General features: G+C 44.3%; 4 protein-coding genes and 2 non-coding genes across 7 annotated transcripts; 3 read left to right on the top strand and 3 right to left on the bottom strand.

Moving 5' to 3' along the window:
• The first annotated feature begins 5,663 nt into the window (after nucleotides 1-5,663).
• On the top strand, nucleotides 5,664-7,261 carry LOC135917686 (uncharacterized). Its single transcript, XM_065451266.2, has 2 exons — nucleotides 5,664-5,907; nucleotides 6,745-7,261. Exons 1-2 carry the CDS (start codon nucleotides 5,807-5,809, stop codon nucleotides 7,181-7,183), a joined length of 540 nt encoding a protein of 179 aa, XP_065307338.1. The 5' UTR covers nucleotides 5,664-5,806; the 3' UTR covers nucleotides 7,184-7,261.
• Nucleotides 7,262-16,215: 8,954 nt separating this feature from the next.
• LOC135917679 (uncharacterized) lies at nucleotides 16,216-25,556 on the top strand. The gene is made up of 5 exons (XM_065451254.1): nucleotides 16,216-16,412; nucleotides 18,947-19,050; nucleotides 22,820-22,936; nucleotides 23,627-23,680; nucleotides 25,422-25,556. Exons 1-5 carry the CDS (start codon nucleotides 16,325-16,327, stop codon nucleotides 25,515-25,517), a joined length of 459 nt encoding a protein of 152 aa, XP_065307326.1. The 5' UTR covers nucleotides 16,216-16,324; the 3' UTR covers nucleotides 25,518-25,556.
• Nucleotides 20,649-20,720, bottom strand: TRNAQ-CUG (transfer RNA glutamine (anticodon CUG)). The gene has a single exon. It is a non-coding gene; the product is annotated as a tRNA-Gln (tRNA).
• TRNAE-UUC (transfer RNA glutamic acid (anticodon UUC)) lies at nucleotides 20,726-20,797 on the bottom strand. The gene has a single exon. It is a non-coding gene; the product is annotated as a tRNA-Glu (tRNA).
• A 5,358-nt stretch (nucleotides 25,557-30,914) lies between the features above and the next one.
• LOC135918339 (uncharacterized) lies at nucleotides 30,915-62,212 on the top strand. Of its 2 annotated transcripts, XM_065452014.1 has the most exons (6): nucleotides 30,915-31,221; nucleotides 38,064-38,167; nucleotides 46,267-46,308; nucleotides 47,481-47,531; nucleotides 53,497-53,550; nucleotides 62,063-62,212. In XM_065452014.1, the coding sequence occupies exons 1-6, from the start codon at nucleotides 31,101-31,103 to the stop codon at nucleotides 62,147-62,149; spliced, it is 459 nt and encodes a 152-aa protein (XP_065308086.1). In that variant the 5' UTR covers nucleotides 30,915-31,100; the 3' UTR covers nucleotides 62,150-62,212. The 2 variants fall into 2 exon arrangements, with proteins under 2 accessions (XP_065308086.1, XP_065308092.1); XM_065452020.1 differs by lacking the exon at nucleotides 53,497-53,550.
• LOC135918333 (SEC14 domain and spectrin repeat-containing protein 1-like) lies at nucleotides 54,538-113,315 on the bottom strand. The gene is made up of 17 exons (XM_065452000.1): nucleotides 113,045-113,315; nucleotides 112,584-112,667; nucleotides 112,159-112,218; nucleotides 108,903-109,011; nucleotides 106,017-106,104; nucleotides 103,336-103,431; nucleotides 100,762-100,875; nucleotides 100,376-100,538; nucleotides 97,463-97,563; nucleotides 95,448-95,570; nucleotides 88,324-88,410; nucleotides 84,502-84,690; nucleotides 77,622-77,742; nucleotides 75,420-75,595; nucleotides 73,583-73,690; nucleotides 71,248-71,492; nucleotides 54,538-62,383 (listed from the first exon to the last, which is right to left on the bottom strand). The coding sequence occupies exons 1-16, from the start codon at nucleotides 113,106-113,108 to the stop codon at nucleotides 71,289-71,291; spliced, it is 1,887 nt and encodes a 628-aa protein (XP_065308072.1). The 5' UTR covers nucleotides 113,109-113,315; the 3' UTR covers nucleotides 54,538-62,383; nucleotides 71,248-71,288.
• Nucleotides 113,316-128,919: the final 15,604 nt, after the last annotated feature.

The raw sequence follows: 128,919 nt of genomic DNA, 5'->3' as shown, positions 1-128,919 counted from the left end.
GCGAAGTCTGCATGGAGTTTGTTGGCGCAGAAGAAGGGGAAAAAGTAACAATGAAAGAAATCAGGCTCATTGCGAACGATATTCACCAGAGCTATATAAAGCAGTGAAATCCTGCGCCTTATCGAAAGCGGCCCTACGAAAGACGTACTGTGTTCCTTGAAAGAAGTTCTTGCCCAAGCAATCACAGATTTCACAGGGAAAAGGCACCGCCTGAATTCGATAAGTCAAAACAAGCCTTACCGCACGACCCTTACCGGCACGACGTTTCCCACAGAATACATTAAAAAGAAACGGCAGGGCATGCTGGTGTTCGGGTTGTATTCTCGGCGCCCAACAAACTCGGCTCCTGCAGAGAAGTGAACGTCCGCCACCCCTACAACAGTTATCGGCAGCGAGAATGACACCTCGCACCCATGGATGTGCAGCAACAAGGAAGTCGTCTACGAGAACCCCACCACGTCAGGCAGAACGTACATAGACAAGACCGGACGGTGTATCAGCTAGCCGTTGCGGGAACACGCGTACAACGTTAAAAAAAGAAAAAGAAAAAAGAACAAGAATGGGAGTAATCTCGCTAACCACTACGCCATTTGTGGGTGCAATCGAGCATGTGAAATTTTTGAAACCTTCACGATGATGCGCAAAGGTCCGTTAAGCGTCAGTTCCCCTTCACTCGTACTCACTGACAAGCAATAGAAATATCTGCTTGATTAATCATTATGTTTCCCTTAGTTTTTAGCTTCAGACCAATGCGCGACGGTTATGTTAACCCACACCCCTCCCTTCTGTTTCCCTCCCACATTGCTTCTCCCCTTTTCAATCTACATACATTTGCGCGTGCACAATAAAGCAATCGTTGGCAGTCAGCGCTCGTCCGATGTTCTTCCTACTGTCCGGGTTTTTAGCGCTGGTTTTCTACCGAGAATATTTCATGCATGCAATATCGTTCGCATAAAGAAGTCCGCGGACAACTAAGCAACCTGCAAATCAAAAACAGCTGTTCCCAAATTTCCTGGAGCACCAGGTCAAGGACACTAATGAGAGAAGGAAACAGTATGCTACCAGACGCACATATGTTGCGCTCGCTCGAATCAGGAAGTATGACAACACCGATCATAACTATAAAGGAGGGGTGCACATGTGCCGAGACTGGCCAAATAATAAATCGGAACAAATTCGCAGTCTGCCTAAAAGCTAGCCATACTTGCTCAATGACCGGAAATCATAAAGTTTAAGTTCTTTGCCCCATGTGTTCACTCTGCATACCTCAAAATTAATTTGCCGGACTGCCCTTACAGCCGTGGCTCTGTTTTTGTTCGTTCATTTAGTGTTTTTATTCGTTATATATTCGAAAAAAACTAATACTGGACTTCTTCGAAAAGCGAATTCCTGAATCGAAGAGTAGCGAGTATTCGATTTGTATTCGATCCGCCGTGAATGCTTACTGATTTTGGCGGTGCGCTGATAAGCACGAGGTCACGCGATCAAATGCCGACAGCTGTGGCAGTGATTCCGTGGGCGCTAAATAAAAAGGAAAAATAAATAAATAAAAAAAGCCCGTGAATCACGCATTGGGTGCACGTTTAAGAACCCCAGGTGGTCAGATTTATTCCGGAGTCGCCCGTTCGGGCGTTCCACATTATCAGATCTTGGTTTTCGTACGTAAAACCCCAGAATTAAAATCAACCATTTGTATTTGGAATTTCTAATATCAACAAACCCTTGATAATGACGCGAGAGGAAATGAGAGCGTTACGACAATAGATTGATTTTTGCGGTAGTGCTGGCGTGTGTTTTATATAGTTATATATGCCAAGTGGTCGGACAGGTTAATATCCCGTAACGAGGCAAAACCAGAAAAATGCTAACCAGTGGCTTGCACGCCCACTCGCTTATTTACGTGAGGACGCGGCATTTGTTGAGGCGCACTGGGAAAACTACATTTCTTGAGGTTGAACATGATGAATCGGGTTGATGTGCAGCAACAAAGGAACAAGAATGAACGATGGCTGCCAACAGCGAAAGTTAATTTCTGATTCGCTCACGCATAAATTACATGGCAGTGCTGATCCGTGCAACGGCAACTCATCAATATCCATGTTCATTAGGGAACATAAGTATTTACACATGCCTGGAAAGCTGCACGCGTACATCGCATGAAATATATTGCGGCGTGGATATTTTCTCTTCCTTTTTCTCTTGAAGTTTTCTCAAAGTATTTTTTTATTCGGTGTTATATGGCCCCGAAAGTTGTATTAACTCCATGCTTTTTAATACTATCATGGTTACTTTAATGGCGCACTTTGCTAAGCAATAAGCTAAATGTGTGCAAAAATTGAACTAACTAAAATGTGGAATGTTACGTGCCAAAACGACAATCTGATTATGAGACACGCAGTATTGCAAACTCCGTATTAATTTTGATCATCTGGGGTTTTCTAAAGTGCGCCTAAATAAAACTGCAGGAGCGTTTTGACATTTCGCCCGTTACGAAATGAGGCCGCCGCCACGGCTGCAACGAAACCCGCAACATTGAGCTCGGCAGCGCCACACCAGAGCCGATAATTAAGCTACCACGGCGGGTGGGTACGAAAATGAAATTTCATTGTTCAATGTAAGCTCACTGGGTCTCGCTTTCCTTTTTTTTCTTGTATTGATGTTCACGTGTTACTCCACGCTCCACGCCGACTCGTCATGACTCAGCAAACAAGCCCCATTTCGCCACCTTCGTTTGAACATGATGTTGGCGAGGTAACGCCAGCATGCTTTCTGAAGATACTTAGACAGCGCTTCAGAATACGTTGAGTGGGTACGAGTCATTTTAGTTCAACGGCGTGATAAAAGAGGAACGGATCTCTATTAGCAATTCCGAAGCTGAGCGCCACGAGTATTGTTGGGCACGGCGGAGTGACGTGATAGGCGGTACGGTTATCGAAAACACGCTATGACCCACATATCGTTGGCATCCGTTGCATTCGTCGTTACGATTGCCTCCAGGCCAATCGAGGTCATTAACGGCGGCGCGAAAATTAAGAGACGCGATGGAGCACGTTGTGTACTTGAAGCGCGAACTTCAACCGGACGAAAAATTATGCAGATCCCATGCACTGTGGGAGTCGATGCAAACTAAGCTTTCAGTGCTGGTTACATTGATCGACGTTAATTAGCGGTGATGCTAACGGCGAAAGTTTAATTTCTTCAACGTTTACTCTAACACGAGAGTGGCGAGTTGATGTTAAACGTTACTTTGCATGCACCACTGCTGTTTTTCCGCGCAGTACACAGAACACACAGGGAGAGGTGCTTGCTTGAGGCGTTGTGCGTCATATTTCATAATTCGAGAGAGGGTTCAGCATTGTCATTGCCTTACGTGACACATCGCTTTGTGGCAGAAGTATTAAACTTGAATTGGATTATGGGGCTGTACGTGCCAAAACCACAACCGAATTATGAGGCACGCCGTAGTGGTGGACTCTGGAATAATTTTGACACCGTGATGTTCTTTAACCTGCTCCAAAATCTTAGTGCACGTGCGTTTTCTATTTCGCCGCGTTCGGGATCAAATCCGCGACCTGTAGCAATGCCATGGACGCAAACTACCACGGCGGGTACAGAAGTGTCGATTTGACGGTCGACCGCTTCCGTAGTGTCGCCTGGGCCCTGCGGTGCGCTCTAATTAATGCGACTCTGCTTCTGCACGCCCTGCATCATTTGTCCCCTTGACATATTGGCATGGTGTTTATTTTTCAGACATAGCAGGAAAGTACTGTACCGTACCTTGAACCGTACGGTTATCCCGTATCCCGTTTACCGCTGTCCTGTCTAGTAGTAGCGTTTGCTTGCCTTCTCACGTCATCTCCCCCCAGCCCTCCCTTGTATAGGAACTGCATCTTCTCCTCTCTAATGTCTACAGTTCTGCGTCCCCTCTGTCCTCGCACGTTAGTAGAAAGCAAAGCGCTGCTGCTTCTTCAATGCTTTTGAGAGTGGTCACGGATAATTACAGCTGTCAAGCGTCTAATGTGACGACTCCCAGGCTGGAGGCAAAAGGCGTAGCGCATCAGAAACAGGACAACAGAAGAACACAGACGACACACTGGTGAAACGTGTGTGTCGTCTGTGTTCTTCTTTTGTCCTGTTTCTGACTGACTGACTGAATAAACTTTATTGAAACCAGCAAGAGATGGTGGCTGGGCCTAGGTCTCCCACGTGGGGACGTCGAGGTGTTGCCTCTTCGCCGCCTCGCAGGCCTGCTGGGTCGCCCAGAGTTGGTCGTCAAGGTTGGGGCTACGCAGGGCAGCGTGCCACCTCGATGAGAGGGTCGTGGGGTTAGTGTCGAGGTATTGGTGTGTACAGTCCCAACGCATGTGTGGAAGTGTGGCTGGCTGTGTCTTGCAGATATGGCACGTGGGATTGGGGTAAATGTCTGGGTAGATCTTGTTATAAAGTTGTAACGAGGGGTAAGTATTGGTTTGTAGCAGGCGGAAAGTTGTAGCCTGCGCTCGGGATAGTTTGTTATACCATCGTCTCTGACTCCCGCTCCGCCGTTATCAACTATATCAACGGCCGTATTTCACACCAAGCCTTGCGCATCTTGCAACAAGCGCCCCGCTCAACCGACCATCAGGTTACGCTCGTCTGGTTTCCGGCTCATGTAGGCACCGTCCACCCACACCTCCCCAACCTCAACGAGGTTACCCACTCCCTAGCGCGAGGCCTATATAGTTAACCGCGCGGGAGAAGGGGAGGCTGCCCCCACCGGTAGGGATCGCCTGACACGCTACAATGATCTTGTGAAGTCCTTCTACTTAGAGCGTAGAACCTTCCCTGTCCTGTTTCTGATGCGCTACGCCTTTTGTCTCCATCATGATATACCAAGCACACCTTGCAACTTTAGACGGCCACGGAACTCCAGAGGGCATTGCGCACATTCGACGCGGTGGCTCGCAATCGGTTGTCCCGTGTCACCTTTCCAATGTGACTCGCTGCTGTCATGTATATGTACACGCTATCAGATCGTGGTTTTTGGAACGTAAAACCGCAAATCTCAGCTAATATTTTTTCACGCTTGAAAGTTGAGATTGCCATCGACAAAAAGAAAAATTTAAGAAAAAGGAAACACTGAAAGAAATAAACCTGAGGTGGAAGGGGGGGGGGGAGGATATTTAGCAGGAAAGCTCGACGCTCGTGCTCCCCGGTGCGTCTTTCCCTACCAATGCTTCTTTTTTCTCACTTATTTTGTCTAAACCCACACTGCCCATATTTCGAGGTAGTAAAACGGCGTTGTATAGGAACTGGACTGTCTTAGGTGCCACAGGCGGATCGGCTAGATAGTTCAATAACTGGTAACAAACCATTGGTGCTAACAAAATGGTCTGACAAATTACGGGGAAAGCCCACAGGCTCACCTACTTCCCTTCCACACAAGGCCCGTCTCTCTTTCACAAACACTTCGGGATTCGTTCACCTTCGTTTACCTATGCTAAGCTACCCACGACGGCCAACACCACACAAAGCGCGACACCCCACCCACATTACTGGCCCTCCTTTTCATGGACCTTCCTCTCGGCCCTCTTTGTTCATCTGTTCAGTTGCAGGAATATACCACACTCGTTCACTGTGACTCGGGTCACTTTTGATTCGCTGCTTGCCCCGCCTCCCCCGGTCAAGCATCGAGGGGATAAAAGGGCCCACGACAGGGTGGACCTCTCAGATCTGTCGCCACAAGTCATAGCGCGCATCTGGCCCCCTTCCTGCCGGCCAACTCGCATCGGTGACATCGTCGCCTCGAGCAGGACTGCGAAGGCACATGGCTACGTCTGATTCTATGGCTGGGAAGAATTCGCCCGCCCGGAGCGGCTCACGAGTAGAGCTTTCGCCATCGCCTCCGCCAACTCAACCTGAGCTCCGGTAAGTGAGCCTAAGTGCCTCGGTACTAATCTTTTTATTTCATTTGCCTTTTTTCTTCACTTTTCCTTTTTGCGCTAGCGAAGCGGGCAGGGTGTCGGAGCCACGTCGAAAAAATACGTGCCGGGGAAGCTTGTGCCTCTGAAACAAGCTGAGCATTAAAAAAACGCGCCTCTCCCAATTTTATATTAGAAATCTTATCTCGTGTCGAGCGCAGCGTGTCGTGTCGAGTTGGATAGTTCTTGTCCGGCGGCAGTTCCTTGTTCGTCGGCTCGCAGACACCCTTCGGGTCGTATCTCGCCACAGAACAATAATCGTCACCCGTCTCATCCGCATTTCCTTTCTTTAACGCAGCGAGCCCGGTACACTCTTAAATGTGCACTCTTTGGGGCGTATATTTGCCACACAACGATAATCATCGTCCGTCTTGCTTACGTTTCCTTTCTCGAAAACGCTGCGCTCACTACTTTCCCGTCGAAAATGCTCTTTCATGTTGATAACGCGCATGCCGTTCGTGACTTGGAAATACCGGAATCGCAGCGTTAAAGAAAGGAAATGCGGACGAGACAGGTGACGATTATCGTTGCGCGGCAAGACACGACCCGAAGGGCGTAATATTGTTTTGAGAGTGTACTTCCAAGTCAAGAACAGCATGCGCGTTATGAGCATGACAGAGCATTCTCGACAGGAAATTAGCGGGCGCAGCGTTTTCAAGAAAGGAAACGCAAGCAAGACAGATAACGACTATTGTTGTGTGGCAGATATATACCGCAAATGCTGCACATTAGCTTAAGAGTGTATATACTCTCATTCTTTTTTTCCCTCTTTTTCGCCTCGCAGGTACGCCGGAAGCCAAGCCAGCATGACGTTCACCCCCGAGGTCACGTGGCGTTTGCCCAGAGGTGCGACAACGCCCTGTGTAAAGCCGTCTGCCTTCTCGACAGCTGCGTGCCCAAGTTCGTCTGCGTCGTGCTTATGGCCTGCCGCGGGGTGCACACCTTCGCTGGCAGAACTGCTGGAAGTGTATCCGTGGTGCTATACGAGGTACATCCGTGGAGTCGCAGAATCTGGCGAGCTGCAATGGGGAAGCACGGCTGGCCGCTACTACGCACCAGCGCCTCGGCCGCGTGGTCATCCGCCATTCTTCACATCATTCGTCTACGCGCCTGACGACGTGAAGGCGTACGTAGAGGTGGCGTACCAGCAATCTGCAGAGTCGGGAGAAGACTCCAAGTCGGAATACGAGGACCTCAGCGACTGCGAGATCGAGTCAGTATAGTCCTATACCAGGCCCTTCCCGAGCAAGTGGAGCCAGTGTCTGTGCACGAGAACGTTCGCGCGTGCAAATCGTGGATAAATAAATGCCGGTTTGAAAGAAGCTTGAGTTGTTTTATCAGCGCTCTTGCGGGGCATTTCCACACCTCTGGAAGTCCGCCTCCCTACAGCGATCTCTGTCTCTTTATTCTCCATGCCCGCGGAAATAGCAGAACTGTTTTGAATGTGCACGTAGCACGGAAACAAGAAATAAACGCCGGTTCATTCCTTTTCGAGTTCCGTGAAAGTCTTAATTAGCTTCACTTATGATTACCACCGGGCAAAACAGACGACGAAAACTCTATAATTTTGGAAAGCTGTTCAAAGAGCAAACGGCGCTCGCGGAGTCTGAGCGGCGTCGTCAGTTAAGTCCTCGAACTATTTTCGGACCTTTGGGCGAACTGATGTGGAAATTAGATGTTTTACCATAAACCCCTGAAAAAAAAAAAGCAATAGCGAGTTAAAATTAAAGTAAATGTTGTAGAACTTCGTGCAGTCAGCGATTATTACATACTCGTTGCACCCCACGAAGTGTTACTGCAGTCTTTCAGTTGAATGCTCTGTCCTATGTTGTCGCGTTTCTACTTTTATTATCGACGTAAACTACCCCTGCAGATTATAAAACCGCGTACGAAAAGTCAGCCAGCTCCGCGGTGGAGTGAGCTCCATCGGCATGCCTCTGTACGCTTTTCAGATAATGGTATCTAGGTAATGGTCTAGGTAATGGTAATATCTGATAGCATCAGATAAACATACTTCAAATGACCACCATAAGTGTACTAGCATAAAGAACGAGAGCGAACAAACGGAAACACTGGTCGGACGCCCCTAGAGCTATATTGTGACTCAAGCCTGAACTGCAGCAGATTGAGCAGATGACAGCAACGTGCGCTTACCATGACGTCACACTAGCGGCGCTCGCAGCGCCCCTCTAGGTTGCGCTTGGAGATAATATTACAGCGCCATCCAAATTTACACTGCTCTAATGGAGATAACGAACGGGAATAAACGCCAGCTTTTTTTTTTTCCTTGCCGCGCTGCCGGTTCACTAGCGGGGCAACTGCGACGACGTCAGCGAATGAAGCTGTGAACCTGTGAATTAACCTGTGAACGGGGCTTCCACACGCAGTTCGTAATGTCAAACGAAACTTGCCAAGAAATTAGATCTTCTTGAATTACGTCTCATCAGGCTCCATCAGAAAGTTTACATGAAAGTTATAAAGCGTTTTGTAAAGCCAATTCGAGCGTTTTATCACACGAATCTTCCCGATTGGTCAATTACTAGATGAGATAGCAGAAATGAACATGCCACGGTCGCCGTGCTGCCTGGAGGTGAGATTTACTGCCTATATAGACGCTCTATCGTTTTTTTTTACTAGCGTTGGAGAGCTACCTTCCTTCCCGGCCTTCTGCCATAGCGGAGCCGAGGGTGGAGCGCTTCAATTTTACGTCACGAGGCCGTCTTCCTATAATTTCTTTCTTTCTGCCCATTTTCTACTGCAGGCGCACTTCTAGTGTCTGTTTTGCGCGTTTGATAAAAATCATTTGCCGGAGTCACGTGCCGTATCGGTGGCGCTGCAGTCAAGGCTCCTGACGTAGGGATATATTCGTGCTTAAATTGGCACCTTGATCCTCCGGCACGAAGAGCGACTGCCTCGAGAAGGAAGGCGTAAGCGTGCTTTCGTTTGAAGTTTCACCTGTTAAACGCACCGTTCAGTAGTTCGGTACCAGGCAGACACGATAGCCAGCGCTTGGTTTACGCACAGCGCTTCTCTGCATAGCCCTAACCTAGCGAGAGGTCAACTGCAACAAAACTTTGTACCGCGCCCAAGGCCTAAATTAAAATGGCGTAGATCTATATAAGAGACACCGTGGGAAATTTGACATTTGAAATACGAGAGGAATCGTAATAGAAGCTCACAAAAATAACCGTTATGATGTCAAAAAAAAAACAACAACCGCGAAACGCATCTCACTATGACTGTTGACGGAAAGGCGTTTAGCATTGAATCAATTTAGCGACACAAAACGTTGCCACCGTTGAAACGAGCTATTTATCCGGCGTACACTGCAGCGCTATTTCTCATCCGCGCTTCCATAAAAAAAGAAAAAAAAATACTCGGCGACATCTAGCACCGCCGCAAAAGTAGTACGTGACCCCCGAAATCCATCCGGTGCGTGCGAACTCTGAGAAACGCGTCATGCGACAACCGAGCTCCTCCCTCGCGCTCCTTTCTGGACACGCTGTGCCATCTAGCGGAACTACCGAGAAGTACGCGCGTAGCCTCCGAGATAAGAAGCGCGGCGCGCCGGTGCCTGCGAACTGTGATAATCGTTCCCTCGCTTGCCGCACACTCAGTGGCACATACTCAGTAACCCAAGTTGGCGACAGATTCATTGAAGAGCAGCCCGTAGCCAGTGCATTCATGGCGCTCCTCGCTAAAGCGTTGCCGTGAAAAACATTCATTGACACGCGGCACATACGCAGTACGTTTGTCACGCAGCCTGGTATAAAGCGTCGGGTTGCTGTCCTTGAGGAACTCTTGTGAGGTTGGTTCGATTCTGCTCGCCATCGTAGAAATTTAAGGCGCGTTTCAAGTGACACGTACCTAGCGAGCCAAGTTGGCGTCAAAAAAAAAAGAATAATCTTCAGTACATGTAATCCTGAACGCAGGCATTCAAGTGAGCAGCTTGTATACATGAGGAAAATGTGAAAGCACACCCAGTCAATGGCTGACTTACTACGACCACTTTAGAGGGACACTAACGGCAAATATTAAATCAACGTGGACTGTTAAAATACCATTTCAGGATCGCCAGTCGCGGTGCTTGTGTCCTGACAAGAGAATGCTTAATTTAAGAGAAAATCGCGCCCGAAAGCTCCGCATGCCTTTCGCGTAAATGCAATCGCTCGTGCCCGAGCGGGGAGTGATGACGTTGCATACTCCACGCTATAGTGTACTAGTACTCCACGCTGTGTGCGTCTTTACTGCCATCGGTGAGTAAAACGGCGCTCGACAGACGGCGTTACGGTTTGTTTGCGCAAAACGCAAACACACGGCCATAGAGAAACTGAGCCAAGACCGAGGAGGAGGAGTAGATTTTAATGAAGAGAAAGGAGGAGAGGTCGGCTTGGAGAGCATGTCTCTAGCCTGCTACTCCTCACCGGGGAAAGGGGAAGTGGAAAATACAGGGAAAGGTAGGTGGCGGGTGATTATGTTATGGTACAATGAGATACTAGGTTTGGATTCGCCACTGCAGCTACTCTTGGTCAAGTGGCGTGGACTTTTCTGACATCCCGCGACATAACACGGACATGGACTTCTCCCCTACTTGCAGCTTTTGTGAGTTTCGCAAGCCAGCAAAACGAGCGCAGCACAATGTGATAACGAAAATACTGAAATACGAAAACGCAGGCGGCGCAGATTCGAGAGAAAACGAAACCTTTCTACTGCCCCAGTCGTTGTCAAGGATAGCGTCAGCTAGTTATCTTTTCAAAAAATTGAACAGCACTGGACAAGTAGCAGTTTCTTCATTGTTATAATGCAATACAGTGACCTTGATATATGAGTGGTCGAGCATAAGTGAGAGAATTATAATGAGGCGTGTCTACGTCAACGGGCTAGCACACGAATGTCCCGAATGAGTCTCAAATCGTGTCCTGCATCCACCAAAATTTCTCGATTACTAAAGCTTTGTTCGCGATAATATTGACGCCTTAGGCGATCTCGAGCATTCATCTCTCAATTCAGCTTGAATTGATATTTGCCTTTAGTGTCCCTTTTTATTGTGGGTAGAATGTATATGCGCATGGCTTTGATTTTTTTTTGCACGGCATGTATAACATCGAACGTTTGCTGTAACCCTGCGTGTTCAGCAATTAACTGAATATTCGTAGAAATAGAAATTCAAATTCTCACATCCAGTACTTGTAATAGAAACAAAAGCATGGGAAAAATTTTAAATATCCGCAGCACAGGCTTTTGTGAGGCTCTGCAGCTTTGCCTTTCCTTTATTCCCGAGAAGTGAGATCGCATCGATGGTCCGTATTCGCTCATCCATCACGCATCCTTTGACAGAGCTGCAGTCTGTGAGCTTTGTAAGGAAGAACGTACTCGAATTGATGGCTTCTGGTGTTTCGCAGTGCGTGTGCACCTGCGTCCTTAGAATTTTCACAGCAGTTCGTATACGTGTACGACACGCAGATAAATGACGACGGACTTCAGGGGGTGCAGGTACTATTCATTAGATTTGATCTATACATTTTCCTCTTGTTACCTAACGAAGCTTCGATTGATCGAGAGTGCAATAAATTCCAAGGTGTAACTGCCTCATGCGCGACGTGCACGGCCCCGATAAACGTATAACAATAGTGCCATTTCGATCCGTGTAGCAACATTACATCAGGCATCCTCGGCAAGTCGTCATTGCATAGACAGTGTCGCTGCTGGTTATTTATAGGCGGTAGAATGGTGTTTTCAATCAACAAATCAAATTCTATTTGACCCATGCGCTATTGTTTGAACGCGTCAGCGATAGGTTGTCCAATCTAATATAGCATGTACAGTCCGGGCAAAATCGTGACTCTCTCTATATAAAGTCATATACTGGGCGCTCCGAATTAAGCTTTATGGTTTTCTTAAATTTAGGCACTGCATGGGCGGCACACGGTAAGTACCTGTACAAATAAGTTATGTGACCTGGGGGACACAAAGTGAGATGATAATTATCGCTGTCAGCAGTCAAATTAACTAAAATCGAATAATTAACCTTTTCTTGACTGTAGTAAGTGGTTATGTTTGTATTGAAAAGTTAGAGGCAGTCGTACTTCTACACGGTATCAGCTGGAAGAATTTCGCTAGCGTGTCTGTGCTCCGAGATATCCGACAGCATTTTTTAATTGTCGTTCGCAGGATTAGGCATCCACGAGAGGGAGGATCGGCGCAAAGCTCGTCCCTGATCTGACGCGGCTGTTACATGCGGCCTTTAGTCTGACAACGGGGCGGAGGCATTGAAAAAGATGATAACTGTTCCCCTTCCCCTTTCGTCTGGCGAAATCGAGATATCACAGCAGGGTGTGCCGTGCACTTGTTGCTCTTGATTTCAATAACACTTACGTTACTTGAAAATCAGCAGTCACTTTATTTGCGTAGCCCAGTCAACGACCATGCCCGGTCTTCTAGTCGCCATTACGCACGCGCACTGCATTCCGGCTTCTCCACTCGCACCATTATCTCGGCAGGGCAGCTGCCGCCGTCGTTACAGGCTGCGCAGTCGCGTGTTACTACAGCAGTTCCGGGTTCCTCGATTTTTTTATTTAGCCAGCCGAGAGGGTAAGGGGGAAAGTTATCATATTTGTCAATGCCTCCGCCCCGTTGTCAGGGAGGAGCTTTGCGCCGATCTTAACTCTCTTTCATGCGTGATCATGCGGACGACAATTAAAATTTGCAGTCGGATATCTCGGAGCACAGACACACTAGAATGCTTCGAACTGATACTGTAGAAAGACGACTGCCTCTAACTTTTCAATACAAACATACCCACTTACTGAAGTCAACAAAAAGCTAATTATTGAATTTTTGGCTAATTAGGCTGCTGACTGCGATAACGATCATCTGAATTTGTGTCCCCCTGGCCACATAACTTATTTGCACAGCTGGTCTTCACGTGCCTCCCAGTGCCTAACTTTAATAAAACCATGAAGCTTAATTTTGAACACCCTGTATAACCACCACATATGTCATATGTATGCGCATGTAAGCACTGCGTCCAAATGCGAGCGCTTTTTGGGGTCAACAAAACCAGCGTTAGTTCGACAGACCAGGATCTGCAGGTAAATAGAGCTCTCAAATTTAAATAACGTGCTGCGTGCAAATAGAGTGCTCAAACACTTGAATTGTTTGGCCAGAAAGGCTAGTAACGAACACGCGAAATTCAGCACACGTCACTGTCGACGCCTGTCACCATCACGGCACACATATGTATTTGTTACGGTGCTCACGGGGAGGGAGGAATTAAGGGAGCCCCCCATCCCCTTCTAGATCCCTCAGTGTTATATTGTTTTCTTGCACTGCACCAGGTCGTGAATTCTTAAAAGTGCAGCATTAGAAGGCATTCCGGCATGTCAAGGCAGGACTCTTAAAGGTGTGTTTCAAAACTCAGCTGGTCAAAAGTAATCCATATATAGGACCCTTCATCGCGATGCCCCTCATTTTCAACTGTGCTGCTTGCGGACGTTACCCCGACTATCAGTATAGACTTCCGAACCTGAGCTAGGCAACGCTATGGATGGATGGATGGATGGATGGATGGATGGATGGATGGATGGATGGATGGATGGATGGACGGACGGACGGACGGACGGACGGACGGACGGACGGACGGACGGACGGACGGATGGACGGATGGACGGATGGATGGATGGATGGATGGATGGATGGATGGATGGATGGATGGATGGATGGATGGATGGATGGATGTTATAAGCGTCCCCTTTGTAAGGGGGCAGTAGGTTGCGACACCAAGCTCTTGTTATTATATTGTTAATGTCATACCTATGTCAAAAAAAAGAAAAAGAAGAAAGGAAAAGAAAAACACGAACAACTCCCATCACCAAACTCTCTAAACCTCTATGAACGCTGCGGAGCAGCGCCCCTCGCGGGAGCGAATGACGAAGTCGCCAGGCAGCGCGGTTACATAGGCGTGTTGTGTACGGGAGTACGGGCTGCGAGATCGTGTCTTCCGCGAATTTGTCCGCACAAGCCAACAGTTCAGTGCCACAACGGCCTCCAAAACACGAAAGACCGACACACGCTTGCGAAATTTCTACATGTTTCCGAGAAGTTAGTGCAAAAGAGAGGGGAGACAAATGCGAAGCACATGATGTTGTTGGCAGAGTGAAGTAGGTGCCGCTTGTTCGCTTCCGCATGCCAATGTATTCAACGTTTTCGCGTGCGAAATTTTTTATCCTTGTTGCGCAGTGAGTCGAGGGGGCTCTTGCGTGGAATTTGGGTCCATTAATAAATTTTAATAAAGGAGTTGCAGACGAAAATGGTTGCTACGTGCTGCTCAAGAGAAATGCTCGCCACCAGAAGGTCATCGAGGTATGCAAAGACGAAGGGGAGTCCCCGGGTGACCTCGTCGATAAACCTCTGAAACGTCCGAGCAGCGTTTTTCATTCCGAAGGGCCTGCGAACGTACTCGAAAAATCCCAAATGGTGTCGCGCAATCGCAGCCTTTGGGATATCCGCTCGCTCGACAGGGATTTGACGGTAGGCCTTCATTAAATCTATCTTGCTGAATATTACCGTTCCAGCTAGGTGTGCTATAAAGTCATGAATGTGAGAGAGTGGATAGCGATCCGGGACGGTGCGCGCGTTGAACGCACGGTAGTCACCGCACGGGCGCCAATCCCCTGGGTCACGCTTTGGTACAATGTGTAGAGCTGAAGACCAACTGCTCGACGAAGGACGGATGATGCCCAGTTTTGGGGTGTCTAGAGGGAGGACCCTCTAGCGGCCATCGCCATCTTCCTCGGCCGCCTTTTCTACGTGGCGCGCTCTGGCACGTCTGGCTCGTGTCTCGTGCTGCGAGCTGCGAGATTAGAAGTCAATGGAAGAAGAATCGGTCCGAGCGGTTCTCATGACTTTCCCTCGTGGCCTCGTCCATGACGTCATACCGGCCGTACAATCACATCCGGGTCACCACGTTATAAAGACCGTCCACTACAAGAATGTGTCAGTCAGCGAGTGAAAAACTTGAGAACCGTTCGGACCGATGGCGGAAGCCGAAGAAGCTCTTTCTTTTTATTCTTCTTCCATTGCCCTCTAAGCTCGCACAACGAAGCACGAGACATAATCACTGGAGTGTCTCACTTAAAAAAGGCGGCCGAGTAAGATGACGATGGCTACTAGAACTTTAATAGAGTTGCTATATTATCCCGACGGAGGTCACCACATGACGTGCGACGTGTTTCAACATTTAGCATCCATGTTACCGGTGATTAACACTCATGAAGGCTGTTACAAACAGGTTTTAAAACATCACGTCTGTCTTTCGCTCTCTTCCTTTCAGGACAGGCGTCGCAATGAAAAAGTACCATGTTAACGCGCCGGCCCTCCTCACTCGCGTTCCGGAAACTTGTGATGACATATGGAACATGTGCTACACATGTTCAATAGTCTCGTATGAACACACACGTTCGATATGTACTCTCCTATGATCATACTTCTTGTATATGTGGCCTTTATGTGTCATATCAGATATCCTAATATATAGGGGTGCTATGGAGTAGGCGTTACCTGACCAGGGGTTCGCTCTAGAAGATCGTAACACTCGAAGATAGTAAAAACAGCTCGTGGTTGGCAGTTAGGTGTGAAATCGGCCTATATATTGACATCCCGGTGCATATACAGATGTCACCTGTCTATCAGGAACCGGTCTGAGCTAGAGTCACGAAGTGATTTGTGAATCTTGTACGAGGTTTTGACTCACGATTTCTACCTATAACTCACCGTGGCTGTCTTTCGATTTTTCCTTAGCGGGTCCTAAAGCTACATTCAGGAGTTCTTTATTTTCCGCACAAATTTCGGCAGTTGATTACGCTTTCGTTGACAAAGGGATAAGGCCGTACCCCATATGCCACCGCTTGACGATGCACCCTGCGGTTGCGTACGAATTTATTCTAAAAACCCCCTTGGATCCTTTAACGTGCATAGCCATATCAGTGCCCCCCCATTCCCTTGGCTCTTCCTGCGCGGTTCTCTTGCGTGCACTAATAAACGTGCCTTTTGGCGATCCACCCAAGTGCAGCCAACTTGGAATGGAAGTGGTGGCCTCGCGATCACGGTCAGGAGCAGAACGCGCTGTATCCGTGGCGACAAAAAAAAAAAAAAAAGGTTGGTGCCAGCTGTCGCTTGCCGCGAATGCTGCACCGTACACTAATGGGGCTGTAGACCCGTTGATGGATGTGATGCTCCGGGTGGCGTAGATCGAGTGCACGCGCCCGTGAAGAGCGCGCGCGCGGATTCCGCGACGGCCTGATCAAACATGGCCGCTCCACGGAGCCGCCCGGAGCGTAGGAGCAAAGCCTCGCAAGACGACGGCCATGATCGGCGCGCTGCTGGCCGCTTCGTGGGTCCTATCGGGGCTCGCCGGTGGATCGCCGTTGGAGGACGCCTGCGGTCCGCAACCCAGTACGTTTTTGGATGTCCGGTCGGCCCGAGTGAAAATGGCCCATCCCAGCGTGGCGTGCACAGGCCAGGAATCCGGCAATTTTTTTTTCACGCCTGTTCACCGAATATAACAGCGTATGCCCACTATACTGGGTGTTTCCTATGGAGCCGGCGGCTGTGTAGTGTGGTTTAGTGCGGTGCAGCGAAACGGAGGGTAGTTAATTTAGGTGTAAATAGCACATTGTAATGCGGTGTAGGACAATATATTATACTGCAGTCCGTTTTGTGGACACGACTTATTCTATATCAACTCTCGAGAAGTGAGTGAACACAGATATACAAGTGATCACAACTTCGGTAAATGAATAATAGACGAAATATAAGCTGAGTATGGGCAAGCTTGAAGCTGGAGGTAGGAGAGAACTGGAGAGCCACAAAAGTAGGCGACTTTTGCTTTTTTTCGTTGCTCCCTGTACTTTTGACACACATACGTAGCGCCAGCGGAGCAGTGGAGCAGGAGGTGCGTAGAATTTGTGACGGGGGTATTAAGACAGAAAAGAGAAACACGCATGTGGATTTTGACCTAAACGCCGCGAAAACAAAACCGTCAATTTTCTTATAGAATGCAGCGTATGTTTTAGTGCGGGACGTCTTCGAACATGTGGCGATCAGCTCAGTAATGTAAATTCACAGCCGCCAATAAAATAGAGTAATTCTTGGGCTTTCTAAACGATCACCATGTACATAAGAGATGCTGGCGGGGGCGAATTAGTATTCATGCGCCTTCGGTATTGAATGTACACACAGCTTCCGCTTCCTTTCTTCTTTTAAATCATTTTCTAATATTCCCCGCCTCAGTTGTGGCGCCAACGAGTCTGCCGGTTTTTGTAGCTAGGCCGTATAGTCAATCGGTTCGATAATTCGCCGGCTTGCCATATACCGTGTAGTCGCAAACAAGCAAGCTCGCGAATAACATCCTCATCGTTCAATCGGTCGCACGACGGCTACGTACGCTGTGCGTGCGTGGGAGGAGAGGTTAGGTGGAGGGGAGAGCACGTCGGTAGGTGAACGACAGCAAGCACCTCAAGATAGGCTGGCCGATGTTTTGCATAGGAGGCCCTATAATTTGTCAAAGCCTGTGTGGAGCAATTTGTCAAGACGTCCCTGTCTGAGAGTGCGAGCACTGCGTTTTACACGCGCGTGTGCTAGACGGACCACAACAAGACCGCGACGAACGCCTAACCATTCAGACATCAGCCCCGCCATGCAGTTTGTCTATACGCTGTTCCTTCCCATGTCCGAGTGCCTGTTTTGTCGTTCCTCGACAAAAGTCGCATACCTTTGCGAAAAGAAAGTCGACGGGCATTCACAATTCTACCAAATGCAAAGGGTGTTGCTGGCCCAGCCAGCCAAAAAAAAATAAAAAAAAATTATGGGGTTCTATGTGCCAAAACCACGATCTGATTATGAGGCACGCCGTACTGAGGGACTCTGGAAATTTGGAACACCTGGGGTTCTTTAACGTGCACCTAACTCTGAGTACACGTGTGTTTTCGCATTTCGCCCCCATCGAAATGCGGCCGCCGTGGCCGGGATCAGCCAGCCAAACCATTTCGTTTATAAAGAAAATGGTTTTGTGTCTATAGATACATCCCCTGAGTAATACATACTAGGCGTCCTACGTAAGTTGAGCCTAACTTTAAAGATATGCAAATTCCACGTACCTGGACCGAACCAAGGTAATGTTGTTTGCCGTCGCTTGGAGATACTCAGCTTATTGCTTGCGCTGCGCCTAATTACATAATTAGTCTTAATTAATGTATACATGAGATAACTTCCCAAACATTGTAGTTAGATGAAAAGTGTCAACGATAAAATTGTAAGGCAACAAGAAATACTTCCGATACAGCTTGCTCTTGCTTAATACGTGCTACATAAATGTGTTTTTCCAAGCATGAGAGAAGCTCGCAAAACATGAAAAATCGTCGCGCGACTGGACCGTTGTACTACTTTGGTGCTTGGAAAAACACATCTTATGTAGCACGTATTAAGCAAATGCAAGTTGTATCGGGAGTATTTCTTGCTGCTCTACAATTCTCTCATTGGCACTTTTCATAGAAATCTAATATTTGAGAAGTTGGTTAATTAACTAAGACTAATTATGTAATTAGGCGGATTGCAGAAAATAAGAGGAGTATCTCCAAGCGGCGGCAAACAACATTACCTTGCTTCTGTCCAGCTATGTGGTATCTGCATATATTTACATTTTCGCTTAAGTTACGTGAGACACCCTATCCATATATTGTGTGCGTCTAAAGATGCTAAATAAAAAGACCACACACACACACACACACACACACACACACACACACACACACACACACACACACACACACACACACACACATACACACACACACACACACACACACACACACACACACACACACACACACACACACACACACACACACGTCTTTTGTTTCCATGTGCAGTTTCTTCTAAGGCTTTGAACGTGTATCATGACGCCCAGTATTGTTTCTTTCTTCGCGTAGACAAGAAGGAAATGATGTCCATGCTGACACCAGCAGCAGACATGTTCGTCGACTGCTACGAAAACTACGACCAGTACGGGGTTCCATCCAAGTACCTGACAAAGGTAAGATTTGAAGGCGTTTTTCTTGTACGTCAAACACATGACTAGCTGCCTTTTATCAAACTATTAACCACTGATCCCAGGGAGGGGCAAGTACTATACAGAAGACCCCCCCCCCCCCCACTTGACTTTATCTTCATTTCTTCTTGCCTGCCTTCGCTACAACAGCACTTCGTAGCAACAATATTGGCTAAGTACTTACTCAGCTGCAAAACGTCAACTGCTCGTGGTGTAGGACAAACAACGCCAGATTGTCACTTTCGTACCTAGAGCCTAAACATTTCTAATTATTCATTCATTCATTCATTCATTCATTCATTCATTCATTCATTCATTCATTCATGAGCAGTGCTCTCCTAATACATAAACAAATCTTTCCTGTGTCTTTTCTTTCCCTTCTTATTTCTGTCGCTTTTCCTTTTCTTGCCGAGGATGGTGTCTTATTCATATATATATATATATATATATATATATATATATATATATATATATATATTGTAATGAAGCAGACGCGCCCCTGTGTATGTGCCGTCTGAAGAGGAAGACGAAGGGCCGTGCCGTGATCTCGAGCGACCCCGTGCTTCGGACAGCCCTTGGAGTGCCTTGTTTTGCCTAGCGTTCCACAACGTCGTGAACGAGAATAATATATAATAATAATATATATATATATCGCATATATCGCATATATATATATATCGCATATATACATCGCATATATATATATATATATATATATATATATATATATATATATATATATGTATATATTCTCTTATTTCATGCCAAGTTCAAATTACGTATTTCTCGTGTATTTCTTCGGTTTGTATTACGCTGCCACAACCCCTATCACTGGGGTTAGAAGTATATCAAATGAATGAATGAATGAATGAATGAATGAATGAATGAATGAATGAATGAATGAATGAATGAAGAAATAAATAAATAAATAAATAAATAAATAAATAAATAAATAAATAAATAAATAAATAGTGTCCTAGCAAGCTCACTTTTCAAATTTTCCTGTAAGAAAAAGATGAGAGCCATTCCACACTGTGAAGGTGGATTACCAGCGAAGCTGTGTAGCACACGACAAATGGGTGACACAAAATTTGGAACAAAGGTACGAACACATTTCTTGCCATGATCGGTGGTCATCGTGACGATCGCGACCCATTTATTTCTATACATCCGCGTTCGTTCGTGTTATACGTTCATTATATACATTCGTGTTTTCAGTTCGCATTATACTGAAGCAAAGAATTTGAGAACGAAATCTCGGCACCGAGTGGCAGTTGTCCAGTGCCGTCAGCGTCTTCGCGGAGGGAGGGCCAGTATAAGAACGCTGGCACGATGAGCGGCGACGGTGCCAGCTGTGGAAGAAGACGACGACGACGAACACGCGAGCGCTGGCACGAGCGCGTTCACGCGGTTACGCCGAGTGGCGCCAACGAGCCAGCCGTGGTAGAAGACGACGACGAACGCGCAAGCAGTGGTACGAGCCATTGCTGATCATCGTTTTTTTGCTCACAAAGATTTGTTAACACCAACAAAAAATTCACGGAACCTTAGCCATAAACAGCTTCACTACGGAAAAAAAAAGTAGGTCTCACCGAGATTTGAACTCGGATCGCTGGATTCAGAGTCCAGAGTGCTAACCGTTACACCATGAGACCGAACGTTCCGACGCCGGGAATCGAACCCGGGCCTTCTGGGTGAAAGCCAGATATCCTAGCCACTAGACCACGCCGGAGATGGCGGAAAAAGCATTATGACTGCTTGTTGAGCAGGCGCTGCGTCCGCCGCTGGTGAAAACAGTCTTGTAGTGAAAATGAGAGAAAGGAAGGAAGGGTGAAACGAAAGTGATGTGTCAGAAGACATACGCACAGGAGGGTAAAATTGCGCGTTATTGGTGCTAAATGAATGGTGCAATAATTCCTTTGTCTTGGCCATTACTTTTCCTTTTCCAAGCGTGTCTTCGACACACACACACACACACACACACACACACACACACACACACACACACACACACACACGCACGCACGCACACACACACACACACACACACACACACACACACACACACACACACGCACACACACACACACGAGTGCATGAAGACAATGACGTGATATGACGTCAGCCGGATGACAAAAGGTGGAATGAAGACGACGCCACGACGACAATGGCATTTTGACGAATGCACGACAGCGACCGTGTGACAACAACGCAATGACGGCGAAGCCATGGCAGTGGCGCATAATCACGATTGAACGACGACAGCATGATTACAATAAAACGACGAAGGATTGACGTCGATGGAACGATAAAGGCGGTATGATGACGACGGCATATGACTACAATGAGGTGACGATTCTTAAATTACGACGATTGTGTAACGACGAAATGAGGACAACGGCCGGGATGACGACGAGCGCATGACGATGGCCGCCTAATCACTATAGAACGACGAAGAACGATTAATGTTGATGGAACCGCGAGGCTGGTATGACGACAACTGTGGGCCGACAACGGTGTGGCGGCGGGCATGACGACGACTGCATGAGAGCAGATACGTGATAGCGACTATCTGATGACGACGCAGTCACTTTGGCGCTTTAATCACGAAAGAATGACGAAGGCGGATTGACGTCGATGGCACGACAAGCGCAGAGTGACGACGACTGCGTGACGGCTACGGCACGGCGAGAGGATGATGGCGAAGTTATAATCGCGATGATGGAGCGACTGTGGCGCCATCACGACGAAGGTATGCCAACGAATGCGTGACAACGACTGTATGAAGACGACGCAATGACTACGCCGGCACATGACAACAATAATATTACAATGCGATGAGCACGAATGTATGAGAACAACTGCGTGACGTCGACTGTACCACGTAGCCTGTATGACGACGATAGCGTGGCAAAGACGGCACGACGACAGTCGGATGACGTAGGTGGAATGACGGCGATGCAACGACCACTACGACGTCACCACCACGAGCGCGTACCTAGTGACCCAAGCTATTAGAGGACTTCGGTCGGTGTAAAAAAAAAACGTGACGAGGATGGCATGACGAGAGTGAGATAACGAAGCTAAAATGACGACGATAGAAGGACCACGAGGCATCAGGACCGCGAGCACAATCACAGTGGCCCAAGCTGGTGGACAATTAATTGCGCCCCTATAGGTCGGCATAAAGATAGATAGATAGATAGATAGATAGATAGATAGATAGATAGATAGATAGATAGATAGATAGATAGATAGATAGATAGATAGATAGATAGATAGATAGATAGATAGATAGACAGACAGACAGACAGATAGACAGACAGACAGACAGACAGACAGACAGACAGACAGACAGACAGATAGATAGATAGATAGATAGATAGATAGATAGATAGATAGATAGATAGATAGATAGATAGATAGATAGATAGATAGATAGATAGATAGACAGACAGACAGACAGACAGACAGACAGACAGACAGACAGATAGATAGATAGATAGATAGATAGATAGATAGATAGATAGATAGATAGATAGATAGATAGATAGATAGATAGATAGATAGATAGATAGATAGATAGATAGATTCAAAACTCCTGAAGTAGACAAAGAATGCTAATCGCATACTATTCCTGAAGTGCATTTTAATTTCTAGTAACGGCGCCACTCAAACATCAAAGCATGGCCATGCTTTATCTTTCCCATCGTCTTCCGGTTTAATCAGAGTGCCTTGACCCGGACGTTCGCAGGTGCTGCCGACTATCTGTACAGAATACGACGGCTGCCTGTCATCCGCGCAGGAGGGTGACGGCGACCAGAAGGAGAAGATTGTCCAGTGTATCGTCGAGAAAGTCAAGGCCAAACTGGTGATGCGGCTTGATTTCTGCGATCATGCATAATTTGTGAAATTTTTGCGAATTCGTTACTATCTGCCTATTATTCCTTCCGTGAACAATTCCGTGAACGCATTGTGCATATGTAGGGAACTGTGTGTCCCTCCTGCAATTTCTCGGACTGCAACTGCTATAACGATAACTTCTCTTTTCACCGTGATACCTACCCTTCCAGCAATGCGCGCAGTCGATGCAAAACAGACGTAAGCCGGAAAGCCTGAGTGTCCAGAGGAATGGCCTACGCTTTGGCCTGCCTGTGCTGCACGCACTATAACACAAACACTCCGTCCGTCCGTCCGTCCGTCCGTCCGTCCGTCCGTCCGTCGGTCGGTCGGTCGGTCGGTCGGTCGGTCGGTCGGTCGGTCGGTCGGTCGGTCGGTCGGTTCTTCCTGCCTTTCATTAGTGAGCCTTCCTTCTCTTTTTCCTATCCTTTGTGAAGCTGCCAGCGTGGTGATAATTCTTTCTTATTGATAGTAACTATTTTCATGGGTTGATGCATGGAAAAAATACTCGCGATTTTTATCACCTGAAAGTCAAGACAAGCTTTTTGACAAAAAAATCTTTTACAAAATTTAACCTTCAAACTTACTGTGTGGTAGGTTTAACTTATATCTTTTGTATATTTTCCACTGTTTTCCATGGTTCTTTTTTTTTATTTTCAAGTCTGAAATGGGAGACCTACCAAAGCCCGCCGGTGACGTCAGCGAAAAGCTATTCGTAAGTCCGTCACACATGAAGCGAACAGACAATGATGTCAAGGAAAGCTTGGAAGAAGTTACCTGTGGTATTTGATTGAAATGTAGAAATGATAGAGTACAATGAAAGTAGATGAAAAATCGACTTTCTCATTAACATATTTGATTTTTATTACTTCTCTTCCCGAATTTATGATTTGCAGAGACAATCTTTACCAATGATGCAACTAAAGACAGTGCAAAATTATTCTACTTTCTCCATAATATAGCCGACGGCGTTCTTTTAATTGCGTCGTTCTATAGCGCACCCAGATATCTTTAAACCATGGCTAAAGTTGGCTGGGACACCGTGTATATGATAACAAGGGGAAACACGGATGTCTCACTATGCAGCCTTTCCACTGTTATCTCATACGTTCTGCAACAGAGTGGCGAGGTTGTGGGTTTCGAGCGATCTGTTTATTGTTAAACAAAACTAAATAGATTAGGCAGAAGAGCGGTAAACAAGAAACAAAGTGTGTGTGTGTTTGGGGTAGGGGGAAAGGGCAGATCCGCTCCGCGGGCGTGAAACAAGACGTGGAAGAAAGAGCGAGCTAATTATTGATTGTGTGGGAGGAAATGGTTAGTAAAATTGCAGTTAGTGAGAGTGAACGGGTGATGGAAAGAGCGAACGAGTGAGTTATTGTGGGAGTGAGCGAGATATGCGGCGTGAGTTAATAAAGGAATCTTAAAAAATTGTGTGAGGACTCAAGTGAAGTGAGTGAGTGAGTGAGTGAGTGAGTGAGTGAGTGAGTGAGTGAGTGAGTGAGTGAGTGAGTGAGTGAGTGAGTGAGTGAGTGAGTGAGTGAGTGAGTGAGTGAGTGAGTGAGTGAGTGAGTGAGTGAGTAAAAGCAAAAGACTTGACCAGTGGGTTTAACCAGTGTGCGAATTGGGGAAAGGGAGAGCATGATCTAGCCAGTGACATAACAAATGAGCGGAAAGGCAAATGAGTAAGTGAACAAGCGACTTAAAGGCCAACTGCAAGAAGAAAAAAAGAAAAGAAAAATGTACCACTTGAAAGTTCTAGTTTCAGACAGTGTAAATATAAAAGAGACTGGCTACAAAATTAGGCGTTTGAGATACGAGCGGAAGACCACCAGGTGCACACGTCGTCTGCCTAGGTGTTGTTTAAAGGTTGCTAACAAGAAAAGCATACAATTACCAGCCCTTCCGGCATTGCCAAGATTGCTTTTGTAGTATATGCTACTCATTTACAATAAATTTAGCTGACGTGAAACTACGTTGCAGTTGACCTTTGATTAGTGTGCATGTCGAGTGGCTGTGCATTAGAGGAGCGTGTGACTTAGCCAGTGACAGAACGAATGGATGAGCGAGAGCGCGAGCCAGAGTTTGAGATTGCGATACCAAGTGATCGAGACAGCAAAGTGGCGCCAGCCACACACAGCGGGTTCTGGCTGTCACTCTTTACTTTAAGGATGCGCCTGTGGTCCAGTAAACGCTAACTGTCATGACCTCTAAGATAGATCTGCACGACCCGAAGGCCTGAGTGATAAGCGCGAGGTTTGTTCTTTAATTGATGCTTTCCCGTTGCGTATGCCACCCAGCGACCATCCTGGTTTCCAGAAATCGCGTCGTCATATCTGCATGACAGGCTTGTTGTTAAACGACGACGTATTGATGGGGCTTTAGGATGACAGCTCTACTATTAAACCAACATTGAGGTATCGTTACACAGAAGGACGATTCTTCCATCTCTTCCGCAGGGCTGCAGCTTCCGGAGACCCACCGTGCCGATCACGAACCGCAAAAGCTTTTTCATCTGCGTTCACTGGTACCAGATCGCCGTGTCCATCGAATGAGCAGCAATACGCACTGACGAGCCGTTTTACTTCCCCAAGTCTGCTTTGTCCAATAGCTAATACTTGGAGAAGAATAAAACATGTTTTACCTACATAGACCCTTCACCGTTTTTCTTTGATATTTTGCTTTGCTATACGACCGATATTAACTAGCGCAAGTCTCCGGATAGAACGAAAATTCCACCAAAGTGGAAAATGTTACATCTGTCAGAGAAGTTCGGTCAGAAGATCGCGGTTAGACTGGACATAAATGTCATGTGGCTGCACTGCGGTTCCCGAAATTCGCCTCAACTATAGTACAGAGACAACTGTAAATATACGCGCTTCTATAATAGAGAAAGAGAGAACTCGTGTAAGAAAAAGTTAACGTGAAACTTTAGAAGCAAGGCTGCATTCCAGCACGGAAACTTCTGACTTGATAAGCTGCTGTCAGAAATTGTGCCAATATGAGCATCCGTGTGCAAGATTCCGGACAAGGAGCTTCCTCCGTTGCTCTGTATACTTGGGCACATTCGGCGTACATTGGCAAAGTTTGCAAATTCCGCCAATGTCATTTTTCATCTCTAGCTGTTCATTATCCTTTTTTTGTCAACGAGTGCGCGAAGATTGCCAAGTAAAATGGAAATCTGGCTTACCTTTATTCTGTGCCTTGTTGCGCAGCAAACTCGATGATAAATTCGTGGTTCATGCGAAACGCGCTTCCTACACCACTTTGTCTGGCGATGAACGCATGTGCAACAAGCTAGTTTCCATTGCACCAGAGTATTAGCACGCTTAATTGTAATTAAGTTGTGGTGCGCGCTCATCCATATACTCACGCCGTGCTCCACCTCTCGTCGGTATAGAAGAGAGGACGCTACCAGAAAAGTGATTAATACTACACTAGTTTCACAACAGAATTAACACAACAGAAAGAATTTAACCCAATAACACGCTGGATCGAGTGAACAGTTTTCAATACACGTCAGAAAACTCTAACAGAATAAGGATGATGTGATGATAATCATTTTAATCATTTTTTTAAGTCAGTTGTTGCTGGAATATATCTCGAGGGTCTTCAAAAGGGCACTAACGAGAAAAATAATTCGAGCTGTATTGGTAAATTGCTCGTCTACAAAAAAAAAAAAGCCACTCTTAACATGAGAATAGGCTTGGTAAACCAGAAGAGACGCAAAAATGAGAGACAGGTGGAGACGGCACCTTGAAGCTCCCGCACGAGACAGTCGTGACGTCATGGATTCTGACGCTGTATTCTCGGGCCTACCGAAAAAGAGGTCGTCTGCCGGTAAAGGTCGTCTGAATTTTCTATTGTAAATGAAGCCGAAGACCGAACTTCGTTGGTTTGGAAACCATTAACTGCGCCACAATGACCAAAATACGAGAAAATACTATGAAATCCGAGAAGTCACATCGATGTACTGACGCTGAGGTTTTGGCACGCGTTTAAAGAAAATTTGACTTTTATCTTAATTTTGCTTCTAATATTCAACCTCTTACGGTGAAATTAAGTAAAATAGCGTTTTGAAATAATACTTTGTTCGTTTAAACTTGTTATATTTTTTCTCTTAAGCAGAACTGTATTATGTGAATTAATTGAACAGACGGCGTCGTTGTACTTAACATATGTCAGGTCTTAGAAAAAGGAAAGAAAAAAAAACACATTTTCAGTTAATTTATGACTTATATCATTCAAATGAAACGGGTAATATCTTGCCCTTGAAATCTAGTTTTCAGCCTCGCAAAAGAATCTACAGTAACAGTACCAGCTACGTAACAGTTTACGGTAACACCGAAAGAATGATGAATGAATGACAGCGAATGCGACCATATAAATTACGACCATATAAATTACGACCATTAAATGACATATGCGACCAGCCAGTAGCAAAGAGCACTTATAAACAAAAATCTTTGTAAACTCTTCTTCAGAACATCTAGCCTGAAGACTGCGCCAAGGAGATCGCAAAACAAAGCAAAGATTCCAAAAAGTCTCCTTGGGCGAGTTAGTGCCTAGATTTCCTAGGTATATACTTGATTGTGGCGCGAAATACATTTCGTGAAGAGGGACGCTTCACTGTCTTCTTATTTCTGTACCTATTCACGAAATGTATTTAAATCCAGTAAGTATACCTCAGGTATACCTATCACAATCAAGTGTACCTAGGAGAGCAAAGATTATTGAGGCAAAATGCAATTGGCGAAAAAAATGTTGACGTGCTTGGGAGTGCCGTCAAGCACGACATGAATGCTGAGAGACGTGAAGAAACGCCTGGTCTAACACCCATGAAAATATGCCTGTATAACTGGACAACGAAATCAAATCAAACTCAATTTGCCTTGTATGTAAAGGCGGTGTGCAATCTAAATGTCTGTAGAACTGCAGTAGACAGTTCTGCCTTTTTTTACAGATTTGTGCTTTTCTCTGGTGAACACTATAATAGAATGCTCACGGATAATAAAGTGCATTTGTAGAATATTTCTCTATAGACTGCCCATAATAAGTGTAGTTTACAAGCGCACGTCGTAAAGATTATTTCGTGATCTCTAGATTCGCAAACGAGTTGTTACTGGAAAGTATACGCGACTGCAAGTAAACGCTTTCCACCTAGCGGCCGCGCAGAGAAACAGCCGATCTAGGTTCAGGCTTGAAGCAAAACAGGCTTTCCTATCACGGCATGCGCTGAAGGCCTCGTAGTTCTCAAATCGTTCTGATGCCGCCACGCACAAGCCCAAAAATGAAAAAAAAAGACGGATGCCTAAAGGCTTTAGTTGAATACTATTATGCGTGTCATTGCGGTGGAAAGGCAGCAATGTAAGATTTCATCGTTTCTAGAGAGAGTCAGACGACGCACATCGGAAATCGACTTGGATAAGAAACTTCCGCATCGCGAAAAGGTGACTAATACTAGACTGACTTGTTCGAAACACTTAACTCGGCACTATCTTTCTTCCCGGCGAGTAGACCATTGTTTTCCTTTATTTTTTTAGACATCTTGCCGGCGCTTCAAATCGCGCAGTGTACTTTGTTCAGGCAGGCACTCTGATAAATTAGAGGGATGTACGCTCAAGCTTCATTTGGTTTTGTTCGTTTATAGTTTTCTGCCCCAGTATTAGTGTCACTAATGCTTTAAGCAGCAGGAATACTGTCACTATATTGTACTTTTGTCTGCAGACACGGCAACAGAAATAACTACCTCGGAAGTTCTGGAGTTGATCATGAGTCACGCTGCGAGGCGAGATGTCGCTTTCATATCATGCTTTAGTTGAGCAGTGCAAGTAGATGCTGTTTTTCTCATTCGACGTGGTGAGTTGTCAGTTTGTTTGCTCGCAAGCAATTTAGAACTGTAAACAGCGCTTTCTCCAGCTCTGTAGCGTTCGACCTGCGCACAGAGCTACTATAGTTTGCTTTCCGACACCGTGCACGCAGCTAAATAGCATTACAGCAGCTTCAATTCGTTTCGAAATCGTACATTTACACTAACACCATTGACTTTGCCTGAAGAAAACCCTCGCTAAATTTTGGAAACCTGTTGGAAGAAACTCAGCCTGGTCTGGTTGGCTCTTATTAACTTCTTACGTATAACCGGGTTTGAGAATTTGTACGGGCGGCAGGTGCATGCTGTGTTCGCAAGCCGGAGCCCTACCTCAAACACTGCGTAGTGTGTGCACGAACAAGCGCCAGTCATCGGATGCCGACGACCTTATCACACGTATCAGCTATAAAAAGAAGGTACACCCCTACTCACAAACGTAACTCATTTGTTTTTATCTCAAAAGCACACTGACCAGGTAACCTTGCAGTTTTTAGCCCCGTTCTATCAGTGCACAACATCCGTGTTTATCTTCTGAAAGCACGACAGCCGTTACTGCCTATACATTATTGCGATATGAACTATATGGGCACTCCAGCCGCATTTTTGCCGTCGCCGTCGCCGTGATGTTCCGCATAAAGTCCAAGGGCAAGAACACCGTCGGCGCGCGTCGTATGCTGTATGTGCGAGTGAAAGCATGCGAGGGAAGCCTACGATCACGGCTCAGTCTGGCGTGCGCAAAGAAAGAAAGCGGACAGCAAACGCGCAGTCTTCCGTCGTGCAAAAGGCCGTGGATGGGCATGGGGGGTGGGGAGGTGGGGCAGCATTGTTCTCCGGCAGCAGCTGTGAATTTCGCGACCGGTCGCATGGGGAACTGACGATTGCGGTTCAATCTCGAAGGAAAGCGGGTAGGCAGCGCGGGAGGGAGGGGGAGCGCAGCTTGGACTCCACAAACAAATGCGCCCTTTGCACTGGCGCGCGCGGTCGCGCGCGCCGTATATTCAAAGAGATCTGCAGACGGCTCACACTTTGTGCGCGCTGTGTTGTCGCCGCTCTTGAGCTGAAGCAATAGACAGCACGAAGGCCACTTCGCTCGCTGCTGCTGCCGGGCTTGCTCTCACCAGCGTTTTGACAGCGAGGGTCCGCACTCATCGAGTGTGATGCGTTCATGTTTGTTTGTGCCCGCTGACGCCATGCTTGTTAATTCAATCAGAAAGCGAATGCAGCCTATACGGCCAGTGCTGTCCTTGAGAAAAATTATTTGAGTGTAATTCCAACGCGCTCATTCGCATTCATACCGATAAACGTGCGTACAAATAATCTGTGGACCGCCCACAGGAATTCGTTAGGGTGCTTTCCGAATTGTCATTTTGTCAACAGTAAGATACAGAAAGCGGGCCTTTGGACTAAAATCCCGAACGTGCCTGTTTGATTTGGTCTGCTGCTCCCCACAGAAAATCTACAGATAATCTATAAATCTACAAACGGCAAAGAACAAGGGAGCCATCACAAAATGCCTTCATACATATTCTGGGCTTTCTGTTGATTTTCTATTGGCTGCTCAAATAAGTTTGTGTGAGGGTATATATAAGGTTCTCCACGTAAGTTGAGCCAAACTTAAAATATCAAATGCCAAGTAACTGGACAGAACTAAGGTTAAGTTTTTTGACGTTGCTTGGAGATAGTCAGATTATTTTTTTTTTTGCATTCCGCCTAATTACATTATCAGTCCTAATTAATTAATCAACTTCTCATATATTATGATTAGATGAAAAGTGCCAACGAGAAAATTGTAGAGCAACAAGAAATACTGCTGATACAACTTTCTGTTGCTCAATACGTGCTACGTGAAAGTGTTCTTCCGCGCATTAGAAGAGCCCCCCGAATACACGCATGGTGCCGCGAGCGGCCAGTCAGGCTGCAATTTTGTGTGTATTTGTGTATGTGTAAAAAGCACCCCCTCTACCGCGACTGCCTCTGGCGAGTTTGCAAATACCGACTCTGTGAGTGATGATCCCCGACGCATAACTCCACGCTTCCTTCAGCTGGCTGCTCAGCTGCTGCAGACTGGTAGTCGCGCACAGCTCTCCGTTCAAGGGCGCTGCTTCAAAGCAAACACGCAGATTGAGCGCCTCACCCGGGATCAAATCAAACGCGCTCGCCGCGAGGTCACCTCGCGAGACCCTAGTGGACAGTGGCGAAACTAGCGTCAGGCATCGCAGCGACGCACCACGGGGTGACAAAACACAAGACCTTGTGTTGACTCCCTGTCATGACGATTTTCGGATTACTAGACGGTGCTCGATCGAGGGACGTCCTCGTCGGGAACATTCTCCTGACACTCTTGTTGGCCGGGACAAGCGACGGCAACGAAGGCTGCGGCAACACACCAGGTGATGACGCGGCGCGCGGACTTTCTGCTCACTCGTGCACTCGTTCTTCGGTCGTATAATCCATGCCCGTGGCCGAAGAGAGAATTGAACAAAAATTTCACCGACGATTAGGATACTCTCTAAGGCTAATTCATAGTGCAGCTGTTTAGGTGTTTTGAATTCGCGATATATTGTGGCAGATAACTTGACTCTGAACGACAGGGTGCTCTCGGCGGTGGCGCTGAGACCTCCTCTGCTCGGGCAGCTCGTTTGGCAGCAGCGGCAGACGAAGCGTTTCCACCGGTTGCGTCGCTCATTGTTCAGAAAGAAAGCGTGAACACTGGAACGCGTGGCTCGCGCGGCGTGCATTCTCTTGCTGCGGTGGCGCAGCGGGCGAAGTAGCGCATGCGCAGTGGGTCCGAAGCTCGTGCCAGCGCTTTGTTTCCGTGCTCGCCGCATGCCTGGGGTGTGTTCCAATTCTGAACAGCATCTGAGAAAGTCTACGTAGACAGCTAAGGAGGCAGCCGAGACAGCTTCGAGACCGTGTAATGGAACGCGTTTCTAGCCGTCTCGAAGACGCGTCTGCGACGTTACGCCACCTCGCGGGGACAAGGAAGCGTTGAGAAAAAGTACACATTATTTCTGTATTGTAAGTCTTTGCGCCTGCAAACCTATGAAAAATACAATGTAGCTTACTTTAAGGGCGTATGATCGCGTGCCTACGTTTTTTTTTTCTTCTCTGTGTGTGTGCGCAGACAACCTTCCTGTCGGCTTTCCAAGCGTCCTGCTCAGCCGCCATCTTGTTTGAACAGGAAAGTAGCCGGCATCATTTTTGACTTCGACGCTGTCTTCGCGAAGCTGTCTACTTTGACGTCTTCGTGGGAATTGGAACGAGACTTCAGATGGCCGCTGTCCACTTAGCCGTCTACTTAACCGTCTACGGCGATTATTTGAACACAGCCCAGGTCGCCGTCGGCATTCCGCTTTCCTCCTCGCCCTTTCGCCATGCGGTCCTCCGCTTTCCTCCTCGCGTATTCCTCGCTCGCGCGCTGCGTTCGCTTTCATCTTACGCTGTGCTCGTTCGTTCGCTCGGTCAAGCGACGCCGACTCTCGCCACAGAAACGGGCGCCTAAGCTGCGCTCTAAAAAAGAAACCTTCACGCTTCGGAGCGAATATGGAAACCTTGTCCCAATAGCGTCACATTACGATACCCTCTAGCTTCCTTCGTTGCTTGTGTGCGTGTTATCTTCTTTTGTTTTATTTTTGTTGCTTTCAATATTTTCATATGAGGCTCACAAGGCTGTACTGGAATTCTTGTCAACCATGGGACTAGCTAGCTTCTCGCCTGTAGTGCTCCCACTCTGCCTGTGACGTGACGTATTATGGTTTTTTTTTAATGCGAGGGTTAATGCAACCGGGAATACAGGGGTGTGGGATCCTTGTCTTGTCTTGTATCCTAAACAGTGGCGCATAGGACAAGGATCCCATACCCCTGTATGCCATGAGTTATTAACCCTCGCATGGGATCCTCTCTGTTAGTGGCGCGCAGTTTACTTCTTCCTTCCTCTCTTTATCTCCGTCCTCTTCTCTTTCCTTTTTGTTTCCTTGTGGTGTTTTATATGTTTGCATAAATAATAATAAGAAGAATAAAATCATAATCGATCAATCATTTATTTACCGTGGCCATGAACAATCCTAAGGCTTGAATGCTGGCGAACGCTTACATAAAGAAAGCTGTAGGGGAATGTAAGTAAAGAAGTAAGAACGAATAATAAGAGCGATCATGAAAAGGAGAATTCGCATACAACAAAGTGCAAGGTGAATACAGAAGAAAATGGACAAAGGCCGTTAAACAATACGGAACACTGCGAAACAATGGCGCAAATCTTGGAAAATGACAATGACAGTGAGTTATGAAAAATATCGAGGTCATGAAAGTAAGCCTTATAAAAACTCAGTATTCTGTGGACGGTTGAGTGATGGTGATGACAGGCATGCAGAACATGGAAATGTCTATGTTCTCTAATGATCTTGCGCGGAATGCGAAACAAGACACAACTGAGGTGTTCGGGGCTCGTAAGGATGCACTCTCCAAGTTTACGAGAGTGCTTGCGCATATACTACCAAACTCCCGCCGGCCGGTCATGGGCAGTATTTTCCTGGAATGCAATATATGAGTCGCGATCCCGTTTACAGCGGAGTTTGCGTAGGTCCGAAAAAGCGGAATAGTTCTCTTCACTCATTAGGCACAAGACTTCTAAATTTCCGGTACACGCTACTTTTATGTTTTAGAGCAGTTATAATATCAGATGAGAACCGGAGGTGATATTGAGGGCTTTTACGACTGTATAATGGGGAATGTATTCGCCCATACAACTAAAAAGAAAGTTCCGTAATCTGATCTACTTGGCCATCGACATTAGTTTTGCTTGTAACCTGTGACCCATCGGTGATGCACAAGAAATCATATGAACCAAGATAATCACCACGGTTAATTGCAAGCAAAACTAGACGATTCATGTATGCCACTGGAAGACCTCTGATTCAGGGCTGACAAAGAGGCAGTTATCTTTAGTAACGGATGAAACTTACAGGGACGCACAAAGGAAATGTCAGAACGAGAGGCACCTTGAGACAAACTTGAGAGACAAACTTGAGCATTCGAGAGGCAAATGTTTCAGACGTTTCCACAGCAATTAGCGATCAAGTTATGCTGCTGAAGGGAATGCCAGAAAGTCCAACACGCTGCATTTGTTCTTTATGTAATAACTGTAATGAGAATATCTAAGCCTGTTCCAATAAATTCCAGCTGTGGTAAGATCATCAAGAATTATTACTCTGTGCTTGGTATGGGAAGATAATACACTAATCAATCAATCAAATCAATCAATCAGTTTAGTTTCAGTTTATTATCCATTCAACTAGCAACGAAGAAACTCTCTGTATGCTAGCAACAACTAGCATACAAACGAGGGTCCCAAGGTCAACGACTGCAGTGGGACCCTCAATCATCAATCGAACGTTTATTTCAATCAATCACTCAATCAAATGTTTATTATAACATCCAGAAAGTACTACGGAGCCTTCGTACTGGTGCACTTAAAAATCAATACTCGAGACAAGATGTACAGAAAAGGTAAATGTGGTAAACAAAACAACGTGAGATAGAGAAACAAATAGGGAAACGGAAAACGGGGAGACGGAGTAAAAGGAAGTTAATCTACATATATGCAAAACACAGGAAATGAACTCTGAAATGTGTGAATGCAGGCAAAACACTTATTACATGTTTTTTTGGAGTCGAGCCATAGGACAGCCTAATGCAAACAAGGCCGCGTTGAAAACGCGGAATGCTGCCTGGTACACTTTCGCAGCACGCAAAATTGCACATGATCAAGAAACATTAGGTTGTATAATGTCCTAGGCCACCTTGTAGAGGAACAGAAGGTCTCATTTTATAAGTCTTGATTTTAGAAGTGTGAGTTGAGGTACGTTTGAGAAGGCTGGAATATAATCGCCAGAACGGCAAAAGCGGTGCTTGAACATAGATATCAATTTTAGGTTAGGTTCCAAGCGATAAGCTTGGCGGTGAGCGTATCTTGCAGTGCCAATCACTGGGATGTTTACGGCCTGTCCAGCAAAATAAGTGCCTCTTAGAAATGTAAGAAGGTGTGAAACATCCTCGCGGGCTACAGCGGATCCCTCTGGAAACACAAGGTGTTGCAGGCACGCATGTGAAAGGCCCATCGCGATTAGTTTCTCGAGAAAAGGCATACCCTTTCACCACGGTATCTTGGGTACGACTACAGAAAGTGTTCTCCTGCTTCATCTATAGTGCAGTTCACCACGGTATCTTGGGCTCGACCACAGAAAGTGTTCGATTTCTCCTGTTTCATCTCAAGTGCAGAGCGGAGAGTCAGTACGTCCTGTCGTTGAACAACCATGCAGGTTTATAGACAGATCCTGACTTTACCCGATAGAGAGATTTGCTCTCCACGAAACTGCCTGGTTACGCAGGTGCATGTCACGGAACCAAAAGCGGCAGAAAGTGAGCACGGATATCAGGTCTTGTGAGTTGATTGCGCTTTGACTCTTCGATTTCAGAGGATGTTAGACATCTGTGCATGCAAGACCACCGGCGTAGTCATTTTCAGCAATCCCGATATGACGCGGTATCCATGTGCTGAAACTTCAGTGGATACAGTGTCATATTGGTACGAAGTATAAGATCATAGTTGAATATTTTTACGCAGAATCCAAAGTGTACAAATCGGAAACGCTCAACTTCAAGACAGAGCGGGCGCCAAGTACTAGAATATGCATACATTCTGTCTTGCCTTCGTTTTTTTCTTTGAGTGTTTTATCAACGTCAGAATACGTGCCCGATGGTGGGACTGAACTAGGGTCTTCCCACACATGCAGACGCTGGATGCTCTGCCTATTAGGCCATGGTCGCAAGCATGCATCTCTTGTGGGACGTCAACTAGCACCTCGATGCTTTTGTCATGCACACGCTTGCATCACGCACATAATTGCTCGCCTCACACGAACATGTTGGTTCCCCTTGGGAATGCTTTGCAGAATCCGAAACGATGCTTGATGGCCAGCTAGTTGCAACCTGTTCCGCATATATATATATATATATATATATATATATATATATATATATATATATATATATATATATATATATATATATATATGTATATATATATATTCTTTTGTTTTACTTCTTTGTAGCTAAGGCTTCATTTTGATTATGAGATTTCAGGCTTCTCCGTAAGCTCTAATATCACGTAATGATCAATGCTGACAATTTCAATAGAGAGTTCTAGACTGTCTGCATAAACACATTACCCTTTATGGAATACATCTTTACCAGAGACGGGGACGGAAGATTATTATTATTATTATTATTATTATTATTATTATTATTATTATTATTATTATTATTATTATTATTATTATTATTATTATTATTATTATTATTATTATTATTATGTTCTTATTTTATGTTTTACTGCACGTCCGTCTGCCGACTTTGCCGGGCCAAGTCCCTCAAGCCACTAGAGGCTTTGACAGGCCCGTTTCATTGCCCTGTATACGTTATGTGCAATAAAAGATTTATTATTATTATTATTATTATTATTATTATTATTATTATTATTATTATTATTATTATTATTATTATTCAGCAGAGAACAAGTACAGACATTTCCATGTTCCTATCTGTCAGGAACACTCAACCGTACACAGAACACAGAGCCTTTGTAATGCTTATTTTCATTATCTCGGTATTTTTGATAACTCGCCGTCACCGTTCTTTTCCTAGCTTTGCGTTGTTGTATCATAGTTTCACGCATTGTTCAATGGCTCTTCTCGTACTTTTTCTTTTGTATTCCCCTTTCGCCTTGCTATACGTACTCTTCCTTTCAGTATTGTTCTTTTTATTCATTGTCCTTTTTTTACTTATGTTCCCCTGCTGTATCTTTCCTTTTTAATGATTTATTTATTTTGCGTGATTGATTGATTGATTGGTTGATTGATTGATTGATTGATTGATTGATTGATTGATTGATTGATTGATTGATTGATTGATTCTGTTGTCATCTCCTTCGAAACAGTGCAGCGTCAAAAAGTCACCTAACTTGCTTGAGCTAATCAGGTACTCACATATACCTAGGCTGTAGCACGGAGGTTAGATACTTAAAGGGACACTAAAGCGAAACAGTAAATCAGTTTAGACTAACGAAGCATTGTTTGAGAACCCTACAGGCAGTCATATCAAAAAAATTGTTTGATTATTAGATGAGAAAATGAAGGTCCAAGTATCAGTATTTGAATTTCGCGTCGAAACCTCAGCGCTGGTACGTCAGCGTGACGTCAGGGATTCCAAAGTATGTTTTCGCATTTGGGCCGCGTTGGCTGAATAAAGGTTCGCGAAACTTGCCCTCATTAATATTTGGTTCCTCTAGAACACGATGTAGACAATCTGTACCGATATATATAATTAGTAGGCCCTAGAAGATGCCATCAAAATCCAAGACGAGCACCCAGGTGCGGGAACTTAAGTAGGCGTCGCCACCCGTATTACGTTCTTGCGCTTTTTCTGGCTTACCAAACGTCTTATCATTGTGAGAGTGGTGTTTTTGGTGCTGTAAAACGGTAATTTAATGATGGAGAAGAAATCATTTTTCACTTTACTGTCCCTTTAACCTATACAACTTACGTAACCTCTTTGGGTAGTAGCAACGCTTCATGGTAGCAACAGCTTGCGACGCTTTGTCAAATCCCGACGTATTTGAAATGTTTTTTTTTATGTTACATGGGTATTCTTGCTGACGGAGAACAGACAAGAGTTTGCATGTTAACGATTGTGTCACCGCACAAGCTTTACACCTACCGCTAAATACAAAGTGATATAACAGCTACAATAATACTGTAATCGCTGCATGTCCACTCTGGTTAATGTCTGCGCCACGAGATGGTGCCACCAACGCGGTTGATCATGTCTACGTTTCTTTTGCGCTGTTACTAGCAGGATGGAAAACCAACAAGCCCAAGCTGCTATTCTAGCGAAATACGTTTGCGGAGGCAAAAACGCTATACCGTCAACGCTATCGGTCGGTCAAACTCCCTGAGGAGCTACATAACCGCACTGATGGAAAATGAGCTTTACAACCTGCAATACTAAAATTAAAGACAAATGCAAGAAGGTTATTTTCCTCTTTGCGTCCACATTTATTACAGATTCGATAAAGGAGCGTTTTTCTCTTATCAAGTGCGCAGACCAAGTCACAGGTCCACCGTGGCTCAAGACGAAGGCGCGTTTTTAAATCCATCTTAATTGCCTACCTGCGCAGATGACAGCCAAATGATGTCCGTTCTGAAGCAAGCGGCCGACATGTTCATGCCCTGCATAGAAGGCCTCTACCACACGCCCATTCATGGCAGCATTCTCGAGGAGGTGAGCCCGCGAGCATATCGTAAAGTTATTCACGCTTCACGGCACTCGGGATGAGAAAGTATGCCTAGTGTTTTGTTGGTGTTTGCGGTTTGGTTTGCTTTGTGTGCGCTGCAGTGATTTCACGAATTATATCAACCGGCTTGGCCAAAATAATATTATTTTAACATCAAGACTTCTGTTAACGTCAGAGTTATAGAACAGTAACTTCATTTTTCCGCACACCATAAATATTAGGCGAGTACAAGAATGATATTGTGTACCATCTCACTACACACTGACGTTACACGTGGGTCAGTATACGCGAGCTGCACTTCAACGTTTCACCGTATGAAATCATGAGCGGCAGGTGCCGACGAGACAGAGCGCTCAATGTATTTGTAGACTGATCGAGCTTAACAACGTGTGTCACGTTATTTTGCGGTAAGGTTGTTATGGCAAAAAAAAGAAGAAACAGAGATCAGAGAAGAAAATGTGTCAGAGGCAAGAAACCACTATTTGAAGTCAGTGAAGGAAGTACAGTTTCAAAAAGAGCAAGTTGTTTAACAAGAAAAAAAAGAGAGAGAGAGAAACTTAGCGTTCAAGGCATCGAAGATAGCATATTAAGGTTATATCGAAGAAGATAACGTGTTCTCTGCTTTTCCACGTCATTACTGAGTAGTGAATATCATCACTTGAGGAGCTGAACAAGGACTGAAAATGCCTATTTTTCTCCTAGTTTTTAAAAGAAAACGCACTGTTTCATGGTAGTTGTGCTTACACACTCTAAGAAAAATTTACACCCTTTGGAGTGCCCCTTCTGCCAAACAACGATAATCGTCATCTGCCTTGATGCGTTTCTTTTCTTTAACGCTGTGAGCCCGGTACTTTCCAGTAACGAAAGGCATGCGCGTTATCAGCATGACATAGCATTCCCGACATGAAAGTAGCGGGCGCGGCGTTTTCAGGAAAGGAAACGCATCAAGGCAGATGACGATTATCGTTGTGTGGCAGAAGGGGCGCTCCAAAGGGGACAAACTTTTCTTAGAGTGCAGGTACATTAAAGAAAAAAAAGATATATTTAGGCTGTATTAGCATATTAAACTTCCACAATACCAAGAAAAGACCCTTGTACCATGAGAAAAAAGGTTGGTACAGTAAAAATCTCGTTACAACGAAGTTGAAGGGACAGCCAGATTTATTTCGTTATATTCGTCGTTGTATGTACTGCAGTATGAATGTACATGGGAATGTGAAGGAAAGCTTCACTTAAATTCGCTATATTAATTATTTTTCTTATATCCTTTTTCGCTATAAACAGCTTTGACTGTGAGTCAGAAAAAAAAAACAGAAAAGAGGCAAGAACGAAAGCTGGGTGGCGCTGACGTCTTGAAATTGCCACACCAACTCATAGTGGATTTGGTCGGCATCTGTTTGGGCCTACTTAATATTCTGTCGGCACATCTTATGCTTTAATAAAGTCTTTATTCTATAAATCATTAATTTATTTTATGTATGCGCCGGTATTTAACTGTGTATGTGTGTGTGGGCGTGCACAGTTTTTTCCTGTGCGTTGTCTTGATGAGTGCACCAGCACCAAGACCCTCGAGGTTGTTCCTGGACATTTTAATAAACACCTTTGATTGATTGATTGATTGATTGATTGATTGATTGATTGATTGATTGATTGATTGATTGATTGATTGATTGGATTCATTCGTTTATTGTATTCCAATTGAGTCAAACACTGAATTTATCAACTTTAATTAACGTTTGCTGTGCCCACAATGGGCCGAATATAAAAAAGAACAAAAGAAAACTTAATTCCATGACGTCACACTGATGTACAGGCGCTGGGGTCTGCGCGAAATATAAATAAAATCAACTTTAACCAATAATTTTATATTTTAATAACCAACCTATTAACACGCCCTTAACGGAGAAATAGTTTTGAAATAACACAGTATCAGCCTAAACTGGCGTAACGTTTATCCTTATTGTCCCTTTAAGTACTGCACCATTGCGAGAAAGAAAAGCAGCAACAGAGAATAGTAGTAGTAGTAGTAGTAGTAATCAGAAGAGGAGCAGGACAACAAATAGTGTGCGTCTTCAACCTCGTTTCAGGTCTCTGCGCGAAGGAGTGTGGGACGGGGCTCCACAGATTTGGGAGGCGAAAACATGGGGCATTAGGGCCTGTTTACGCTCGAGCCGCCCATCGCCGCAAGCCGCACCGCACGCGTGCGGTCGCGCGAGAAATTGCACGTATCGACCATTTGCGCACAAATTCCCCTTTACACTGTGTAAACCGTAAGTCAGCAGAAGGCAGGCGGTTTTGCATAAAGGCGCGCGACAACGACAAGCACGCGTGCACGGGCAACGCGTGTTTTGAAACATGCGCAACACGCGGCGCGCGTTCTCCCCGCGCTGTCGCCCCTGGCCTTTCTGCGCAACATCCCCGCCGTGAAGGTCGAATTAAGCAAAATTAGGCCGGACGCGAGAAGGCTTAGCCACACGTGCGGCTAGACGCCCTTTTTCGCTACGCAGTGGCCTTGACCGGCGGCGAAGTGTGGCAGAAAGGGTCCGCGAAACAGCGGCGTCGCAGACGAGAAGACAACTTGCACGCAGGACAAGAAATAAAAACAAAGCGGGCCGCGCGGTTTGGCAATGCTGACACACACGTCTGCGACCCGCGCGACACTGTCGTGAGTGCAATTCTCGGGCGTGCGGGCTGCCAAGTTCACCCGGGCAAATCGCATAGCACGCGCTTAACGTTGTTGTTGAAGAGGGTCTGTCGGTATACGCGAGCATCCTTGCGGCCAAAACAAAGAAAAAATAAACAGGTCCGAGGAAAGGCGAAGCATAGCTGTCGTCTTAGAAGCAAGACGAAGCGCACTTCAACAAGCTCGTTTACGGACGCGCTTGTGGTGGCCAGCATCAATGAACGGGCGTATATCGCCACAGATCTAAACCCATTATGCAGCATTCCTAAAACTCAGAGGGCTTCTTGTTTGCTACAAGACGCAGTTGTTTACATATGCCGTTCCCTATGGAAAACGAACTTAAATGAGCTATATTTCTCATTTGCCTCTTAAAAAACAAAAAACAAAAGAAAACTCGTGCTGCAGGCGCAGTTAAGTGAAATACTTTGGTATTATGTACTTTTTTTCTTCTCTTGTGTTTAAATATAATTTGGTTTTAGTCTGTATAGCTTATCAAACAAATTATTATCTATTTCCTTGGCGATTAGGCTCATTTTCGGCGCTGTTATGTTGCATTTCCACAAATACTAATGATATCATCATGCTATTGTGCACCAAGTTGTAACTTAATTGTAGCTGCTTTCAATGGATATTTCAATGCGTTTTCAATCTTCCAACAGAAATCATCGTTCAACGTTCTTGGAAAGCTTTTATCTGAGATTTTAAAGGAGAATTTAAAGAAATGTGGACAGAGAGAGAGGGTGAGAGAGAGAGACCGACAAAAGTAAACTAAAACAAGCAAACAAATTCAACCCCTGTATTCCGAAAGGGTGTCCTAGAGATTAAGTCTATTGTCTTGCTTCTCAATAGGTATAACACTGAGCGTTTAGATGTTTTTCCAGTAGACGGGGTTTCCTCAGGTACCCCATAGCACGCTCTTTATACACACTGGAACTACGCTTTCTACGCGGTCAAAAATTTCACAGCATGGTGGCCCATTAAGCACTGTTTACTAGCTTCCACGTATTCGATCGGACGAACTCGGTGAGCTCCTCCCTGAAAGCAAGCTGTCCTAGTCAAACATATAACTACTTCAGCGACACCTGTCCGATAATCTAATGTTGGCGAAGCAGTACACTAAAAAGAAAAAAAAAGAGAAAAAAAAGACCGTTCACAAAAACAATAATGATGAGGACATTCACAGGCACTGATCATTCATGTTTGCGTGAACGCGTTTCTTCAAAGTGCGCTGCTTCACCAAAATCATGGATCACCAAGGTCAGTACTCAATGACAAGTACTTATAAGTACCATAATATGCGGATTTGCACAGGATGTGTTCAAGCAGCAAAAAATCAGGCAGCTAGCCAAGCTCTTGCAGAAGATTGGGCTGAAACTGCGTCACGTGCTTCCATGAATTTGAGATGGAAATCTGTTACGCTGTACGCGTGTTGTTGAAGCACCAGCAAACGAAAGCGACGGACCCACACAGGGGAAGAAAGTCAAATTGATTGTCGATGGTAGTGGTGGTTTTGGGGGGTAAAACTTAAACAACTCGCACTACAGAGCGCGCGCTGAAATGTATTAGTTACGAGACATCGATCGTTAGGCAGCGTGTAAACCTACAACGAAAAGTCAATTTGCAATTTTCCACGCGCTTGACTTGATCACACGACACGAAACTCCCATAAACCTGCTGAGCACCTTCATATCGCATCGTACAGTAAAATGACTAATAAGTTTGTTGCTAGAGAAATATGCAAGTATTTGGCTGCTTGATGTTTAAGCTGTCTAGCAGTGTAGTGTCACGTAAAATGCTCCATGTTGCTCAACAGCTGGGTGCTTTATACTGAAAGGTAACGTTACCATTGCCTCGTCGTGTTTCAGCCATTGAAATGAACTTTTATTGTAGTCTTTGATGTCGTTATTATTATTATTATTATTATTATTATTATTATTATTATTATTATTATTATTATTATTATTATTATTATTATTATTATTATTATTATTATTATTATTATTATTATTATTATTTCAGTTCTTTTGCGAACCGACGTATGATTTGTATTGATTTCCTGTACGATATATCGTTTAAAATTCGACTATTCTCTTGGGTTTGCCTTACGCCAGATTGGGTAGGAGACGATTAGGGAGTCGGTCAGGCATTACTTGCAGAGTAAGTTAGCTAGCGAAGTGATCCCCTAACAAGACTGATATTTTTGCGAGTTGGTTGAAATTAATATTGAACGGCAACGCAATTAAACCACGCACGTACACAGACAAGAAGAAGGATCACGAGATACATCAGTGTCGTGTTTTGTGGTCCCTCTTCTCCTTTTAAGTATGTGGCAATTGCGCTGCTGTTCAAATATCATTCGACAAGGCACCTTAAATCGTATGCAAAGTGAATACCTCGTACGCACGCAACATCGCGACCACTCTATTCGAACCGGCGCATACTTCCCTTAAATTTCCCTTTATACAGAACCGTAAGAGAAGTAGTGTGCACAGCTAGTGTCGTCAATGGCTACGGTGCGGTGATGGCCAACACGCAGCGTTTACCGGCGTGGGCATTACAGAGATTTAGATTAGGTGCACGGAAGGCGTTGGGAACTCCTGATATAAATCTCTCTATTTAACTGTATAGCCAACTCGTGGCCTACGCGGAGCGGTGGAAATTTACTTAGAGCACGCACCAGAAGGGACCACTCTGCGTATGCTCTGCCCAGTCACTTGTCGCATAGCAACGGAGACGCGCCTCTGCTGTATAAATCGAACACCTCTAAAACGAACGCCTGTATACAACGAAATGACCTGTACAACTGAGAATTGATTGTGTCCCGGCCCAATTTCCTATCTTTCATGTGCACTGTAAATGCATCTATAGCGTAGACAACTGCAACGAATTTGCCTGCGCAACGAGGGAAATTACGCATCCCCGATGGCTCGCTTTACAACGAAACCGACGTCGCCGTACCATTGCTATATTGCTATCCTCCGCATACGTTTCCTCTGAGCTAGCGCGAAGGCAGCGTTGGCGACGCACTTGACTAGCGCACGCCGATGTCAGAATGTATACAACGGGTGTTTCAGCGAACATTTACCAAAATTTTTAAAATTGCCTGTGCCAAAAAGCACAATTTTAGTCCATGAGCCGGTCTACTCGAAGAGGCGGGCATTACTTGCAGAAAAACAATTGAAATGATTAGTAATTTTTTATTGATTATTCGATTAAACAAGGTTTTGGCTAATTATCTTATGGTAGATATTGCAATTTACAAATTCTAGCCGAGGAGTTCGCAAGGCGGATCCACGTGGAACGAAGTCTCAGGATGACACCAGTCTCGATATATTAATTCCCGAACCTTGTCGACAAATGCACTGGCGTTCCAGTTACTTTTGTGCTTCAACGCATAAAACGACGTTTTGTTAAAAAAGTAAATGGAACCAAAGTGTATTTTTTTACCTCAAGTTTGACGGCTCATATTTCGTAAACGGTGTAATCCACACAATTCTTTTCAAGTGGATATGCCTTACGTTCTCACCGGCTAGAATTTGTAAATTGCAATATGTGCCATAAGGTAAATAATTAAAAAATAAATTAGTAGCTTTTTATAAATTAGCCTATTATGTGTTTCAATCTTTCGTGGAAGTAATGGCCGCCTCTCCCAGTAGAACAGTCCATGGACTAGAATTGTGATGTCTGCCACAAGCAATTTTTAAAAAAAAATTGGAAGAGTTAGGTGAAACACTCTGTATAAGCCTGCTGCGCTGCTCCAGAAGTCGATCAGCTCGTACACTGCTTGTGATGCATCAACGCGTGCAACGGCTGACGAAAAGGTCGCAGTTAATGAAGATACGCGATGATGTAATAGTAATTGACGACCGACGACATCATCAAAGCCATCCACGTCGGAAAGAAGGCGAAATTCAACGAAGGCAATAGTGATATGGAGAAGCCGTAAACGAAGCCGTAAGACTCAGTGCTCTTCCACTCTGTGAAGAAGGATGACCAGCGAAGCTGTGTATGTGGGCCCTTTATTGGTGAAATGCACCTCCGCCGCAGGTCGGCCCGGCATTGCACTATCTGCGGGATCGGCCCACGCATGGCGAGTGCTTAACGTCTGCTTCACCTCCACCGCGGGTCGTCCCAGTATTGCACTATCTTAGGGATCGGCCCACGTATGGGAAGTTTCGTGTCTACACACGGACATGATCCTGGGGCAACTAGCCCTTAGCAGCTTCGCTGTAAAATTGAATACGTCCTTGTATTTCTTAATTAATTAATAAATAACTGACGACGATGAAGGCGGGAGCACTGACACGAGCGCGTTCGCGCGGTGGCACCGAGGGGCGCCATCGACACGATCCTGGGAAAAGTAAAGCCGTTAAAAGCTTCGCTGAGTGAGTGAGTGAAAACTTTTGAGTCTTTCAAGAGTTTCGCGGTTACGAAGTCTCCATCGTCTTCATCTTCTTGGCGCTGGCGACTTGAGACTTCTCTTCAGCAAGGGTGGGCCCCTATTCCAGGGCTCCACTGAATCGCGCTGCATCGCTCGCGTGCTGCACTAGGGCCCTTTGGCCCGTGAGCTCGCTGCTGGTGAGCCGACTCTCCCGTTGCTCCGCACTCGGGTGTTCGTGTTTGTGGAATGCTTTGTTGCGTTCGCACTCCCAGGTGATGTGGTAGAGTGTAGGCTTGGTAGCTTCGCTGAAAAAAATTGTCGACTTGCTTCATTAAGTCTATCTATAGCATTCACGTTAAATTGAATTCGGCTAGCTAAAGGCCACTGTAGCGGCCGCAGGAGTCAATGAATATGAATCATTGTTACTCGCATTTATTATTATTATTATTTCGTTGTAACGTATATATGCATGCGAATGTTATAGGGAATTTCGAGTCCATGGCTGGACGGAGCATATACCCACACCAGGGTATGCTTATTTCTGCAGGGAACGTACCGTAAAGAACATTTCGCGTGGAATGGGGCTTATATGACCCTCCCGTACGTGCCACGTTGAGAAACATTATTGCCAGCCTCGAGAGTGTCGCTACAAGAGAGGGAGGAATTCATAAAGAAATAAATAACGAAATAAATAAATAAATAAATAAATAAATAAATAAATAAATAAATAAATAAAGAAAGAAAGAAAGAAAGAAAGAAGGAAAGAAAGAAAGAAAGAAAGAAAGAAAGAAAGAAAGAAAGAAAGAAAGAAAGAAAGAAAGAAAGAAAGAAAGAAAGAAAGAAAGAAACGCCCTTTAAAAGCGAGGAGCGCTGAAAGGCTCGATGCAGAAGCCTATATGTTCTGTAGCTCTTGTCTCTAGTTGCAAGTTTGGTTCCTCGTAGCCGGAACATTCGTGTCTGCTGTCGTGTCGCAGTTGCCACAATGTATTATTTACCCTCTTCTCGTCTCACTCTGTGCGTAGGCCGTTCAAGGTATATGCAGAAACTACGACAAGTGCAACGAGGTGAGTGGTTTGCTGTCGTTACGCATGCCTATGCATACTTAGTCGTCACTTGACATTTGGCGAGAGATTCGGGCAATCGATGCACGGTAATGAAATGTCTACAAGACGCTACTATATATATATATATATATATATATATATATATATTTATTTATTTATTTATATACCCCTCCCCATTGCCTTCCTCTCACGGTTAGAGCGGCTTTTTTTTGGTATTGTAGAAGTTTAATGCAGCCGGACGCTAAAGATGTATATTAAGTGAAGCTATATCATTGTGCTTCTAAAGCAACAAAAAAGACACTGCCGCCTTTGTAGAAAACTTCCCAGCCAGAAAAAAAAGCAACAACAAATAACCGTTGGTGATCACGTTGCCGTGAAATGCCTGCTGGAGCTCGCCACGACATCACGGATTTTGAGACCGTTGGCCCTGGCCTAGCTAACGGTAATGAATAAACTGCATTTAAAAAAAGAAAGATAACAAATCCTCAACGAAACATGTTGCAAGGGCTTTCGCCGTTCCGGCGCGAATTTTTTTTTTTTGAAGAAGGAGAGAGAGAGAGAGAGAGAGAGAGAGCGGAAGAGAAATAGAGAGAGAACGAGGGGAGGGGCAGTTAGCCCTAAATTTCCTCCTGTAACAAGTGGTATTGTTCCGGCAAATCGCGAATCCAGACATACTTCCGTAAACAAATACGCCGCAGTTTGAAGACGATATGAGAGTCTCGCTCGGGACCATAGATGAAGGAGAGACGTCAAACAGATTTCACTGTGCCACACGTTGCTAACCAGCACACGAGGGACTAATTTTAGCGTTGACCTAGGCACGTGTGTTCCTCTGAAATAAGCGTCTTAAGCAGCTAGAAGCGAAACTTGGCCTAATATATATCGCATATATTTTAGAGAGAAAGACAGTCAGGTTATGCGTGATAGAAATGGTAAGAACATGACGGCGATGTTTTACTTCGTCTGTCTTTCATTCATCAACTCTGGCGACGGCATTTTCTGAAGGTTTTTATTGTTTATTATTGTTTTGCAACTATCGCTTGAGTGTGTAACTACCTCAAATTAGCGGAGCAGCAGACAACGGCGCACTGAGACACGCTGATCGCTGTCTGTAGCTCTGCTTGGCACTTGGTGCACAAAATGAGAATTTATTTCTCCTTTACGTTTTGCAGCTAGGCGAGAGGTGGACTGCTTGCTTCACAGAGATGACCACAGAGTTTTTGGTGAGTGAAGCGAGGCCTACAACTACACTCCCAATGCCTGTAGAGCAATGAAGAATATTCACGGAGAGAAATATATATGTAAAAAAGAGCCTCATAGGTTATCCGTCTGGTTGGCAATACTCAACATATTTATGAAGAGGCCGTTAAACCAATATTTCTCTAGACTTGGCGAAAGTGTTGTGTTGGGGGAAATTCAGAAAAACTGAGACAGGTACAAATCGTCGTCCCGTGAAGGTCATACACGACGCCCTCGTGCATTTAACATGCGTTCGCTCCGCTTAATATCCGTATTAACTGCGATACAAAAAAAAGTATATGTATACATATACTATTTTTGTATTTGGTTATATGTATACATTTAACCAAACGACCAAGATAGAGTATTTGTATATATACGAATACTGTATCTTGGTCGTTTGAGTCACGTGCTGTCTCACAGCGTTTGGCGGTGGCCTATTCTGCTTCTGCACCAAGTGAGCGTTTCTGCATATGGCGGTTACAAGCAGCACCCCGCCCCGGCGCCCGGGATTTCAGCGGTGCGTTGGTTGGGAGCGATTCACACAAACAGCAATGCTTTCTGTGCAAGAATAATCTTTAAAATCATCGCGGATTACGATACTCCCTAATGCGAAATTTCGGCGCCGCTGTACAAGTGTTTTCATTTGCGGATATACTCGCTAACGCGGACAATCCGACTCGCGAGGCACGTTGCAAACGGAGCGATGTGTGACGCGAGTGCTTCGCTAATCAGGAGATCACGACGCCGCCAGGAAACTCAACCTCCCGGTTCCGTCGTGGGAGACGCCCACTCCATGAGAGCCCAAAGCTCTCGTGGCCTGCAGGACCTGAATAAAGTTGGTTTCCTTCCTTCCAGGAGATCGCGAGAGGCGGCGCGATTCACAGCTGCCGCCGCAGAAGGACCTCCGCTTATGCAGCGCTTTGTTTCCATAAAGACGACCCGCGCTACTCTGGCGCAATCTCGTAGCCATCGTCGCCGCAAAACGCGTCTTGCACGGCACTTCTCGCACTTTTGCCATGCCCTCATCCTCCCCTTTCCACCTCATGGTTCCGCTGGTTCCGTTTTCCTCCTCGTGCGCTCTTCTCTATCGCAGTCTTTCATCTGCCGCTGCGTTCCGCTTTCGCTTTCATCCTTCGATATGTTCGTTCGCTCGGCTACGAGGGACAACGTCCACGCTCGCCACAGGAACGGGCCCCTAAGAGCTGCCCTCTAGAAAGCATGCCATACGACTTTCAACAGTGAACTTCGGCGAGAGCGCACCGGTTTTATTGCGATAGCAATTATACGGACAATCCAGGGGCACTTCGGCCGTCGGCGTCGCCGTGAGGTTCCGTATGAGGGAAAACGCGTGAGGGTGAGAGCGCGAGAATGCGTGCCCTCTCCTGTCGCGCGCGAGGCAGGGGGGTCAGGCGAGGCAGGAGGGGCGTTCTTCTCCGGCATCTACTACAGTGCCTCGATGCGTCCTCCTCGCCCGCCGCTCTGTACAGAGTGCAGACAACCGCGGCGTCCAAGCGAATCGCGGACACCGTAGCAGACGCCTTTGACGGACGCCGTAGGGACGCGTTGCCGGCGCTTGCGTGTCTTGAAAGTGATTTGCGACGTGGCTAAAGTGCGCGGCCGCGCGGGCCTCATCTTTAAAGCGATTTGCGATGTTTGCAGAGTGCGTGTAGTGCCGGTAGCTTCGCATGCGCTGTGCATTCGACGTTTCGCTCGCGTTGAACCGAGAGAAGTATGAAAGTCAATTCGCTTGCTGCTGCCGCGATTCCTCTCCATAATTTTACAGCGAGTTTCCGCGCTCATCGAGCGAGATGTGTTCATGCTTACCTGTGCGCGCGTGACAACATGCTCCTCCAACATGTCATCCACCTTCACAGAGTGGAATGGCTCGTGACTTTTTTATGGGCCGAAACTTATTTCGGGGTATTGGCTCTCGCTGGATAATTCGAACATGACTGGTCAGAACGCACGCGCCTGACCTAAGCAGTGACCCCTATGGTGAACCCAATATATGGCTGCAACGACCACATTGGAGGCACTGAAGGGGAGTAACTGCGTCGGAGACACGCTATTTCTCACCTTAAACGGAGATTTCCGGTACGCCTTCACCATATTTCGAAGGAAAAAGGGCAGCTCACAATTCATGATTATCTTACTTGCCCGATTCCAGCCCGCGGCTTTATTCGTTAGTCAGATATGAAACCGAAACCGCATTCGCAGCCTACCCATAGAGTAATCGCCTACCTTCAGAGCCAGCTTCATCGCTATTATGGTCAAAAAATGGCGGCAAAACAAATGTTCGCTAGTGGTTCGCTGCAACGTTACTACCTGTTATAGGGGTTACTAGATTAGGTTGTTATTGAACTGGCGCCGTATTGACCCTTTTCACGGCGATCCTGTGGGCGCTGCCATGTTTGATCACGTGATGACACGTCCATCGCTTGCCTCAACTGCCTCCCCGTTTGTGTGTACGACGCCGGTTCGGCTTAGCAAACCTGTTTCGGAAGATATCGTAGACGGTCACTGGGTGGACGGCAAGAAACTTTGGCCACAGCTTCTGAGAACATGCTTTGGAAGCTGATTAAACTATGCCCAAATGGCGCGAGGCTAAATATGCATTCCAGGCTATTCAAACTTTACGCTCATAAACTGAATCAGGATTACTGCGTTTTGTTCTTCCTTCTTTATTTGGAAAATATTTTGAAGCAGTGGCTTGTCACACTTCCGACTCGGTAAATTTCATCGATGCGCTCACGATCTGATTATTTCTGCCTAATCGCTCGTGGGTGAGCTCAGTTCCGACAGATTTGTTCTTGCTGCGCGGAAGGCTGGAAACGTAGCCGTTTTGAACATTGTAGTACTTTGTAGTGAAGATTTATTATAGCTCGCTTACTCTTATGGACTTTCACGAAACAGTACTCTTCAAGTATTCGTGCGCAATCGGTGTAGTCCACCATTTACTGCGCGCATATGGTGCGCATATATTCAAGTGTGTGCCCATTCACTTATTGACAAGTTGGCGTAAGATTCCGTGCCAATTGGGGTAGATGTGTGCAGATATTACAGCGCTTTAAATTAGGGAGACGCAAGGCGCCGGGGTCCGCTAGCGCTTGGGGCCCCGACGCCTTGCGTGTCCCCCTAATCTAAAACTCCATACTGTGCGCGAAACGCAATACGACATGCAGCGGCGCTACTCCGTTTGCCATTGTTTAACGAGCGGCACTCACCCTTGCCGACGTTCTGGGGCTGAAGCACTTTCTTTGAAGGTTAGCGATACAACGCTGGCGGATGAGCAAGTTTTTGAATGCTCGAAGAAAGTGCCGCTAACACGTACGGACAGATGCAGTTACGGTCCACGAACTTGGCTGAACAGACTCATTCCAATATTCCAGTAACTATTTTTGCAGCCAACTACTGCACACGTCTTCAATCAACATGATTGAATCCGGCATGACTGGAACACAGCGTTAGCGAAAACTTGGTTGCATTTCCAACTACCGATCGCACAGAAGCAAGGTGTAAGCGGTAATGGTTTCGTATTCGTGCGCTGTCGCTGAGGCGACGCGCGGCGCGCCGCCAAAAGCGCCATCTCGTTTCTTTAGAACAAACTTCTCCGCGAATATTGCGGGCGCCTTAGCGGGAGCGCCGCAGGTAGCTCTACACGTTCAGGCCCTCCGACTTCGCAACTTACGAACACAACAACAGGGAGGTATCCTGTAAGAGTTCACCTAGTGGACTGTCCATTTCGGCCGCTGCTGATTGGATGCAGCTGTACGAGCGAGGAGGAGACAAGCGGCCCAGCCAATCAGCAGCGGCCGAAATGGGACAGTCCACTAGGTGGACTCCTGCAGAATACCTCCCTTGTTTGCACAGATGCCTCTGTAATGTTTGTATAGCCTTGAATTAGCAGACTAATTGAAAAACTTTACGGCACTGTGCAAATGCTGCTGAGCTCCCCCGGAGTGCGCTGTTGGGAGTCCTTAGTCCAGGGCCCCAGCAGCCCTGGCCATGCGCTACACTCTACTAATCAGCTGTATCAGCTGTTGTTGATTAGCAAGTTGGTGCATAACTTTAACGAAAGATTTGTGGTGTTAAGAAAGTGACAGAAAAAAGAAGAGTGACAGGGTAGGAAGCCTGGCGTCCTGTCCTGTCCCTCTTGTGTTTTCTGTCACTTACTTTGCTTATCGTACTAATTAACTGCATAATTTACGAGTACTAATAGTTGCTACTAAGCAGCAGTTGTAGCGGTCAGCAGACCAACCAACTAATTAGTTCAACTATTAGAACTGATGCTACTAATCAGTAGTTGTAACGGTCAGCAGGCCAATCGGTGCACTTCTTTAAAATAGTAGGAATAAATCCAAGGCACTTTCTCTTGTTACACATACACACCCTCAGCACTTTATTCCAGGATGGAAAAAAACAATGAAGCTAGCGCTATTTTCTTTCATCAGAGCGCCACATTGATAAGTGCAATGTTCAGACCTACATGAACTTTGCTCACTTGCGAGCAGGGACTTTACTTGCACATTCAAGGCCCGTTCTTCCTGCAGGAACCACGCTTTAGAATGCATACGCATCACCAAATAAAATTTGATGACATGGGCCTAAGCTCCTCAAAATGCACAAGGCATCCAACACGCACAAGAGTGTCGCAAAAAGCACCGAGGCTGCAGCAAAACACGCATGTATACAGTGCTTACAAGCTGCAGACAGTGCTTCCCTGTGCCGTGCTGTCTGAGCAAAGAGTGACAGCAGCGCCACGAGATGCAAGAATCGGTGGTGGGTCCACACGCTCACAGAAGTTTAAAAACTAAACCTTATCTAGTAACGCTGTGTTCGCTAGTGGCTAGATTCACTTGGGATGTGCGACGACGACGACGCTCCACTTTCAGGCTTTACTTATGAAAGCTCATTTAAAAGAAATTAGCTTGCACATTGGTTAAGTTTACAGCAACAGAGTCGCATTACATTTTTGGTACCCCCGAGAGCTGCACGAGTCGCAGGACCAACCGGAGCGTGGGTCACCACCCCATTTGCAATTGCAGCGGAGTGGATTGAGAAATGCTGAATATTGTATGTGCTGGACCACAATCAAAGTGATATACTGCAGTGACTGCGACGAACATTCGTTGTAAATAAATTTCCATTATGCAAAGGTAAAATCTGCACCTTGCATCATATTTCTCTGTGCTAGAATCGATAACATGCTAGTTTTTTTTTTTTGCTGCTGTTGTTTTGTTATGCAATCGGATGCACATCACATTTGAGTGCAAAGTTGTCTTCTGCCCCTAACTTATAAGGTGCACGTTAGAATTGAGTAAATGTTGCCGAATGAAGGCAGGCCAATGTATCCCGACGTTTCTTCTGCCTCTTTAAATCCATCCCGCCGGATCATTCCATAACTTCCATTGGTCCCGTCAAGGTCGAATAAACAGAAATCAACTATACATATTTTGAGTGCCTTCATGTCTCACTGAATGTCTTCACTGAAAGTTTGCTGGCAGCATTGGTTTGGCATCCCTGACATAACTGGGCAGCAACGAGCTTTTTCCTTGACGTATCTGTAACTTTGATCTACAGACAAAACGTTTGTTGGCATCTGATGTGCTGGCAAGTGAATGCCATGTAATCAAATTCCACTTGTACTACCCTATATGTTGAAGAGTTATACATGTTTCCTGAAAAAAAAAGAATGGAAGATCGGGTTTCTTCACAAGATTACAAATATAGCTTGGATCAAAAACTGCATGACTGTGCTCACAGTTGGCAATCATATACGTATTATGTGTTAAATCCATTACTGAGCTGGAACAAAATGCTTGCAATATATTATAATTTTACTACAGCTACCATGAGCACTTTCGGAACTTCTACTTTCTTTGTTCCTATTTTAATTACAACAAAACAGCAATGAGTACTTCTCGTGGGCATATTTACTTTTTACAGGCAACAATAAAGGACTTCCCATATGAGCCAAGTATGATGGCACAGAAGAGTGTGGTGAGTTGGGAAATTTTCACATTCCGTAGCACATTAAGCTCAAGAGCGATGTGTGCTTAGGTGACACCACTTTCAGATACCAAAACCGAATTTATAAGCTATAGCTCCGCGACTCATCAAGAACAGCACAGACAGTTCCTCTTAATGGCTCTCCTCAGCGATCTCAAACAGCCTCAGTGAAGTTAGATAAAAGCTTCCAGCATGAGGAGGCACAAGTGACCAAAGAAAATTTCCAAGGAATGTGTTCAAGAAGTAGCATGAAACATCAAGACACGTACACAGAACCACCGTCTGCCACTTCGCATAGCTAAATTGTGTTTGATTGGTTAACGGGATTATTGCACACATGCTTTAGTGGAGGGGGCTTTAAATTCATGCCTATGGTTCTTTAACATGCACCAAACGCTTGGCATACAAGTATTCTTGTGCTTCAACCCCACTGGAAATCATTAAATGTCAACAAGCTTGTGTAAATTAGTGGCTCATTGCGCGTGTGAATGCATCATTCATGCTGGTTACCTGCATCTGAGACCCTGGATGCGGTGCCTTCCCAAATAAAACTTGGCGATAGTGATATGACACAGATAAAATCAGATTAGTTTGTGTGTTCCATAAATTGTAAGCATACTGAGTATCTTGTTTTATTAAATGTCAACACCAAAAATGACCTTCCAACAGCTGCCTGGCATAGACTACTGAACATGTACTATAGCTAAATATGCAATATATACAAGTTTGCTAACTGCCACAAGCATTTTGAAAAAGATTCTATTTTGCTTACGATGTGGTGATATGGCAGAAATCGTCGCAAAGTTCAGACGTGTGCCTTCAACTATTAGTACCTGCTATGGTATTTGTGAATTTTACCGTTCTTAGCAAATATTGCATTCTCTATTCCATGCACACACACTTATAAAAGCAGTAAGAAGATACTTCGATATTTGAGAACAGCCTTGCTATAAAGAGTACACAAAAACCCCACATTAGTGAACAATATAACTTGAGCTTTATTCCGTGCACATTACTTAAATACAGGTGCAAAAGTAACTAGCATTCAGGCTACAAGTGCGATCACAGTATGTTTATACTAACAGTGTAAAGCAGTTATCATTGAGCAGCAGAGACTAAAAATACACATAAAAAACAAGACTAAATGTGCCACATGGTCGTGACTTCAACAATGACTGTCATATTACAGCACTGCTAAAAGTGCGAATACAGCTTACAAAAAGAAAAACATAAACAAAGCAAGAGTGCTTTTTTTGCATGTCCTGATATCACAATGATAAAGGCAAACATTCTCGAACCTTAGGCAAAATTCTCCATAACAAATTAGCAACGTAATGCAGCATAACACTTGCTTTAAAACAAGACTGTAATATGAACAAGCTTACCAGGAAACATCTTAAAAGTCTGACCAAACATGTCGTTTTTCATGTGCTCATGCTACTTTCTGGAATGTAGCGTGTGTCAAAGTTGGTATGCAAGCAGTTCACATGGGTGCCATTGAATTCAGCAGGTTGTTTCGAATTCAGCAGATTCAGCAGAATTCAGCCCCTGATCCACACACTGAGCACATATTGGGCCCTTGGGCACATTGCAACGATGTGTGCTTTCCACGTAACATAATGTGTTCTCAAGTACACTGCGTTTGTATTTTCAGGCCAGAGTTTACATCAAACAGAACAGGTATCGTCTCAACCTTGCACATTCACCTATCTGTGAATAGTCTGCATAATTTGTGCTGCAAAGAAAATTATTGCACTCAATGTGCATACACCGATTGGTTCTGCAGCCTTGTGTCAAGCCAAGTACCCGAATAAGAACTCTCACAACATGTGTTTTCATTAGACTCCATACATTCATTAATAATCCTGCTCCGATTGTAAATGTGTGGTGGTGAGCACTATGGTGAGCTTTAAAAATGAATCAAGCCAGTACCTGCCATGTTTCTGGCAGTAGTTGCTGCTATCTCACCTACCTTCCACTGCATGGTTTTGTGCAGTTTCCCCTAACTCTTTAACTACAAGTTCCTGATGTGTTTACCTGCTGAAAAAATGCCTTTTATGAAGACGTCAGTTTCTGCGACATGTTTGTGCAGCAGTTTCAGTACAGCTATGATGGCACATGAGTTCCTGGAAAGCTAGCTTTGCAAGCATTATATTCAAGAAATTAGGATTTCTAGGGGTGTGTGAATATTCAGAACTTCAGACTAATGAATAAATACTTAATTTAGTGTGCAATTGAATACGGTCAAACCTCGATATAATGAAGTTGTATGTGCAGTAAAATACTTCTTTAAATAGTGAATTTCGTTAATTCGAGGTTTGAAAGTTTTAGCATTAAAAACAAATTCACAAATTTCCAGAGCATTTCTGGTGGATAGTATATTGTTAGCAAGTGCTTATAAACAAATTGCAAGAAGGTCGGACCATAATAGCATGGTTATGAGCGCCAGCGCATGCGGTGCAGATTGTGATGGAATCGGTGCATCGACGAGGCTTATGGTGTCCGAGATATGCATCTGTTGCGTCGTGCGGTGCCGTAAATTTTGGACACCATGATTAACTGCGCTTAGTGCCCGCAGCTGCCGCCCGCAAATTAAACGACGTTGTCGCAGTATTAGTGCCACTTAGATTGCACACTGGTACACAGTACGCACAAGTCAGTTTAGCCAGAAAGTCCGAGCACTGATGACAAGTGCAAAGAGACAACTACACAAGATAAGGTTCATAGCTTTATCAGTGTCATGCGCACTCAGGCAAACATTAACAGATCTGATTCGATGACTATGAACTCGCAGTCACTCACAACGCGAGCGAGCACTTCACGTGGTGTCTTGGAAACGTGAGATTATGCACCTGCCAACATTAGACGTGTGGGAACAATAAAATGCGCATGAAAACACCGACAATTTCAACCCCCCCATAGTGTGCTTATTACATTACCGTGTGTTCTCTCCCTCCCCATCCCTCGCTCTGCAGAAGGCATTGTCAGGTCTTGCATTTCTCCAAGCGCTGTGAGCTGCTGCGCCGTTGTTTACCAATGCGACAAATGGCACAGCGGTGTTTCCTCTCTACCGCGTACCGTCATGCGCACTTTGACGGTTCTTTTGCCACTCAAACTTTTCATGAAGAAAGACGTTTGAAAATAACTTTTGCCTCTGCCGACATTTTTATGCTTTTTTGCTAGATAACTAGTCATACAGGTTCCAAGATCATGCTTGAAATAGCCGAAAACTTTGTTAAATCGAAATCGTGTCACGTCAAGAAATTACTTCCGTTAAATCGGAGAAAAATACACAGTTTTCAATGTACCGAAGATTGGGAAACTAAAATAGTTCGTTACATCGAAGTTCGTTATATCGAGGTTCAACTATAATAGTCATATTATTAAATATGAATCTTTTCGAACACATGGCAAGTATTTAAATTCCTCAAGCGGGTGCAGTCAAACACAAAACAGGAGCAAAGATGTGATAAACTTAATTCAGGCTGCAATAGCCTGGATTAAATGTAAAACATTTGTAAAACAGCAGCCTAGAATGTAAACCAGGACAAGTTATGTGGTGGAGCACACTACATTGCTCAGGGAGCCACACTTTTCCTTTTGAACTGCAATCACGTGCATATGTGAAACAAACTGCTCATTTATTACTAATAATTCATTTGTTCATTTACTAAAAGTGCTTCATAACATGCAATGTAATGACACCTGGTAACCTTGTGAATATACTAGGATGTGAACATCGTGTCGACTTGCTCATTTCTTTGCGCGTAGCTGCACTGAACTTTCAAAATGCAAACACTGTATTATATTAATGGTGAAAACAGCTGTTCTTTATGTGAAAATATATTCTAAAGGTATTCCAGCATCGAATTTAATTCACCTCTGGCATATTTAATTTGGTCAGAAAAATTGCTATTCACACACCCCTACGTATTTCAAGCATAGACCATTCAGCAGCTTTGTTTTTTGTAATGTCATCGATTACTTGCCATTCTATAGAATAACAGTTCACAGTGACAAGCTCACAGCTAATGTAAGCTGCTGTATTACAGAGATACAGAGATAATGGAAGCACTTCAGGTGGGCCAATATGAAAAGAGAAAATGAGTGCAACATTTTCTGCAAGCCGTACAAACACCTTGAGGCCCTTCACATAAAGGGTGCACACAAAATGTCACACCAGTAAGCTAACAAGAAATAGCACGACACATAAGTAAAATAATTAATTTATGAAATTTTGTTCTGTGAGAAATTTTAAAAATTCCCTACGTCAAATTATCAATATGTCAATAATTATTAGAAAACCTGTGCCGAACAGGTCTTGAAATTCCACAACGATACAAGATGTACTAGTGCATTCTTGGAACATGATTAAATCAACATAATAACACATTAACTTCGAGTACCCTAACATAACCCAGCAAGCACAGGCACAAATGGAAGTGGTCACATGCGCAGTGAAGCAGAACACACAAGGATGCCAGCACCCTTGCCAGTATATTTCCTCGCTCTGCCTTTCATCCATTCTCATTCATAACCTTGCAAAAGCAACACCATAATGACTAGCCCAACTAGTGTCCTACCTAGATAATCAAAATTCCTATCATGTACAAATGAAGCTATTAAAGTTACCACAGGTAAAATATTATCAAAGTAAACTTGGCAGAACAACCGACTTAAATTTCATGCCCTATACATACACCTCGACAGTCAGGGGTGCTGTGGAAGGGGGCTCCACGGAAATTTCATCTACCACGTGCAGTTCTTTAGACCGGTTTTGAACAACCATTTCAAAAGCCCACACACCGATATTCTAGTGAGTCAGCAGCCAAGCAGATGTGGACTGACCCAAATCCATGAAGAATGCGCAGAAAAATTTTGCAATATATTCTATATGAATTATGCAATAGCTTAAAAAACATTCGACAAAAATAAACACATAAAAATAAAAAAAAGTAAAAAGTATGCTGCCACAAGTGCTCGGTGCCAGATTATGAGACATAACCGAGGCATAACTCCTTTGAGTTCGACAAAGCTTAAGAATGTTGAAGGCCAGTGACTTGATAGAACTTAAAAAATGGCCCTATGAAACAGGCACTGAGGTGTTCCATATCTTCACAAGGGTGTTTTCGTATTACTTGACCCCCTTTTAGAATGTAGTAGTGGCAACAAAGAATTGAAAGTGTAACCTTGCGCTCAGCAGCACAGTGTTGTAGCATCTGAGCCTTCACAGCAGATTGGAATCATCTCGTCTATTTCTAAACAAGGTGAATGATGCCAGTGATTTTACAATGCAAAGGAATTGTGAAATGAATGGAATGTTGCAGTTCGGTCACTCAATACCTGTCAACACATCTACTAGAGCGAAACTAGCACAAACTGATCTGGCCTTAAAACTAGCACACCCACCTCCTCTTGTGCTAGTCAACAGCATTCACATCTAGATAGTCACCCCAATGAACGCACTTCTAAAACTTGCAGTCCGGATCTGTCCCTCAACCATAAAATCTCAATCGTGAATTCATATCTCACATGATCAGCTGAAAAGCACCACATTATGAGCTTGTCAAATTATAAAATATTCAATAAAATCCTACAGAGAAAACGATGCCGAGCTCAGATGAGCTCACAGCAATGAGTGAGTGTTAGGCCAATAGAACCACCCTGCTAGTGCTATCTATACTTAATCTGTACTGGTGACTATATTTCAGTGCCTGTCCTCAATCCTCACTTCTGCCACACCACAAAATCTCATTAGCTCAATACTAGCCATTCAATGGTCGCTATCGATCCCCAATAAGAAGTTTTATATGCTCACTTGATTACATGCTACAAGTTGGGCATGTGAAGACTGTATCACCTATCAATCAACAGCAACACAATGTTTCTGTTAAAAGAATAAAAAAGAAAGGAACAAGGACTTGGGAGCCAAGACAAAAATATCTTTCCATACATCTAGAGGAGGTGAGACCATGACATAACAAATCTCCCTTTCTGAGCCCACTTAGCACTCCTGTCATATACTATACATAGAAGCATTGTGTCAGCAGATGCAAGCTGATGCAGACGACATGCTATTCCCTATAACTTCAAAAATACAACAATAGGCATGGTTGCTTGGTGTGAACAATTGTTTGTGAAAGGGAGCACTGACTCAATCACCACTTTTCCATGCTTAGTTAATGCTGTGCTTCACTTATAAGTAAGCAAGGATCTTCATTCTTGATAATTTCCAAGTGTACACCTGCAGAATAATGCTCCACAAAGTTCACTTACTTCAACAATATCAGATACTTTTGTCTTTTCTGCATGTACGATACACTTTTCTGTTACTGCAGCAACCCCCTATATGTGTCTTTCGTGCTGTTCTATAGCAAGTTTTTTTTTTCTCCCAGTTGGCAAACACAACAAGGTTATTACAAAGACAAGAAATATGCTGATGTCAAAGGAATGTGATTGCCCATCCTTTATGGCAGCAATAACCAGCTCATGGCTTAATTCAAACATCGCTTACAGTGCATACAAGGACAAGGGACCAAAAGACAAGCGCTTGTCTTCGTCGTTCTTTTGGTCTCTTGTCCTTGTATGCCCTGTAAGTGATGTTTGAAACAATGGACTACCAACTAGCCTGTACCCAAATCTTGCTTCATGGCTTGAACTTTAATAACGTTAGGGACATGTAGTCGTTATGCACTAAGGTGTAAGAGCCCTTGCAGTCACACGACACCAACTTGTTTTGAAATAGCACAAACAGAGAGCAAGTCCCAGGAGAAATGGAGGGCCACAGTGAGCCATCACATTGAGGAATACTTTCACTTTTGCAAGACATAATGCTACACAGCAGTGAAAGGTCTTCGTTGATGTTCGAAGGTTTCTGTTGTACTTGCTATCAACGAACGCGAGAACTAGACAATGCGAAAACAACAACAACAACAACAACAACAAACTAAATGCTCTTTCAATGAAACTGCTACTGAAGAGACTTGTGATAGCAAGTTCATGCCTCTCTTTCACACGTTGCTGCTAATACATGCGCACAATATGATCAATTGTTGTTTCAAGCGGGTGTTGATGAACTTGTGCTAGCAAGGTGCAGTGCTCTGTGCCTTCATGAGACCTCTGTGTTTAATGAGGCGCAATATTGTGGTTCCATCAAGCATGCGCTCGGTGAATCGTGGCTGTTGCCTCCGACATTTTGGTGCACACCATTTTTGTGTCTTCTGCATGCCTTTTTTTCTTGTGCGATGAGAGGGATGGCAAACACGAGGTTTTCAAACAGGGTGACACAAACCAGTACAAACAGCAAGTATAACTTTCTGTTAGATGTAAAATACCAAGTAAAAGTGCACCTCACAAGCCCACATGATAGACGGGAGGTTGCAGACATGGGGACTTCACAAACTGCAAGCACTATGTATATAACTTCCTATTGCAAGTAAAATGATGCAAATAAAGAATGCCCGAGGCAGCAAGTTCTGTCAAGTGGCAAGTGCAAAAAGTGAGATCTCACTTCACAAAACCTGGCGAAGTATCACATGCCATTAATGCAGAAAACATCTTGCCCTTCCACATTATGACATGGTAAACTAGTAGTATTAACCTGCTCAACTATGAATTCTACAAATTTGGCAAGCGGCTAGGAAACAAGCAGAGATGGCTACAGCTAGAGAAAACTGTAGGTGGCCCTTCTGTAAGCTGCTCTCTCCATTTATCATCGTAAGCCTATGTATGTTCTGCAGGACGAACGCCTCTCCCAACAGTCTCTAATTACCTCTGTCTTATATGCAGCTGCCACCATGTTATGCCTGCAAATTTCCTTATTTCTTCACACCATGAAATTCTCCACTGTCATGAACTGCACTTCTTTGGCCCACATTCTGCAGCTCTGATAGACCACCAGTTATCCCTAAGTATTACATGTCCTGCCCCACTCCATTTCTTTGAATCTTCAACTGAATACTGGCTACCCAATTTGCTCGCTAATATACACCATTGTCTTTCTGTCTCTTAATGTTAAGCCTATAATTTTTCAATACTGCTCATTATGCAATCCTTAGGGCTTTTCTAGAGCTCCTTTGTTAACCTCCAACCTCTCTCTCTCTCTCTCTTTCACAGTCTTCTTAATAAGGGGACACTAAAAGCAAGAGCTAGCTCAATATAATTAATAGGTTAGGATGGCAGTGCTTGACAGAGCATGAATACCAAATTTTGCAGTGATATGCGGGTTCTTCAGCACAGTGCTGACATATGGGTGATAAAATTTTCCCCCATTGTCATGGGCGATCAAAAATGAGGAAGATCTGCTCTCTTCTCAGTGACTAAGGTGTTTCTGTGTAGTAGTGTTAATTGCCCAGAAACTAGGTTTTGCACTGGCTGTACACAGCAAATGCAAAGTCCTATGCCGTGCATGGCAAAGTACAGCCTTTAGTTTTCTTCTAATGCAGCAGCTGCACCAAGGTTTGCACCCAGGTTTTGTCGGTGGCTTTTCCATTTACACTTGCAGGGCTGCATGATGAGCTCGAAGACTGTGCCACGAGAGAAGCAGCGCCTTTTTGCTGCACTCCACTGGCTCCTGCTGCTGCTTAAGTAGCTCCTCCCTGCTACTTACTCCCGTTCTTTGGTTTGTGCTGAATAAAGACGTTTGTTGCCTGTCCATGGGTGTGCCGAGACTGCAGCTTTGAAGGACTCCCCTCGGACTGGGCTCGCAGTACACCACCAGGAGGTGCCATGGGCTTGTTTCATAAGTTGAGGCTGGCTACGAGCCTCACTATAGCCAACGCCACGCATTGTTCCCTTATCCCTCTCGTTGCTCACAGTTTTGTTCCTACGCAAAAAAACAATTTGACAACGTAAGGAGAATCTTCAGCATAGTGCACCAGGCTAGTACAAATTAGTAAAATGCCAGTAATAACAACACATACAAAATGAGGTTTTACTTCATCATTAGCACAGTAAAAAACTGAAATCGTATTACCAAAAATTGAAAAAGAAAAGTATCAACTAAAGGGCTACAAGCACAACAGCCTTCCAGCTTTATACTGCAGATTAAGCTTCTGTTCTTTTCTGTTAATCAGTACAGCAGAAGCTCATTTCCGTTATGTACAATTTCCTGGCAGCTACATTGCTGCTCGAGAACAACAACAACAACAAAAAAAGAGACCCAAAACAGTTATGTCGCTTTTTTACCAGTTCATAGGTTTCATAGGTTTCCGAAACACACAAACTTACAGCACCAACATTCAGTACATTGTGAAACTGCAATCATACGATACATTATCCGGTAGCTAGATTCCATGTAAACAAGAAAAAGCACAAGGGGCGGGCAATCTAGAATAGCAGCTGCCCACTGCAGCAGCTTCCCCGCAATATTCACCCGCCTGCCTCAGATGAAAACAGTGGTGCGTACTCGGTTTCCTATTCTCCAGTACCAGCAAATCTCCTCCCGGACTGTCACATGCTGCGTTCACAGCTATAGCCACCAACCCTATTGTGATAAGCACCTTCATCTATCTGTCCATGGGGAGTGTAGTGCCGTTTGAAGCATCTTGCACACTTTAGGCGATAACCCAAATGCACCACCATTGCCTTTTGCAGGCTGCAAGAAGTGAGCATTATGTTTTGCATTGACAGCATCGTATTCCAGTGTAGCCTACCAGCTCAATTTCGTTTCAGTTTTCTGCCTCAATAGGAAAATGACAACGAGCATCTTGAGTTGCTCGGACCCACTATCTCCACGCACGTCAGCATTTCATGCTGCAATGATTTGCACAACCCTTTGCATTCTTAAGTGTCAACTACAGCCGAGTCTGTCAAACATTTTAATGACTTTGGATCGTGCATTTCCCCATTTAGTATGTTGTCTATTATGTTTTCCTCAGAACATATGAATGAGGTTCTACTGTATTTACTGTGTATGTTGTATATGAAGGTGCCCGCTTTTGCTCCTCCAGCTTTTGAGACTTGATCACTCAATCATTTACTAACAAATGTACTTACAAAGCACACCAACCACATGTTTATTACCATGCTATTAATGTATGTTGCATCAGAATAAAGAAAGAGCACTTTATCATTTATCACGCATGCCTTGAATATTGCAAAATACGAAGCTGCTGGCTACACTCTATATCTTTGCCTTTCACATAGCACTGTGGACACAATTTCTTTTTTTTTTAACCCTTATTGATTCTTCTATCAACGAGACCTTACTAGAAAGGCTGTCTTCTTGCAATCAGTTCAAAGCCTGCTACAAAAGTCAACCTTGTAACATCTACAGCACTGATGACTTGTGGAAAAGGGGCTTGTGCCAAAAACTATGCTAGCCTACTCGTTTTCGTCAATGTCTCAGTGATGTACCGACTAGTGAAATTCACTGCACTGGTATGCTTCATGGCAACTCGTAGCTTTTGCACCCTGTACAAAGTCCTTAAGCCAACCAGAACCTGAATGATTAATTTGGACAGCTTTGTCTGCTCAGGAAGAGATACTGTACTTGCACGATACTATCGCGCCCTTGATTGTAACGCGCAGTTAGTTCACTGCACAAATATCCAAAAAAATAACTTGGTGCTGATTCTATTGCACACATCAAGTAACGAAACCTGAGTCGGCGCGTAATGTGTTGAAACTATCTTTTGGAACATACAAAAGCTCACCGACATGCACACTGCTGACTACTTGCTGACTAGTGGCTACTTGCTGTCGAAGTCCGACGACACCGCCTTTTCGCTGTCTGCAGACCACAGAAAGTCATCTTCAGTTCTATATAATGCAATACAAATTCCTTTGTCGCAGCCAATTGGGGACGCATGTGTTGGGAATGCCCAACACATGCACCTGGTTACCCTGTTCTTCTGCCTGAAGGATCACCTTACGCTTGAAAGATGCCGCATAATAAAAACATCTTTTTTTTTCATCCTTACACTGGACTACCTCCACAAAAGGCAGTTGAGCCGAAGTGCTATGACAGGCGTACGGCAAATTGGAAAATGGTGACTGCAAACTAAGGCATAAAATAACGACGTCTGTTCAATGGAGTGTGGCTAGCTATCTTGCAATGAGCTTGTTTTTTTAGTGAGTAGCTGTATTGCTTTTGATTTTGAGTAGAAATAGTTCCGAGTGTAATGTGCATGTGAATTTGAACTCTTCTTATTGAAAAAAAAATTAAAAATGTGCGCGTTAGAATCATGCACTTACGGTACTACCATACTTACACGAATCTAATGTGCACTTTGCTTCTGAAAAAATGGGTCTGAAAATTTGCCTGCGCGTTACAATCAGGTACAAAATCAAAACCGCATTCGTGATGTTGTTAACAGCTTACCATAAGAGCCGTCATCGCAATCACGAGACAGCGGCAAAGCATGTTTTTTCTAAGATAGCTGTGGGTTCATTTAGTGCTAGACTATGAACATTTTCAAGGGAACACCATCACTTTTGCTTGGAACCGCATGCTTTGACGTATACAACCACTAGCACTGTGCCAAGCTCACTATCTGCATGGGGCGTCAGGAACCATCTTGGCCGTGTATTTCAACCAGTCGGATGCAGTCACGTAAATTCTTGTGAAAGTGATAGTAGTATCTCTAAATGTGTTCGCTCGAGAATACACCACTACCTATGCGATTGGTAACTGTGGCCAATGAAGTGCAAATGGCGATGACGTCACACCACTTTCGTTATGAAAGCTCAATTTAAAAGAAAGTGCTTCTCTTCTGTGGAGGTAAATTCTGCATGTCTTGTTTTTTCTGGTGAACATGAGGACACGCTGTATTTTTTTATTTATAAATCAGGCGTATGTTACATTCAGGTGCTATTTCATTTTCTTACCTTAAAGTGTCCCTTAAACGGTTTGGACAAATTTTGTATATGCATAGGGTGCAGCTACTGCAATACATTAGCACCACAATTTAAGTGAAGCATCTCAAATTAAGAGAGCTACAGATGACTACAAGTTACCCACCTCCCTAGCCATGCTTTTCTTGAACTTGTTCGTCAAATGATTGGGGCTAAGCTCCACCTTCACTGGCTCTGCATCATAATGTGCCGTCGTGTCATCTACTTCTGGCTGTCTTGGAGCTCGCGCAAACTATCTCCAACCTCTTCGCTAGCCACCTGGCCGTCGATTCTCCGCAAGGCTATACAAGCAGCGTGTATAACAAGTGTTCTATTGCAGCACTGAACGTGTCCAGTATTATGGTAACCGCAGGCAATCTGGGTGTCTTTGGCAGATGGGCGGAGGCATATACTTAATTCCCACTATACTACTACCACTGTGATTACCGTAAACGTGAACGGCCTGCACAGTGTAGCCACCTGGTGGTGCAGAGCTACTATTGCTGCAACCGAGTGCAAAACATTTTAAACATTTGTGTTCACAATTGCGCTCCTGCCAAAAATTTACACAACAGCAAAGTAGAATACAGTCGACGACCGATTTTCCAGCACCCGATTTTCGGGACATGCCCGATAATGCGGACGGTTTTGTGGCACCACCACATACCCCATAGAGTCAATGCATAAGAACGTTTGAAATTTCAGACGCAAGAGCCTCTTGCCGTCCTACTTTCCAGACTTTTTGCCACGACCGCAGGTTCGGAACGGCATTAATAAAAGTCAACACCACCGTTTTGATTATCTCGCCGCCTCGAACTGTTGCTCTCGCACGCAGATCCACTGGCAGCCGTAGCCACCACTGCGGCACCGCGAGGCCTAGCTGTAGGCGCCATGTTTTTCATTGATAGAATTTGCTGCTGTTAGCAATGGCACCAACTTCACCTCTGTAATTCTCGCGATTGGCTTCAAAGCTTGGAAAGCACGGCGCGTTGCATAATGCTGGTTCCCGAAAGGCAGCTTTGCCGTAGCAAAGAAATGTTACGCGGTGAAGCATAAGCGAAGTATTGCAGTGAAGCTTAAGCATGGAAAGGGACAATTGTTACGGGACGCAGTTTGTATTCTCTAATTATACATGTGCGCACCTGCCGTTTCCTGTCGGAGTAAGAGCACCGATGTGCCTAATAAGTGTACTGGCAGGCCTACAGGGCTTTTTCGGATGTGCCTGTGGCGATTTGAGCCCTTAAGGGCAGTAAAAGTCATGCATTCATTTTTTCAGACTGCCCGATTTTTTGGAAGTTTAAGCGACCCCTAGGAAGTCCGAAAAAGCGGACGTTGAATGTACACTTTGTTACTGCTATATTAGCTCTGTGTTTTTATGCTTGAGCTCTGTGCCACCATTCACATTAGCAGCTCCACTCATCTAGTAAAATGCCCAATCCACTTGAGCTTGCGTTCACCCGAAAACTGGACACGCTAAAACTCTCTATTATGATAGTAATCCTCCGGCGTGAAGTGATGGCAGCAAACGCTTCGATCCTGGTGCCGACTGGATGCCGACAGTCCGATATGCTGCAGGGACACGATGTTGCAGCTATACATATGACCAATCACTACGTTTGCAGCCCATAATGCAGCAAGGGCGAATCATGGTGCTCACACAAAGAAAGCTCATGCCCAACACTGAGCACGCAGCTCGTGTCAGCGGGGAGCATGTTGTAATGCAAGCAGATGACACTTGTTGTGTGGCGTAAGTGCTTCAGTGTGATGATAAATTGTTGTTGTGTGTTCTCTTGCTGTTACTTTCTTTATAGAAACAAATTAACGAACATTCCAAGTATTAGGAATATTTGTCCGCCATTAAGTTGGAAAAATTATCAATGATGCGACGTGGGTAGCTAATCGGACAGCTTGCCAAATGGACGTCAATTGGTTGAAACTTGTCAAACTGCGATGGGGCGGCTGAAAACTCAGCAGAGCAGCGCCGCTGCAATTGGTAGCGAGGCCCATTTTTAGAACCCTATAACATATTACATGTTTTATGCAAAGCGTTTCTACGTGTCACTTAACCCTTTGAAGGTTTTTGCCGTACACATGTACGGCGGCGGTTTTCTGTCCCACAAGGTCTTTGCCGTACGGGTACGGTTTCGACCCTCCGTTTGTAATTTCGCGCCATTATGACGATTCGTGCTCACTGGGAGGTGCTGCCACCTCTTAGGGCTTACAAGAAGCGTTTGAAATTTGCGCTGTCTTCTTGGGGAGATAAACAGAACTGATTTCTAGCTTCAGCGCATAGCGCAGACTGCGGCAACACCCCTTTTGCGGTTTTGGCTTCACCGCGCAATCGCAATGGAGCTGCGCGCAACGTCATTTTTCTCTTTGTCGGCATTCTTTTGCAGAGGTGGTGGAAGTTGATTTTTATCTTGATTGACGCTGCTCTTAGCTTGTTTATAACCGCTGCTCGCGACGTATTCCCGCTCTCTGCGGCAACGCGCTTTTGCGGTTTCGGTTCCTCCGCGTGATTGCAACGGAGGCGCGCGAAACGTGATTTTTTTCTTTGTCGGCACGCTATCGCAGGGGCGGCGGAAGTTGATTTCTATCTGGATTGGCGCTGCTCTTAGCTTGTGTAGCACCGCCGCTCACGAGGTATTCTCGCTCTCTGCGGTAATGCGCTTACGCGAGAGGGTGCCTCAGACCTTTGCCCAAGGCAGCCGCACGCAGAGAAGATGTCATGTGTGCGCCAACACATCTCGTCGCGCCGAGAGAAGAAAATACATGCATTTTAGGTGTGCAGACTGCGATAAGGCGCTGTGCGGAGAGCCGTGTTTCAAAGAGTACCACTCCGAAGTACTATTGAACATTTTGCAGTTCTGAGGGATGCCAACACCAAAATACTGTTCCAAATTTTTTTTTACTATTTATTCCCGACTTTATACATCTTCTAGATTCAAGATCCGCAATAAAGTAATTTGACCAGCTGGGAAAGTTTTCTTCCAAATAATTCGACCCTCAAAGGGTTAATGATCTGAAGGACCTACCGTAACGACTCAGTACGTTTGTACAAAATCATCAAAATCATTTCGGGTCCCTTTAAAGGGACCCTGAAACATTTTTCAATCTAACTGTAGCCTCACTATTAAAATAGGTCATCCCACAAATCTCATGCCGTAAAAAGTTTTTAATCCTTCAACTGTAATTGCAGTTATAGTGCCAATACCTGGCTTTTTCTCTCCTTTTGTCTTCACTAGTGCACTGGAAGCTACACAGCAGCAAAAGGGCTCGTCGCGGCACTCCGTGGCAGCTGTGGTAGACTATGCTATGCAGCACTTTGCTGCCATCTCGAAGGCCACGTGCAGCAGATGCAGCTACATGCTGTGCAAGGACAAAATTATTTTTCCGTCTTTTCGTTGGCTGTGTGGTTCGGGCAACTTGAGCATAAGTGTGGTGAGGATGGTGCCCCCAAAGCAATGCAAGTCACTGACGCTGGAAAGAAAGGTAGCCCCTATCAAGAAGTGGAGAAAGGAGGCCGGACGAAATCGAGCATCACCCAAGAATTGGGCATCCCCATCAACGGTGGTGAAAAACAAGCAGAGGGTACTCGATGGATGTTAGTAGAGCTTCTCTAGCTAGCAGACGCGAGTTCGAGGCTCGAAGTTTCCAGACGTCGAAGCAGCGTTCATGGTGTGACTACAATATGCAAGAGTGGCCAACCTTTCAGTCACCATAGCATTGATAATGGAGAAAGCATTGGCCTTGCAAATGGGCTACACCGATTTCAGCAACAGGAGCGGTTGGTTCGATCGTTTTAAGTGGAACAACATGGTGTTAAAGCCTGTACACGGTGCAAGCGGCAATGTCGATGCAGTCACTGCGGAAAACTGCTGCAACAGCCAGATCACTGAGCTGCAAAAGAATTATACTGACAAAGATATTTTCAACCTCGATGAGGCAGCCCTATTTTATAAGATGTTGCCGAGCCACATCATCATACCGGAGGGTCAAGTGTGCTCAGGTGTAAAGCAGCGAAAGGACAGAGTGGCAAATTCTTTTCGTAGTCAATGCCACAGGCAATGAAAAGTTGCCTCTACTCATCATTGGCAAAGCACTCAAACCTAGGTGCTTTCAAAATTTGTGACTGCAGAATGGTGTAACTACCGAGCCAACAAAGCTGCATGGATGATGGCAACTTTTTCCAAAAAGTATGTTCGTGCTATTGATATCAAGATGGCAAAGAAGAATACGAAAGTCCTGTTCACTGTGGACAATTTCCCAGGCCACTGCAAAATATATAACCTGGAGGAAGTTACAGTAGAGTTTCTGCCGGCCAACATCACATCTCTGCCGCAAACGATGGACCAGGGGGGTGATTGAAGTTGCCCGCAAGCTCTGCAGAAAGAGCCTGCTTCAGTGAATTTTATTATTGTAAGAAAACAGTAAAGGATATGAAGCTGACTTGCTGGGAGCAGTCCCTCTCCTCTGCAGCACTTGGCAGCAAGCTTGTTCAGTTGCTATTGCCAACTGCTTTCCGCATGCGGGATTTTCTCGTGCCACCCATTTGCCAGAGGCGTAGACAGAAGAATTTTCACTGATTGTAATGAACTCTGGCAAGAAGTCACGAAACTTATCGCAATGGGTGCAACAGAAAGTGACGTGGGCTTTCATGAGTACATGCTATGCGAGCAGGATGTACTGGTGACAGGTGAATATACTGACACCAAAATCGCTAGGATGGCTACAAATAAAGGGGATGGTGAAGACGATGGCGACAACGACGAAGAGCCTCAAGAGGTGCTGACATCGGCTGAAACAACGAACATGTTTCGCTTGCTGCGAAATAAAGTTGAATGCAGTGGGGGAACAATCGGCCCATGCAATCCGCGAAGCAGCTCGAGGATGCCTTTCTAGGTCCAAGTGCCACTGCGAAGCAGACCAGCCTTACGCAATTTTTCTGCACTGAATAAAATGGCAGTGCCGCAAAACGGAGCTGGCTGATATCTCTGGCATGCTTTTACTTTTCTTTGAAACCTTTGCGAAGAGTTATATTTAAATTTCCCCTATCTGCGTGGTTCCCTTATATCTCCTCCCATTTGTACATCGCGCCGCCTATTCAATTAAAATAGCATCCAACGACTTCATGGCTCCACTAATGCTTTTAACAAGTCCTTCTTTCCGACCGCAATTGAAGAATGGAACCTGCTGCCCGATTCAATAACTAATGAGCACGACGCGACAAGGTTTGAGGCGAAGTTGTCAATTCATCTGGGTTGACATGTTTCTTTTTGCTCCGATTTGTGTTCATGAAATTTTATCCCTTTTCCTGTATTGAGTTTTTTTTTTTCCTTCCCTGTAACCATTGTGTACTCGCCCTGCTGCCTTAACCTTTCGCCAACATGTGTGGCGCTTGTGGCTTCAAGGCAATATTGGCAAGCACTGTGTTAACTATCGCGTTCCTTGCTTCTTTTTATGTCCCTGTGTTGATTGTTATGTTTTTGACCTTTGTTCCTATTCTACCTTGTATACGCTCTCCCCTTATGTAATACCCCGACAGGGGCCTTTAAGGGACAATAAATGATGATGATGATGATGAGTCAGTCTAGAAGCTCTCGCAGAAAAGCTGGTCAGCACTGGTGAATTTCTTAGAAAGAACTTGACTTCTCACTGCAATTTCGCAACTTTGCTTATAAATCAACTAAACACCTCGAATTATTTTCCAGTTTTTAATGCTTTGATTTAATGAGGTATTACTGTACCTAAATAAATACTGTCGGTCGCCTGTCAGCCTAGCTTTTGAAGTCCACCCCTTCCTGCATCTACAGCAATAAGGCACGTACTATGGATTTCTTGCTATGACGTTACCTTGGTAGTAGCAGTTGAGGCACCATTCCCGTCTATCCATACTAGCTGATAGATGCTCTGACACCAGCAGTGCCAAGGGTACTGGCCCGCTGTGGATTTCTCAAGCTCTTGGAGATGGCAACATAATTCATCCATGCATCGAAGAGAGCATCCGCGACTCGGTTGCTGGGTGTTGTCACGGCAAACACCTGCTTCCTTAGCCTCACAGCATCATCCAGGAGCCTCAAACCATAATGATATGTGCCCTGCACAAAAAAAAGAAAGAGCACAGTGTCAATAGCCAGAAATGGGCACCACATGCAGAAAATAGCCTGCATGATTTAGAATAATGGTCCAATAGAACAAACAATGGGTCGTTCTACACCAACTGTTACAACTAATAAGCTTGGCCATTTATGATATTTTTTTATCTTTAAATATACAAGTTCATTGGCATGTCATGAAAGGCCTTTCCCCAAAATATTGCAAGCGATTTTTTTTCTTTTTTTACATTTCAGGGCTATGATATTTCTCTCTAATGATACCAAATAAGGTGACAGATAAACATTTGCCAAAATTCAAGTATTTTCTTCATTGTCACAAGACTTGCATTATTGTAGTCAGCAGAGATGTTTGTTTTTTATTATAAAACAACTTAGCCACTATTTAATCTTTTTTTCTGTAGTCTGCTCTGAAAACTGGCAAAAATATGGTGTTTTTTAAAAACTGTGTACAAAATATGGCTGGATATGAAAGCTGAAAAATACTTTTGCACAAAAGTGCACAGAACATTTTATTTGTAAAAGTCTGATTTGTACCTCAATGTTATGCAAAAGCTCTGTAAAGCCACTAAAACCACGCTGAACTTGGAAAACACATCATTTTAGCCTGTGTTTACCTGTCAATAATACACTGTAGTGGTCCTTGTAAAAATATGGCAAAGAGCAGCCATATATGAAAGGACATCAACTGTTTCTATAGGAAGCTATATAAGAGGGCGATTTTTGCTTTAAGGGGGCAAAAAGTTTTGAAGTTGAGACCTAACATCACAAAATTTAGTTGCATTCTTGGCCACAGAAGCTGCATTTTTCTGCTACCGTTCTCAGAATCCGCCCATCAGAACTTTAATGCCAATAAAGGTACAACAATAAAGAATTAAGAGAAGAAGTACGCAAAATCTATGACCACTCATGTAAGTCAAGCTTACAGGCCAAGTTCAATGGAATGTCTTTACCACATAATAGTCCAGTTTCAGACAGTGTAGATATAGAAAAGTCTCCGTGCAAAATTTTATGCTTGAAATACGAGTGGATGCATTACAGAAATTTCTCAAAAATAAACGTTATCGATCCTGGAAGAAACAAGGAAAAGAAGGACATGACCCTTACCACCAAAGGCAAATGACACACAATTCAGGAAGTTGAAAACCAACGCAGCTTCATGACATGACCTCCAAGTTGTGGGGATGTGCGACTCTAGCATGTCCCCTGATACTTTGTTTTCTCGCATAGCTCCCATCTCCTGTTATCCGGCTTCGCCGCGAGGCTTTACTGCTGCGGTCGGTATGCTTGCAGGGTAGTACGAGAGATGACGCGAGTGTTGCTCTGCTAACGCCACCTATTGGCGAGGTTACTTGGGTGCAAAAAGGGGAAGGCTCTTCCTCTTTGGCTCAGGATCGGCAAGTGGCGTGGACCTTCTGCGCATGTACCGATCCATGCTTCTGCGAGACCGTGTCGCGAAGCCTTCCCCGGAATGAATGAACATGATTGTTCGAACGCACCACCGTTCACATGACCATACGCGCAAACGACCAGGCGTTGGTGTCCAGCATTGGGCGAACATAGTCGCTCGTTATCCGGTCGCGGCGAGTCGGTATTCCGCGATTTGTTGCGCACCCATCGGGATGTTTTGTGGATAGCAACTCGACTAGCAGGCATTAGTCTATGAAAGGTACAATAAATGCCCTTGTGATTGCTTGCACTACTGTGTTGATGTTCCTTTGTCCCAAGAGCACGGGTGAGAACCCCACAAAGTTTAGGTGGTGCTTGCGGTGGGCTGAGAATATCGGGCACAAGGTGCTAGGATATGTGTCGTATCCGTTAACCACAATATACACACATTGTTTGCTTGGGTGCTATTTAAAGGCTGTTAATAACAGCCCTGCAGTTTTGCCAAGATTGCTTCAATAGTTTGAAGTACTCATCTATAACCGACTTAGCCAAAGTGAAATATTATTGCAGCTGGACTTTAACTCTCTGCACTTCCTCGGCAATACGCACTGAAAAAGAAAAAGAAGAGGAAAAAAAAAGAATGAAAAGAGAGCAACTGAGGAACATGATTTTGAAGTTGCACTCACACGAGCCAGCTCATCAAGCCTGGAATGCTCTGCCGCTGTCAGCTCGTAGTCGTCCTGACCAAATTTGGGTTGGAGGCGAACAGCGAGTTTGTCGAGCCACGTAACAAGCTGTGATGGGATGAAACCGTTGGGTTCAAACAAAGAGGTGCAAACACATGGGACACACGAATAACCAAAGTAGAAAAAAGAAAGGAGTGGTCTCTGAAATTACAAGCATATATCTTGCTTGCTGAACGTACACCTGTAAACAAAATTGTATGGAATGCGGGAGTACAAGACACACTGCACCGATACGTCACCTGCCGGCGCGATGCCTGCTGTCAAGGGGTGGTGCTCAAGTAACAGTAAGCATGGCCCTCGTAGCGTCCGAGTTTGGTTTGCCGTAGGTGCCAAAATTGAGTAGTGGCATCTACGTGAACCTCCAAAATGGTATTTAAACTGTGCGCCACCTTGACATTCAGTAGGCGGAGCATTGTGGGCATGGCCCTGCTCCGCCGTAGCCTTCATACTGCAAGGAACTCAGGGAGAGGGAGCACCACGAAGGGGATCAAAGGCTATCTTTGATTGCCAATAACTCTGCTTTTGTTGAAGACATTGAAATAAATTTTCCTGCAAACTATTTCTGATAATGCATTTTAATGTCGGATGCATTTCTCCAATAAAATGTGGTTCAGGGCCTATTTAGGTGATCAGGAGAGGTCTCATACTGCTATTTTAGGAAAGCCTCCTTTCCAACACCTCCAAGAGCACAAGCGCTGAGATGGTTTTGAATTATATGCTCCAATGAAGTTCTACGCACAGCTGACCTCTCCTTAGTTGCAAGGACAGTCTACGAATTTTCATTAGTTCCCTTTCTCAAGAGGGAGCCATACATGGCCACAGTGTATAATAACGAAGGCGCAATATTGTCGCCATGCAGTGGTATTGTTACAATAGGGAGATGTGATGCTCCCTCTTACCCCTCAAAAATACATTGCCAGTGGAGATTAACCCCTAACCTCCACATATAGAGTGTGGCACTTTACTCATTTATCTATAATCAATGCCTGCTCTGCCCCACTTACTTTCATAGGTTCATGTTTGTCAGCATAAGCATCTAGCATTATACCTGAGCAAGACAGCTGATGTGGCAATAATACGTGTTCTATAGACAAATGTGTTGTAGTAAGCTTCACCACAATACAGATATGTATTGCAGTGAGATTATTCAGCATGAGAAAATAAATATAATGCTGGCACCAAGGCAGTCCATGCGATGGGGCCGTCGAGGCAGGAGTGACAAAACAGGACGGTAATACACTCAAACATAAGCAAACTAGGTGCACAAGAAAATGCCACCTCCATGAAGTAGTCAAGCTTGGATGAGACAGTGGTTTGGCTGTAACGGTCATACACACTTTGGAACTCCAATTTACTAAACAACATTTAGCAGAACGCAGTTTCAGGAGCAGCCACTTTGCTTTCACTCTTTGTGCAATAAATAGCATCAGTACAAGCACCATCATGGCTCCGATGGTACAGCATTTTACTCCATGTCTGGTGTAGATTCAGTTTCCCACCTTGAGAATAGCAGAAATGTCGAATGGTTTGTGAAGCATTAAAAAGGATTCAACAAACAGTGCATCCAGCACTATTTTTATAGTGCTATGCAGTCCCCACTAGTCATACCATTTGTTACATTGATTGCTAACAACAAGCTATTATATATTCAATATATTTGTTGCTGCTTTTATACTAAATGCTGCTTTTGAGAAGTTTTTGACAGTTGTTGATTACTAGGCCTCCCTTTGTACACTAACGTTTTGCTATCACGAGATTAGGAAAGCAAATGGCTCACCTGAAGCGCATTTTCCTCGCAACAAAGAAACTGCCCTGCCTGAATGAGGGCTTGCTTTCTAGTGGCTAGTTGTCCCTTGACGTGCACCACCTGCTCACGAGCAAGCCAGAACACTTCCCCCTCTGTGTTCTCACCATAGCTGTGGAAGGTGTCCCGCAGGGCCTGCAGCTGGCCGTCTGTGGATCGATATAAAAGAAACAAACACAGTAAAGTGTCCGCTGAATCAGCTTCAGCCCACACTAATGAAGAGAGTTGCCAGGGTCAAACTTCCTTAAGGGAAAGAATGCATATACAGCCTATTTCTGTTAATTTGACTCTGGTTATTCAGATGCTTAAGTTAACTCGATTCTGACCGAAAGTGCCGACTGGCGTGTATGCATTTCTATAGGCCGAAACCTTCTTTATTTTGATCCTAAAATTGGCTTTCGCTGAATAATTCGAACTTGACCAGGCAGCCCGCATGCACCCAACCACTACCGTGACCACAAAAGTGGCCCCTTTAGCAGCAGCATCTGTCTCGGTGAAGCTTAGGGGACAGTGAATGTGTCAAACACATGTCATCTTCAGTTGAAAAGGCTGATTTTTAGCCTGCCTTAGGAAGGCTTCTAAGCAATAACCATAGATCACAATTTCTGATTACAGTATTTACCCAATTCTAATGTGCACTTTTTTTTTCAAGAAAGTTGGGCCGGAAATTGCCTGTGCAGTGCAGTCAGACGATACCAAAACTGCCTTAACGAACTTTGTATGCTTTACTGCATAACATATGTATTGCGGCGGAGCTGACTTCTGAGAAGAAAAAAAAAAGTCAGGTGCACGTTATGTTTCTACTTTGTTTAGAAGCTTTAATGTCATTTCTACATAAGTTTTCTGCTTTGGATACTTAAAAAGAGGGCACATGTTTGATTCAGGGGCATGTTGTAATCGGGGAAAAAATACTGCCAAATGAATAAGCAGTGTGTTTTGGTGCTTTTTCTGCATCTTGCTTAGTTCGACCAGTTGGATAATTCGATCGATTTTGTCGGTCCCGTCAGGGTCGAATTAACAGAAGTTGACTGCGCTGGAAAACATCTGGCTTCGAATATCGGACTGAACAAGTTATATTTTAACTTCCAAACAACATAAACTATAAAAACTGCCATGTAGTTGGTTTAAAAACAGAAGGCTTATTTACATTATTTGATACATTTAATGCCATTATCAACTGTATTTTAGCCCATTTAAAAAGCTTGTAAAAATGAGTACAAAGGAAACGTGAGTGTATCTGGTGAGCTGTGATAATGACAGTCATCCGAGAAACAGCAGTGCTCATAGAAGGCGCGAAGCGCTTTATCATGCAGGGCCACATGATCTTTTACAGGGATCCAAGCATGGTTACATTGCCCAAGTAAGGAGCAGATTACCTTATATCTGAAGAGGAGGTTTGTAGGCTGTATAAGGAGAGGCAGGCATGTTTAACAAATGGAAACTATTGTGCACGGTTCTGCAATGGAATCATTCGGAAGACTCTCCATGTGTATCAGCCTTGCCACCTGTAGACATTAAAAACTTTTTCTGTCCCTTTGTATTTGAATGAAACCAATACTTGACAACTTCGAATAAAGATATCGACAACTTCGAGTAGTGAACCCTCGAACTGAATAAGAATCGAATAGCAAAAAACTATCCGATACGTATTTGAAGTTTTGAATATTCACACACCTCTAGTCAAAAGGTATACTCAAGCACCTTCTCATGTACCATAACCTGCCATGCAATGATTCATACCTCCGTACAGGTACAAAGCCCGCATCTCTTCATTTGTGGACAGTAGCTATGGCTAGGATATGGATTCAAGGAGCTGGAGAAATTGACCTGGATGTGTTGCACAGCGATGTGAGAGATGCGACAATGCCCGAGGCATGTTTTTTCTGTATAAAAATAACCTAGACATGTGGAAATACCTTTAAATCCGTGACATTGCGCTGATCTATCACCACTGCAGTTTCCGCGCGAAACTTGACATGCATTAATTTCCTGTGTTAGTGACCAAGCTTTTTCTGCTAAGTATATGAAATCAGAGTAACAAAAGAATGCTTTCACTCTAAATCGATTTAATCTTGTCCCCTTAACTTGTGTCTCTACTGCAGTTCGCAAAAACAACAAGAATAGAACAGATAGGAAGAAGATACAAGCACAAGAAAAGTATGACATGATGCTCACCTATCATCACCTCTGTTTCTTGAAGCTCCGTGAGAAGTTTCTCAACCTGTGCTGTTGTAGTGACAGGTTCGTCGCAAGAAGCCCTCAGGCGTGACTCCGTGGTGCTGACAAGCTCTAGAAACTAAAGAGCAAAATTGAAAAAAAGAGGGGGAACATAATAAGCTGACAGCAATGATGCATGTTAGTAACTGAAAAAAAAGAAGGCAAGCATCTGTTGTCCTACAAAATTCTAGACAAACTGTGAAGCTTGTAACTCACTTGAGTTCCCATTTATTACAGTCTTTTTAACACAGGTGCTGGTTGTTTGCTTTATGCCGGCTGTAGAGCAGACACGCTCATGTCCTTGTTATGCAGTCAGTCATACAAAAGTAATCGACGCCAACGGAGTGAGAAACATGAATGAGTTGAAACATGCACTAAAAGTGGGATGGCAGAGCATTAGGTAAAGTTCTGTCGCTCGGACTTTTATTAATTTCTTGTGGAGTGGTTCTCAGGTTAAGGATATATGACTAAGCCACAAGCAAGCCTTCTGGTGCAGTACCTTATTCGTCAAATAATGTGTGATACTGTACACTTGCTGCTTCGAGCACTGATTAAAGTTAGATAGAATCACAGTGAATGTGACAGCAAAGCTGCAATCATCTGACTCGCACAGAGGCACGTGCTGAGCCATATTCCTCATAGATAAAAATTTGGATGAGTTTATTTTCTTATGGACAAACCTTACACAACATTATTTTATGAAACTGGTGAGACAGGTTCCATGATAAAATAATAATTTGATACTGCATACCCACACGCTGCAAAAAGCAACCAAACTAGTTAATAGAGATAATAAGCCTTTGCCGCACAGCACTGCTGCATTGCGCACGAAATTCTAACAGTTAACACTTATAGAAAGAAAACCACAAGAAACAACAAAACCGCATCAGTTACTAAATCAATATGAGAATCGAGGCAGTGGCTGAATGCTACAAACTTTCTGAGAAGGTGTCTCTCACTGGGTTCTTTCATACTACAGTCACAAACTAACTTTCCGGACTAAAAAAATTCGGACTTGATGGATATTCTAGACTTTATAAATGCACCATCAGTGTTCCCATAGAGCTCATGCATTTATGCGACCAATCTTCCAGACGAATTTAGGCCCCAAAGCTCGATTTTCTTGACTAAATCACTCGTTACGAGCAACGCTACCCTATCTTGGAGGCCACCATGTTGGATATTCCGCTGGCTTGGCTAACAGTGGCCCGCTTTATAGCCTCCCTTGGAGGCATACGCTATCAATAGCATGGAGGAAGGAAATCTACAGGAGGAAGCATTGTGTCACGCAGCCAGCCTTGGCAAGTGAATGCTCCCTGAAGCCACAGTGGTGCTCCAACACGTGACCCCTTACGTTGAGATCATGGAGCAAGGATCGAGATTTGCCGAGACATTTGGCTCACAGTAGCTATGTCAGTAGTTTTTATTCGGCGCACCTTTGTTCGGCTGCCCTGCTGTGGCTCTGCCTGTAGAGTGGGAACACTAAAACCAACCAAGCACTTTGACATGCAGTCACGTGTTGGGCCAACAGGTTTGGTTGCAATCGCATTGCGGAATGCTCCCTCCAGTCTCTAAGGCCATGCCTGCTTTTCCTTGGCTGACAAAATGCTCTAAGAGACAATTCTTTTTTTGGTCAGCACTATCATTATAGTCACTTACGCAAAATCCTTTTCCTTTTCTTTTTTCTTTCTTTTTTTAAGCTTTGGTGACTATTCTGCACGTGGTGTATCTACAGAGCAAGTGTGTCCCGGAGACGTCGCATCTTTGAGTGTGTTTGTGCGGCCTGCATTTCTGTGCTCAACGGTACCTCCTGTGCCTTCACGAGAGCCAAGTGGTGCAAAGAAATGTGGCTCATTTCGCTGATCTCCATGGCAATCTCCGCTGGTGGACATCAATAACACAGTGACACTCTTGGCCACTGTATACGGAGTGATGTCACTCTAGTGCAAATCCAAGCAAATCTGATTGCCTCTAAGCATAGTATGAGGCAGGGCATTATTAGAGATTTTTTAAAGCTGCTCTAAGCCTAAAAAATTTAATTTTTTTGGCTGAACGAATTTTTTGGACTGTTTGAATTTTCAGACTATTTTTCAGTACCTTTGAGGTCCGGAAAACTGGTCGGCGACTGTATTTGTGCAATTTGGACAATCACAACGGCACACAAATCGTGTTACAACCAGCCGTTGAGTAGATGAGGCCAAAGTATTGTTTTCAACTGCTTCGACACTTACTGTGCACATTTTCACTGGATACTCATGAAGGTAGATCTCCATAGCAGAGCAAACCACAGATTCCATCTGTGTACAGAGCATGACACAGCTCACCGGCACTAGACTATGACATGCAGACAGGAGTGTGCTGTTGGTCTGCTGCTACTGATGTGTTTTAGTGCCCCTGAGAAATGTCACACTCAGTCTGCAGCCTGAATCAGCTATTGGGTCCAGTGCGGGAAGCCACCTTAACTGTCTGAACATGATATGTTACTCAGACTATGAATAATGTGTCATTGTCACGAGACATCTGCTTTGATAGCGATGTAGCTATGGCACGTGGCTGTGGAGCATGGGGTTACAAGTTCGGTTCCCAGCTGAAGTGGCTGCATTCTGATGGGAGTGAAACATTGAAACGTCATCATCTAAGGTTCTAGTGCACATTGAAGGGGCAGTAAAAAGAAAGTTAAGCTGTTCTAGACTGATAGATTGCACTCCTGGGATTGTAAATAGGCTATGCTCATTTTGACTGGAAACTTGGCATGCCATAGAGGATGTGAAAACATGAGACTCTGCCACCTTGAAATTCCCACATCAGCGTCTAACGATGTCACAGACCTTGACGACAGCGTGCAGTGGCTTGTAATTGAGTACATTGAATTTGAAGGTGCATAAGAACTTAATATGGCAACTTTTATAGACTATTTTAGCCATGTAATTACCGAAATATGAGTTGTACCATTGTATGATGTCACAATACAGTAGAGTGTCGTTCATATGTTTAAGAAAAAATGCAAGAAAGAGACATAATAATTGGAAAAGCATAAGATCCAAAGTTACTAAAAAAATATGGTAGACTCAACTGTAGCCGATTGATTTTCCGGACTCCAAAAATTCAGACATGCTCGATTATTCGGTCTGCTTCGCGGCACCGCCATTCTCCCCATAGACCATAGTGTATAACAACTGCCGAAAGTTCAGACACCTTGCAACCTCTTGTCTGATTTTTCGGACACTCCTCGAGCCAACTCGATCGAGAGCACCATGCACTGACTCTGACCAGTGCATGGTTCAACTAGCTGAGCGCCATTTTTGTTTTGAACGGAGCCTCCTTGCTACCCCACAAAGTGGTGCTACTGTAAATCCCCGCTCATCATCAGCGTTTCTGCCTGGTTCGATAGAATTGCTACAGCAGTTCCGGTCTCAGCTTTGTAAGCCATGTCAAAACAATCCAGCAGCTGATTTGTTTGTTTCTTCGTGCACGACGCTGCGAGTAGGCTATGTTTTTTGTTTGTACGACTGGTGTCGGCGTGACGGCATGGTGGTGTTTGCTTTGTGTGCTGTGTCGAGGTTGCGGTGATCCAATGTGGCAAACGGAAACATCGCGTGAAGTGGCTAATGGCGCCGACAGTGCCCGCGCAGACTGCGCTGGGGCATGCCGGCAAGCGGGTGCCGGAGGCCTAGGTTTTGTCGCCTTTCGATGTGCTCCCTACTGACGCCGAAAATGTTCTGCGGAGACCTGCACAGCGGTTGCATTGCGATTCCGGACACCGTGTCATTTGACAGTTTCACAGGTGCTGACATGCTGTACTGACGTGCGCAGAACTCAATAACGGCGAGACCATTCGTCAGGTTTCTGCTGCACCACCGGACGATGACTCCGAGTCGGAAGATGACGCACCATGTGCTACGCTGCCGTCGGAATGCGGAGCTAGTACAAGCAATGACTGTGCTTTCAGCCGCCTATAGTGACCGTACGACCCTCTCCGAGATTCAGGCTTATCTGATTGCATGTAAACAGAACAGCGTGCAAACAGCGCATTCACGATTTCTTCAAGCCTACTGCCGAGCCCGTATAAGTGCATGGAAATAAAGGATTTTTCATTTTTTTTTAATCTGCTTTTTCGGACATTTCCGCAGTCCCCGTGAAGTTCGAATAAACGGTCGGCGACTGTAATGCAAATCGTTAAAGTACAAGACGCCGACATGCACTGAGCAAGTGGGGCCCAAGTGGCCTGAGACAAGACGCAGGCCCCTTGGGCCGAACAACAGTGTCGTTCTTGTTACTTCCACAAGCTTACGTTCGTGCTCCTCGAATTCGGCCTGAATCAGTAGCTTCTCTGGGTGGGGTATTTCGACAGGAAGTTTTGGCGTACCCACTCAGTGAGAATTATTGTGGCGCAAGGCGTCACTACTGGGATGTGCTCCATTTTGCTATTGCATAGCTGTAGTGTTTTCACGTAGCGCCGAGAAGCAAAACAAAATCAAGCTGGTGGAGGACGCCGGAATGGCAGTGCATTTGGGTTATCGCCTATTAAAATTGGGCAGTATACATTTCCAATGGTGCTATGCCACATGCACTGTGAAACAGGTAAGGTGAAGATGCTTATCGCAATAGGGTTGGAGGTGATAGCTGTTAATGAGACGTGTGACGACCTGTGGAGGCAATCTGCTGTTACTGAGAGAGGAAAGTGAGTGCATGCTGGCATTTTCATGTGACATGGGCGGGTAAGTACTGCATGGAAGCTGCCACTGTGGGAACCTATTGCTCTCGATCACACTTGCCTCTTGCTTTTTCTTGTTGACATGGAATCTAGCAGCCCAAAAACACATCATATAACCGCAGTTTGGCAATGTACTGAGCGGTGGCGCCGAACGGTTTCGTTTTCCGTGAATGTATTTCAGCTGAACCCAGTTATGTCAATATTCAAGAGCCAATAAAGTCCCATTGTTATAACTGATAATTATAACTGGTTGCATAAAAGAAACAGAGGGAACAAACATTCAAACGTATTAATTAGACATAAAGATGCACAGTCAAACTCGGTTACAGTATTATTGATCTTAACAATACTTGGGATGTAGCAATGAGCTGCTTCTGCACTGTAAACTTTTGTGTTTCCTATGGTGAAATAAATCACTTACTACTACAATGTCCCGATGCTGCATATTTGGCCACAACAGTTAAATCTGGCTACTGGGTGTCTGTGTCGAAAAGAAAAGGAACGCACAATTCAGGAAAAAAAAAATAACTCAAGCCGCTTCGCCATGCTTGCCTTTGTGCCACGCGTGCCTTTGTCACCTCTCCTACATCTCCCTTCCACCTCTCCCAACATCAGCAGCAGGGTGGAAGAGAAAAAAAGAGAGGGGTGTGTAGGGCTAGTGACGCAATGTGGTGAAGTAATGCTGTGTAGGGTGAGCTAAGCATACAAAGGCAGGTGTGGCGAAGCGACGTGCATGTTTTCCTTTTTTTTTGGAAGATTTAACATTTTTCTTCCAGCGCACACACCCAGTAATCAAATGTGATTGTTGTAACTGACAATGCGGCATGAGAGCATGGTAATAAATGGCTTACTTTACCATAGAACACATACAAAAGTTGACAGTGCATCGGCTGCTCATCGTTACATCCAATATACAGTCGATTTCCGTTAATTCGAACCTGATGACACTGACGAAATGGATTGACTTATGTGGCGGTTCAAACTAAACAAAGTGCAGAAAAAATGCTAAAAAGCACCGACCATTCATTTGGCAGCATTTTTCTGATTCTAACATGCCCTCGAATCAAACTCGCACCCACTTTCTATGCGTGCAAAGCAGAAAACTAATTGAGAAATGACATTAAAGCTCTAAACAAAGCATAAACCTAATGTGCAGCTGATATTTTAGTAAGAAAAATTGACAGGGGTCTTATATGAATTGCACAATGGTGACCAGTTTTCTAAAATCGGCTTAGCCCCAACACACATGTGTTGTGCAGTAGAGCATACAAGCGCTGCGAAGACCATTTTGGTATCGTGTCCGAGTGCAATATGCAGGCAATGTTCCGCCCAATTTTCTTGAAGAAAAGAAAAAGGCACTTGTTAAAATTGAGTAAATACTGTACTCAGACATTGTGAGTTATGGTTATTGCTTAAAGACAGAAGGCAGGCCAAAGAAAGGCGTTTTCGACAGGATATGACGTGTGTTCAGTGCATTCACTGTCCCCCAAGCTCTGCTGACACAGACGCTGTCACTCAGGGTTCACTATTTGGGTCACCATAAGCGTTAAACATCTGCATGCTGACTGGCCAAGTTCAAGTCATCCAGCGAAAGCCAATTTTAGGATCAAATAACGAGAGTTGGGACCCATAGAAATACATAGGCACGACTGAAAAATCCGTAACGTTAAACTGGTATCGTTATAAGTCAGTTCGACTATAACCAGTAAAATAGAACAATAACTGTATACGGGTCAATTCTTGTGTTCGTAATCATGGACATTAGCATCAGGAAATCATACATAACGGGATCATATCAACAAGGTTCTTCTGCAGTGCTGCAACTTCCCTGGTCTTACAATGACATGATTAGTGCTGTACATTTTTTGTATGAAATGTCAGACATAAAAGCTTAGCCTTTCATTTCATTCACAAATAAGCCGTATTGTCCTACAGAATAAATGCCGAGGCAGTTCTTTAAAGAGCATAATTACCATTCTACTTTTGCAAGGTGTTTTCCTTCAGTGTCTCTCTTAAGAACCTTTAGCTGGTCAAAACAAATATTAAACCTCTCAACACAGTGTTTCCAATTCAGTAGCCATGTTGGAGCTTTAAGATACACAAATCAGTCAGAGCATCAGGTACCTGCTGCAATTCATGATCCAGAGTCGGAGAGAGTCCCTCTCTGCTGCGTCCCCTGAACTGAGAAGTCAGGCCCTCGCAGGCCAGGTCAAGTCGGTTCATGGCAGCACATATGCTGTCTGCCTCTGACGGCACGTCCTTGCATAAGCTGGCTGACCATTGTCGTAGCTTGGAGTAGCGGGCAAAGATCTCCTGTTAGAATTTAAAAATATATGAGGAGATGATGAGTAATGTGAGCAGGAGTCCCAGAGAGTTTGTTAGGGCCACATTAAATAACCCTGATCGATTGAATGCTTCTTTGCGATTGCAAAAATGTAAGGATTTGAGCTTTCTAGTGCAAATTATTGTGATTACTTGGGAACTCTGCAGAAACATGGGGCACGAACAGACGACACTGAGGACATGACTTGTCGCGCACAGTTCCCAATCCCTGTGACTGTTAAAAAGAAAGCAAGAAAGCCGTCTTGAACAATACCTATGACTCTGAATTCTCCCTGTGACAGCAGTTACTCCCTCCTTTCCTCCCAATGGCCCCAACCTTGTAAACAACTTCTGGAACCTTGTGAACAACTCCTGCAACCTTGTGCTAACTCAAACAATTGCGCAATGAAAACAATACCAAGAGCAGCAACAGGATGACAACAATGCTCACAACATGAGGATGACAACAGTGGCACGACTAAGGAAAGTAACTGCATGACAATGGTGCCATGATAAAAGTACATTGACAACACAATGACAATGGTGACAAGACAACACTTTGTTCCCCGACATCAAAGCCAGCAAGGAGCTATCTTTGAAATAACAACACTCAGGATGCCCGCTGCATCCCATGCAGGCAGCTTTGATTTTATGAGATATATGTAGCGTTAGCTATGTTGCACAAGCGTATTGCTCTTTGTTGTCTCTTAAATACAGTGTACAGTGTATACAATGTCTCTGAAAACATTGTATAAAAAATTATTGGATACAATGACGTAAATATGAGATGTTCCCTGCAGCTATCAGTGCATAACAAATACATGCTTACAATGAATATCAAATATAACGAAGGCATTTCATTTCAATTGTGACTTCACTATAATGAGGTTCGATAGCACACGCACATGAGTTGCTTTATGCATGCTAAAATTTACCTCAGATTGCAAACTATCCAAGCTGTACAATAAACCACTCTGGTAAGCGTGCCTACCCAGCACCCAACTGCACATAAATGCGTTGGTGTGGATTTGATCCAAAGTGATTATAGTAATCAAAGCTTTATCTTCCATCTCTATAGACCAGAATCTGCAGCACTTGTAGGTGGCAGCTATCTTTTGCAGGGGCTGCGAGAATTGGCGAAACGAACGGCTGTGATAGCTCTTAGCCTGTTTTTTATTGCATGCTTACTACCAGTGCTCACTCATCATAGCTTTGTCTTCAGCTGCTCCATCACAAACCCGCAACACCTGCAGGGGCTGTGCCAAAATATGGTGACAGCAGTTGAGATTAAGCCTGCTTTCGCTAAACGCAGGTGTGAGAGTAAAAGATTCTGGTCTATATAGTGTGGGGATGCTCGACTCTCATACGCTCCATGATGTTGTTTTCCATTCATGGCTCTTGCATCTCCTGTAAACCGGCTTCCCTGCACAGCTGTGCTCTGCCGCCAGCCGGTGTAGATTCAGAATATAGTATGAAAGGTGGCATGAGCGCTGCACTGCAAATGACACCCAATTCTACAGTTACTCGGCCACAAAAGGGAGTAGCCTCTTCTTTGTCTTGGGGTCTGTGTGGCGACCACGCGCTTGGTGACATGCTTCATGGGACTTCATGGGACTTGACATGCTCATGCTTCAAGGCTTCGGAGTGGGGTACCAGGACGGACAAACACGATCATTTGAATGTGCCACTGTTTGTGTGACTGTACACACAAACAATTAGGCGTTGATATCACACATGGGGAGAATGTTCGCTCTATATCCTGTCACAGAGAGATTTCCTCAATTCCTCTGTGCATATAGGGATGTTCTATTTGTAGTAATTCGTCTAGCTGGAATTGCTGTAAAAAAGGTGCAATAAACGTTCTTTTGATTGTCTGCACTACTGTGTTGTCGTTCCTTTGTCCCAAGTGCACATTTGAGACCCCACAATAAAGAAAGTGAGAAGGTGGCCTGATAAGAGCACATGCCATGGCCTCACAGAATGGATGTGCAGTTGAAGCTCGTAATAACGAAATCAGCGTGGAATGCGAAAAAATTAGTTTCGCAAGAATTTCGTTGTTGTGAATTGAGACAGCACAGATAGGCAACGCATCACAGAACAAAACTTTACTGTCAAAATTCTATTAGCCTATTAGCACGCTTGCTCGAGGATATAGAACCGCATTGATGACAGTACAAAGTGTGCTGCTATGCGCAAAGTGGATCAGTATTCTGGGTCAACTGCTTTCGGAGATAAGATCACTTTTGCAAGATTTTGCGTAACTCGGCACTGGACGCAGACCAACAGCATTCTAAGCATGCAGCAGCATTTCTCCAGCGCATGCTGTCACCCGTAGCCGCCGACGCCTCCAGTGCCAAGCACGAAAGTGATTGTATCTCGCATACTGGAAAGCAATCAATCAAGACTAGGGCTCCTTCGTGCAAATCTACGTCCGGCACTGAATCCACGTGCGATGCCCGTCAGGTCACACCAAAACCAGCATTCTTAAGGCAGGAGGTGCGCATTCTCGGAAGATCACTCAATCATGGCCTGACGCGTGGCATTCCATGCTGTGACCACCATTTCAAGTACCATAAACAATTCCACATCAGTGGGACGTGGATTTCCTTCTTTCTGCTTCATTTTTCTCACCGAGGTGCCCATTAGGTACTGCACTAGGTGCACAAAAACCATCGTCACATGTTGGTAGCAACATGCGCATTGCTTCAAACAGGCACTCAACAAATAAGATGGCAGCCATGACTGTTTTCAGCTGACATGATTGTTTTGGGCACTTGGTTTTTCTTTCGTAAACAAAAATGGCAGTGGCCATGCAAGTGTAATGTGATGGTGTCTTATGCAATTTTAGTGCAAAACAATCACATTTGGACACATATTGGAGCCTGCTAGTGTTGTGCGAGTAGGTAATATGCGGGGTTACGTCAGGGCAAATTTCATTAATGCGGAATGGTAGTACAGAGAAATTTAATTGTAGAGAGATATGAAATGCATTGAATCCTAAGGGCGTTCACCGGGGATACGAAAATATTTCTTTGTCGCGAGAATTTCATTGTCATGGGATTTCACCATTGTGGGTTTCGACTGTAGCAGGTCCAGTTTCAAGCTCTTATTTGCTGTTGCAGAGAGGAAAAAAATTACTTCAGTTTCACCGAGGGCAAGAGACAGCCGCTGCAACAGCAAAGTCATTTCATACATATTTTTCTGGTTATGGAACTTTTATGACAAAGTACAACAAGCTGCCAAGGTGGTCACAATATGGTGCAATGTTGCTCAAAGGGAAGTTGCCATAGGTCAGAGAAGGCTGACTCCAGATTGCAGCTCCTACTACTTGCACATGCATCAACATTACAGTTGTTGGGCAAGTGGCAGCTTTGCACTGTTTTTTCTATTTGTTTATTTAAAATTACTTCCACATACTCATACAAGCTGAACTATCTCACGCTTGACAGAAGAAATACAGAAATATAAGGCAACTACTTCCCCGACATGATAAAAGAGTTATCAGAGTTGCTTTCCACTCCCGCAGTGCCTTGCTAGTAGTCAAACATAAACAGCACTACATTTACTGAGCACAAAGCACATGTACGCATCCCATAAAGTGCTATTATAGCAACACACACTCACCATTGCTGCAGCATTGGCTCGTTCTAGGTCAAAATAGTTCTGTGAATGCCTCAGATTGTTTTGTTCGTTTGTAGTCCAGTCAATGAGCTGCAGTAGCGAGAAGAAAGGGGAGGATAACAAAGACTCGTGAAACACAAAGTCAACAATTATTGCACGATCTGCATGAGCTGTGGCTTTAGAACTCGCAAGGGTCATGCACTGTGTAACGCTTGCAGTTGGACGGCCCCCATTTGTCACCACAGTCACAAGTGGCACTGGCTAACACTCCCAGGGCCAGATCTACTACACATACACAAATACTGAAGAAAATGGGCCGAGGGACGGCCACCGGCATAGCTCGAGTGGTAGAGCACCACACGTGTAATGCGGAAGATCTGGGTCTGGCTTCCACAGGCAGCAACTTGCCAGTTCGTCCAATTTCATTTCCATTTTCCTTACGTTTCCTTAAAAAGCGATTATTTTACCCTATGCTGTCTTTGGCTTCATTGCCTGTTGGCTTCATGTGGTTGTGACTAAGAAAAAAATCAAGCCCCTCAGTTGCCTTTCTTCTCGCTCAAGGGCTTTGCACAAAAGAACATAGCTAAGGTAATGAAACACAAGAAGATGGAAACAGCAAGGCTCAGCCTGTCATACCAACTAGAAATAATACGAAACAATATCAAGAGTCCTGCGACTTGGTACATCTTAAATTAGAAAAGATAGTGCCCGAGCAGATAATTACGCAGTAAGAAAGCTGAAGGCATTGCTATCTGTATGGAATCTTCATGTCAGTTCTTAGTGCCACCTTACTTTGTATGTCACATGTTTTTAAGTGCTTTTCTTTCTGCTCCAACAGCCACCAACTAGTCAAACTCAACTTTGTTTTCATGTTCACCAAAACATCACTCTGCAAAAGAACAGAAAAGCCTGAAATGTTGTACAGAACATCACATTAAAGCAGCTAAAATAGTCTTCTCTAAGTGGCTCTTTACTAAAGTAAATGAAACATATGCAAAAAGACAAGTGAGGTGCAAATGGGAGTCTTAGCTTTCCATGCTGCACACGCCATCGAAAATGCCTAAATTATCTTTCGGAGAATAAAACAATTTAATGATTTACTCTTGACCTGCCCATGAACACGCTGTACTGAAGCACTGAAATTATTTTTGCAAGGTAGCACGGGAAGACCCTTGCAGGCTGTGTAAATAATGCAAGTGCCATTTTTAGCACTTACTAATAAGCCTTAATTTCTGTTCTAAGATGAGGGTCGAGTCTGGGAACCCACAGGGCTGTGTTTTGGAAGCCTTATTATTCGTGGTCTAAATAAATTATATTGTTTGAGACTTAACATGCGAGCTTTGATTGTCTGTGGATGACTGCGTAGATGTATCACACTTTAAAGCAAATAGTCGGTCAGGTAGTTGCTATTTTCAGAAGTATCTTGAATCAAGATAGTGCTGGTGTGTAAAATTAAATGTGACTATAAATACACAAAAATGCCAATACATGTCCTTTACGAACAGGCACACTCCATTTGTCAATGCATACCTTCTAGACACAGTTCCTATCAAAATAGTTTTTGAGTTCCAATATTTGGGCATGCACTTTTCTTCCAGACCTCATCTGGACAAAGCTCATGCAGCACCTGATTGCGAAAGCATTCAAGATGCTGAACGTTTTGGAAAGAAATTGTTAACGCACTCCACTGAAGGGAAAGGAAATTTCTGGGTTTTCCAATTTTCAACTCGTACTAGTGTACGTATGTGCAGTAGGGGTCCCGCATGCATCTAATCTCAACGGTATGCTGGAATGTGTTTGAACACTGAGCCACCAGTTTGCTGCAGGTGATTATTGTCCTTGCTGCACTGTTTTGTTCATTGCAAAATATTCTGAATAAGGAAATAAATGGAAGAAGATAAAAAACCTTCTGTTGTTCTTCTGTACTACAATAAAACATCATAACTTCAGTTTACCTGCACAAGAACACTGCAGGCTTTATTTGTCAAATGGGAGCACTCTATGAACGAATGAACCTGATGTGAGAAAAAAGCATGAATGAAGAATAAAAAAAGGGAAAAAACAAATTAAAACAATTTTGTTGTTGTTGCCGGGAGTAGAGATGCAAGATCATTTTGATAAAGTTCTTTGAGTGTAGCTTTAAGTGACAGGCTTCTGTTAATTTAACCTCCCAATGACATGCACAATTGGTTTAAGTTTTAGTCTCAACTTTACACTATGTGAAATGTTTTACAAGCAAAGGCCCCTTTCGTGACTTTTATATACAGTCACATTAAAGAAAAGGTCAAGGTGACTAGTAATGTTGAACTGATCGAAATGATCAGATTTAAGATGCATATTAAAGCTTATTTGCAGTCTAAAATGCATTTAAAAAGACTTCGGAAATATTTATTTGTGCATCCATTTTCACCAGTCACCTCTTCTGCTATAGTGTGAAGCAGGACATGTACTAGTAAACTTTTTTTTTGCACATGATGCATCTGACTTGAGCTTCGAAGAGATAAGAAGTGGCTAAACAATTACAGCAAAATGTTGTTAATTTGACCCTTGTTAATTTCAAAAATAGAATAATTCAGACTTCGTCCTGCGGTCCTGGCAAGCATATGCACTACTTAATGGCATCAAACTCTCATTAATTTGAAAGTGTTTCACTACGCATCAGTTAATTCGAATGACTCCAGAGCACACCCAATGTGGAACATTGCAAATGAGTGAGACAAATGAGAAAAAGTGGGGACGGCATCCAACTGAAACGAAGCTATAGAATTTGGATCACATTAATCGTGAGAAGGAACCATAAGAGAATGACAGGAATGCTCAGTGCCTTTCTAATATTTTGCCTGGCGCTGCATATTACACCATGGTAGCTGAGCACCTTTCAGACTCCATGTAACAGATCTAACAGATCTAACAGATAAAGTAAGGTACTTTCTCATAATTTAATAGTTAGCAAAACAAATATCAGCTAATCTACATTTTGCAACACTTAACTGCATTTCTTGCCAGGCTAGTTATTCTCGCGGTGCAGAAAAGATTAACCAGTCATTTACCCAGGACTAGTGTTAGCTTTTAAATGAAAAATTAAAGAGCTTAAGGCTTTTCAGAGCGCTAACAGAGCACTTTTCTAAGCTAAAGCTACATTACGTTTGACAGCTTGAAAGCATTAATAGGCATGCTTGCTTAACTCCCCTCAAGTAAATAAAAGTACTAGTACCTTTTTTTTTTTCAGAGAACAAGTTGCGGTTATTGCCAATATTTTTGCTGGTGCGTCTTATACATCAATATGACTTATATATGCTTAAATCTATGCATGCTGCGCAACAAATATGTGAATTTTTTTTAGGACTACAAGAAACCGTCCGCAGCAGCATTGAAAGAATTGATTAAATTATTAAATACTTAGTTAAAAGAAAAAGTTAATTCCCAAAACTGACGCAATAAAGGGTGCCACAATTTTTTTATTGTTACGTTGTGGCACCAAAAGATATACATATTACAAAAAGAACCACTTGGTTATCCCCATCTATTGCTCTCACGAAAAGTCTCAGAGCTTTTGGCTTCCGGTCATCGTTTTGTTCTTGTATGTGTGTGTTCAGGCCAGTTGTACCACTGTACTAGTTCAGGTGTGTTGCGACTAAGGTTGTGATTGTTCGCATGTTTGTCCTGAGCACACTACGCCGCAAAAGCGATGCCAGCGACATGCCTACAATGCCACGTAAAGGTTATTCAGAGGCCAACGTCGGTGATCTAATGATACTGATGGCCAAAGTGGCTAAAGTTTTTGACATTGTGTTGGAGGGTGAGGCTTTCAATCTTCAATGGTACCGAGTGAAATGGAATAAATGTTGGTTTTCTGCACCTAAGAGGAGTGTTGGTTGAAGTTTACTTCTGCTAGAATTTGCGGCTCATAAAAATTCTTTCGACGGAAATGTAGGGAACTGATCTGGCTAAATAAGCGCGTTTTACGATTGACGTACAAGCATGCATAATTTCATTATGCTGAATGAGTTCAAATAAATGCACCTTATATGTCAATTTTTTTAAACTCACGAAAAGTGGGTGGTGCAACCTATAGAACGGTGTGATCTACATTACATGAAATAGAGTATATAAAAAGGTGTGGGGAGCAAACCACCACCAACCACCACAAATGTGCTAACTGGATTGGACTGGCCTGACTTTTGGATTGAACCAATTCAGAGGAGAGATGGCGAAATAAAATCTGTTAAGGTTAGCTGAAAAATAAAACAAGGATTTTTAATCACTTCATTAAATTTAATGTTTTCAAGGCCTTGAAAGTGGCATTGCCATTTTAATAGCTTTTCAAGGGTTTTAATGACCACACTGAACCAACCCTCAGTAGATATCTTCTGCGCACTGTTATAAAGGAGCACAGCTCGCTATGTAGGTTAAGTGGCTGTATCCCATGGCAACCGCCACTGAGAGCAGATAGGGCGGCTCTATAGCGATAATGTCCACCTTTCACACTGCCCCTTGTGTTTGCCAGAACCAAGGCACTGGCCGATAACAATATAGATGCCCAACACGAGCAGCTTCCTTGTTTAATTGCAGTTTTGTTGGTCCTTCATCAAAGGGCGCAGATAAAAGCACTCCAAGGGTGAATGATCGCACAAGGACGCGGCAAACATGTAAACAATGCCTTGTCTACTGAAAATTCCACTATAAAGGTGATAGATGTAAATGCAAGTACAAAATGCAATGCTCCAAAACTCTGCATTCTCTCAAATTTTACAAATGTCTCTATTTGCCCAGGCCTCCCATGTTAGCCAAGTGGCTATAGCATTGTGCTGCTGAGCTCGAGTTTGTGAGTTCTATACCAGCCACACCAGTTGCATTTCGACAGGGCCAAAATGGAATGATGCCCATGTACTTAGATTTAGGTGCACATTAAAGAACTCCAGGTGGTTAAAATTAATCAGGAGTCCCCCTCCCCACTACTGTGATTTGTGGTTCCAGCAAGTAAAATCCCCGTTCTTCTTTTTTTTTTCTCTTTGCCCAGTGCTAATGCTTAAATGAAACGTAAAGGCCTGAACGCTTCAGCATTTGCCAGTGGTACGAGTAATAAAAAAAGTTCAAAGTCAAATTCTCAAGAACATCCAAAATGCTACCCACAGTTTACATGGTGGGTAAACGTCAAACCACTTCAATAAGAAATTTCACAGTGAATTATGTGCTCATAGCTCCCTGATTGTCCTACTTTCCTCACACATAATTGCAAAATGGCTTTCACCGATAAGCAATATTATGTAAAAAAACTCTTTCTCTGAGAACTTATTGATTAACGTATTTCCTGCTGTATTTTCCTCAGAATTTCCATTGGTGCAACTTAGGCAGCAGTGCCAATTGTATACAGTAGAACCTGGTTGATACCATCCCATTCTGTATGATTTCCCAGAGCCAACATTTGTGATAGAGAAAACAAAAATGACCCAATACAGTTATGCTTCTATTCTGCCTGTTAACATGTTCACGGCAAGCACGATTTTTCGGCAACAACCTTTAGTACATCACCAAACTGCTATCATGTGATACATTTTCCAGCCACTAGATCCTATGCGAACAACAAAAGGAGCAAGGAATGCACGACAGAGAGCAGTAGGCACCTACCATGCAGTACTCGGACACCCCCCTCCTCCATTTCACATGAAAATGCCAGCACACACTCCATTTCTTCTTCCAGTGATAGCGAATCTCCTTGCAGGTCCAGATCTAGAATTGTGCTGTCTACCACAGGTAATTTTTTACAAATTCTGCATGTGTTTTTGTTCTTATAGGTAACTCATAAAAGCTACCTAGCCTGCCAAAATCGAATGGGGTTTAGAATAGTGCGATGTGCAGCTGGAAGGTTTAAGATCAGCTCTTGTGGTGCTTGCGCAGTGTGATAGCAGATGGTGCATCGGCTGTGCTAAGACCTTGTAACAGAAGCACTTTGCGATTGGAATGTACAAATATCTACAGCCATGTGTGATCATGCTGATCGAATAAAAAAAAAATGTGTACAGTCCTTGACAATTTTTGCAAACTCTCAGGGGGCTGTGAATATGTCCGAATTATCAGGCAGCCCAAACGAAGAAAATTTAGTGATACAAAATCAATTTTGGCGCTTTTTAGAATGCCAGTGGTATGGAAGATCTGCATACTTAATTTTGCTGATGGCTGAGGCCATAGGGGCATTCACGCTTGCTTGGCATGCAGACCCACATGTGTTGCATGCGCTGCTGCAAAGTGCAGATATGCACGCACGACCTTGGCAGCAAGGTACTGCCAGTTTAGACTGTGTTGCGCTAATCCACTTTAAGCTTTCTGCCCACATGTGACCTTTCATCATTCTGCAACTGCGTAGGCATTTGTGACAGTAGATCATCTGCATACCAAATCCCTGCTTGTACGGCACGTGCGTGATAGCATGCCTGACCACCAAAAAGCTCTACTCATTGAACAACTGACAGCGAGCTTTCTATGACAGCTTGCCACCCCTTAATGTCAGCCGGTGGCGTGAATTTCTGTCACGGCCATATTGCCTACACTGCTAGGCCTAACCAGTGCTGCTTTGTCAGGATTCGGTCCCAAAAGCTGTGGTTTAGTGAGGAGTTTCGTGACGAAGATCAGTTAACAGTGGTCATATAGCCTTACGAAAGCTGAGAAACCACCTCGCTAATGACGTGTGGTGGCGGACAAATGATGGTGGGTGGCGGTGCTGCCATTCTGGTTGCAACCAGAATGGCAGCAACTTTGTTAACACCCATCATGTTGGCGAAATCATGTGTGCAGATAAGTCTGAAAAATCAAGTGAGACACTGTATGGCATTGAAAATTTCGGTTGCCATTATACATGGGTTCTGTGGAGAACATGATGCCTCAGGGAAGTCCGAATAACTGAGCACGTACGAAAGATCAGTTGGCAACTAATTAACGCGAGTGCTACTTATACATGGGCAAACGCTGTAGCAATTCTTTTGACACTGACTTTTCGCAGGGGGCGCAAACTGAGGAAATATAGAAAACAAACAATAATGACCAATGCACACAATGACACTAAATCTGCTGCTGAAATTGATGCTGATGACTCTTCAGAATGATAGTTTATGGAGGAAGGGGCACTCAACTGTGTCTACTTCAGTAAAGAATCCCTCCAGAAGTTGAGTACTCTTCAGCACCTCTAACTCCTTGTTCCATTCTTCCTGGAAGGACTGTTGCAGCTCTAGTACGGTGTCCAGGGCAGTTTTCACCTGGACATGAGAGCAGCCGAAGAAAAGCTTGCGGGCTCGCACAAAAGTAGCATGAGGAGAGATCACGCACGGTCACCATCATTATCAGGCACTATCAAGTATGCTTCAGCATAAAAGGGTTTGCCTGAAGATCACCAATTGTGCTTGCCCTGTAACAAAAAACAAGACCCACCCCTCACGCCTGCAAATTTGTTAAGCCGGTGCAGCACTTGGCTACCTTCCTTTCCTTGGCACCCAGTCTTATTTTTGCAAGCACTGTTTATCGCTTTCCACACATTACATTACCTGCCTAGCTATGCTACTTAAGCCTAATTTGGAGTAGAGCATTGTTTACACATATCTACTCTCCAATCCATAATGCTTTTTTACTCTCTCAACATTTTAGTTTACCCATCATGGTTGTTTAGTGGCTAGGGTGTTGGGCTGCTAAGCATGAGGTCGCAAAATCAAATCCCAATCATGGCGGCCACATTTCGATGGGAAAATGCGAAAACACCCATGTACTTAGATTTAGGCGTGCGTTAAAGAACCCCAGGCGGTCAAAATTATTTTGGAGTCCCCAACTATGGTGTGCCTCATAATCAGGTCGCAGTTTCAGCATGTAAAACCCCATAATTTAGTTTTATTCTAATATTTTTTTTCTAGTGTTGTTGCACAGCCCTTAGTAATGAGATTACACTGCATTCTGAGAGCACTGTGTTACTAATGATGCAATGCCAAGGTGCAGTAAAGAAAGTTCGACTAGTTGGATTTCATTAATGATGAATATAAAGGCTGCAAAAAAATATGGGGTCAACATAGATAGTAGGATCAGTACTCACTCAAAACAATGTTTACTTCAAACTTCATGTTATATATATATGCATATAACGCGCACACACACACACACACACACATGCGCGCACGCTTCGAACAACCACTTACAACACTTTTTCTGAAGCCCTTTTTCGTTAGACACAGGTCCTCTGTACAAAGAGGCAAGAATATACGAGGCTTGTGAAAGAAGCCTATCATATTGCCCACAGTAGTAACTGCAGCGGCCAGCCTACCGTTTCACTCTCGGATAAAGAGATGCCTTATCTTTCTAAGCACGAACTGTATGTTTATATATTTCATTTATCTTTTTATTAAGCCCTTTTTATTTGCCTTGGGAGGCACCTGTGAAGCACAGGCTTAGCTAAACTATGGCAGTCACAGGCGGAGTCTGTGTCTGCGATGTGGATGTTGGTGGTCTACATTGCTGCAATTAGTGCTGTCGCCACTCTTGCTTCTCACTTTAAGCTGTGAATGTACCTTGTGAATGTACTTGGCTTAACGGTAGCTTTCGACAACAGACGTTATGTCATTTGTTCACTGTTGGGTTGGTTCTGATGAGTGTTTTTTATATTTACATTGTGGGGATGTAAATATATGTCCCCTGATGTGCTGATGTCCCCTGATGTGCTGTTCTCTCGCATAGCTCCCGTCTCCTGTAATCCGGCCTCGCCGCGTGGCTTTACTCGGCGGTTGGCATGCTTGCAGTGTAGTGCGAGAGATGATGCGAGTGTTGCCCTGCTAACGCCACCTAACGGCAGGGTGACTTGGGTGCAAAACGGAGAAGGCCCTTCCTCTTTGGCTCGGGGTCGGCAAGCAGCACAGGCGTTCTGTGCAAGCGCTGGTCCATGCTTCTGTGAGACCGTCTCGCGAGGCTTACCCCGGAATGGCCATGTTGCCATATTTCATTACAATTGGCCCTCAAGTCAAGGCTCGGCTAAAGCTTTAAGTCAAGCTTTCAGTCAAACTACGATATTCCAGTTCGAATATGAACATGAACAAATTAGGCCAAACTATCATTTCGCAAAAGACCTCCTAGAAAGCCAGAAGAAAGGAAAGTCTGCTTCTCTGTTCCTTACCTTGTGATAGGCAGTAGCCCTTTCCTTGGCCATTCTCCGGCCACAGTGAGACTTGAAGCCAAACTTCACATCCACCTGAAGGCTGTCCAGCAACCTTTGGCCTGCAAGGTTTAAGTTAGACTCGGCTATAACACACTAGGAATGGAAGTGACGATGTGTTTGCTACATCTAATACCTGTTGTAAAAAAAAAGGGAGAAAAATTTAACAGTAAATTTATCATAAAGATTTTAGCAAACAGCATAGTGATGAGTATTAGAGAAAGACAGGTTTAAAATATTGAAAATTGACTCTTATGAAAGTATTGTACCAAATCTGTTCTAGTAGTATAGTTGGAAACACTGCCAGATGGAAAAAGCATCGGCTAAGAATAAATACCCTGGTGCAAAAAATGTCAGTAATGCCTAGAAAGTGTGAGAACACGAGCAAGATGTCATGAAAAAGTCTGCATGTGAAAATCGTTTTAAAAACTGTTGCGCACTTGTATTTAGCTATATTCACTTTTTATATGGCTTACGACAGCAAAATAATGGTTTCTAGGAGCCTAGTTTTTTATGTGGTAACTGTTCGCATCGATTACAGGGAAGTTATTTTTTTTTCTTGTTTACTGCAGTGTGTGAGAAGCAAGAATTTGCCAGCAGAATGTAAGAAGCAACAATTTTCTTTGCGTGTATTTCACATATTCTTTCAGGTTATGTTGTAAAAAAACTGTACAGTATTTATGCGCTATTCACACTGAAAACTATAGGGGCAAAATATTGTTACAATGCAATAATTTTGAGCATTCAAAAAGGTGTGCACAATACCTGAAAAGAAGCCTGTGATATAAAGTGGCACGAGAAAAGTGCACCTGAATCTTGCACAGTGACCCTGAAGTAACAATGCACACGGCATCTTTCTTCTCGTTTTTTGCCATTACCAAGTGTTAAAGGGGTCCTGAACTGCTTTTTATCGAAGTGGAGATGCATTTGTAGGTAAAATAGGCTGTTTCAGAAATACTTTACTGCGAGAAGTACTTCAATCTGTTCAGCAGAAGCGGAGTTATTTGCGATCAAGCATGCCCTTCGTGGTGCTTCTGCTCCTTCTTCGATGCATTGCACAGCGAAGGCTACTGTGGAACGGGGCATGCCCACAATGCTCTGCCTACTGAAAGTCACCGTGGCACACAGTTCAAATTTGATTATGGATGTTAACGTCGACACTACTAGTACTTCCGATTTTGGCCCCTACGATGTGCCAAACGTAAGCCAAATGCAGTTGTCCTCATCAAGCCTCAGTGCCTTAGCCAGTGGACTCGTCGCGGCACCCTGCTGCGGCTGCAGTATCGGCGCTATATAGCAGACTGCAGCGAAGTGCAAATGTAGTGCGTATGCGAAGCATTTGCTTTGTGCATGACAGGGCTTGAATGCTTGCTCGCGTTCATGAGCTTGTCTGACTGTGCTACATGGTGCGCAGTGTGAATTTGATTGAAAGCGAAGTTGAATGTGATTGCTTCACCAGCTTGACCGATGCTCAAGCTGGTGAAGCAACCACATTCATCTTCTGCATTGTCAAGCACTATCTGCCAAAGCGTCTAACCAGGAGCGGCCGGGAGAGAGAGGGCACTAGCAAGCGTGCGTGTGGTCTTACCTTAAGTTTTGCATGGTTTGAGGCTAACTGAGCGTTCGTTGAAATTAGCAAGACCCGACGGCTACGATACTGATAAGCAGGGTGGCCAAAGTTTAACTGCTACGCGAACGGCTGCTGCTGAGCGTGAACAGACAATGGTTGGCTTCTTCCAGAAGTACGCAATTATTACAAAAATTCGGAAGCAGATTTTCGCTTACTTCAGCCTGCTTATTAAACTGCATCAATAAATATACACAGTAACAGTAGGAAGACGCACACCGATCCAAGATTGACATCAGCTGTTGGCCAATAGCAGCCACGTATGGGAATCTGATATTTTACAAAATAAAGGGTCCAGAAAAGAGTGAGCAGCAGGCTTCTGTTGAAGCGTTTGAGAGACAGGTGACTTTGTGCTATGCTTGCGAGCTCCACACGCTCCGCACAACTGCAAAACTCGGCTGAGAGAGAGAGAGACAGAAGAAAGGAGAAAAGCAGGAAGTTAACCAGATGAGAAGATTCGATTTGCTACCCTATGCTGGGAAGAGAGGGGAGGGGGAGGTAAAGTGACAGGAAAGTAGAAATAAAGGTCACAGCAGCATATGCTATCCGCAGACTATGTCTTTTTACCAAACCCGAGGGGTGGTTCAGGACCCCTTCAAGAAAAGACGGGAAGCCAGACGCAATAGAGACCGTTTTTCACATCTTTATGAGTGATAAAAAATGACGTACAACGCGAAGGACAAGGACTGCGAGAGACGGCATACACAGCGCTGACTTCCAACAATATTTTATACACACACACACAATGTGGCAACGCAATAAAATATTGTTGGAAGTCAGCGCTGTGTATGTCGTCTCTCGCAGTCCTTATCATTCGTGCTGTACATCATTTTTTATCATGAATTACCAACTAGCCCAAGCAACCACCCTAGTTAATGAGTGAGTTGCAGCAATGGCTGATGGCCGTGTTTCAGGTACTCAAGAGAAAAAAAATTAATTTTTTTCTGGAGTTATCATGACTACACCAGATGCATCTTTCACTGTTTTATAGCAAAGAATATTGCTTTCGTCTTTACACCTAGAAATGGAATACCTGAGCATTGAATTGTGAATAAAATACCAGAACTGACATTTTTTTTTACATGGTTCTATATCCTGCATTCTCTCTTAAAATATGCCCGTTGTTTCTTTTCTAGGCCTTGCTTAGGACACACAGGAAACAAGGCAAACAAAAGTAAACTTGGGTGCAAATTGCTGCGGAATTATACATCACAAATTGAAGTCCGCACGCATTAATACATTCATACCACTTTGGATTGTTCGGGCAATCACCTCCACCATTGTAGGGCCAATTTCGAGGGGGATACGAGGAGACCTGGCCGATGACCCCTGTTGACTACGGCAGGTACTCAGTGCACCATCCGTGTGCTTCACCAGAAGCTGCACCTCCTTCACATACTTCTCCACAGCCTGCACACAGTCACCCGGAGCACTGTTAACTAGATTGTTCAGTCAGTATGCTAACTGTGCCTCGGAGACCATAATGAGTTGGGCTTAGAGGCTGTTCATTGCTACCGAGGAACAGTACAGGATTATGACGACGATTGCTACAAATTATGACAAGATGATGAAGATCATGACAAAACTTACAAACAAGAGGAAACAACAAGCAAACATGAAAATTATCACTCACCAACTGCCTGCTCAACCAGTCAAGATGGTCATACTGCAAGGTACCACCGAATTCGGGGGTCAATTGCAGCGGACTGACTAGCTTGAACAGCTTGGGCTGTGTCACATTTTTCAGCTGAAATGAGAAAAGTGCCGAAGTGTTGCAGAAGCTAAATTGGAGGCACTGCTGCGAAGCTCAAGAAACAGTTCCGAGTTACACTGTGCTTGAGCCAGAGCATCTGGGATAAAATTATACCCTGATACTGATGCATACAGAAGTACTACCACACTGGCAAGGATAAGAAAGTTTTCAAGAACCCAGAAATTCTGTGCAGTCCACAGCTCTATTTTGGGGCGACATTCTTGGGCAATGACTTTCGGCGATACTTTCACAAGATTTTGCTTCATTAATGCTGGATGCATCAGTGTTTATAAATGACAGCATTCCTGGCACTATGATAATGCAGTGTGCACGGCAATGTGGCAGGAAGGCTGTTGCCTGTAGACACAGATGCTAGCGTCACGATGAAATATCGTGAAAGTGTCCCTGAAAGTGATCGCCCGGAAATACTGTCCCTGGTCGACACGATATTGGAGAAGCCAGAACGGCGATTATTGGTGTAACCTATGAGTGAGAATACTGGTCAGCCCAAATTATTGATTAAGTGCTCACCACAGTGGTGTGTCAAGCTTATCTGATACCTAGGCTAAGTGACAGCTTAGGCGCATATGAAACTTTACTATATTGATTTCTTTTGGTCGGTTACTTCCTTTTGCATATACAAGTAGTGGTAGTGCAGTTTGAGGCAGAACAAGACATGTGTAAAGCTTTTGAACAACAAGCAACCTTCAATTGAGTAAGTTATATTTACACTGTGCGCTATATACCAGGACATCAGGAGAACATTGGCTGCCCCCATACATATATAAAATGAATATCACGCAGAGGCAAATATGCTTTTTGCCTGGTTAAATAACAGCATTCTGGCCCTAGTAAGATAGCTCTGGTCAGCTGGAAATGAACAAGTCCCAAAATAATTAACTGTGCACCAGGTGCGTATGATACTGGCGGCTAAAGGGTCTAGTGGAGAGCTCTGCTTGACTGGTTTTACATTTTTCTTTTTTTTTTTTGGGGGGGGGGGGGGTAGAGGTGTCCAGCTAAGGATAATACAGCTCCAAAGATTATGTTAACTGGGTCCAGGTGACTGCTAGCTTGAACCAGATGACCTTTAACCCTCTGCAGTCATGTGTCGGACCTTGCCAAATAGGCAAAAATATGCATTCAGATCAGACGTTGTGCACCACCTGACACTCATGCAAGCTCACGTTGGCTGGTTATTTGGTGTGGCAGAACTAGCTTTCGATGACTTTTTCGTGTGACAAGTCCACTTTACAATGTTTCCGGATGAAGGCAGCACTTTTTTTTTTCCTTTCTTCATGCTTGAATGGATTTTCAAATGATTTGTGGCATGAGGCACTGACAGAATGGCGACATTTTCTGGACATAATTCACATAAGTTCAGTGCTGTGGATGTATATATTTCACCTAGAGTCATCAAATGTCCTCGGATGAAAGCACTGAAGAAGACGGCGGCTACGAGGACCCTACAGGCCTGCATTTCAAATCCTGGCCTCCACTCAGAAAAGCGCTACTGCACAGTGCTCATGTATTATTGAGAGCCTCAGGAATAAGCAGCCTTTCTGAAATAAAATACTTTATTTGCATTCATTTACATGAGTGCTTTCTCTGCGTGGCGCCTGAATGCACGAAATGGCTCCAGACAGGAACTACCACAAATTGGGCAATTGCATGCAATCGCAAAGCATTAATGGTCCAGCTGAAACCAATTTTACCTCTAATTGGCCTTGGAGAAAAAATATTTACTCGGGGTGTGCATATTAATTTAAGGCAGAGAGTTTGGAAGAGGCAGGACCTTTTCTTGAATATCTACATTTGCAAAATTAATAAATGCATGTGGCCTGTCTACCCCGAGTGTTCCACAAGGATATTTTGCTAGCGCCTGTGCAGTCCCATAAGACTATAACAAAAGGCATAAAGCATCTTTTGGTGAAGAATTCCGATACACTTAATTTTTCCTTGCGTCAAATGTGCAAGTAAAATTTAAGCATCAAATCTCTCCAACTCCGTTTGTATATTAAGTCGGGAAGCTTGCAGCTATGCAAAAAATCAACAGGCCAGGGGAAGGACATATATAAGTGCCGCATATATTAGGTAGGTCACGCGGCAAGAGAATTCTGTGAGCACTGCTTCAAAGGATTAGGTGATACATCAAAATGATAGTTAAAAAAAAGAAATGCTTGGCGCATACGTGTGGAAAAAAATTTGTGGCCGCCGACCTACAACACATGGTATGGGCTTGTCCTCGTACACCCATACAGAATAAAATAATTAAAACCAGAGAGCAAAGGGAGACCGCGTTGCTCAGCTGTGCACCGGAAGACCAACGCAAGGCAATCCAGCAGGCCGAAGATGCCGCCAGGGCCCAAGGGCTCGAGGCCGTCATTTAGGTAGAGGCCTAGGTCTCAAATCTGCTGTGCACAAATAAAGTTTATTCCTCCTCCTCCTCCTCCCTACCAGTGAGGTGTGTTTTTCCCTGAAGGACGACCGGGCATCCGAGGTCTTCTGTGGATGGTGGACTAGGATGGCGTTCAACCTTGAACCCAGCACTTCCTGCAGGGAAAAGAAAAAAAAAGAAACAAGGGAAAGGAAAATGAGGAATCCCTTCCACTTAGTGATAAATCATGATAACTTTGTTAATCAAGCTTGTTCATCTGGCTGAAATAAGGCATTCACAGGTGAAGTCATTAACCAGGGACCTCCGGAACTATTGTTATCACAAAACTGTAAAGACATACACATAGGCAGCCTTTCCTAGTTGACCTTGAATTGTTTATCAGGAATACTTTTCCTGCAAAATATAGCCGACATGAATTAGTAGTTTGACCTTCATTAACTTACGTTGTCTTTTATTTCGTAAGCGTTCAAAAGGTGCATTGTTGGAATGCACTCATTCATTGAAGCATGTGCCCATTGTCCTGTATAAAAAGCCCTGCAAGACAGTGAGATCATGTACATGACTGCACGTATGCAATTAACATACTCAGTGCTATGCTTGACCTTGAATTGGCCCTCTGGTCTTTTGGTTGTATAGGTTATTTTCAATAGCTGGGAGAGCTTATGCGGGGCAGAAAAGATGCCGCCTGGATGATAAAGCTTGTCTATCTTTTTGAAGCGATGAAACATTTAATGCGACCCTGTCGGATTCTTGTATTCTTTCACTGCCTTGGACATTTCTTTTTCTTTTGCAGATTGCCTCAACAGCAGACACCAATAGCAATTCATGGTAGCCTGTACCCCTAAGGCGATTCGCTTGGGCTTGGAAGCTAATGTCCATGACGTGATGACAAGATCTGTCAAGGGTGTTTAAGAAGCATGTGTGCAGAATGCCTTTCTTAACCAATTTGCTGCAAGCCGACGCAAATGGCAGTATAGAGGCTTCTCTGTTCAAGGCCCATAAAATGCTCGAGTGAGCATGCCAACAATGTAAATAACAGAAGAGAAGTTTTTTTTTTGGGTGGGGCCAGGGTATCGAATTAGAACTGAACCGAAAACTAGACAAAAAGGATTATTTTTGCTTGAGTTGGAACTGAACCGTTTTTTTTTTTTCACTCCGGAGTGAAACTGGAAGGACAAAATAACAGTTTTCGGTTCAGGATGGCCACCTATTCTAGAGATTTTTATCCATGCACTGCCTGCACTTGTAGCTAAACTATCCTACCTCATTTGTAAATACACAACGTGCTCCCGCAGTTTTAAATGTGGCAGCACAGTTAGTACGATTTTCAGTGTAATATTGTGTAGAGGGGCAAACTAGGTGTTGTGCTGACGCGACAATATCTGCATTGAGCCTGACGCACAGATAGAGTGCGATGCGTACATAGTGCCTGAGACAGTGGAGCAAATATATACTTGTTTCTCGTCCCCAGTATGGCTTCGAACAGCAGGCATTGATCTCCTTGTTAGCGTCAATTACCAATAGGCCATTCAGTGAAAAAGGGTTAGTGGGCAATCGACTGAACATACCAATGAGGCGAGCCCATCAAGGCTTTCTTAGAATACTTAGTTTACACAGGCTTAGATACAAGGCTGTGAACGGGCCCTTCAAATTATGAACATGTATATAATCACATTCTACTTTCTGTCCTCATATTTACTCCTTAGTCCCCTATTTTCCACCGCTTCCCTTTCCTTTTGAGCATTGTAGCAAGCTGGAGGACCTCTGTGTTTGATCAGTGTGTTCGCCACCCCCCCCCCCTTCCCGCCTCTCTCTCTCCCTGAATAAAGCTACACTTGACATAGATTTGAACATTAATGTTGGATCAACATAGTTGTTTTATAACTACGTGCAATCTGAAGGACAACGGGCATAATCTTTCAGTGCAGCTTAGCAGCAGTGCTGCGTTCGTGTACAAAATAAGATTGTTCTGTTTTCCTGTAATTATTTTTCGGCCATGTACATAAACTTGTACCGGTTTGAACCATTATATTTTTGCTCCGGAGTTGAACTGGAACTGAACTGTTTCTGTGAACCCGAATGAACACTGGAACAAAAATACATTTCAGTTCGACACTCTGTTTATGGCACTGAATAACAACATGTGTGGCTGCATGCCTTGCTTCGAAAAGAAAAATGTAGTTCATAAACACAGGGACAATCACACCCGCATAATCACAGAAGCAGCACAAATGGCACAGAAGCAAGGTGCACGGGTCAGCAAGCCGCCCGCAGCCCTTTTTGGAAAAGGACTGGCTTTTTTGGAGGTGGGCAACATATGCTAAAGGTGATCTTAATTATGCATGATCTTTTTGTGTACACATATGTTTTTTTTCATTTTGGTTACTTCTTTGTCACCAGAAATGTTTCTGTCATTACTGTTTCAACAGACTGTATAAATTCGGGGTGTCTACTAATAAAACCTCAGCTGGAATTTAGCACTTGTTTTTGTGCCATTTACAACCTTGTCCGTATTGCATGAAAACTACAATGCTTAACTATTTCTGTCAACATGCGATAATCGAGGTCTTGTAAAGTCATTTATTCCTTTCATCAATCATGCAGTTACAGAAAAGCAAGGTGACCATTATTTAACAGCATGTTTCACATGATAGAGAACTGCCATGTACTGATACCAGGCAGTCTGAGGATCGATGACAGTCAACAGATATCAAAAGGAATGATTGCAAGAAGCCGTTACCTGCATGGTTGCCTTGACACAATCAAGTTTCTTGCCCCAAGCAATGTCTCCTTGGACCACCACAGTCACTTTTCCATCATCATCCTCACTAATAAAAAATGGAACAAAGAAAGGTACGACAATGACAGAGCAACACCAACTTCAACAAAAACCACCGATGCCTACATCTTCGAATACTGCTAAAGATGACTCTGTGCAAAAGTACAGATTCCAATTCTTTAAAATGGTGCACACATACATTTGATGGCAGCTACAATGAAAAACAGCCTGTGATGCTAGGTGGTCACCCTAGTTAAAGTTCTAATAAGGATTAGTGTTAGTCGAAATAGTTTGGTATTTGAAGTAGTATAAAGAGATTTATTAGTCTGATAGGAGTTTATACTTATCTAGTACAACTGTTTATTAGTTTCTTGTCAGTTTATCAGGAAATTGCATTGGGTAGATTATCAGTCTATAAGCAATTTGTATTTGCGCATATTACAGTGTACTAGGCTAACAGAAATACAGATTAGGCCAACTGTCAATGTATTAGATAAAGCCTTGTAGGCCGCGGTAGTAGATTAAGGTCATGCAAATTCGTGTTGGAATGCCTATTAGGATTAGCACTAAATGGACAATGGGTTTGGCAGAGCTTGATATGTCAACTGATTCTAATAGGTCCCAAATGGGAGTCATTGGATGAGTAATGTTGTGAAAAAACAAATCACTAAATATTAATAATAACATAGAAGCATTGGAAGTTCAGCTATTAAGCATGTTTTTATAGCGGAGCTGTCTCAGGCTAGTTTCCCGCGTTTCGCGATTTGCATAGGCAAAAATGATGGTGGTGTCTATAGAGTTAAAATTGCTTAAGGGGCCCCGCAAATGGCTCAGACAAATTTTGTAGATGCATAGGGTACAGCTAAAGTTAATAATTCGCACCACAATTTGTGTGAAGCATCCCATGTTAAGAGAGCTACGGACAATCACAAGTTACCCTCCTCCATAGTCACGCATTTTCTCCTCAACTCGTTCGCCAAGTGATCGGGACTAAGCTTTGCCTTCACTGGCTCTGTGTCATCATGGCACATCGTGTCGTTGACTTACAGTTCTATAGGAGCGACGGCATGAAGCCTCTCCAAACTCTGGCAAATGCTTGGCAGCCGACCCCAAGCGAGAGCTATCAAAGCAGCGTGCGTTGTGAGCATTCTGTAGCAGCGCCGAACATGTCTGGTATTCTAGTAACCACAGGCGAGCTGGTTGTTTCGACAGAAGGCTAGAGGCATAAACTCAAGCCGATGAAGGAACTTCAGCATATACGTACGTGAGCGGCTTGATCGGTCTGCACAGTCCAGCCACTTGGCGCAGAGCTTAACCAGCTAAACAAAGCATGAATATTGCTCTAACCAAGTGTAAAACATTTACAAAAACAATATGTTGATGATTACACTCCTGCGAAAAATTTGCACCAGCAGCAAGGAAGAATACATTTCGTTACTGCTACTGTGTATGGTTGAGCTGTGCCACCAGGTGGCTGCACTGTGCAGACCATTCACATTTGTGCTTCTGCTTATCCAAGTAAACGGCACAGTCAAACGGCCAGGCCCTGTCCCCTTGCGCTTGCGTTTACCCAAATACCGGACTTGCAAAACGCTATTGCGATAGTAATCCTCCAATGTAAAGTGACGGCCGCAAACGTGCAAATCCTGGTGCCTATCAGATAGCGGCAGTCCGATGCGCTGCAGCCAGTCCGCTCGTCTGCTGCCTTGCAGAGGGACATGATGTCACAGCTTGACATATTTCCAGTCGCTATGTTTGCAGCCCACAAAGCAACAAAGTTGAATCATGGTGCTCACGAAAAGACTGAGATCGACTGACCGCAGAGCTCTTGTCAAAATGGAGCCCGTTGTAACACAAGCAGACGATGCTTGCTGTGTGCCGGAAGTGCTTAAGTGTAGAGAGAAATTGTTCTTGTGCATTCTCTTTATGTTACTTTCTTTTTATAGAAACAAATTAACTCACATTCCAACTATTGCGAATGTCATTTGTTCACTATAAAGTTGTAAGAATTATCGATGACACACACTGGACAACCAGTCAGATAGCTCGCCCTACTGACATCAATTGGGTGGTTGCGTCATATGGGTAGAGGTGGCTGAAAATTCCACTGAGCAGTGTGCTGCAATCGGCAGTGATTTACATTTTTAAAACCTGATAATAAATGACACGCTTTATCGTTGCTACCATATATGTTCATCTCGGAACCTCAAAGAGGGACCTCGAAGGCTTTATGATCAACACATCTGGGTGGATCCTCCCGGTGGACCCCAATCCTATCGTCACTGGGAATGACTTTAACGTCAACGTGTCTCATCCCGACGGAAAGTGGTTCTTGGCATTTCTCTTGGAAAGGTACGGCCTTTAACGTCACACTAAGACCAATGTCTCCACGATGTGCCATCGGTCGTGCATAGACCTAACGTTTGCCAAGAACATCTCCAGTGTCGTCAAAGAGCCCATGGCTGCCTATCATAGCGACCATAAAGCCATGATTACTGTGGTCACAATATAAACGTAAACACAAATAAACATAACGGGCATATTTGTGTTACATTGTTTTGTTGTTCTATTTTACTTTATTTATAGTTATATACAGCTCCGCTGGTAATACACCTTCACAGAGTGGGATGGTTCTGAATTTTTGTTTAAGATGCCAGAATGTGAGCCAAATTTGGGAAATGGTCAACCACTCAACATGGTGATTCCAATGACAATGAAACCCCTCAGCAGTTATGACAATTAGTGGCACACATAACACAGTGGCACAAGGGTACTTTTCTCTGTTTGTGCAGCTTTCTCACAATGATAACCAACAGAAAGGCAAGAAAAAAGAAGCAAAAGACTTACTCCATAAGTCCTCTAAGGTAGACTAGTGTTTCCCTGAAGTCTTGCAACATGAAGTCATCACATGGTGCAGGTACACACAGTAATGTACAGCCATTTTTGTCAACTCCTCCTGAGCACAAAGCAATGGGGAAGTAAGCTCAGTATCTTACAATGAAGAAAAGCTTACTGCAGATTTCTGTGCAATCAGTGCGTTAAGCAACGAGATGAGTAACAGATAAGCACATCTAGTATAGTATTATCAGTAGTACATGCAGCTTCTGCAGCTTAAAGAGACACTAAAGGGGAAGATGATTTCAGCTGTATTAGAATATCACTCTTACCATAAGCAGATTTGAAAGCCAGAAAAGATGGAAAAACAAAGGATGGATGGCAATGCCGTATTCAAGTTCCTACACCTCTTCATCAAGTCATGGATTTTGAAGGCATCTACTCAAGCTTAGTTAACTTCTTATCAGTAAAAATAAACTACATTGTATTCTACAGGGGTCAAAGACTCAAACTCGGCCAGTTTCAAGAACATTTACTGAGGTACAATGGTCTGCATATAAAAAACTAATTTGATATACGGGATGCCACTGTGACAAAATGGCACTGAGGTTTTGGCGCAAAATTTAAGAAATTTAACTTTGACCTTTGTTTTCTCTTGTAATATTCAACCTATCCCTGAAAAATTAATAAAAAAATAGTCTCAAAATGACTTTTTAGTCTCAATTGATTTAGTGTTTCTCTTTAGTGACCCTTTAGACCTTTCGAGTAAATGTAAGTAGTGTGAGTAAATGCATCTTTCAGGTAGGTGTTTTTCAATTCAATTCGATTTTTATTTCCCTGAAGCATCTGGACAGCTTCCTGGCTAAAAGCTGCTAGAGCAGCTTGACAAAAGGCGCAGGAAGCCGTTACAAGGCATAGCGAACAAGACATAAAAAACAGATATAATCACAAGCAATTGAATCAAACACGATTTCAATTTAAGAAATCAGTTTTACAAGATACACCAAAGATCAGCAAATTAAGTATTGAAAGAAAAGAAAAAAAGTTGAGAACAGGTAACGAAAAGACACAAAGTTGAAGTTCATTTTCAAACAACAATTTCAACTGCACTGTACGCAATCAGCAGGCATGAAAACAAGAAATAAAGAAACAATATGGCTTACAACACGATACATAAGCAATTGCAAACACTCTGTACATAAACAATACACAATAGGCCAGAAACACGGTATCAAACCGAAAGGTCACTCACAATACGCTGGATCTTTTATTTAGTTACAATTGCACAACATGTGTTCGAAGCTGCCTTCTACTATATCCAGCAGTATTTTGGCGCTTATTAAGTGTTAGGGGAACATTGTGAGCCAATGACTGAAACTTGTAATTCGTACAAAAATGTGGTATCGCCCACATATCAGTGCAGCGTGTTTTAACAGTCGACGAGTAACATTGTAATGATGCCAGAGAAGAGAGGTAATTAACGATTTCAGTTGATGAAAAATTTAACAACTGCAATACCCGATATTTATAATTTTATCCGCGCGAAGTAAATTATGCTCTAGAAATGCTTCTTTCATGGTATCTGTGTGTTCAAGATTAGAAATTTGTCGTATAATTCTTTTTTGTATGGTAACAATCTTATTTACATTAGTTTTAGTTGTGGTAGTCCAGACCAGGTTGCAGTAGTTTATGTGTGAATAACACAGAGCATAGTAAATTTGAAGCTTTGATTGTAGCGGAAGAATACTACGACAGCGAGATAGTACCCCTGTCTCTGCAGACAACTTTCGACAAAGAAATTCAATGTGCGTATCCTATTTCAAATTTGAAGAAAAATATATTCCTAGAGTTTTGTGGTCATTGACAATGACAACAGGCTGGTGTTCATAGCTAAGCTGATGAGACGAGGAAACCTTTTTGTTTTTTGCACAGAATATGATGGCCTTCGTTTTAGTTGCAGTAATTCTGAGTCTATCTTTTTGGACCATAAAGACACCTTATTGAGAACTTCATTGCATTTCATAATTGTTTGATCTAAATTAGAACCGCAGACAGTAAAAGTGGTATCATCAGCGTATATCATAAATTTAATTTCGGTATCTATCAGGACAATGCCATTAATATAAGTATTGAATAAAAGTGGACCCGATACGCTACCCTGAGGCACTCCATGCATGACGGGTAAAAAAGATGATTTGTTATAGTTAATAAAAACACATTGCTGTTGGTCACGCAGGTATGACTCAAGCCAGGCCAAAGGTTTCCCGCGAATCTCGTATTGCGTAAGCTTTGTCGTAAGAATTTCGTGGTCAATGGAATCAAAAACCTCACTAAAATCCAAAAAAAGACCTGCTGTATACCATTGTTGTTTCAAGTGCTTTCGCTTCTAGGTGTTGCCCACAGACAAACAGCTCTCTTATTAGTAAACAATGTAATGATGTGCCTTCATAAACAATTAAAAAGCACGGACTATTATAATTACTACTTTTACAACTGTGAACCAAAATTTGTCCACATGCTGGCATCCTTACAGATGTTCAGGACAAAAATAAATTTGTAACAACTGAACATGTAAGAAATGGCCTTAGATAGTTCATAACCAAGGTGTACGGATTCCCAGATTCTTACAGCCATTAGCAAAGTTTGCTTACCTAGTCTGTCAGGCAGTAAGAGTGCGAGTGCAATGCACAGAAAAATGATTTTGAAGGATTTGAGAACTCTAGCGAACAAGAAACTGTAACATGATTAGCAAACATTTTTGTTGTTGCTTGCGTGAACCCTTCTTTCACTTCCTTGAAGTTTCAACTGCTTCAACTGAAGATCAAGTGGTGAGCCAAGCTACCTTTTGCTCTACAGTAGACTAGGAATTGCAGACCTCAAAAGCACCTTTTGCTCCCAGTGGCAATGTACTAGCTTGACCTTCGCAGTCCTTATCACTCAAGCAACCTGAGACAGAGTGTTCTTCAGAAGAGCCCCTGAGGTTCAAGATATCAGCTGTGTTGCAAACATGTTTTGCTCGACTATAGACATAGGTCGACAGCTCGAAGTACACCGGCAGTTGCAAGGTATTGCAAAACACAGCCACATATCATCTAGCTGTCAAGGCTGAACGTTCTAAAGAGTATACTGCAACAATGGCAAAAGAGAGCAAAAGCATTACAAATGCTTACAGCTGAACATGCAGGATTCTTGCAAATAATTTCTGTGAGCACATGTTAGCTATCTTAGTTAAAAACAACCCGAATAGAAAGGCTGTATGTAAACATACCTGAAAGGAAGGCTAATCTTTTCTTGAGCACTTCCACTATGTCGGCAGCTTCTGGCAGTCCTGACAAGGCAATGCGATATTTATGAACCACAGGAAACATGGCAGCTAGGCGCACACGGTGAAGATGTTGACACGATAAATGTTTACATTTTGGAAAGAGCCTATCTAACAAATTAAATGCATCATGCTAAAGTTCTGCAATCGCGGTAAATGCTTCCTCCAAACGAAATAGCGTCAACGAAAAGGCGAACGTAAACTAATATATCTGCAACAAAACCCATGACTTAAGCAAGCGCAACATAAAGGAGGTGTAATCAAGATACATACCGCAAAACATGAAACCAGTTACTGCATGCTCAAGTAGTGCGAGATCTCTTACAGAAAGTTATCAGAGACCAGAGATGGACAAAAATAAATAAACTTACTAGATCTGGTATTGTTCACTTCGCCGTTTTTGCAGAGCCGCTCGGAGCACTTTCTCTCCAAAGTTTTAGACATTTTAATGAAACCTAGAAGGAGAAGATAAAACCGGTATGCAGGTCTTGCTCAAGAACAACCCCCTCTCCGTGCTTGCCCCAGGACCAGTATATCTCAAAAGCGGCAGGTCTGATACAACGGACGTCGGTTACTGGGATCGTTTAAAACGCCGGGAAAGCAAAACGATCACACGCGCTTTCTGCGCTGGTTTCGGATGTCAAGCGAATTACCCGACCAGGCGACCTGGATCAAAATGCTCGAAGCCGGCCGTACTGTACTAAACCGGGAAAAACAACTGCCGGCGTTTATTTCGCAAGGTTAAGTCGACAGAGCAACGCCAAAAGCGGCTTGTACACCACAGTTACATAGTGCGCGATTGAGCCAGCAAGCGCATCAGCTAGGCGCTCACCTGTTGCTGCGCCCGTCCCGTCGGCCACCGCAGAAAAGTGTTGAGCCAAGCGCTCGTCACGCATCCGTTCTCTACAAGTACCCCCCGGCGTAGCCGTTGTCTGGCCGCAAGGTCATATCAATAACGCAAGCAGCAGCAAGCAGCGCGACGACAGGGTACGCTCTAGACAGTAGCTGACGATACCCCGCCGGCCACCGGTCCAGCGGAGGCGCCCATTGCATGCACAATGCGTCACGCCTCGTGGTCACATGGCCACCGTCACCGCAGCCAGCTGACGCTATCAAAAAAAAAGAAGAAAAAATAAACAAATAAAAGAAAAGGCGAAAGCGAGGACTGCTGATGTCGAAGCCGCTCGCTCCGCTGTAGAAGTAATGGGCGTGCAGTTTCGGTTTTGTTTTAGATTTTTTTAAGCAGTAAACTGTCGTGTGTGTCAAAATTTAAATTGCGTTCTTCTGCCTCGGAGTCTACGTCTTCACCCACTCACACCTATATTTATAGTGTCAGTATTAATCCATTTCGCAGGTCACTTGGAAAATATGCGCAAACGCTGTATGGAGGTCGTCGATACAAACCTGGTCTAGTCTGTTGTAATCATATTACGCTTAAACGTAGGACTATCGCCAAGCACGTTGAGTTAAACAGACATGATATACTGTCTGGGAAGGGTGTGCACATGACATCTACCGAAAAAAATATAATCTGCATAAACTGTGGAGAAATCTTAGTCGTTTGAACTAGCAATGACTCGAAATGAAGATGCGATCCAGGTGCGATTTATTTAATACACAATGCCCTCCCCAGTCAATATCACGCCTTGCTGACGTAGAATGTTCGGCAACAGCCTTCAAAGAGGCTTTTAGTAGTATCAGCACTTAAGGCTAGGAATGGGGCCGTTCGTATCCGCTCGTTCGATCTATAGGCCACACTATAGGCACACTATAGACAGACTATGGGCTTAAGTAGCAATTATATATATATATATATATATATATATATATATATATATATATATATATATATATATATATATATATATATATATATATATATATACGTAAGAAGAATATATATATTATATATATATGAGAAGAGAAATTCGGACAACTATATGTGTGCTTTCAACTCGAGCATTCTAATCAGTGCACCACAGCCATGTTTTTTTTCCCGCAGTATTTTCTACAATGAGTAAAAATTGTGTATGAACAGGAAATATTACAATATTGCGAGCGCTATATGGTAATAACCAATGGCAGAAAAGCGAGCAGAACATACAAAGGAAATTGGTGCATTAAGAAGATAATTTTCTGCCACGGCCGATTTTCGCGTACGAGCAGCAACATAGAGTTTTTTTTTCTTTGTTTTTTAGCTACACCAAATTTTGAAAAAATTGCCTGTAGCAGATAGCACAATTCTAAACCTTGATCTAGAATACTCATTGAGATGACCATTGCTTCTACGAGAAACCGAAATCCTTATAATTGAATAGTTAACACAATTAAGCTTATTGATATTTAATTGAATATTCTACGGCACATATTCTAATCTACGAGTGATAGGCGGTGAGTTGTCAAGGCGTATCCACTTGGAACGGATTCTCAGGTCTGCACCAGTTTCGAAATACTAATTTTCAAAGTGTCCAACGAGATGCATTGGTGTTTAAGTTGGGCTTCAATGCATAAAATAGCGTTTTCTGTAAAAAAGTAACTGGGATGTCAATGCATTCCGTCGGGCAATCCGAAGATTAATATATCGAAGCTGGTGCCATCCTGAGAATTCGTTCAATGTGGATACGCCTTGAGAGCTCACCAGCTGTAATTCGTACATTGAGATATGTACGTGCCGTACAGTAATTAACTACAAGTTAATTAGCGTATTGGTAGTTTAGTATTCAATTAAGCATTTTGATTTCTCGTAGATACAATGGCCGCCTCATCGAGTAAATTAGATCCAGGGTTAGAGTTGTGTTATCTGTCACAGGCAATTTTGAAACATTTGGTGCAGCTAAAAAAAAAAAAAAAACACTATCATAAATATTTGCACTGCTGAGCGTTGACAAACACCGGCGGTTTTCCTTCGGGCTCATTTCCTGTACACAAAGTCACTCCAGGATGTTTGCCGCCTTCCGAAGGCGGGACCATCAAAAGGCTTTAGGTGCACTGTACCGCGGCACCTGTACGTGCCTCCGGATTGGCTGAGACACGGTGCCAGCGACGTTGGCGCCCACATTACGCTTGCACGCGCGCTTTGTAGAGGGCTCGCGCATGCGCGAAGGAAAGGCACGAACAATAAATAAATAAATAAATAAATAAATAAATAAATAAATAAATAAATAAAGCGTCAGGATTTAAGAGGAAGCTTTAGCTCGGGCTCAACTCCGACGCGGCCTATTCAAATACATGTTAAACGCAAAAACGTTTTTATGAGATAACCCCTGGACCGATTTTGATGAAATTTGTTGCATTTGAAAGAGAAAGTTAAATTCTAGTGAGTGCTGGAAGCGGAATTTCGATTTAGGGCTTGAATTTCCTTAAAACGATTTTCAAATATTTGACCGTTTGAAAAAAATAGAAGCACGAAGTTTACAAATTCATAGATATGCATAAAGAATTGATATCGTGGTTCTGTAAACGGCATCCATTAGATAATTCAAAGCGGACAAATTCAATATGTCATTTTACATCTTACGTGAATTTGTTACGTTGGTTACAACGGTTTTGCAAAAGTTGTATTTCCCTATGATTAAATTTTTTTTATATTCATGTGTAACATATCAATTTTGTCCGCTTTAGATGTACTACTAGATGCAATTCACAGAATTGTATTATCATTTTTAGTGGTTGAGTTACAGAGTTGGAAACTTGATAGTTTCGTTTTTGGAAATTTTCGATTTTCGCCAATTTTTAATAAAAAGTTCACGACCTAACTCAAAAATTCGAAACCAACAGTCACTAGATCTTAAGTTTTTCTTTTAAATGCAACAAACCTCGTCAAATTTGGTGCAGTGGTTGCCGAAAAAAACGAATTCTCATTTTACATGTATTTAGATAGGAGCACTCGAGCTAAAGCTTCCTCTTAAGCGAACTTCGCATAGGCAGTCTCAACGAAGGCTTGCTAACTGAAAGTGGCTCGTCCTGCTTAAAAATGGATGGCACTGCGAACAGAACGTGTCTGCTGCTGCATGCAAGCTGCGCCCTTCTTCAGATTGCTGGCGAAGCTCTTGGCGTTGTCCGGGATTCTATTGGATTGGAGTTATCTCAATGTTTTCCTAGAGTATCGAGGATTTCCCGATTAAGATCAAAAGCCCCGAAGGAATACATTGGGTGGATTGCAGTCGCGTGCGAGACTGCCCGTTGCTGTATTTATCATCCATATAATATCCGAGAATAGCATTTAATCCATGGCGTAGTTTGGTGCAAAGCAATTCCGAACACAGAGTCGGGTGACCCTTATAGGGGCTAAAGACATTTCTAAACAAGGGTTCCTCAGAATTGCCGAGATTTTTTTCTCTAAAATTATTTGGTATTATGATGTGAAACTCTTTATTAAGAACCAAATTGCAAGTTTCAAGCAGAAAACGTCTTAAATGTTTGACATTCCACTCTCAGTGTAGCCTAAATATGGTAACTAGAGTTGCGGAGTGGCAACTGCTCCGGAGTTGAATACATGCAGAGTTTAATCATTCCGCATACTTAAAACATCAGGAATAGAATGAGAATGGACTGATGGAGCCAGTTAGATAGATGGAATGGGAATGGACTGGGAGCCCGAGATTTCACAATGGAGTTGGAATGGAATAGGCATTGTAGGCCTGGAACGCTAAATGATGACATTATATAGCGAGGCAATCAAACTGGCAGATTTGCCATTTGGACTAAATTAGACTGTTTTGTTAGACTAAATTAGACTGTTTTGTTGTTTTGTCCTACCGGTTCTTTCAGCATCTACCTATATGTGACTACCTCTGCCGCAGCAATGATAAACAACACTGTATTCTGCACATCCTAACTTTAGTAGACATAGATACCTATGTGATTCGGTTTAGCAAGGACACACTTGACCAACGATACAAAGATGAAGGCCAAGAATGATGTCGTAAGCTGTGGTACCATGCACGATCGTATGTACGGTAATTTGGAATGCGCGCCACGTTTTTTTTTGGCACATTGTCGAGTTTCCCGAAAACGCGATAGCAGGAGGTCAGAGAGGCGTCCTGAAAAAAATGGTACCCATTAATACGCCACTAGATGGGAGACCAGAAAAATCGCCCTGCAAAGCACATGCGTTTCGTTTTTATGTTAGTTCTCAAAGTGACAGAATAATGTAGCTGGATGCGTGCCATGCACACTGGCGTAATATATTCTACTTTGTTTACGCGAAAGAGTTTTGGACGAATTACATATATATATATATATATATATATATATATTTTGTGAAATAGAGGATCTTACTTGCAACTCAAGCCTTGCTTGTGTCGCAGGGTGCGATGTGGTCGTGAAGCGCCTAACATGTGTGCAGCTAAAGTGAAGTTTAACTTTAGCGGCCACAAATTGGCTGTTGTAGACTATAGTAGATATATGAATAATCGTTGCACTATGACGCCAGAAAATAGTGTCATATTTGACATAATCATAATTTGGAGAAAAACCGCGTGAACACGACGAGGCGTAGTTTAACTTATAATGACATCGAATATTATAGACCATTCTTGAAATTGTGGTTTTTAACAAGCCTAGAGAGCGAGCCTTTGTTCTGTGTCTTCGAATTTATTTTGTAAGGAGGGAGGGGGTCCGGAAGACGAGACCGCAGTTCAGGCTGTCCCCACAAATTGACAGGCTTTGGGAGATATTCTGTTGAAAAAAACTGAACAGATTTCACAACGTATGCTTGTTGACCATATTTTACAAGCAAGGTAATAAAACGTATGTAATAATGTTTCAGATATTTTTTTGTCTGTAGTTCTATTACATGTGCCCTGGTCTTGAGTACTCTCCTTGTATAAATATTTCTGCGAAATAAAGTACCTTACGTATGGGGGTGCTGTATTGACAAGTTATGTTCTCTACTATCCGAGTGTTTGTGCGAATCTTCTTTTAAAGGCTGATGACACTTTTCACAATGCATAGGCATAGCGATTTTTGCAGAAATCAAAATTAATAAAAGGCGTCTTTTAACTATTTCGTTACCACGCCTATATAAATCGATCAATTCGATTGAAGGTTTCTCTACGCACTGCCAAACACTTCCATGGGAATTCCTTTACTAGCAACACATCCAGCGCCTGAACTCACGACTGAACTGTAACTATTTGTCAGTTGTGACAATTCTTCGCCGATAGGGGAGTCTGAAAAGTGAAACTTCGGCTGGAGATATCGTCGAAGCTAGCCTCCAGTGCCCCTAGCACTTTCTCAATAAAACGACGCAAAATTTCCACGTTGGCCGAATTCGGCAACAATTTTTTTTTATAACTGACAGCAGCAGTGAAGACACAGAAGCTTCTTTCGGGTTGCGTTTTATTTTGATAAATGTGTTAGGCTAACATCAAGGGCCATTTTATTGTAGCTTTCGTGGGCTGCTATAATCCATCAGCGCTTCAACAGTGTATGCACAAATTATTACGAGCAATAGTTCCCGTCATGTAGGGCTTGCACTCGCACAAGAGCGCGCATTCGATTTCAGATCGACTTTCGACCCGAAGCTTCGCTAGCAGTCTAATCTCTTACATTTCGAACACCGCCTGTGCAAGTGTCCTTATTCATTACTGCACAATATTGTGCGATACTCCACATTACTGTACGTCTCTATCCAGGAACTGAACGACATGCGTGGAGGCTCCCGCAATAGTTGAATGCACACTGCACCATCTTGCTTGCACAGAAAAGCTGATCGAATGCGATAATCAAGTATGAGGAGGCTTTTGCATGCTCCCATGAGCCGACAGCCATTGCTTCGCGAGCCTAAAGAATACAATAAAGAACGAACCGGGTGCCTGATGCAATGAGTAAAAAGAAATGTTTTTTTGTGCAGCAGGAACGTTCTCATTTTCAGATGTGCGAAGCTACTGCTTTCCCGCATAGCATGGTCATCACTATGGCTAGTATTGACGCCAACAAATATGCATAATACTTCTTTTTTCGTGATCTGACTTACAAAAGTAGGGTGCTAGGAGGCAGGTGCATATTTGTATATTTCAGATTTCTTTTTTACTCTCAGTATAATTATGCAAAAAATAGCAAATAATTACTTTCGTTCATGTTCCTTGAAGTGTTTCTTAGGAGTTTTACGTAGCAATTCTAAAAAAACTGTCTGATCAATTACTACTGCTTTACATACGTCCTAAATACAAGTGGTCAGGCTATAAATTTATGCATCGGGGTATACCTTGCGCCTCTTATACGACTTGAAATAAAACGATAAAATTTAAAACCATGGAAAAAGAGCCCATTTCCAGCCCTAATGAAACGGTTTAACAATTTGGCAGATCCAACGCACATCTTGGAATCTACGGGAAGTGAATTATAAGCTTTCGTGAACCGGTCAATCGAATGCTATCGATTTGCTCCTTTCATTCCTGCGTCTTTGGCACAAAGGAAACCGACGCGTGCCCGTGCCGACCGAGCTACGCAATGCTACCCACGTGGCGATTATCTCAAGACAGCGAGGCCGGGTTGGCGCTACAAAAACGTGCGTTCCATTGTGGCCTAATGTCTATAGCATTCGGTTGCTGTGCCGGAGGACCGAGGTTCCGGCTTGCATTTGGACAGTGACTGAGTTTTCTTTCCTTTTTTTTTATATGAGCCATTTAGTAGGCAGCAGCACCCAGCCACGGCCAGGAAAGTCCAGAAGTGCTCGCAACGAACTCTTCACTTTTAAGCAGTAGACGTTAAAGATATTACAGGCAATAACGGGCTGCACAGATATAACAGCCCACAAACATACCGTTCCTTGCGCGAACAAAAAATGTACGTTAAATTACTTATAACGATGTTAAGACTTCTAAAGTTTTCTTTCAGTTACGAGGCCCGCAAGGCGCAAGCACAGTTGAAACTCGATTTAACGATGTACCTATATGTGACTACCTCTGCCGCAGCAATGATAAACAACACTGTATCCTGCACATCTTAACTTTAGTAGACATAGATACCTATGTGATTCGGTTTAGCAAGGACACACTTGACCAACGATACAAAGATGAAGGCCAAGAATGATGTCGTAAGCTGTGGTACCATAAATAATTCGACCACGCGCTCGAATTATTTCGTTAAATAGGTAAGTTCGTAAAATCGAAAAAGAAATGTTTCGGTTCTTCGAAATCCAAAATTGTCACGTAGCGACACGCAAAGGCTAACGTGGTATTGTATTTGCCGCTAATCCAGCTATCTGTCGCATAAACATCGAAATAACGAAAGCAACCAGTGCCGCCCCTACCGAGGCGGTGTTGAGTCGGCTGTTCCGTGCATGGGCGCGGCGTGCAGCCTTGTCAAAATAAAGCTAGGAATGTGACCATGGCGCCTAGATGTTTTATCACGATAGCTTTAGAGCGCACGCTCGAATACGAATCCGTCTGTATCAAAATTAGAAAGAAATCACCGCTTTTTTTTTACCCATTCATTTCAGGAGAAACTTCGCCAAGTAGAGTTCGGCCAAGTTTATTTCGTTAAATCCGGGTTGATGGTAACATTGAACCCCATGGGTACCTGCCGGGGAATGTAAATTTCTTAGATCGGGAACTTCATTAAATCGGGTTTCGTTAGATCGAGTTTTAGCCGTAGTAAGCAAATAGAGAAAGCGTTTTATTTACTGGAATTGCAGGAATAGCCCAGCTCCTCCAGGAGTGGGAATTCTCCAACTTTCACCAATCCGAGGAGTTCAAAGGAGGGGATTTTTCGGATATTTCCGCTTTCCCCAGTAGAGTGGAAATAGAACGGAGGTACCCATTCCACAACTCTGATGTCAACGACCAATCGGCGGCATTCTGCTTGCAGAGTCATGCAGCTGCGCAAGACTTACTGTTCGGCGAGTTGGTGCTTTGATGTCATAGTGATGATGCTATACACGTTTATATGAACCCGATAAAATGGGGCCGAGTGGGCTTGCTGGAAACACACAAAAACGGTCGTTGTGTTCCTGTTAACGCTAGCGAACTGAGTCGAGCGAGCGTCGAGTCGAGGTTAGCGGTGAGCCCAACCCGCTACGCAAGATGCATGTAAACGCGGTAGGGTGGCTCTATATCCGCTCGACTTCTGACTCAATGCGCCTGCGTCCGGCTCATGAAAACGATGCTAGGGATGAACTTCTGACTTCTTATTTATGTAACCTTTCTTTTTCTGTTTCTTCAGTGCTGATCAGACCTAATTCCCTACAGCGGCATACCTAGCTTGGTCCTCACCATTAATCTTCATGGGCTATAGATGGTCTGGAACAAATAGGAACAAAACAGCCTCATGGCTGGACTTCAGCGGCCGAGTTCGTCAGAATTAGGTTGTTTAAGAGGCTTCACGACGGCTCCTTTTGGGCTGCTTCCCTATTCTTCGTTCGTAGAGCATGCCGCAAACGTTCCATCTGTTCTCTCGTTGGTATGCCAGTTGCTGTAATGGTAGCTGAAAAGGACACTTAACGCGTCGTCTGAAGGGAGCACTATACATGCACACAGGGTTAAGTGAGCTTTACGCGGTCACTGCTTCTTGTACGACTTTTGTAAAGACGAACGCTTTAACTTGATGTGTCTTTACTCCCGCGCTGCTTAGAAGAGACCGCCGCCTCTCTTACGACTCGCTGCGTTTCATACAGTGGTGTTTAGTTATGCTTGTTTTGGCAACTCAGAAAAGCCAAGCACCTGGCATGGATATATGGGGCATAAAATGTTAACGGTCCTTTGTCTCCAGAGCTATATAGCCTCTCAGCTACGATAAGTTGCCCTTTCATGTGCCGAAGGAAAGAGAGGGGGAAAGCGATGTACCTTAAGAACAGTAGCAGCGTGGTCGTCAGCAAGTTTCTCCACCTCACCACGTTTCCTTAAGTAACCACCTCTTTCACACTTACTGATATTTTCTCGCCGTAGTCATCAACGCCGCTTCAAGCATTAAGGGGACAAAAGCACTACGGTTACAAGAGCAAGCTAGCCCCTCCCCACCCATTTTCTTTTTAAGAAATAAAAGACAGCGATGAGAAACACTGACTAAAAAAATACACTTCATTTAATGGCGTTCCCAATGTCACAGGGCGGAAGCCTTGTTAACAGCGATATCAGGGTAACGTAAACCGTTAGGATAACCATAGGCTCGAATGTCTTGATTGCAGTATCAACCACTTCCAACAAAACACGACAATGCAGTGAACTCCCTTAAATGGAGCAGTGTAAGGGGCACTGCGCTTTAAGCGCGTCCCAGGTGTTCGTGCTATGAGATGCACGTATATCGCTCGCGACAAGCTATGTGCCCCGAGCGCACATCCTGTAGGATACGGACATCAAGATGACGTGTCTTTTAGGAGATGGAAAAAGGGTGGGGAAGGGAGAGAGAGGGAGAGGTACAGCTTGAATATAAACAGGCTGATTATGAGAGACGCGTCCACGGGAGACGGCGGAACGTGCGGAGCGTTTGTAACTGGAGACGAAACGCACAAAAGCGTGGCAAGGTTCCCAATTGGGCGACTTGGCACAGGTCCATGGTAGAATGGGCGCAGCGCGAAAAGACACGCACGGCGAGGCAATGATGCCACGAGCGCCAACTGGCAAATGAAACATTATTCGAACGAAAAAGCGTTTTGCAAGCATAACCAAGTGCGCAGCCGCCATAGCTCAACGAAAGCCACTTCGCGCTGGTAAAAATTCAGAAACAGAGAACAAAATAAAAGTAAAATTCTTGGAGTCTATTAGCCATAACCATGATATGAGGCAGACTGTGGCAGACGAAACAGGGAGGGGGAGGGGGTATTTAACGTGCACCTAATGCACGGCATACGAGCTTTTTTTTTCGCATTTCGCCCACATCTAAATGCTGCCGCCACGGCTGCGATTTGATGCCGCGACCTCGTGCTTATAGCAGCGTAATACCAAATCCACTAAGCAACCACGACAGGTAAACAAGAAGTGACAAACAGTGCAGACGTCGCAATGTTTAAAGTTCAACCCTGCGCGACGAAGAACGGGAATACTCCAAAATACGTATTATATTGGCAGATGGTACTCCCGTACCGCACGTAGACAAAATTAGAATCCTGGGGTTACACCTGCAGGCAAATGGCCATAACGGAGAGACGGTGCGAAGACTTCGTCGTTCGGTAGATGACACGATCCGACTCTTGCGTCGCATCACGAATAGACGCAATGGTATGCGTGAAGACTGCGCGATCCGTCTCGTGCAGGCGTACGCGATAAGCCGCATAACGTATGTTGCCCCCTACCTTAAGTGGATAGGGTGCGAAAAAAACAAGGTCGAATGCATGATACGAAAGGCTTTTAAGAGGGCGGTCGGCGTTCCACTCAACGCGAGCACCGACAAGTTTCTGGAGCTCGGGCTTCACAACTCACTTGACGAGTTAATCGAGGCGCACGACATTGCGCAGTACGAACGATTATCTAATTCAAAGACAGGTCGATGCATCCTCGAGACACTCGGCATCGCGTACCACACTCAGCATGGAGAAAAGATGGCGGTTCAGGCCTCGGTCCGCGACCGCCTGATCATCCCGCCGCTTCCCAAAAACGTGCACCCGACGCACCACGCCGCGAGGCGCAACAAACGAGCCAGAGACCTTCAGAAGAAGTTTGGCAACAAAAACGAGGCGGTGTACGTAGACGCTGCGCGATATGAATAATAATAATAATATGTGGGGTTTTACGTGCCAAAACCACTTTCTGATTATGAGGCACGCCGTAGTGGGGGACTCCGGAAATTTTTGACCACCTGGGGTTCTTTAACGTGCACCTAAATCTAAGCACACGGGTGTTTTCGCATTTCGCCCCCATCGAAATGCGGCCGCCGTGGCCGGGATTCGATCCCGCGACCTCGTGCTCAGCAGCCCAACACCATAGCCACTGAGCAACCACGGCGGGTGCGCGATATGAAGGAGAGAAAAGTGCACACGCGATCGCGGTTGTAGACCGCACGGGTAAGTGCCTCGCGAGCGCTACAGTGACCACAGGACACACGGAGGCGGCCGAAGAAGCCGCAATAGCCCTAGCACTGGCCACGGTGCCTAGCGCTGCGATCGTGATCAGCGACTCGCAGGCGGCAATCCGCGGCTTCGCGCGCGGTCGCGTCTCGCGGGAAGCGGTCCGCATACTCCAAATTTGTGACGACGGCGGCTCGTCATCGCCCTCGCAACCCCAAAATTCTACAGTCTTCCTCCTCTGGACCCCGGCACACACCGATGTCCCGCTCGCGGGCAACGAGGCGGCCCACGCCACGGCTCGAGGACTCACACGCCGAGCCGCCGCTGATTATGTGGCCGCCTCCGCCCCCGAGAGCGGGGCATCGGCTATGCCGGATCGGGACACTACAACAGAAACACAGCAACAAGAATCACAATGGGCGTGGGGTGATCGCCTGACCACGTTCAGAGATCTCACCCAACACTACAGACTCCAAAGACGCACATTCCCGCCACCACACGACAAGTTAAACAGGAATGAGGCCGTAACTTTACGCTTGCTCCAGACGCACAGCTACCCTAGCCCCGCGGTCCTACATCACTTCTACCCAGGTTTATATCCCACAGATGCCTGTAAAGCTTGCGGACAGCGAGCAACGCTGCGACATATGCTATGGGAATGTGCCGGCAACCACGGTAATGGGACCACATCCGTTCGCGACGCGACCGTAATCGCGGCCGTTACCACAGTACGGGAAGCCTCGAGCTCGCTTCTCCCCGACGCCGCCCCAGCTGCGGGTCCCGCCGGAGACCTTCTCGATCGGCGCCGCCGCCGCTGGGAGGCGGCTCTCAAAAGTTCAGAGTTGGCAGACCAACTCTGGGCCGTCCGGCAAGCCGAAGATGCCGCCCGAGTCCAAGGACTTGGAGCCGCCACCTGAGGCCACCACAACGAAATTGCCGGCCATTCATTAATAAAGTTTCTTCTCTCTCTCTCTCTCAACAATACATCCCTCAAAGCAGGGCTGATCGCGCTTCTCAAAAACCTATCTTACTCCGCGATAAAGCAGCTGCAGTGAAGGAATACTATGAAGTAAGATTCACCTGCCTCCTGAATGTAGTTTTCACTGATTCACATGCCAAAATGCCCTTATGTATATACAAACGACTGCAGGCCTTGTCAAGCAAAGGCAAACATCTACAGGACTAGCAGACCTATAGTAAGCGCTCAAGTAGTGCTCCCTTAGTCGTATAAGCGTGATCGAGAGCGTAAAAATTTCTTCGCCACGTCCAGACCAACTTCTGTGCGCAACATTGTGCGTATACGATAACAAAAACTGGCAAGTAATGTCAAAGGTTTGGCTGTAACTAGTTTTGCATGCATAATTCCGTATGTAACAGTGTGATTTATGGGATGAGGGCACAAATCGAAGAGAACACAACGACGAACGTTGACATTCCACCGGACATTATTTGTTATATAAGAACGAGAAATATATACGTATTGTACCATGAAAATTAAGAGCAAAATAATCAGGAAGAAGCGCAGCGCACATGAAATACCTAAGAAAAAAATGACTTGCTGGTCTACTTGCAAGCAAGCCCCTTGTGTTCTTGTCAGCTCTTCGAAAATATATGGTATAAGTCGTCGTTCCAAGTCGCACTGCTGCATTTTGAATCATGCTTGACAAGGCTCGCGCTAGTTCCACTCAGGCCTACCCCATCCGGGACCTTGTACATCAGCACGCGTATCTAAAACGCAAGATAATTCGCGCACCATCAGGAAAATACACGTCCAGGTAACGTACATGTCGGCAGAATTATGGGGCTGTACGTGCCAAAACCACATTAGGTTATGAGGCATACCGTAGAGGCGAACTGCGGATTAAGTTTGACACCCGGGTGTTCTTTAACGTGCACCTAAATCTAAGCGCACGAGAGTCTTTGTATTTCGCTCTTGTGAAATTAGGCTGCCACAGTCGGGATTGAACGCGCGATCTCAAGCAGTACCATGTATAGCTGCAAAGCTACCGCGGCGGGCACAGCAGTGTTGATTTGACGTGCGACCGCTTCCGCATTGTCGCATAGACCCTATGATGATTTCATGCGGCTTTGCGTCTGCGCGCCCTGCGTCATTTGCCGGCTTGACAAATTTGCATGGTGTTTCACGACTGCGGCGATTCTGCCCATTCCCTGCCTCTTCTTCCTGCCCCCTCTCTATACCGTTATATCTATCTCCCCTCAGAAATTGCACGTTATAATAGTAGAAGGGTAAGCGCTGTAGTTGCTGCAATGTTTTTACGGGGTGTCACGGACAATTACAGCTGTCAAGAGGCTAACGTGACGCCGCCCAGGGAGCTCCAGAGGGCATTGTGCACACCCGACGCGATGGAAAGGTCCAACCGAGTTTCTCGTGTCGCAATTGCTGTCTGCCACGCTATGTTTGTAAATATACAAGTTGTTCTTGTTTTAGTTGTGCCAAGTTCTTTAAGATTGCATATGGCAGATAGCACAATTCTAACCCTTGAACTAAATTACTCGATAAGCCGGCGGCCATTACTTCTACGAAAAATAAAATGTTCATTTGAATAAATAACGTAATTACGATAGTTATACTTTGTAATTAATTGCCTTACGCCACATATCTCGTGCTACGAATTATAGCCGCAGAATTCACACGGCGCATCCACTTAGAAGGAATTCTCTGTACAGCACCAGTTCCGAGATATTTATTTTCAATATGTCCGAAGAAATGCATTGGCGTTCCAGGTGCCTTCTTAAGAAACCGCTTTATTATGAAATCAAGCACAAAAGTAACTGGAACACCGACGCATTTCGCAATGCAATGAGAGGAGGCAGGAGAGAAGGCCTGCGTGTCCTGATTGGTTGAGCGCCGTGACGTGGTTTTTCTTCTGCGCTTTTTCTAATTTTTTGACTTCTTTTTCGCGTCTCGGCGCACTTGACACTGTGACAGTTGGTCGTCGAGTTGCTGCGGCGTGGCATTTGCACGGGATTTGACATGATTTGTCTACGTTTCGTGGCTACCCGCGTCATTGAAGAACTCTGTTTTTATTTTGTTTTATATTAGGAATTGCTTTTAAGGTTACTGAAGGTGCAAAAGTGTACAAATATATAGAGCTGTTTTTTTTTCTTTGTTCCCGGGGTACGGAGCTCAGGCATGGGTAAGCTTATTGTGACGCCTCAATACGGTGATGAGCAATCCTTAGACGTTTGCCACGAGGCAGTCCTGTTCAACGTTTTTAGATTCAAAATGTTGTTCCTGTCATTAGCGCGCGCCCAGACGACGACGGTGCACGATATAGACTGTGACGCGCAAACAAAGGAACTCACTTCGAGGCGACAACAGCCGCCGCCCTCCGTAGAAGCGGTGATTACCGCGAAGATCACTCTACCTCAACATGACCCTGTCAAGCTGAACGAATTGATGAAAGGGGTCAGCGTCGAAGGCTACCATGTGAACAGCGTCGACCTCGTATTCCGGGAACTCTCTTCGAGCGAGTATCTGCTTGTACCATATCTCACTCCCTTTTCGAGAGTAGATACACCCCCTTTGAAAAAAAGTAGAATAACTCCCTCTGATAATTTTATTACTCCACCGCAAGGGAGTGCTAGTACTTCTAGTACTCTACCACAACGGTAATAGTACTATCCCAGACAGAGTGCTTCTACTCCTCCAAACCGAGTACTTTTACTCCTCCAAACCGAGAGGGCTGACAACGCTTGCGTGTACCGGCGAAGCCGTGACTTCATCGCAGCCCTTTCCCGCCGGGCAAGCGTCTTTAGATAGCTAAATAAATAATATGATCAATGCAATAAAAATGACCCGCAAAGCGTCTTGATCTGTGCATAATAATCATCATTATCATTAAATACATTTATTGGTCTCTACAAGGTCCTTCGTTGTAGTCCGTCAGGGTCATTTTGGACGCTCTTGACTGGGTTTAGCATGGGTGGGACCCTTCGTCCAGGGCTCCAACAGCCTCAGCTGCCCTGCGTGCTGCCTGCACGAGACCAATTTGGTTCTTGCAGCGGTCGCTGGCCAGCAGTGCCTCCCATTGCTCCGTACCTGGATTTATGATTTTGGCGACTTCTGTGATCTGTGCAAGCCGCGACGCTACTTTTGGTTGCAGGTACACTGGTCGTAGACGACATAATGCTCAAATAAGCTCTGGTAGGTATAGCAACATCGTATACATTACGTATACATTATTAGCGAGGCAAAGATCTCTGATTTTTGTGCTTGTATTCGACACTAAAAGGAAATTGTCCACGAAGCTAGCCTCAAAAGGCTTCTAATTGGAAGCAGGCAGCTAGACCGAGGTGGCAAAACAAGTGCGCAGTTACTCTGCCGAAAAAGCTCAAACATCATCTTCTGTTTCTGCCAGTTTCATAGCGTTCCGTCAACACACCTAGCACGCCACACAATAAACAAGCCTAAAGTACGGTAAGAATCCGTGCGTAAACGCCCAACAACAATTTTTATTGTCTCACCTCACATAACTCTATGGGCGACGCCGCGCGCCCCCGTGTGAACGAGGAAACTGCGAGGGCGAGAGACGAGGGAAAGCGCTTACGGCGAGGAGGATTGTCACAACCTTTATGAGCCATCGTCCCTCAAGGGCTGCAGAAGATAGCGCCAACCTTTCCTTTTCACATCGAACCCCTTCTCTCTCAGGGGGATTACACTTACCGTGCGAAAGCAACGTCATCTAGGTGGCGCTGGCGAAAGTCGTTTCCGACCACAACACGACCGCATTTTTGATATG

Source organism: Dermacentor albipictus, chromosome 2 (assembly GCF_038994185.2).
Source record: "Dermacentor albipictus isolate Rhodes 1998 colony chromosome 2, USDA_Dalb.pri_finalv2, whole genome shotgun sequence".
In the NCBI taxonomy this organism is placed as follows: Eukaryota; Metazoa; Arthropoda; class Arachnida; order Ixodida; family Ixodidae; genus Dermacentor; species Dermacentor albipictus.
Note: the sequence above shows the minus strand (reverse complement) of the source record. Positions and strands in the feature narration are given on the sequence as shown.

Excerpts from the sequence above, each read along its gene's own strand:
- LOC135917679 (XM_065451254.1), top strand. The coding sequence starts at position 16,325 with ATGATCGGCGCGCTGCTGGCCGCTTCGTGGGTCCTATCGGGGCTCGCC. Across the intron at positions 16,413-18,946 it reads CGCCTGCGGTCCGCAACCCA|ACAAGAAGGAAATGATGTCC; the intron begins GTACGTTTTTGG and ends TTCTTCGCGTAG. Across the intron at positions 19,051-22,819 it reads CATCCAAGTACCTGACAAAG|GTGCTGCCGACTATCTGTAC; the intron begins GTAAGATTTGAA and ends GGACGTTCGCAG.
- LOC135918333 (XM_065452000.1), bottom strand. The coding sequence starts at position 113,108 with ATGCGTGACGAGCGCTTGGCTCAACACTTTTCTGCGGTGGCCGACGGG. Across the intron at positions 106,105-108,902 it reads TACCTTAGAGGACTTATGGA|TGAGGATGATGATGGAAAAG; the intron begins GTAAGTCTTTTG and ends ATTTTTTATTAG. Across the intron at positions 100,539-100,761 it reads ACTGGTTGAGCAGGCAGTTG|GCTGTGGAGAAGTATGTGAA; the intron begins GTGAGTGATAAT and ends GACTGTGTGCAG.
- LOC135917686 (XM_065451266.2), top strand. The coding sequence starts at position 5,807 with ATGGCTACGTCTGATTCTATGGCTGGGAAGAATTCGCCCGCCCGGAGC. Across the intron at positions 5,908-6,744 it reads CCAACTCAACCTGAGCTCCG|GTACGCCGGAAGCCAAGCCA; the intron begins GTAAGTGAGCCT and ends TTCGCCTCGCAG.
- LOC135918339 (XM_065452014.1), top strand. The coding sequence starts at position 31,101 with ATGACGATTTTCGGATTACTAGACGGTGCTCGATCGAGGGACGTCCTC. Across the intron at positions 31,222-38,063 it reads AGGCTGCGGCAACACACCAG|ATGACAGCCAAATGATGTCC; the intron begins GTGATGACGCGG and ends CTACCTGCGCAG. Across the intron at positions 47,532-53,496 it reads AGATGACCACAGAGTTTTTG|GCAACAATAAAGGACTTCCC; the intron begins GTGAGTGAAGCG and ends TACTTTTTACAG.